General features: G+C 45.6%; 3 protein-coding genes across 4 annotated transcripts; 2 read left to right on the forward strand and 1 right to left on the reverse strand.

Annotated features, from left to right (window-relative positions):
• The first annotated feature begins 16750 nt into the window (after window positions 1-16750).
• Window positions 16751-23660, forward strand: TBX22 (T-box transcription factor 22). Of its 2 annotated transcripts, XM_066182463.1 has the most exons (8): window positions 16751-16978; window positions 17075-17198; window positions 17528-17629; window positions 17838-18012; window positions 18210-18374; window positions 18496-18560; window positions 18641-18726; window positions 21488-23660. In XM_066182463.1, exons 1-8 carry the CDS (start codon window positions 16843-16845, stop codon window positions 22081-22083), a joined length of 1449 nt encoding a protein of 482 aa, XP_066038560.1. In that variant the 5' UTR covers window positions 16751-16842; the 3' UTR covers window positions 22084-23660. The 2 variants fall into 2 exon arrangements, with proteins under 2 accessions (XP_066038560.1, XP_066038559.1); XM_066182462.1 differs by having other exon boundaries at window positions 16751-17198.
• Window positions 23661-40000: 16340 nt separating this feature from the next.
• On the reverse strand, window positions 40001-48647 carry CHMP1B (charged multivesicular body protein 1B). Its single transcript, XM_066182162.1, has 8 exons — window positions 48523-48647; window positions 46324-46421; window positions 45469-45615; window positions 44599-44667; window positions 44338-44445; window positions 43947-43990; window positions 43573-43645; window positions 40001-42983 (listed from the first exon to the last, which is right to left on the reverse strand). Exons 1-8 carry the CDS (start codon window positions 48536-48538, stop codon window positions 42939-42941), a joined length of 600 nt encoding a protein of 199 aa, XP_066038259.1. The 5' UTR covers window positions 48539-48647; the 3' UTR covers window positions 40001-42938.
• A 24889-nt stretch (window positions 48648-73536) lies between these two features.
• Window positions 73537-74803, forward strand: TENT5D (terminal nucleotidyltransferase 5D). The gene has a single exon (XM_066182465.1). The coding sequence runs from the start codon at window positions 73537-73539 to the stop codon at window positions 74710-74712; it is 1176 nt and encodes a 391-aa protein (XP_066038562.1). The 3' UTR covers window positions 74713-74803.
• The last annotated feature ends 32786 nt before the right edge of the window (window positions 74804-107589 follow it).

Below are 107589 nucleotides of genomic sequence, written 5' to 3' on the forward strand. Positions count from 1 at the left end.
TTGATTAAAAATTTGATTAAAAATTAAAAAGAATCATCAAAAAAAGCTCTGACAATGTGGATGCATTTTAGGAAAAAATCTGGGAAGTAACAATGACCATTTTTTATCTCAGGATACTCCTGGTAATTGCTGCTAATGGAATTGGATGAAAAAGTAATTTTATGCAAATATTGTGGTTTAATATAAAGCAAATGAAAATTAATGTTTTTTTAAAAAACGGGTGATTTAAAATAATTATTTTATAGAATTTTGGATAAGGGAAGGAGTGGGAAGGGGAGAACTGAACTCTCCCAGCTGCATCCAAGCTCCCTTGGCTGCTGTGGCTTCACTCATCCCCTGGGATCATCATTCCCTGGACGCAACCACATCCCTGTGACTGCAAAACTGCTAAACTGCTCACTTGGGAATTAAAACAGAATATTTCCTTTCCCTTTGATTCTCTATTACTTCAAATATTATGGCTTCAAATATGTAATTAAAGAGCAGGATAATATTATTGATGTTTTTCTAAAACATGAATTAAGTAATAACGGAGTTAAACCCTGGGAGTCAGCAGCTCTTCGAGGTGGACTTTTCTCCTTCATATCCAGAAAAATTAATTAATTTTGTACATTTTCACAGCACAGAAGCTGGGAAGGAGCACGAGATCTGTCTTTTTGTCACCGTGAGAGCAGTCGGCAGCTCCAGTCCCATCCCAATCCTGATGCCAGCGATGCCATTGGCACTGCTGGGAATAATTTTGTTTAAGATTAGAATTTACAGGTCTATTTTGTATAAAATATTTTCTTTATAGGAAAAGAGAGAGAAAATCAATCCCCTTCACCCTGTCGGAGTTCCTGAGGAAATTCCATGTTCCCACTCGAGAGCATCCACAAGAGAAAACAGGGAGGGAGAAATCCTTGTTTCCAATCATAAAAATAATCCCAAAGGGGTGTTGCTTCCCTTCGGCTGAGCGGGATGGGATGGGCTGCACATGCTGCCTTTGAGATTCACTGGGAAATTGTATTTAGTCGAAAACAGTAAAACAAAGGATTTTATATTTCCATCGAGCATCCCAGGAAACCAAGCTCAGACCGAGCGCCAGATCCAGGGAAATGTGTGGGATGCTGCAGGGAATTAAATCGGCTTCTGGCAGGATCGGGAGGCTGAGGAAAAGCAGGGACTCGCCTCCAGATGGCAGGAGGGAGGCTTGGATCAGCTGCGGGCTGTGAGGAAACCACTGTGCTCCCAAGATGCGCACGAGGCTGGTACCACCCGACAGCCTGGGGTCAGCACCCCCAAATCCCAGTGTTAAAATCCCCCAAATTCCAGTCTCAATATTCCCCAAATCCCAGTGTCAGCACCCCCCAAATCCCAGTGTTAAAATCCCCCAAATCCCAGTCTCAATATTCCCCAAATCCCAGTGTCAGCACCCCCCAAATCCCAGTGTTAAAATCCCCCAAATCCCAGTGTTAAAATCCCCCAAATCCCAGTGTTAAAATCCCCCAAATGCCAGCGTTAAAATCCCCCAGATCCCAGTGTCAGCATCCCCAGATCCCTCTGTTATCACCCTCAAACCCCTGAATGACCATACCCCAACCCCCAGTGTTAGAACCTCAAAATCCCTGTGCTAGCACCCCAAAGACCCTGTTTTACCATCCCCAAATCCCAGTGCCAGCAGCCACAGCTTGGAAAAGCCCCCTGAGATCCCGAGAGTCCAACCACTCCCAGCACTGCCAAGGTCACTGCTGACCCATGTCCCCAAGTTCCACATCCATATGGATTTTAAATCCCTCCAGAGATGGGGACTCCACCCCTGCCCCGGGCAGCTGTGCCAGGGCTGGACAACCCTTTCGCTGAAGAAATTTTTCTTAATATCCATTCTAAAGCTCTGTCCTCTTCCACGGAACCAGAACCTGGATGCTGATGTTGAATATCAATCTGTGAAAGGAAGGAGTTTTTGGAAGTGAATGAATTAGTAGGGGATGAGGAGAGCCCCATTATTAACCCTTAAAAGCCTCTTCCACCCAGCCCCTGGTGCAAAATGAAGGAGGTGAAGTTGCTCTTTGTGAAGTGGCTTGTGGAGGAAGCTGAACTTGAACTTAAATTGGCAAAGGTTGGGTTTAGATGGGATACTGGGGAGAAATTCCTGCCTGTGAGGGGGAGAGGCCCCGGCACATCCCTGGAATTGTCTAAGGCCAGGTTGGATGGGGCTTGGAGCAACCTGGGATAGTGGAAGGTGTCGAGAATTTGCACCTGGATGAGTTTTACAGCCATCCCCCACCCAGACCATCCTGGGATTCTATCTGGGAGCAGATCCTTGTGCCCAGGCAAAGTTGAGTCACATTTGTACAACCGTTTCCCAAGGAAGCAAATTGCACATGACAAGGATTCAGTTCCAGTTTATTACTGAGGGGGAAAAAAAGACAAAATTAACACCTCCTGCATGGGAAGGATTCACTTCAAATCTAGGAAACTCCAAACTGAGCAGTTTGATGAGCATTGGCTTCCCAGTGTCCAGAATCCCAACGCTGAACTCTCCAGGAGCGGATTTGACCATGAAGGATGGAGGAATCGCTAATCCCCACTCATCCCACATCCTCTCCCATTTGAAGGCCCAGCCTGGGAGTGTTGTCTCATTTGTTATTAATAACATCCATGGTGTGCACTCAAGCTGAGCCTCATTCCATGTGTCCGGTGTTTGGGCATCGTGTGCCACGGCCCATCTGGGCCTCGTTTGAAGCCCCTCGCAGTCACAGGGGTCCATGTGCAACTGATAAAGGCCAATTTGGGGTGGCTGCGAGGAGGGGGGCACCTCTCTCCAGGCCAATCCAAGAAGGACGCCCTACATGTTTTGGAAGTGCTAAACCCCAGGGAAATTACTTCATCCAAAGCCGCTCCAGACCCCAGTAATGAAGGCTGTGATGTAGCCAGTGTTCACCCATGTTGACTTTACAGTACTGGAATTAATCCATGTGCATTGCAGCTCGGTGAAATCACTTCCAGCTCGTAGCAGCTCCGGGGCTGACTTCATCCTTGCAGCCCCAGATGCAGATCCTCGGAGTCAGGGAAATCAGGGAGAGGATGGAAAGGCTGCTCCCCATGCCCATTCGTGGGGATGTCAAACTGGCCTGGGGATCATCTGGATCTCCCAGCTCCGTGAGGTTTCTCAGTGCTCTGCTCATCTGCTCCCGTGGCTGTGCTTCCTGCAGGGCTGGAGACAGGGATTTGATGCCCTCTCCATGAGATTATTCCATTCTAACACCTATAAAAATCCTGGTAATCTCATCATGACCACAGCTTGTCCAGGGTGCAAATTCCAACTGATGCTATCAGCTGTGCCCAGATCTTCCATGGGAAGGGGTTGTGCAAGCACGGGGCTTTCCTCACTCCCATAAACCCCACTGCCTTCATCCTGGCAATCTTTGTGTCCTTTAAAGATGGATACTCTGGGTATTTTTGTGCTGTTTCAACCACAGAAATTCAAGTGATGGGGTGTCCTGGCTGTGAGTGCCTTCGTGGGAGCTCAACCCAGCTCCAGGCAGTGGGCTCAGAGGAGTTAAGGAAAACACAGATCCCTCCAGGTCTGCACGTGCAATCCACTGCCCAGCCCTGCTCCCCTTCCTTTTCCTTCATCCCTACTTTTTATTGCCATTTTCTCAGTAAAAGCGCAGCTGCCTTTTCCTGGGCAGAGCTCCCTCCCTTATCTAAGTGAGAATAAGGAGCTCCTGCATCGTGAGCACCACCCCAAACTCTGAGTTTGGTGCTGTTCCATCAATCCCATGAAGCTGAAATCCCATGAGGATGGATCCTGCCTGCCCAAGCTCTCCCTTGCTCTGTGCCTGCTGCTGGAGGCTGGAGGGGCCAGCAACTCCCATAGCAGGAGAGTCCCCAAATCAGGCAGATCGGGTGCTCTACTCAGGTTTCTGCAGCACAGGAAAATCAGTGGGAATTCATGGATACTCAGCTTTCAGAGGAACTTCCTGGGCTGTTTAAAATCTCTGTGGCAGCAGGATTTTGAAACACCTCTGAGGGTAACTCCTTAGGTAAGGGAGAGAGCTCTGGACACTGCTGTGGGCATTCCAGGATGCCCCTTGGAATACTATGGGGTGTTGGGAAAGTGCAAAATCTGAATTTCCAAAAGGATTTATCAGTCATTGTATTTTTGCCGGGCTGTTTGCTGTCTTACCTAACCCCTGTCATGTAATTGAATTACATTTGTTTAATTTCTTTCTTTAAAAAAAAATGCATCTGGGACTGGTAAACTTAATTAAAAAGAAACATTGTTAAGCAGCCTGATACAGCCATAATTTGATTTAAAGTACTGGATGATACCAACATTATAAATGTAAAGTGATATGGCTTTTTTTGGGAGAAAAAAAAAAGGACCTAATTGAACTTAAAATCCTTCTTCATTTGAGCCAGGGTTAATTGTGAAATCTTTCTTCCTCCTGTTTTGTGGCTGTAGGGCTTTTCCAAGCAGGGGAAGAAATGTTCCTCCTCAAACAAAGGATTGCTGGATCTTTTTTGCTCTGCAACCAAGCCAGGTTTCAGTACCTTTGTTCATGGAATGCAAAATCCCAAGTGCCCCAAAATCAGTGCCAGGGCTCCCATGGATTTCAAAGGGATCATTTAGATTTGTCTGTTGAAAAACTTCCTGGATTTCAAGGAATCTTCCACCCAGCATGAGTCAGAGAAGTACAAGTTGCTATCAGAACCTGTTCATTATGAATAGACTCTGTGCAGTCCAGTGGGATATAACACAGTATTCCATTGGATTGATGCTTTTCCTGATTGAAATCCCAGCAAGTCCATCTCCTCTGTTTAGCAGGGGCTGGCGCTGGATCCGGCATATGCCCAGCCTGCTCTAGATCCCACTCCTTAAAACTGGGATATCCTGTGCTACCCTTACCAAATCCTTCCCAAATCCCCCTGCTGGAGTCAAGCCGGGCTCTGCCTGGAGGTTCACACCCGGAGAGAGAGAAAATCCCGAGAGAGCCTGGAAACTGCCCCAGCCCCACGGCAGTGATGTGAGCCCAGGGCCGGGATGCTCTGCTGGCTCCTGAGGATGGAGCTGGTATTGGGGCTGGGATTGGGGCTGGAGCTGGGATTGGGGCTGGAGCTGGCATTGGGACTGGAGCTGGCATTGGGGCTGGGGCTGGAAGGCACCAGTGCTGCAAAACCATTTCCAAATTCAACACTAAATAAAAAAAGTCTTTTTCCAGTAGCAAAATGATTTTGTAGGAGCTGCTAGATTTACATTTTCCCTGAATTATTTGCAGGAATATATCAGACAGGCCAGGAGGTGGCTGGATGGCGGGAACCCCAGATTTCTGTCCCTGAGCTCAGGGAATCCCTGCCCATTGTGGTGCAAAATCCCTGGGATGGGTTTTGCCAGCCAGAGCTGAAAAGATCTTCAGGTCCTGGGGTTGTGCCAGTGCAAATTTGGCACAAATCAAAGCCAGAACTGAACCAAAAAATGACAATTAATGGACAAATTATGAACAATGGAATCTTCACTAATTATATTTTGTAGTTTGGTTTCTTAAACTGTGTGTGGAACTGTTGTGATGAGCTGAGGAAGTGGACTCATGGACACACTTAATTCCACTTCTTTTAGTTTTAAAAAATAATGCACATAAAAATTTTCATTGAAAAATCTTAACTGAAATTCTTGAAAGTTGAAATCTAAATTGAAAAATCTGAATTTCACTTTTTCGTTACACTTTCCCCTTGACTTCTTTTTTTCTCCAATTTCTTTTGCCTTTAATAAGAACCAACCATCATGTTTCCCCCTGCTCCAGGGAAGGACGACCCGGCTGACAGACACAAAGCCAGAGTACAAGAGAAGCAAAACGCTAAAAATAAAATAAAAATCATTTTTCTTTCAACCCCTCTCAATTACAGTGATCTGAGCTACAATTGGAGGCACAGACCCCAAGCTGGAAAGTGCAAAAGGTTTGATTTTACCTTTCTCACTTTAAACTTTAAATTTTATGGAACTTTATGACTTAGAAAGTGCCCGAGAGCTCCCAGAGCGGCTCCGGCACAGGCGGGATCCCAGCAGGAGCTTTGCAGGTGTCCTGGTAGGAGAAGGGATTTCATGTTATTTGTTGTGTGGAAACCTTGATAAATTAAAGCTTTTCCTTTTCCTTTTTCTTTTCTTTTTTTTTTTTTTTTTTTTTTTCTTGTAAATTATTCTCAATGTGTTCTTGATTTGGGGGGAAGGTAAACAAACTGAGAGTTTTCAAACTCGGAGTTGTTCGCACATACAGCAGCTCCAGGGATCTGCGGAACGGTTTGTGGGAGCTCAGGAAGGAAAACCCATGGATCCAGGGAACCCCTTTTTCTGTCACTCAACTTTTTTTTTCCAGCCATGAACACAGGAATTTTTCAATTATTAATTTTTTACTAATTCTCTTGGTTGCATTTTAATCCTGTTATATATCACAGAGGGAAAAAAAAATATCCAGGTCTGTGTTTTGTGTATTTATTCCCCATGATTGAGAGGAGAGCAGATCTATTCTTTATCTCCCAGAATGCTGGGATCATTAAGGTTGAAAAGGAGTTCTAAAATCATCAAGTCCAACAGTCAACCCAGCACCACCACCCTGCTCTATGCTGAAATGTAACAATTTCAGGAAAACCCGTTTTTCAGTGCTCTTACCTCCACTCTGAGCTGCCCAGACAGAGGAACACGAATCACCTCGGGCCAGAGAATGCCGTGGGAGGGAGGCATGCTCCTTCAGATGGAGAAAGGATCCCTCTGAGCCAACTGGGATCCATCAGCCAGTGCCCACTGAGCCCTGCTGGAAGCTGTTCCTCGTTGCATTTCTCCAGCAGGCAAAGAGCTCTGGCAGCAGCTCCTGACCCATCTCCGGGTGGAAAGCTCCAGCTCTGAGCAGTGCTGATCCCTGAGATGCTGGGAAAACAGCCCTGGTCCTGCTGCTTCCCGACATCTCCCCATCCCGTGGCTCTGCTCTGCCCCAGTGCAGGGTATGAGCGATGCCAACGAAATCCCTCAGGAAAGCACTTTCAGGAAAAGCCTGGAGTTCTTCCCTGCCCTCCAGCAGCAAAGCAGAGCTGCAGCTGGAGGTTTCACGACTCCTCAGTGGTTCCCTGAGTTTGCTGTTGCTGGGATTGGGAATTGGCAGATGTGTGGAGCAGGAGCCTTTGGCATCCTTGGGGCTGAGTTTTGTCGTGTTTTGCAGTGAACTGGAGTAATTCTGTTCAGTATGGAAATGCTTTAAGTTTGTGAAACATGGGACAATAACTCTGAGCAGATGCACAAATGTAGGCAGAAATCCAGGGAAAAGAAGAGCTCATCTCCCTAGTTGTTTATGGAAACTCCTCTTGACCTACTTGGACTCTGGGTTCTGCTGTCCTGGGAGAAAGGGGAAGGAGAAGGAAGAGTGAAGTCCAAGTGGGATTTTTTAAATCCAAACTTCTCCTGGCAGCATCCAATTTCCTGCTTTTGGTGGCACTGCTGGAGGAGAAGCCAAACCTGCCCTGGTGCTTGATTTGATGCCGTGCTCATCCTAAACCTTCACTCATGGGAATGCTAATGAATTGCTAATTCTATTCCAAACAATGTCCAGCAGGTTTTCCATAGGGAAAGGGACGATTTCCCCAGGAACTAAAGGGGCACAACCAGACCTGAGCAGCACTGAAAGGCAACATCCCCCTGAATACAACCAGATGTGCAAGGAATACATGACTTTCCATGGGTAAAACCTGCTGCAGGGCCCAAATTAGACTCAGCTGCTACTTCCAGGTCTTGGGGGTTAGGAAAAAGCAATTTTTTTGTGGGTGAGCCATAACCACGGCTCAGCCATCCGGTCATGGCTGGCAGGGCAGACTATTTATTGGCGAGGGCAGATGCTCCCGATTGGGGATGTTAAATCCATGTTCCTGATTTTTAATTGCAGCTTAGTTAAAAACCCACACAAGACACGGAACTAAGGTCAGCGTATTCCACACAGCAAGGAAAATGATTTTGCCCCCTCTGAACCTTCCCACTCTGCAGCATGGGCTCCAGCCAAGGGTGGGAAAACCCTGCAGCTCCCACTGGAGGATTTGATGTTTCACACAGGAGGATCTTTCCTTGAACACACACACACTTTGCTCCTGGAGACCCTGGGTGGGAAACCACAGCTGGCAGCACTTCTCCATGTCCACGGTGGCTCTGTGACCCCTAAAACTGCACACAGAGTCTTGTAGCTGGGGCAGTGCATCCTGCTCGATGGAGAAATGCCAAGGGAGCAGAGATGGGTGAGCTGCTGGATCCCAGGGAAGGGCCTGGGGAGCTCAGCCATGGACAGGACACCAAGAGTCAAAGAGGAGATGCTCCTGCAGAGCCCCTTTCCCTGCTGAAAGCCACGGGATGCTTGACTGGAGCTGGCTCCCTCCTGGAACCAAAGCTCTCCCAAGGCCTTCCCAGCTCACCTTGTTTTTCCATTACTCGAGGACTCAGCTCATTTCTCCGAGCAAATCCCCTGCTAAGGTTGCTGGGATTTGAATTTACAGCCACGGGAGGTGTTGAGCCACCAGGCCAGATGGTTATGTGCTAATTTCCATGGGTTAGAGAGGTTTGGGGATCTCAGCACAACTGTCCACATTCCCAAACAAGAGAAAGCCATAGCTTGAGCTGTTTCCTACATTAAATCATTGCATGGTTTTCTTCTCCCCTTATTGCAGAAGAGAGTTTGATTTGGGCTGTATTATTTATAGTCCATAGCCTGTGACCCAGTGTAGCCAGAAGAAAACTTTGGAAGGGGAGATAATACCATGCAGACAGATTTTCCTCTTCCCTGAGCTGAAATTCCTCATGAAGCTGAATTTTTTTGACCAGTTCAGCTAATTCTGATTTTCTTCTGCTCCAGCAACACCAGCCACTGACAGACTTAATTGACAGATTTTATCCTTATTTTGCACAGCTCAGTGCTATTGGGTGGCTAGTCAATCACATTTATTTATGAATTTAAAATTAAAACCAGAAAATAATACCCATCCTCCCTAAGGGGGTGGCTGAAAAAGCAGAGTCTCACCCAGCTTTGCACGGGGAGTTCATGCGGCTTTAATTTCCAACACAAAGAATATCTCGCTGGGCTAGGGGGGTGACATCACCCTGCTCCCAAAACTTCATGTGGTTCTTTTCCTTGCTTTTAAAGCTATTATTTTACATCTCTGCCGACAGATATTTGTATTGGCACATCTCACGGAATATTAAGATTCTATCTTTTCTGCTTAATTTCAAAAGACGCTTCCTAACCCGAGTGCAAGCTCACAACTCCGAAACATGAAGATGAGTGAAAGCTTCCTTGCAAACCTCCTGATTTATTGTCCTTCTCCCCAGAGCCTCAGCCCTTCCAAGCTTTCATTATCTTCCCTCTATATTTGCATTTAGGGCCATAATTAGCTGCATTAACCGAGGATAGAGTAGCAAAACTAAGAGGAGTTTTCTGTCAGACTCACATAGGTGTGGACTTGATTTAAGGAAAGAGTTTGGGTTTATCTCTGCACACAGGGAATGATGGAAAAGCCTTCAGCATGTCCTGGGACCAGAAAAGAGCTGGTGAGCAGAGACAGCAGCAATGGAGAGAAATGAGGGGAAACAAAGCCCTTGGAAAAGCACTTTTCACTGGAGTTAGTGGGACTGGGATAAACCATCACACCATGTTTGGACTCATCTGTCTTAACCCCAGGGAAGAGGCAGCAAAGCTTGGTGCAGACTTGGGGGTTAGGTGTGATGGAAGAACAAGTCCCAGAAATCTGCAATTCCAGCAGGAATAAACTTGCCCATCCATGGCTTTTTCTGCACTCAAAGAGTGGTTCAGCTTTGGAAGAGGCACCCCGGGGAAGTGGTGGAGTCACAAAACCAGGAGATGTTCAAAAACCACATGAACGTGGCACTTTTATGATGTAGTGTAGTGAGCACGGGAGTGATCAGTCAAAAGCTGGACTTGATGATCTTTTCCATCCTCAATGATTCTGTGATTTTTGTAAGCCAATCTCCAAAACAGGCTCTTGTCCACACTGTGGAAGTCACCAGCCAAGAGCACAGGACGCCCCAGTGCCCCCGTCCTGCCCCATGTCCTGGCCATGGAGCTTCCTCCTCTGGGTCTTCTCTTCCTGCTGGAGTGAGGACACAGCCCTACAGGGGGTTTGGCAGCTGGAACCTGGGCACCAGGTCTGGAATGTCTGGAATGTTGCCATCACTGGGCTGGTGAGGAGAGACCCCAGGTGAGGGACTTACAGCACAGACCCCAGCCCTGGGGACCATTCATCCGGATGGGCTCAGCAAGCTGACCCTGTTTGAGACATTTGGGATGTGTGTTGGAGTTATGAGCCCACATCCTCCTCACCCCAAATCTTGGTGATCATGGGAGAATTGACCCATTTTTTCCTCTCAGAGCAGATGATGTGACCAAGGCCATTGAATCACCGAGGGGGTGTCTCCAGGTACCCAGTAACTCGTTAAAAATCCCAGGCTGTATTTGGTAAAAACAACATCCCTTCTCTCTAAAAATGCTTTTTGCCCTCAGATTTATGCCTCCAAGAGGGCTCCTGGGGCTCAGGTCCCATCTGGGTCTCCCAAACCTAGAGATGCTGAGCTGGGAGCATGGAAAGGTGGTCCCAGCTCTGCCCACCTCTTGCCCAGGAATATGAAATAACTCAGTATCAGCTTCTCCATAAGTAATTTAATTTCACTTCTCCTGCGTGCTTTTCCTGGCAGCTAAACCTAGAACTCCAGCTTTTCCTTCCCCATATTCCAGCAGTGAGGGGAGCAGGGCTGGCCCTGGGGACAGGGAGTCCTGGGGCTCACCTGGGATCACCTCATCTCCCTCCCTGCAGCCCTTCCCTGAGGTAAAGGCAGACAGAACTTGGTGCAATTCTAAAGGTTTTCTACTTCATCCATGTGCTGAATTTTGCCCTCTCTAAATCCCCCCTTATTGCACATTCTTTAGGTATTTTCTTTAAGTATTATGAGAAAAGTTCAATGCATAAGGAATTTTCCCTGTTACTTAGAGGGGGAAGTGGGTGGGTCTTGCGTTTGTTTCTCAGCTCTGGAGAAGCTGTGATGAAGGAAAAGTGGTGGGAGAGCTGCTTGGAGGGATGGAAGGCTGGTGGCTGGAGAGGGGATCAAGCAGCTTCTCCTCATTCTCCCACACAAGCCAAAAGCCAGGAGCTGGGCTGGAAAAAGCCACACTAAAAATGTTCCTCACACCACAGAGATGAGGAATCCTGCTTTTCCAGAAAATATTTGGAGATTGCAGTGAGATATCTCACAGAAGGTCCTGTTGCATCACACTGGAGGTCCTGGAGAAAGTCAGCAGGGCACCAGCCACAGCTGGAGGAAGGTTCTTGTGGGGACATGTCTCGTAGTCTCATCCTTACCCCACCCCACATGAGCATTATTGACCCTTCCTTGACTTCCCTCCTTGTGGGGGTGAACACCACCCACCCCTTGAAGTGATTTGAGCGGCCTAATTTGATTTAACTCTCCCCAAAAGCTGTCTGTTTTGTTTTTACTTCACTGAATCATTTCCTTCAGGTTTAATCCTAATCCCTGTGCACACTCTAGGGGGAGGTTATGCATAAAATAACACAAGAGAGATTTATTTTAATTTATCTTTAACTAATACAGTGTATGTGGAGGTGAAGGACCTCCTTATGAGGTCAACCAAGAAACTTCAGCACTGGTTGGCCACAACCATAAACTGCTTATTTCTTGCTCGGATCAGTCATTTTTTGCCATGGAATAAATTCAGGATAGTCCTGTGGACAAGGATACCTTGCCATCACCTCTTGGTTTGGATGGAGTCAGCCCAGAGGTGCCACAGCCCAACAGGGATGGAGAGAGGACACAGTCACAGAAGAGCAGAGGTTCTTCAAAGTTCATGAGGGGCAAAATAATCATGGAATGAAATTAAAGCTGTACTGGGGAGAGGGATATTTGAGAATGTCAGGGAAAACAATCTCCTGAGCACTGTTTTACGCTACCACGGGTATTTTCTGCCAAGAATTCCTCAGTCTTCAGCAATTTCTGTTCGAAAGATTTTTAGGAAAAAGAAATATTTGTTAATCTGCTAATGACTAATTAGTTAATGGCTCCTGTGAAATGGTGGTTTCGCTTACAAAAATTCAAGTTGAATATTGGCACTTGGAGCACCCGTAGAACCCAACCCGGTGTTACTCCAGCCCCCAGAAGGGTCATTCAGCTGCCTCACATCCTCTCCATTGCAGCCTCTCCAGGGCATTTAGAATGTGTTTCATTCCAGTTCTTACATCCTCCCATAATAAACCTCCCATCCCTTTCCCAGATGGGTCATGGCAGCTGTTTGTGGCACAATCTTGTCCATGAGTTTGTTTTTTTTCCTCCAAGGAAAGGGTATTATTTGCAAAATGGAATACCAGGTATTCGCTTGCATTTCTCAGTCCAGTTGGTACCCCTGACAGATGTGAGTCAGCGTTCAATTGTATTTATTACATATATATATATATATATATATATATATATATATGTTAGATTTTGGTCGCTCAGAGAAGCTGTGGCTGCACCTGGATGCCTGGAAGTGTCCATGGCCAGGCTGGACAGGGCTTGGAGCAGCCTGGGATAGTGGAAGGTGTCCCTGCCCATGGCAGGGGGTGAGACTGGATGGGCTTTAAAATCCCTTCCAACCCAAACTGTTCTGGGATTCTTTACTTTACAAGTGAATAGATTTGTATCTAAAAAATCCCATTTCTCTTCACTGGTAGCCATAAGGTTGGGCATCCAGGAAAAAAAAGGAAACTGGAAGGTGAGCGCTGGAGTAACAAGTTAGCAGCATGTGCAAAAAGAGTTAAATCAATCCTGAAATGCTTTTTTACGGCAGAGGGAAGAGTTTTAAAGGGTGGATGTAGTTGGTGCCACCAAGGCTGGGGTGGAAAGAGCACTCAGGGACATGGGATCAGCCCAGGATTCCCTGCTGTGCTCCCTGCAAGAGAAGAGGAGCTACACCACCCAAAATATTGCTCAGAGTGTGTCCCACCTCACATACACCCAGCGGGAAGAGAGATGCACCCACACCCAGTTGTAAACTTGACTACTTATCATTTAATTAAACACTGGAGAAGCAATGGCTGAGGCTCTTCTGGGAGCCAGGCTTTGAGTAATGGCACAGCATTCCTCTGATCAGAGACTGCAGGGCTGGAAACCAGGGTTTTCCCAAATACTAAGCGGGTAAGTATTTTCTTGCTAATGATTCGTGGAGCAGAGAATGAACAACCCTCGAGTATATCCCGAACAATCCTTGAATTTATCCATTAGAACCAAAAATATCCACGTCCCAAATTTATAATTGCAGTTCTGTATAAATCAGTGATGGAATGGAGATATAAAAGAGATAACTAGTAGATGGTTTATTGAGTTCAGGTGATACTAAAATATTACCCCTAAGCCAAAAGGCAGGTTTGATTTGCTTTGTTGGTTTTTTGCCTCTTTTTTTTTTTTTCTTTTTTTTTTTTCTTTTTTTTTTTTTTTGTAAATGCAAAGAAAATCTTGGCAAAATCGAGCAATCTCCTAAAATCTGCCCCAGATGTGGCCAGGCAAGGCTGTGTTTGGACGTTACCTGAGCGCTTTCACACATTAAGGGACGGTATCAAAGGATCATTTCCGAGTTAAGCAAACATTTCTGGCATATTGTGCAACACTTGCTTTAAAATTAACTTAATTATTCTGAACTTTATGCCAACTGGTTATTTGCTGGACTCTCTGATGATGGTAATTCAGGACATTCCATCACATAATTCCATAAAGACAATAAGATTACGAAGCCCAAGCAGTCTCTGAGTCAGCTTTTGACAGATTAAAGCTCCCCAAGTCCCCTGAAAACCCTTCTCTGACACATTAATTTGACCTAAACCCTCAAAATGTTCCTGATTATATCATCTCAATCGGGCTTGATTTTTGTTTTATTTTTCAGTGTAGGAAATTAAAAAGGCTCGGTTGATCCCCGGCCAAGTCCTTGAAATGTGTTGCAATGCTGAGGAAATCAAAGATTACTCGAAATACTTTTTAATAGTATGTCATGTCAGCAGAGATAAAGGTTCACACTCCATGCCCTCAGGTGGCTTCCATCAGGGCTGACCAGGACCTGCCAGTCACCTTGATCATGAGCTTATGCTCTTCTAATTATGAACATGTTCATAAAATTTGATTAATTTCTCTTTCTAAGAAGAATTAAATCTGCATAAGTGGGGCTGATCCTGCCTAGGAGCAAGGGGTAACCAAAATTTCCTTCCCCTGCCCTGTTCCCCATCCACTTCTTGCCACAAGGGACAACAGAATGCTTTGGGTTTGGAGGGACCTGACAGAACATCCTAATTCCAGCCCTCCTGCCATGGACAGGGAACCATTTTCCTGTGGAATGACATTCCAGAGGATGGGCAGCAGGCTGGACATTGTCCCACAGAGGCAACAGGCAGGAGCACCTGGACATTGCTGTGGGAAGCAAAACCACATCAGAGGCCACTGCTGATGGAGATTCATGGAAGGATGGTGTAACACGAGGCCAAATCCAACTATAATCCAGGTTACAACTATCAGACTTTGGGAAGTTAGGATACCAACTTTTCACTCCCCAGTCAGGCTGCAGGTACTGCCCACACCAGAGCAGGGACTGGAGAAAGGCCAGCTGCTGGAGAAGGAGGTGGCTTCCAACCAGGTGTCCAGGCTGGATGTTGAGCTTTGGCTTTTGGCAGCTATATATCTGCACCCCTTCACTTCCTCTGGGATCTTTTCCCTGCTCAAATCCCTGTCCCGGTGAGATATGCCAGGAATCTGGTGTGTTAAGAAAGGTGTGAATAGTTATAAATTTGTATTAACATCAATGGGTAATGCCCACCCTTAGCTGAGTAAGGAGCGTCCTGGGGATGGGGATTTGATTGAGGACAAAAATGTGAGTCTGGGACAAGTAAAACACACATTTAGGAACAAATACTGGTGCAGAGAATCTATAGCAGCCCCAGGATCCCTGGAAGTGTCCAAGGCCAGGTTGGATGGGGCTTGGGAGCAGGCAGGGATAGTGGAAGTTGTCCCCGCCCATGGCAGGGGGTGGGAAGAGATGACATTTAAGGTCCCTTCCCACGTGAACCATTCCGTGTTCTTCACGAAGACAACTTGTTGCCAGCCCGAAGTTTGGGAATGCATGCACCAGGACAGCGACTCTAACAAACAGAGAGCAAGAAATCCTGAAAAGTGAAACGTTTGGATGTACCAGGATGTACCCTGGGAGCACCTGGAAGCAGAGCATGGAATGCTGCCCCCCATACCTTGCCTGTCCCAAAGCCACAGGGCCCAGTGGCAGCTTCCTCAACCTGCTTTCTCAGCTGGTCTGTGAATTTTATCCCTTTCCACATTTTTTTCCCGTTAAGGCTCATCTATCCCGGCTGACCTCCCCGGCGCAGGGAAAGGCTGCGGGGCCAGGGCTGCACAGGGGATTGGGGGGGTTGTGTTGGACACCGCCCTGCTCAGCAGGGACACCACTCTCCCCTCCCCAAAACCCACCTGAGCCCCAGCATCCCCTTTGCTGCCGGCTCTGGGGAGGGTTCCCAGATGGAAAATAAATTGGCGCGGGGGGTTCCAGCCAGGGCAGGTCGGGGAGGTTCCCGCAGCGGGGGTGAAAATGCGGAGCAGATCCCGCGCAGCGCTTTCCCTGCGCACCTGAGGGGTTCGGACGGAGCTCCCCGGTCCGACCTTGCCCTGCCTGGCCGCGCAGGAGTTTCCCGGGACTCTCCGAGTGGAAAACGGGGATTTCTGCCCCTAATTCAGCGCAGCTGCCGCGGCCGGCGGGGCCGCGCTTTGAAGCGGAGCCGGGGCGGGAGGGGGGGTGGTGACGGAGCGGGTGGGGCTGCCTTAAAAACACCCCAAAAACAACCAAGAAAGCTAAAAGCGAAGGAAAAACAAACAAACAAACAAACAAACAAAAAAACAAAAAAAAAAAAAAAAAAAAAAAACAAAACAAAAAAAAAAAACAAAAAAAAAACAACAACAACAACAACAACAACAACAAAAAAAAAAAAAAAAAAAAAAACACCAAAACGGGAGGCAAAGGCGGAACCGCTGCCCCGCGCTGTCACAGCCCAGGGGTGACACCGGATCTGTCGTGCCGGGGACACCGGGGGGCCCGCGAGTGACAAACCCGAGGGGACAGCCCAGCGGGGCCAGAGGCGGGGCACGGCTCTGTTCTCTTGTATCCCTCTTTTCCCTCTTTTACTTTTCCCCCCGTTTTTTTTCTCTTTTCCTGCCTTTTCCTGTCCTTTTCTACCCTTTTCTCTTTTTTCTCCTTTCCTCCTTCTTTTTTGTTAATCTTTCCCCTTTCTCCCATTTTTTCCCCTTTTCTTTTTTTTTTTTTTTTTTTTTTTTCCCATTTTCCCTTTTGCGCTGGTTCTGGTTAAACGTTATTTGCACTTTTGTTGGAAAAGTGGCCCCTAGTGTGCAATTATGTCAAATTTCTTTGAGTTTTACAATTTAATGGAGAACAGTAACTCTTTTATTGATCCTAGACGGGGCCGGCTCCTCTTCCCCCTCTCCCCCCCCCACCCCTGTGGCTCTCCCCTCCCTCCCCCTCCAACCCCCCCGTTACTCCCATGAAATGTCACTCAATGTTTCTTATGCTCCCACCAGTTTCCAAAACAAACAGAGGAGGCTGCAGCCGTCTATTGACTCAGTTGGATGCAAGAGGATCTCGCCGTGGCCGCTGCCCCCCGACGGGAGCCGTGCGGCGGCCGGGCGAGGGGCGCTGGGTGCCGGCCGGGATGGAGCCGCCGCCGCCCGCCTGAGCGCCGCTGCCGCCCGGGGGGACCCCAGGCAGCCCTGGGGGGATGGCGCTCAGCTCCCGGGCTCACGCCTTCTCGGTGGAAGCCCTGGTGGGACGCTCGGCCAAGAGGAAGCTGCCAGAGGGTCGCGATGAGGAGCCCGGCGCCGGCTGCCGGCCGGGTCGCAGAGCCCCGGAGTCGGGTGGGTACCGGAGGGAGCCCGGCGCGGCGGGGAGCGAGGGCCGCCTTCTGCCCCGACAGCCTCCTGAGCCGCCCCTGCCCTTTGTGCTCCCCGCAGAGAAGCGGCCCAAGGCCGGTGCCGAGAGCCGGGCAGGCGGGGTGCAGGTGGAGCTGCAGGGCTCCGAGCTCTGGAGGAGGTTCCACGACATCGGCACTGAGATGATCATCACCAAGGCCGGCAGGTACCGGCCGGCCCCCGCCACCTCACTCGGGCTTTGCTTTTCCGTTTTGGTTTTCTTTTATCTTCTTTTTTATTATTTTCTTTTTTCCTCTTTTAAAAAAATTTTTTTTTTTTTAGTTTATTTTTATTGTGGGGGATGATGTTGATTCTTGGGGTTTTTTTTTCGTTTCGTTTCATTGTCCGGGATTTCTCTGTTCTGTTGAGATATTTCACTTAGTTCTCCCCCTTTTCCCGCTATTTTCGTTTGAGTTCGATTTTCCTTCCTCCCGACGCCCTTTTTTCCCCCCGCGAGCGGCAGCTCCGGCTCAGCCACTGTCCCTGTGCCCGCAGGAGGATGTTCCCGTCGGTCCGGGTGAAGGTGAAGGGGCTGGAGCCGCTGCAGCAATATTACATAGCCATCGACGTCGTGCCCGTGGACTCCAAAAGATACAGGTACGGCGGGGACGGGCGAGGACCCCCCACACCCACGCGGGACCTCCTGCACTGGTGGCCGCGACCCGTCCGGGGCGAGCGGGGCACGGGGGTCACACAGGGGTTCTGGGGGGACCCACAAGCACCTATAGAATCTATAGGTGTGCGCGGGTGTGGGGGACATGTGGGGACGGGCTCCCGCCGCCTGACGCGGCCCGGGCCGGGCCAGGTATGTCTATCACAGCTCGCAGTGGATGGTGGCGGGGAACACGGACCACTCCTGCATCACCCCGCGCCTCTACATCCACCCCGACTCCCCCTGCTCCGGGGAGACCTGGATGAGGCAAATCATCAGCTTCGACCGCGTGAAGCTCACCAACAACGAGATGGACGACAAGGGGCACGTAGGTGTGGGGGAGCCGGGGAGGGGCAGAGCATCGCCCCTGGGTGCGGAGCATCATCCGGGGGGCAGCGCCGGGAAGGCGGGGGCCGGTCCCCCCTGCCCCGGGGCTCAGGGCCGGGTCCTTCCTGAGTCTCGCCTGGGGTTTTCTTCCTGTCCTTTTCCCTCCGGGAGGGCTCAGCCGCCTGTCCTCCCGCACAGATCATCCTGCAGTCCATGCACAAGTACAAGCCCCGCGTCCACGTTATCGCCCAGGATTCTCGCTTCGACCTAGCGCAGATCCAGTCGCTGCCGGCCGAGGGGGTGCAGACCTTCTCCTTCCAGGAGACCGAGTTCACCACCGTCACGGCCTACCAGAACCAGCAGGTACCGGGAGCCGGGGGGATGGAGAGTCCCGGGGATCGGGGGGATGGACGGCCCCGCTGGCCACGGCCTCCGGTCCCAGCCCGCCCCGCTCCCCAGCGGCCCCTTCGCTTTCACCCTGCAGATCACGAAGCTGAAGATCGACAGGAATCCCTTCGCCAAAGGTTTTCGGGACCCTGGCAGGAACAGGTAAGGACCGGGGCCGCCCCGCCGCCGCCCCCCGTGCCCGCCGGCCCCGCGGCTGTTTTCAACGCGCTCTCGCCCCGCAGGGGGGTCCTGGACGGGCTCCTGGAGACCTACCCGTGGAGACACCCCCTCGCCCTGGACTTCAAGGCTTTCGGCGCTGACAGCCAGGGTAAGTGAATCCCGCCCGCTGCCTCTCCCGGTCGCACGCCCGGAGCTTCCCGCGGGGCTCCTCGGGGGGCTCAAACCATCAAACATTATCGAGGTGCGCCCAGAAAACGAATCCCTGCTCTTTGGGGGAGTTAATTCCGTGTTGGTTTGGATAAAACTCCCTTGGAAATGGATGCGAGAAGCCGGGAAGAACAGGATGAGGGAGCGGGCTGCTCCAGCCCCCGGCTGAAACCAGAGTTAGATGGGCAGAAAAAAATATCTGAGTGTGCAGGAGGCTAATTTGGAGTCGGGTTATTCCGGCTTTGATCCTGTTACACTAATTGCTTCCAACCGGGTTGGGAATATCAACTACAAACGTGGTAGCGGTGACCGCCCGTGCTTTCTGCAGCGGCAGCTTCTTCGCCGACAAATGCGTTATGCAACAGAAAATAATTTTTTTGGTACTTAGGATGCAGCAGTCGCACAGAAATGCAGAAAAGAGTAGGAAAATTTTCGGGGGAAATGATCTCCTTTATCCTGACATGAGCAAACGGTCCTTTACAGCCCTTTCCCAGGAAAACGGCTTCAGAAAGCAATTATTTGAGAACAGATTATTCATAGCGCCGAAGGGAAAAAACTAACAGCTCGTTTGCACGTTGAAGCCCTCCAAGTTGGGTTTAAAGTCGTGAGTTAATGTTTATGTCAGAAACTCTTCAAAGTCTTGGGACACACCAAGGCATCCCCGTGTCTGCCGAGAAATGCTGCAAAAAAAATCACAGCAAGAATTCATGTTCTGCAGGCGTAGAAATGAGGGCACAAAGAAATCCGATTCGGGAGAAATTAAGAGGCTTATCAGTTGTAAAAAGAACTAAAATTGCTATCATTAATTGGTGGTAGTAGTAGTAGAAGTTTTATTAGTATTATTAATAGGTTTTTTATTAATTTTATTTTTAGAAAATATCTTATACCAAAAGCCCTTTTTGAACCCGTTTGCTGAGGGAGATGAGGTAGTGGATGGGCTGTATGAGGAATGAAACAACAGCTTCTGAAATGTTAAAGATGCTAAAATATTATTGTACATATAATATTGGAGCTACCTGGGCTTTTTAGAATTTTTTTCTTGTTTAATGTATTTGGTACTTTTCTTCAGGATAGAATTCCTGGACTGATATAAATACAACAAAATTTGCAGTTCTACTACTAATAAAATATATTTCTTAAGAAATGCCTTAAAACTGAAATCCCAAAGCTCTAAAAACAGGAAGTAAATTAAAAGAAATTATGATCTACATGCTAAACAAGAAAAAAAAATTACCACAAAATTTTTATTTTTAAGCTTAATAGAAAGGGCAGAAAACATCTGCTCATTGATCTGTTCCATCGTTTCTGCTGCAATCCCCATTCCCAAACTTGCTGTGGAATTTGGGTGATATTATTGCTCGGGATACCATGCAGCAGATACTGACTCTGCTTTGCTCTGCTGTGTCTAACCACGTAGGGGTTTGCTTGCTGCCTCACACACAAATATCAGCTCAATCCCATATTTTACATGACCGAAAGTCCCCGAGCCCTGTAGGACATCAGGATATGTCCATGGAGAGGACTGAATCAGACACTGACATCAGCAGGGAAGGGTGAGACCTTTATGCCACAAAACCTGCCTGGATTATTGTGATCAAGGGCTGACCTGTGAGAGGCTCTGCTTTTTGGGAGTTTGGAAATTAATTTGCATAGCATTCAAGATCTTTATGTTTTTGAAGGGTGGGGTATTTTTGTTTCGGGGTTGTTTTTTTTGTTTTGTTTGTTTGTTTTTTTTTTTTTTTAAGATTTGCTATACCAGCAGATGTGATTCAGTTTTACAGTTGATTTCGGGTCGCTGGTTGCGTGTTGAGTGGGATCAGATCCCAGCCAGGCGTGTATTGGTTGGAACTGAAAGTAAATAGTAGCACAAACAGAACCACATCCCCTTACAACCTTTCCCAGTGATTCTGGTAAGAAATTAAAATAAGGGGCAGGGGGGAAAACCCCTCTGGAAAAATTTGGTAATGAGTGTGCAGTGGACATTTGGCTCTCTCTCAGACAGGCAGGAGATGAAACCAGCACCTGTGAAGCACCAGGGCTGGCTGCTCCCAAGCACCATTCCCACCTCGGAGCAGCCATCCTGTCCCTACTTCATTTTTACTCCTTGGGGCTGCTTTTCTCCCAAATTCTGAAAGTGTTCATTCATCCCTTCCAGAAAGGAGGACGTTCACATGACTTGTGAGTTTGAATTTCTGGAGACACCGATAGCATTCAGGGGAATGTTTCAAATTGCTTGGGAAGCCAAGTGAAATGAGTCAATTCCTGTGAGCAGGAAGGTACAAAAAAATTTCTCCATCAGGCTGAATATGCTTTTTTGTTCTTACATCCAAGGGGAAAAAGCTGTCTGGAATTTGCATGAAAAAAAGGTATCTGAAATGGCAATGGTGTGTGTATAGCAGGGAAGGGTTATCGGTCGTGCAGCCAGGTATGGATCCAGGTGTGTGTGGAACTGTGTTTATTACCATGATCCCAGTCCAAGAAATGGGATTAGATGTGTGTGAATATAATTCTTAGACAAATACCAGCTAATAATAACCATTTATGGATAGATCTTCCCATTTTCCAGGAGCTGGTCTTTGGAGCAGGTTCGTGCTTAGATGGACACCGGCAGCAGGGAGACCAGTAGCAGGGAGTTCTCCAAGGATTGCTTGGCTGTGGACACCAGTTACCCCAGCTTGGATGATTTCTGTTTTCCTTTCCAGGTGGGAGCTCCAGCTCCTCTCCAGTGGCCTCCAGCGGTGGGACCCCCTCTCCTCTGAACCCTCTGCTCTCTCCATCCTGCTCCCCTCCCACGCTTCACTTGCCCGCAAGCAGCCTGGGCATGTCGTGCCCCGAGAGCTTCCTGCACCCCCTCCACATGCCCCTCTACTACAAGATCTGCCCTACAAGCTTCTTGAGACAACAGGCACTCCTCTTTCCGAGCCATGAAAAACTGGGAGCCTCCAACCCACACCTTTTACCCCACTTCATGGTGGATGTGCCCAAACTGTCTTCCCTGAAAAACGCCAAAGCTGAAGACTTAAACGCTCAGTGCCTACAAGCCCCCGGTTCTGCTGGTCAAATGCTGTATGGATTACATGCATCTGGAAACATTTTCCCATCAAGTCCCATTGCTCGGGAAGCACTTAATTGTTCTTTACATCCTCCATATGGCTTGTATGGTTATAACTTCTCTGTGCCATCCAGACTGATGAATGCAGCAGGGCATTTCAAAGTGAGTGACAGCATTCCTGCTGCTTTGAGGGACAGCAGATGCAATCACTCCAACTGGCACCCCACAATTAACCACTGCCTTTAGTGGGATCAGAGAGTATTTCTGAGCTATGTAAAGCAAGTCCTTCCTTCCTTCCTTCATACCCAGGGGCTTATTAGTTATTGACTCAGAAACACTGCATGGTACAGGAGTGGGATAGACAGGCATTTAATCTTTTTTTTTTTTTTTTTTTTTTTTGTGAACAGAATTGTTGTGTTATTGGGAGGGTGGGGGATCTGCGAGGGTCTGAGATGACCCTGAGGTGATAGCTTTTGGCCACATTTATGTCACAGTTGTAGATTAAGAGCCAACTGTCGGTCACCTTTTTACTATTTGCACTCTTAAATGGGGACATTGATGTCTGTATTTCTGCAAATCTGTTTTCTCTCTCTCGCTTGCCTTTAGTTAGCTCAGAGCCCTGGGGAGCTGCTGCTCACCCACTCAAGCTTTATCCTTAATTTCAAAGAGACTATCCAGGACATGGATTTGGTAAAGGAGCCACATCTGGTCAAGCACTTGAGCTTGTTCTTAAGTTCCCTTGGTTCTAATGGGTCCTAATTAATGACATAAAATTCCCTCATACTCCATGACCCAGATGCCTCCGTTATGAGGGTGGGGATATAAATCCAAGTGTCTTAAATCCAAGCGTATGCTGCCAGAGTAAAGAAAGACAAGATGAAAGATGGGTGGGGTGAGGAGCTGGAGGGGTGACCCAGAGCCCTGTTTTCCATGCCCCACCCTCCAGTGGCACCAGCATCGATAGGAAGGACTGGATGGGGTCACACATCTGTCCCATGGTGAGATGGATCCGTGCTGGGGATATGGAGGATACACCTTGGAGAGTTGTGTGGGATGAAACACCCCCAGGAGCCCTGCAGAACAATCCTCTGACCCAGAGCTCTCAGCCCCAAGGGACACTGAAGATCCACGTGGGATCTCATCCAGCCTGTGCCCGAGGGAAGGGCAGGGATGCTCCTGGCTTAGTCCCACAGAGAGCACGGATCCTTTATGGAGAAGTACAGCTCTACAGGCCCTGGAACATTTTCAATTCCTTCCGAAATTCCTGTTTGTTTTCTTGTAACCTGTGGATATTCTTGTTATTCCTGTAAATAATCTCCAGCTCCCAAGGGCACCATGTAACTCACAATAATCAGGACACAGGCTTTATTCTTTATTTGATAGATGTTCAGTCTCTACCTAAAGTCAAATTTATCACTTGGTAGATGGCAGAGATTGGAAAATATGGCTTGGTTGGAACCAGCCCCAATTTGGGATTATCCTATGTTTTCAAACACAACACACAATATAGAGGGATTAGGCACAGGCTTAAGAATCAAAACGGATACCAGACAACAAATTCAGAACAGAACAAACAATATCAAAAAATGCTAAGTTAACAAAAATTACACTTTTACTTTCACGAGGCTTTGACAAAATTCAGACAACATTGATTTCCCTAATTTTCCTGCTTTGGGTGTTCACAGAGCTCCCTGTGATGCCATTATGAAATTGGGGATTGTGATAAATGGTCTGTACAACTGTAAAAATGAACAAACCTGCTTTCTTGGGCTGTTACTTAGCAATTTATCTCATTATTTTTATTAAAAAAATTTTTTAAGCTTTTTTTTTTTCCTTGAGGGTCCTTATTTCCGGCATTGGTGGTGACTGAATTCTTGTGGCTGGCCCTGGCCAGGCTCTGTCCAGCTGAGTGACCATGACCCAGCCCCCACATGTGGTTGTACTCCTGGGGAGCTGGAAGGCTCTTCCTGATCAGTCACGGATTGGTGCAATGGGGAACTTCCAATTTTCCAAATATTTGCGGCTGCATAAAATATTCCAGAGTTGCTGCCCATGAGCTGTAATCCAGTAAATCAGTGTCTGGTTAAAAATGTGACTGATAATGACTGGGAGAGATATTTTTGGTGCAGTGATTTGCTCCACCAGGAATGATGCTCGGTTGATTCCAGGGAATTGAGCTGGATCTCAAAGCGCCTCCATGGGTCCCGTAGGATCCCAGGTTTTGCCATCCTCCCTCATCACGGCTACAAGGAAAACACACCCAGAGCCTGGTCCCTGCAAGGTCTGGGCATGTCCCAGGGGTGCCACACTTTGGGAGGGTGCTCACCAGGCAGATCCAGAAATACCAATTTGTCTGTACGAGAGGTCAGCACGGCGTGAGAGGAGCTGCTTGATCCCGGTTGTTTGAGAGTTATTTCCATTCCCTTTGCCTTCATCTCCTGGTTTTATCCTTTCAAAAATCAGTCTAAGTAATAAAAAAGGATGTGGGTGGTGTTTTCAGGCAGTCATTGCTCTCTGCCCTGTGCCACCACGGCCCCCTCAGAGCAGACCAAACTCCCTGGCCCTTCTGCCACAGGAATATTTTTCATATCCACAATGGTGACTCAGCTGATTCACTCGCACTATAAAATAGATGGGTTTGCCTAGAAATTAAAACAAATGTGCCCCAAAAAGCAGCTGACCTGCACTCTGCACTTTCAGGGTCCCTTGTAAAACAGCCACTAGCAGGAGGTGAGTGGCAGAACTAGAGAGAATAAATCAGATTAATCAATATAATTTAATAAATGTGAAACTGGGAGAACTGAGGTCGATATTTCAGGCAGGCCCATTTGCCTGTCAATACAATTCCATCACGTGCTGCTTTGCATTTCTTGCCACAAATATTATCGGAAAACTCGTGGCCATTTCAAAATTCACAGTTCTTTGGATGCAGTGGGCAAATACGGACAGCACCTCAGGGTAACAGTGCTATTTTCAAACAGGAACAGGGAGAAAAAAACAAAAAGGATTTTTTTTTTTAAAGATGAAACTTGCTGAACAATCTCAGCTATTAGTCATTTGACCTTTCCCAAGAGGAGTTTGAAGTTATTTGGGAGTATCTGAGCCTGTTTATAGCACTCATCATGTAAAATTGGACATTCCAGAGGTGTCGTGTCTGTACCCAACGCCGGGACATGGGATGGGCTTGGCACTCAGACACAGGGGTGGATTTAAAATCCAAGGAGACAAAATACCCGGCAATAATATTTTTAATCAAAGTGCAGTTTACTCTCTGGTTTCACCCAAATCTAATCCATCTATTGGAGAAGCCAAAGGCATAGAGGGAGCATCAGATGTCGTTTTTTGCGATGGAAGTGCCTCGGTTTACATTTGATCTGCTGAGGTTGGGGCTGTAATTAGATGATAATTTGTATCACAATTATGCAAAGCAAACGAGGATTGGATAGCAAGATAGAGCAGAACAAATAAGCACCCAGACCATTTGAAATGCATCCAGTATGGAAACCATGTCCATGTGTGGCTGGGGCCGGGGACATGTTGTTCCAATAAAGCTGCAGAAAGGGAAAAGGCTGGGATCGGTTCCTCCAAAAGTTTCAAATGCTCATGTTTACAAATTTGTATTGCACATTAATATGTAAACACAGCCTATTGGAAACAGATGAGGCCACAATATTTACGTGTCCTTTCCTCTTCGTTTTGGGTGTCTGGTTGTCCCCCAGAACACACAACATCTGTGGTGACTCATAAAACTCAGCTCAGGAAGCTAAAGGAGAGGTTCAGATAATTATAAAATCCCTGGTGCCATAGTGGCTCTCCCATCCCAGATGGATTTTGGGTTCTGAGTGCAGGGGGAAGAACTTGCAAGTCCTGTGGGGTTTTGCTAAAAGCACTCAGTGACTGGAACTGCACTTCGCAGTGCCACAAATGAAGCTTCTTTCTTTGGCATTTATGGGATGAATTTTACAATTTTCTTTACTGCCATGCCACTTGGAGCCATGACAGGACTCATGGCATTGCTTGGAACATGCAGGAAATCCATCCATGCCCGCTCTGTGCTCCACCAATGCTGCACCCACCGGGAAAAACAGCTTTTAGAACATCAAGAACTACTTTTTATAAGTTAATTTTCAAAAGGAAAAGGAAAAAGACCTTCCTCACAGTGTGAATAAAAGCTTTGACTTGTTAATCACCTCTTCTTTCACTGGTTTCTTAGTATTTTGGGATGCAAACTCCAGGCACCCCTTTCCACATCACCCCAGACTGCCTGCCCTGGGGAGTGAACGCTGGTGGATGCAGCCGAGGCTGTTGGGAATTACAGGGGCTGAGAGGATTTTTGCAGATGTTGGGAATTGCCCTGCAAGCTGTTTGTGCTTAATAGAGCTCTGGTCTCCCCAAGCTTGTGGACTTTCTGAAATTTGCAGTTATTTATAAAGCCACTTCTCCACTGTGTCCTTTTGGTGACATTCCCAAGAAGGATCTTTCGTCTACTTCCATCCATCAAACCATTTCCTCCCAGGCTGCTGCTCCTAAAGCACCAAGTTTTCAGTTTATTGTTGCAATTAAGTACAAGAAAGAGTCCAGGTTTTTAGAAAGACCCCTTGAGCTTATAAATCAAACGACACAAAGCAGCAAGTAAAAGTCAAGACCTTTTTGGAGAGCGAAACACCAGCGATAGGGAGAAAACTTTGGAAAAATCATTTTTGCTGCCTAAGGAGGCAGATCCTGAACAAAACCAGAGATGGGGGCAGGAGCTGAGGGTGGCTTCTGGCCCTCTGAAGTCTGAAGATAAATTGGATACATTTTTCAGATATTTTCAGCTATTTTCCTTTCTTTCAAAAGCCTCACTTTTTCAGGTTTTCAGTGAATGGTGTTTCAGAGAAATTTCTTGGCGCTGGCTCCAGATCTCACCTCGGAGCCGGGTCCCAGCTCCAACAATTTCCTCGGGGCCCTGCCCAGCAGCTGGGAGCACTTAGCAGCTCATCCGCCCGCTCGGCTCACCTGCCTGAGGAGCCCTGACAGGTCCATCTGCTTCCAGTCAGGCCTCAAATAAAACCTTCGGCTCCGAGGGGAAGAAACGAGTCAAGGACTTGTGTGGTGACTTGGAGTTATTCCTGAAATTTACGCAGCTGATGCTCCAGGGATGGATTCTGCCCTCTGGTCCATCAGAGTGAGCTACTGCATCCCTCTCCCTTGGAGCTGCAGCCTGAAGCCAGCAGAAATATCCTTTTTTAGGCTAGTTTGGGTTGCCATTAAACACTGAACCACGATACTACTGTGCCCACATCTCCTCAAGCACTCGGTGGTTTAAAACATCATTTTCCATCACACATTACTTTGCCACCCTGTAGGGTTTAAGGCAGTTTGATGAATTTTGGGGCTGGGACTGTGTTTCATGGGTGTTTCCAATCCCAGGACAAAATGGAGTGATCCCGGAGGCTGGAGTGGTTTATCCTCAACAGCACCACAATACCCTCCATGCTGAGTGCCTTTTAAACTTAAAAAAGAGCAAAAATCCAGATACAAAGCAATGTTTCAAGAGCTAAATGGTTCATAACCATATAAGAGAGAATAATAATTAGAAAAAGAAGAAGCAGCAATAATATATAATACGTAATAAATTATTGTATTATTATATTGTTATAATTATATAACAATACATACTATATTAAAATATAATTATAACACAATATTTTATGTAATTATTATATAATATTATTATATTATTTATTATTGTTATTATTAAATATCAGTCAATGAAAGGCAAGGAGTGGAGGCTCCTGTGCCCTCCAAGGCTGTGGGGACAATTAAAGGTACCTTCAGGTGAATGTGCCCAATAAGGTCCCACTCTCTCACGGGACTTGAGATTTGGGGCTGGAATTAGGGATTTTTCTCCCTGCAATGGAAGCATTTCACATGTCTCTCCCTAGAAATACTCAACCAGGGTTTTAACACCCCTGCCTGTGCACATTGAACAGATTTAAGTTTACACCAATACCTTAATTTCTTGACGCAAACCATTATGTCTGAAAGTGTTAATAAACTTAAAGATGAGAACTTACAGTTTTCAAAAATTTTGCTTATCAACAATTTTTCTTCCATGGAGGCAAATCCGTGTTGGATATCCAGCTGCCCCACACAGGACATGCAGGTACCACATGTCTCCCTTCACCAGCAACACTTTTAGCTTCAGTCCTTTGCTGAATTCTTCCTTTATGTTAGTTAAAACTCGTACTGCAAAATTAATCAAAGTCGATATGCTATTTCCTGTATCATATTTCTTCTAACGTTATCAATATTGCTAATAAAAATAGAGATTGGAACAGCATGTTGTAATGTCCAGGATATAAGCCAGATCCTGCTGAAGCTCAAATAAATATGAATTTGGCCTTTGGCTTTCATAAAAGAAGGATAATGTCTCTATCTGGGCTCTACTAACGGATAACATCAGCCCCCTTTGCTTCACTTCTCAGAATTCCCAGAATTTGAGAATTTAGGCTCCTAGGAGAAATACAACTCTGTGTCCTGGAGATTTTTGAGATTAAACCAAATCAAAGTAAAGTGAAGCCCCAAACTTAATTCCCAGCTGAAACCAAATCTGGCATTTCCAAAGAATTCATGCTTTGAAAGTGCTGACACTTCCCACGTTGGCCCTTGGAATTGCAAATGAGGAGCTCTTGAGGGACAAAATGGGAAGGAGAGAACAGGGAAAAGCCCACATGGATTTGGTCAGGTCCAGGTGCTTCATTCCTGCTGCTGTTCCTCCTTCCCAAGACAATGTCTCCACTTTTCAAGGTGGTTTTTAGTCAAATTTTTGGTCAAAGAATTAGGAAGGAATTCTTCCCTGTGAGGGTGGGGAGGCCCTGGCACAGGGTCCCCAGACAAACTGTGGCTGCCCCTGGATTCCTGGAAGTGTCCAAGGCCAAGCTGGATGGGGCTTGGAGCTACCTGGGATAGTGGAAGGTATCCCTGCCCATGGCAGGGGTGGGACTGCACGGACTTAAAGGTTGCTCCACCTTAAACCATTCCATGATTCCATGAAATGGGTTTGGGTGGTGTTTGAGCTGTGTGTGCCAGTGAGGATTTTTCCCCTACGCCCAGCTCCTCTCCCCACCTTGGGGATCCTATGGGGAATCAGGATTTCCTCAATCCAACATATATGAAGGATCCATCTGGGAATGCATGGTCTGAGCTGCTGACCCTGGGAGTCTGTCTCTAGGTCCTGCTGGCACGACAGCCAGAGCACCCCACTCCAAACTAAAGCCTCCCAAATGTCCAAATATCGCTTATTTTTTTAACTGGTTTTGAGTATCATTCATGCATATGGAGCCATGAGCCTTAATGAGCCATAAAAAGGAGGAATTTTGCTGGACACAGAACAGAGCAGAGGATGGAAATGACATTCAGCTCAGTCCAAGCCAAAGCTTTCCAGACCTGATGGCAAGTGTCTCTGTTGGTCATGCTGCACTGGGCTTCTGGGGCAGGGATGCTCCTGCACCCACTGACTTCTGCTATCATCCTGCACTGGGTCCAGACCATGCTCAGGCTCCTGGGAAAACTCTCTCAAAAATTTGGAAGCTTCTGGGTCTCCTTGGGGTTGCATCCCTTACCAGAGCCATGGCTTGGAGGTAGCATGGATTGGTCCATGCTCTCCCTTTGGATTTACTCCTCAGTAGGTGAAAACAGAGATTTGCTCCTCAGCTTAGAAACCAAAAAAAAAACCAAACAAACAAACAAACAAACAAAAAAAACCAAACCAAACCCCCCCCCCCCCCAAAAAAAAACCAAGTAACAAAAAAAAAACAAAACCAAAAAACATCTCTGGGGTGGAGAACAGCATTTTAGCTGCAGAAATTGGGCTTGGCCAGTTTGGATCTTGGCATTCCTGCCCCAGCAGCCACGTGGCCCCAGCGCCAGCCCCCACACTTTAATTCTCCCCTTTTTTTTTCCCTTAAAATAGGACACACCTGTAAGGAAAGCGAGTTTCTTCAAGACATTCCTGATCTGGAGCATATTAAACTGATATTTTGTTTTGTATTTTGGATGATTTGCTCCAGTGATAACATAATAGCATGATATTTAGCCTGGGACTGATTAAAACTTTTCTTTTGATCAGCGCAGCAGATTGGAACAGTTGTTTATTACTGGACAAAGCTTGGAGAAAAGGAATTAAGAAAAAAGAGCTCAAAAAAGAAACGGTTTTGGGTGGCTGTTGGGTTTGGTTTGCACTGGGATCTTTCCTTTGCTTTGGGAAAACTCTCTTTTCCAGCTGGGTTTGGGAAGTGAGAGAAGGGAAGGATGATCCATCACGCTGATGGACAACGGCTGAAAAGCTGGGCACTGGCTGTTAAAACCACACGTGTGGGGAATAAAAGTAATTTCTCCCTCTCAGGACACTCTGGTGGCCCAGATCATCACTGATGAATTTCTACACCCAAATTTAGCATTTTCTAGGAGGAAACGTCTCAGCTACATCAATCACTGTACACTTCAAAGCTGCCTATGTTTTAAAATATAAGATTTAACTTAAAGAACCTTTTATTTTGCTTTCTTGACCAAATGCAGAGTTGTTTTGTTACAAACCTACAACATCTGACTGTAAACGTGGTATTCTTGTTTAGCTCCAGTTCCTCTAAAGGCTTTTAAGGTTATAGATTTTAATTATATGAATATTTTTTAATAAAATCCCCTTTTTAACTCCTGGCAAGACTGTAAGGGAAAAAACAATAATATCTGGCTCTGTCTCTCTGACAGAATAATTCTTCAAGTTGCATTTGCCACATCCCCGCAGCTGCGACCAATAACCCTCTGTCTTTATGATTCTCCTCCGATATGAAATTAAAATGAACTGGAAATGTTTATGCTGCAAATGGTGTGCAACACATTAAACAGATAATGCCAGCAAAGGGTTTGCTTCAAGCAGGGGTTCCTCCTCCAGCAGAGCCCCTCTGTAACTTAATCCCCCCTTTTCCCAGGCAGCGGGAATTGCTGTTCCGCAGCAACCCTCGGACACATCACAATATCTTCATTAAAGAGGAATTACTTCCATCTCGCCATCCCCAGGTGCCACTGAAAGCAGGGCTTTGTTTCATGTGGTCGGTTGCAATTCCTGTGTTTATAGCAGCAGATTCCTTGGCTTCACAGGACATTTGGAGATAAATCTATTTTGAGACCTGTTTGCTTCCCCTGGCCTTTTTTTCCCTCAGCGTGTTTATAGCTGCATATTAATTCCTTGGTCATGCCTTTGGAATTTTTCACTGCTTGCAATTAAAAACAAAACAAAACAAAACAAAAAAACCAAACAAAAAACCAAAAAAAAAAAACCCACCAAAAAAAACACACCCCCCCCCCAAAAAAGAGACCTCATCCTATGTAATCATCTCAGCCCAATATATTTTTTGCTTGTTTGCATTGATGGATACATTCCACTAAATCAAAATTCTTTCAGGGTGTTAATTCTGAGGGGCTCCATTCCCAACACCCGCACCTGCCCTGTGTTTTCCTTGCAAGGGGACACCTCTCCCCAGCTCCCAGGGTTAATCCCTGACGTGTGTGCAAAGGGATCCTGGGGATGTGGAGAGCCTGGGGCTGGGGAAGTGCGAGTGGAGACCTGGACATTTGTGTCACGTGTCCCTCTGCGTCCCACAGCCAGACACTGCGACAGTGACTTGGGAGGGGAAGGAGCTTGTCCTTAATTGGGGCATTTTTCCAGCACAACCAATGGGACTTTCACCTCCTGCCCCTCCCTGGACACCACCACCAAAGGATGGTTTTGGTTGAACAATAAATCCCATCCAGTTCCATCCCCTGCCATGGGCAGGGACAGCTTCCACTATCCCAGGTTGCTGCAAGCCCTGTCCAACCTGGCCTTGGACACTTCCAGGGGTGGGACCCCACAGCTTCTCTTGACACCCTGTGCCAGGGCCTCCCCACCCTCACCTCTGCCCAGAAACATGGTTTCTGCTACATGGTGCTGACTTGGGGACTGGAAAGTCCCATCAACTTTGCTTTAATGTTTCAAAGCATTGGGAATCACCGCTAATTGTTCCTCCAGAGAAACCCAACCCCTCTAGACAGCACAGTCAAAACAGAAAAATTAAATTTATAGGAGCACATTGTCGTTTTGGGGTGGGCAGAGTTTATCCCACACCCTCTGTACAGCAGCATAAATCTGGCCGGGAAGGGAAGGAAGGGAATGGCAGCACGAGCTGTCAGCAGCTCCCTGGGATCTGACAGGGTCCAGCAAATTCTCCCCCCATCCTGACCCCACCTGTCAATCAGCTTTTGGGGAGAAGCCCCTTCCCACCCTCCCCTCGGCCCTTCGGTGAGGAGCAGCAGCCAGCTCCAATTTGGAGTAGCTGTCATTTATCATTATTTCGGGGGGGAAGGGGCCAGGAAGGTTCTCCTCACCCCGAAGGTGCAGGCAGAGCAGAATTTGAGATGATGGGTGGGGATTTCCACCGGCACAAATGGGAATAAGACTTGGAGCTTTCCAGGCTGCACCAAAAATAGCGGCCCAATTTCAATCTCAATTAGAGCTCGGTAACCCCGGAGTATAATTCAGGAGTCAGCTTCTAATATTTCAATTCAGGATGAAGAATAATATTCCACTTCCCCCTCTGCAGCCTGAGCGATTTTCATTTCATAGGGGCTAATCTTGACTCGAACATGTGTTTCAGTGAGATGCTCAAGGATATGAGTGTGCTAAAGAAAATATGGGGAAAAGTTGTGTAGAAATGGCTGTGCTAAGGTCTGTGGAGGAGTCAGCTCCTTGGAATCACAGAATCAAGGAATGGTTTGAGTTGGAAGGGACAGTAAATCCCATCTTGTTCCAGTATCCCAGGTTGTTCTAAGCCCCATCTAGCCTGGCCTTGGACACCTCCAGGGATCCAGGGGCAGCCACAGCTTCTCTGGGCAACCTGTGGCAGGGCCTCCCCAGTCTCACAGGAAGGAGTTTATTCTCAAAATCTCATCTAAAACTCTGCTTTCTCAGTTTAAAGCCTTCCGTTTATTTTTTGGACGTCTCTATTACCACAGAGTTCCTACCAACATGCCTTACGGAGAAGAAAAAAATGCAAAACCCTCCCAGATTTATTCTTTATTTTGTAAAACATTTGTTTTCCAAGGTTTCCAATCAGTATTATCATTCTTATAATAAATTCCTTTAAGAATTAATATTTCAAAATTACTGCCTGAAGAATATTTTGAATTTTAGAAGGTGAGTGTCAATCTGATTTCATTCTGATGACAAAGAAAATGAGCTTTAATATTCAAATTAATGTTATTATTTAGGAAATACAGTATTTTTCACTTACATGGTTCATCTGTGAGCACTTTTTCAGCATTTAAAAGTAAAATCCTGTGTGAAGGGATTGATCCCTCGGATAGGAAGGGGGGCGAGGGGGAAACATACACGATTTTGCAACAGCAAAATACTGATTCTCCAGCCCTTTCGCATTATGTCACTGGAGATTGCTGGGGTAGAAAAGCTTCTTCAGAGTTTTTGCCTCCCCGCGGATTTTCCTGCAGCTTTGGCTCATCCCTGCAAATGACAAGGCCGGCACATTGGGAAGTGCCCCTTCCCTGCGCCGCCGGCGCTCACCCTTTGCCGTAGGAATTATTTCTTTGTTACTTAATCATCTGTAATTATCTCCTGGAGTAAATTCTGTTGGTGCATCAATTTTCAAACACAACAGTCATTTTTATCAGTCATGTTTATTTAATTTTAGCTGATTAGCACAGAACCTAACAAGTGGCTTAGACTAACAGTGTGTCACTGCCCAAGTATTTTGTAGGTAACAAGAAGACATGGAATAGTGCACATGTTGCTTTGTCTGCATTAATCTATTTACATTGTAATTCTTCAACTGTTTTTAATGGCTGGTTCAGCTGGAAGCAATTAGTTGTCTAAATTAAAGCCACATTTCTCACTTCATGCACTGGGAAGGCTTTTTGCCGTTGTCTTTTCTTTGCTTTTTGTTTTCCAAATCAAGACAGATACCGTTTGAAAATGCATGAAATCTTATTGAGGGGATTGATCCGGGTGTTTGGAGCCGTGTTCCCGTGTGTTTGTCTGGAAGCCAAAGCTTTGGATGGGCCAGGGAATGGTGTGTTTCGGAGGTGCACTCTGGAGCAGGGTTGTCAGCACAGCAGCAGCAGCCGAGCCCCGGAGCAAGACCTCAGGGCAGCTCCAAGAGCAGGAGTGGAGCAAAGCCAGGAGAAGAGAAAGCACCAGATCCTCTGGGCTGCTCTGCAGGGTCAGGAGCCCATTGTTTATATATTAGTTAAATTAAAAAGTAAGTTTGTGTTAAGTACAATGTAATTTATGCAGCACTTCAGAGCACAGTGTCAGTGCCTGTTGGATCCCACCCTCATTTTTATTTTACAGGTTAAAATATCACAGTTTTAAAGCAGTCATGACACACTTGGAATCAGGCTGGTGTTGCTCCAACCCATCTCTGCTCATCTCGTTCGATAACTCGATGATATTACAGTCCAATGTCTCCCATGAGGCTTGGACTTTCTGTGCAAGGTGAGAATTTTTCCATAAAAAGTACAGTAGTACTTTTGGTGCACCAAATGTCAAAATAAAATAAAATAAAATAAAATAAAATAAAATAAAATAAAATAAAATAAAATAAAATAAAATAAAATAAAATAAAATAAAATAAAATAAAATAAAATAAAATAAAATAAAATAAAATAAAATAAAATAAATACTCTCTATGCGTTGACTCTGAAATCAATGCATTACATCAATGACTTATGAAGGCAAGGAAAAAAAAGCCCCACTGTGCCTTCCCTGGACTTCAGAATACCCTGGTACCCACTGCACCAGGCTGGGAAGGAGGATACCCCCAGAGAAAAGAAGGATTTAAGTCACTGTGTCCCAGTGCAGCACCTCCAGGGGTCGTTGGACAGGTTTCAGTTTGAGAACCATTGAAATTGAGACATTTTCTTTTCATTTTGGTAAAAAAATTAATTTAAAAAAGATGAATAAAATTCACATGCAGCCTAGTCCAGACTGAGTCTTCGCTTAAGTCAATATTCCAATAAATCAGGTTTAGCCCAGATTTCCTCTTGAGCAAGGTTTAGCTGGTGATCCAGCAAAACAGGGTGAAGGGAGGGAAGGCTATCACCTCGCTTGCTGCTCTTCCTCCTCACCTCCAAACCCAAAAGCCCCAGTGGAGAGTTCTCTGCCTTCTGTAAAGCCAGGAGCCCCTCAGACGTGTGTGTGTGCTCCCTCTCCCTCAGACATTGTGTGTGTTCTCTCTCAGACATGCTGTGTGTTCCTTCTCCCTCACTGTGTTTGCGTGCTCTCCTTCTCCCTCAAGACACTGTGTGTGTGCTCCCTTCTCCCTCAGATATTTTGTGTGGGTGCTCCTTCTCCATCAGACATTGCGTGTGTGTGCTCTTTCCCCCTCAGACGTGTGTGTGTGTGTGTGTGCTCCTTCTCCCTCAGACGTGTGTGCTCCCATTTCCAGTCCATCCCAGCTGTCCCTCATTACATGCTCCGCCTGAGCCCCACGCAGGGTCGGGTTGCACCGAGGCAAAGGTCAGAGGAACCTCCAGCCTGCATTTTGCCATCGTTTGATTATTCAGCTAACAAACAACCTAGAGAGTGACGGGGCTTCTCTGTGCCCACAGACAGGGCTCGATCACTGTAGCAAAAGAAAAAGGCCATTTCTAATTCCTCCTGACTTCCTGCTATCCCGCATCTCCCCAAAATAATTAAGCGAGCAGATGGTGTTTGTGGAGCTGGTGCTTGGCCACGGACTCCTTGCTCTGCCACGTCTTGCTTCTAATATACTGCCCAGCATTAATCAAGCAGTTTAGAAGCATCCTGTATCAGTTGTGCAAAACAGGGCTTAAATGATTTACTGTCAGATTCTTTCAGCTCCTGTTAGGCTCCTGTTTTTCTTTCATGTGGGGAGCAGGGGTCAGCGGCGGCAGGAGATCCGTGCTTTCACTTGGCCAACATTTGCTGCTGTCATTCCGAGCCCGCTCCAGTCCCTGCCGAGCGACGGATGTGTTCATGCTCCCAGCCCTGGATGCTAATTGATTTTAGGGAGCCCATTCATCAGTTAAATTTAGTAGATCACCCACCAGGTTTGCTGTTCACTGTCAAAGGTAATTCAATTAAAACTCCACAAGTGTGACTAACCAGTGGATGGTAAATATGTTCACCAGCTGTGTTTGCTTGGGCCTTCTCCACCCTATTGTGTCTGTGCCTGGTGGAGGATGTGCCCAAGCCCTATACCTTGGCTGATTAATGTATACAACAAATCTGCAGCACAGCCAAAAAATTAAGTGTAAATGCCATGTTTGGGATGTGAATGTCTGAACATAAAGGTTTCAAAGAAAAGAAATCTCCAGGTGTGTTAAAGGCAGCGGTGCTACAGTGCTTGAATTAACTCAGGTCTTGGGGTTTTTAAAATAACTTTCCAAGAAACCCAAATTGGATTTTTAGTTTTGAAAATAACTTCCAAAGAATCCGATTTGGATTTTGAAATCCATTGACGGTTGTGTTTCTCCTCATTCACTCCCACTTTGCCCTCTCAGCCATCAGTCAGAGTTGATGTGAAACAATCCAGTGTGGTTTTATCCATCACCAAAGCCATGCATAAATTAGGGAGACATCACAGGATCTCATGGAAAGATGTTTCTATTAAACCCTGTGGTGGGGGAACCTTTGCTGGACCCTCCTGCCTGACCAACCAGGCTTTGAGTCTCCTGCCTGCTGCCATCGGGCACTCAGATGTGGTTTGGTAGTAATTAAGCGCATCGTTAACGATCCCATTGCACACCACGGGACAAAATGGTGTGTCTGCTTAATAGATTAAAGGAAAACATTCTCTGAAAAGCACAGGTAAACAAGACACTCATCCCTCAACCTTTCACCCTGGAAGACCAAGGTTCAAATCCCACTGGAGCACAAATAAATAGGGACTGGACTCCCCTGGCTTACGGCTGGGGGGTTTATACCATGACAGAGTTGGTGGGGATGGGAGAGGATGAATGGGATGTGGGCTTGGAAGGGGCTGGGAGCAGAGAAATTCCTTAAATTGCTGCCCATCCAGAAAGCAGCACGGCTTTACCTACAGTCAATACAGTACTTAGAGTGGCTGCCTAAAATTCTTCTTAAAAATTAATTAGGCAGTAACATGGAGTTTCCAGGAGCTTCCACTGCACAGGTCCCATTCCAGCAGCCCTTTCTGCAAGAGCAGCAGCACACACAACACTGAGATTTCCTGGTTTCCCTGTGGCGGTAGGAAATAAATGAGGTGGAGCGACTCCGCAAACCACCGGCCTTCCTGCACATCCCTACAGTGCAGGAGGAGGAAAACCTGTGTGGTAAAGAGTATCCTGAGAAAACAGCCTGATTTCCCAAACATCCCCATAAACCTTAATGAAGAGCTTGGGAATATCTGGTTTATTTATTACTCCAACCACAGACTAAAAAAAAACCTGTAAAACTTCAGCAAAAGCATTAAATTTCAGAGACAACCTGGAATTTTCCATATTTTCTGCTTTAAACTCACCACACACCAGACAGCTTGGGGTTTGGTGAGTATTAATCTTTGTATTTCTAAAATGTTTGGATGAAAAAGCAGTTAAATTGTTAAATGTAATAGTTACCACTAATGAATTATTACTTCTACTCTGTTTATACATAAAACTACTCTGCAAAAAAAGTTGTCATTTTACGTGGAAATTTGAAGATTTTAAGCAGTGGTCAAATACTTACAGTGAGGTAACTGGACAAGTAATGGCTTTGATATACAGCTGCTGCCAGGAATTCTCTTTTTGTTGGTGGTGTTGAACCTCTCCCTTCTTCTGGCATTAATAAATAAAAGCACCTGCTCTACAAATCAGCAGAAATCTGGAAAATCATTATCACTCCAACACGGAAATGATGCCCATCACAACAGAACAAATGGGGAATGGAGCCTACACGGGACTTTAAAAAGGGGCTCTATTTGTCAAATTACCAGAGGAAAGGTTGATCTTACTGTTATGGACTTTATCCACTTCCAGGTCAGATCAATTAGTCACAGCAGGCTCGTGGAGACTGGAACTAATTTACAACACTCTGAACAGACCCGCCAGCTTCTCCAATGGATTTCCAGGCAAATACTGGGACTTCAGATGGAACCTGGAACTGAAAAACCACCATCAACAGAAATCCAGCTTAATGGTTCCAGTAATGACCCATTTTTCAGCACGAGAAACAAAGCCCTCATTGTGATAAGAATAAAGGGAAGTATCTCCTGTAGAGACTCCAGGGTTATGTTTATCTAATCTTTAAAAAAAGAAAGGAGTCATAAAAGATTCAATAAAAAATACTGAGCATCTTTAAAGGAAGTTTTCAAATGTTTTCTTATCCCTGACAGCCCATTTTGACAGAAATTGATTGTGATAAAGAATTATGAATCAGATAGCAGGGAAATTAAATTAAGCTGATTATTATCTTGTCAGATACACACATTATGTCATGTTCATTGCTTTAGACTTCTGCAAAAAGATTGTTTCACTCAGGCTTAATAAAATTAGAATATCCAAAGCAATGCACACAGGCATGATTGTAAAACATCTTTGTTTTTAGACATTTAGATTTTATTTAGATTATTTAGATAATTTTATTATATTTTGTTGTATTATTCTATATAATTAGCATACTTATTCCCTAGATTGTTTGGATTATTAAATATGCTTATTTAGATTAGAAATATGCAATATGAAATATTTTATTCTCTGAAATCTCCCTTATTTAGGTAAGGGCTGTGAGCAGCCTCTGTGCTGAGTCTGTCTCTGGCAGCTCCTCACGGCAACCGGCACTGTTGGAAGAACCCGGAAAGATCTCCCAAAACCTGGATCCTGCAGCCCCTTTGATATTCCCTTTTGAACCACGTCGTGCAGCTGATCCAGGGTGAGTTCCTTAATAAAGAGCAGCAAAGGGAAGCAGGAGCCTGGGAGACTCTCTCAGTGCATCTTCTCCCAGTGAAAAGCGGCTCCACTGGCACGTGAAATTAGTTACAGATTGTTCACGTCGGGCCTTTCCCTCACGGAATGGTAATGAAGGGAGCTGCTTCCGAAACAAGCAAGGCCACTGACCCTACTCGGGGTTCCACTGGAAAAATACTGTTTGAAACAAGAAAGCTGGGAGCCAAGTGCTGTCGTGAGCTCAAAGCAGCCCGAGCAAGAGGTGAAGGCAGAACTGCAGAGAGAATCCTAAAATTAAAGTCAGTCCTTCATCAAACCAAAGCCCATCAAAGCTTTGATAAAAAAAATAAAATTTACCACTAAAATCCATTTCCATCAGTGCATACTGAGTGTTTTCTTATGTATAAAACAGAAGAATTATGATTGGTCAAAAGCAGAACGACAACAGCTAACTCCCCCCCCCCCCCCCCCCAAGATTTAACTAAAAATATAATTTAAACCCAAATTTTAAGCACAAGGTTACTCACATTCCTAACAGATCTCAGAGACCTAAATTGCCCCCAAAGGCAGCAAAGGACCGTTTTGAAGAGTATTTAATGCAGACTGACCCTATTCAGCTGACGGCCCTGTGGATATGCTGCCGAGCTGGATCTTGGGATCAAAGGCCCGGCACAGGCGCATCCTACAGCGGGTGGATGCTGCCCAAACAAAGGTTCACGGGAGAGACTGTTCCCTGAACCAACCAGCTTTCTTTTAACTGCTCCAACCCGTCGTTTCTGTAGGATCCATGAAAAAAAAGTCTGAGGTGCCCTCTGCTGGTTCTTCAACGACTGAATAGAAATGTTAAAATTGAAGATTTTTAGGTCTGGGAAAGCCAATCCCAAACTCAAACCCACATCACCTCCTTGCCCGTTTTCCAGCGGTCCCTTTTTCTGTGTGTAAGGACAGAAAACCCTCAGAGATTTGTAAGGATGGGGCCCTCTCAGACTAAACATTTTTTTAAACCCCATAAAATTAGAGGTTTTGTTGTTATACTTAATATTAATTACTCCCCAATTGTCCCAAATCTCTCTCAGTAGTACCCACTTTATTTTCCTCTTGTTTTCTCCTCATAAAGATTGGATTTTATGGATGTCTTCCCACTGGAAAGACATCCCATCTGCTTCTCCTCCATGTACAGAGACTTGTAGCAGCCATACAACCTGGACACACACCCAGAATGAGTTGTCTGTACAGTTTTATTTACCACCTGCAGTTACATTTACAAACTGTCCCATACAAGTAAAGCAGTTTTCAAAGTGAACTTAACCCGAGCTACAAAAATCATTCTCTTCTCTATACACTGCACCAGCTTCAGAATTTATGTCTATACACAACTTCTGATTATGTTTAACAAAAATTCACAATTTTTTGGTTCTGAGGATCCCCACAAAGGCAACTTGTAAAGTTTTATCCCACTGCAATCATGAAATTAAAGTTCTTGTTCTTGTTTTGCTTCCCTCTCATTTCATCTGAAGCTTTGCATGGCTTTGTTTTGGAATTCTATGAAGACAAAGCTACCACAAACCAGCAGTTTTAGTAACAGAAGATAAAAATGCTGAGCAAAACCACCCAGCAACATTTCAAGCAATGTTTCACTTTAGATGTGCCTGCTCATCAGCAGAAATACTGAAATTTTAGCTGGCAATAAGGTTCCAGGAAAGCACAAACAAGTGATTTAACATGAAATGAACTTTACAAACAGTCAACTTACAGAGACAAAACAAGGTCGGAGTGAGGAGCCAGAGCTGCTCAGGGAAGAGAAATGTTTTGAGAAGCCTGAAGGGAGGAAGGATGAAACTCAAATATTGCTTTGAGTAACTTTCAGCTTGAAGCATTTCCAAATGTCATGAGAAAAATGTATGTATTTAAAATTTAACTTCAACCTTCCTGGATGCAGCTCCCATCCGTAAGTGAACGCATTTCCCCAGGAGAGGGCAGGAGTTCTGTACACAGGAGCTGCCAACCCCAAACCCTGGCATGGCTGAAATACACAGCAGCTCCTGAAGTCAATAGGGAAAAATTCCCAGTCTCAAACACTTATTTCTTCCAAATCTTCATTGCATCACAGCCCCCCCAACATAACCTTAATTATGTCAGTCAAACCTTTGTATTTGTTAATTCCTTCCAAGAGACAGCACTGGAAATCTGCGCTGGTCCTGGAGTTCACCAGCCTGGGATAAGATCAAAACTCCACAACTATCAATAAAATCATGAAGCTTATTTAACCTTTCTGTTGCAGCAGTCTCAGTGCCAGTCTATTTTTAAATCCCTCCAAGGCTCACAGCAAGGCAACAGACTAGGAAAATCAACCACGTGGGAGCACAGAATTGCTGTCTGACCCTCAACTAATTCCAGAATGGCCCAAACCAGTCGAACAACAGCATCATTTTTAACAACTAAAAGAAGCCAGACACAGCAGCTGGAGCTGTCTGCTATCAGACACTGAATCCTCAGTATTTCAGGGACAGCTCCAAGTAAACTCCGGTGTGGAGCGACTCCACAGCAGGAAGCTTCCAGCACTCTCATGATATGAAGTAACTGAATATTAAAAAGCTGAAGGAGGTCCAGCAAGGCAAAGGCACACACACAGCCACCCCAGCTGGGTAGCTGGGTTGCATAGATACACTACGATCTTGGTTACAATGTTCAGAAGCAGCCAGGGAAGAAAATGCAGGACCCTTTCTAGAATATTTTATTAATCATTTGAAGGGATGGTAGCCAGACTACAGCTCAGTACGTGGTTTTTAAACACCTTCCAACTTCTCCTGTTTACAGGAGGAAACACTCAAGGTGCTTACATTTATTTTTATGCCCCGTTTCTCTCTAACAAGTGAAAAGAACCCATTTTAAACTCACCATTTTGGTTCAGCTGCCAGTGTGAGAGAGAATCCCACAACATTTAAGGTTGTTTTGTCTACCTTATTTTCCAGATTTTATCTTTACAGTAACCTTGATTACTTCAGAACCTAACATCCTGCTCAACCCTCAGAAGGAGTTGGATAACACATTCAAAGTAACGTCTGAAGCTGCTCTAAAAAGTTTCATCATTTTTGCACATTTTCATTGAAAAAATCCTGCATGAATAAAAAAGTGAGGTTTTTTCTTTTCTTTAAACAATTCCCTAACACCGAAAAACCCACGTGGCCCTTAGTACCAGGCAATTAAGAGCCAATTCCAAGCCTAGTTCTCCACACCTTCCCTCACCCCTACAAAGACAAAACATAAAATGAGCCCAAAAAAATTCGGAATTTGAACGTCACTGTTTATCACAACACATCACAAGTGGTCTCAGCTACAAATTTCTACAACCATCTCTTACTTTAAAACTGCAACAAGAGTTTGAAGCTACTGAGAGCAGCCAGACTCTCTCACTATGTAGAAATAGTAAAGGATTGCTAAAATTAGCTACTCCTCACAACCAGAATATTACAAACAATGGGATTTTATCTGCAGAGAGCAACAGACCTGGCAAAGAGTCCAAAAATATATTTTATTCCTCCTGTGCTAAAGTGATGCCACCATACAAGTCCCCAGTTATATGAAATCAGCTTTTGGTAGCTAATTTTTTAACTAAACTGCTAATTTCAGCTCATTTATTCTAACTTTTAAAGACTAAAAAACTCAAAGTCCACTTATTTGTTTCAACAAGTACATTTTCCAGGAGGTCCACGCTGTCCATCCCTGTGTGTTCCAGGAGTTTGGCTCTGTAGGAAAATGATCTACAACAATCATCTAAACTGATATATCAGTTCTCCAACCATAAACAGTTCTCATAATTTAAAAAAATTCATAATTTAAAATATATCCCACTGACACTCTGCTTTGCCCGGAACTAGAAAGTACCACCATTAGTAGCTGACTTAGAACATCAACTTGAATTTGTGAAAAAAGCTTGCAAAAAATAGATCAACTTCCAAATGTACAGAAAAGGACATTGGAGCTGATGTTTTTGGGTCACTTAATGTATTTTAGAAAGAGTAGCAAGCTGGGAGTGAAGTACCCTATATTACAAATATTCAAACACCTAAGCTGGACTTTTTTACACCTCAAGTGTAGTGCAGGGTTAGTTCCAGACAGAGAATTTGGAAGCAGCTCCAAAGAACTGCAGCTCTGTTCACTTAGACTTGATCACGTAGGCGGGCCAGTCTCTGTGACAGCTCATCCTGCACAGTTGGAAAACAAAAAGGGAAAAACCAAACATCAGCAACAGTAAAAGCAACTTTTGCCATCCGATGTCCAGCTGATGAGAAATTCTCTCACGGCTTAACAAGATTTGCTTAAGACCTCCAGCATGGCTGTGAGGGAGGAGTTTCAGAACACAGAATCAAGCAGAGAAGGGGTTAGGGTTTTGTGGGATTTTTCAAAGAACGTGGAATATTTGATAGGACAAGGGGGCTGAAATCCTTCCCTGTGAGGGTGGGGAGGGCCTGGAATGGATTTCCCAGAGAAGCAGTGCCTGCCCCATCCCTGGGAATGTCCAAGGACAGGTTGGACAGAGGTTGGAGCAACCTGGGATAGTGGAAGGTGTCCCTGCCCAAGGCACTAGAAGAGTTTTAAGGTCCCTTCTCTTTAGTATTCAACAAATGTGTTGTTAAAATTACTTTAATAGCAAGACTTCTAACTACACAGTTTCCTTGGGACGGCTGAAATAGACTTCAGCAATTCAGTATTTTGTTTTGACTGAGTGAAGCATTAATTCTCACATTCCATTTCTCCAGAAAACATTGACCTCATTGAAAATCCAACGTTTACCTGTTCTGCTGAGGCCACGCTTGTACCAACAGAACCTGTCTGTCCTTGAGGTAGTTCCATGTTCAGATCAAGGCTAACAGGAGAAAACAGAGCAAACACCAAGTCAGGCACAGGTGGATCAAGGGGGAAGCACCACGACTGACAGCAGAGAACAATGAGACAGCACCCCTTGAACACTCCAGAGTTACACAGGCTGGTGAGTAATTCTGACTCACTACCAGGACAAGTCAGGGATGTCCAGAGGTAAAAGGAAAATTATGGTTTTTCTCTGCTTCCAAGAGACAGACTTATAAAACAAGGGTATTTGACCTTAGATATAACCGGGATGGGTTGCGGGAACCAAAATTTACTCAAGAAATAGAAATTTCACCCACCCTGCTTCATCTGCCATCTCCTGCAGGAGCATGTCCACTTGGTTCTAAAGGAAAACAAAATGGATTATTGCATTTGGAGCTTCTGACAACCTCTTGTTAGATTTTCAGAGAACAGCAATTATCTCAACAAAACTGATTTAAAGGAAATGCCTTTGGCAGAATAGTTTTGTGCTTAACCACTAGAAGGTATGAATTCAAAAATAAGGAGCAGAGGTGCTCAGCAGTTAAAATGACATTAATTGAATTCTGGCTTGTAAATAATGCTTCTACAGAATTCAACTTATCTGTAAAAAAACCCAAACGTATACCCGAGTGTTTCAAGTGCCGTTAATGAACAGTTTAGACACATGACTTAAGATCACCTTGCTGAAATATATTCTATTATTCTTACTTGTGGCGTTGTTAATGTTGTAGTGTTGCTCATTGTGTCTTCCATCTGTTGTGTCTGAACATCCAGTGTCTCAAACTGATGCTCAAATTTGTCCATTAGTGCAGATATCTATGAAAAATATGAATCAAATCACTTATCTTCAGATAACAGAAACAATACATCTCAACTGGAAAACTATTGATTGAATTTTCGTTTCTAAAATTTGTGACTGCTGTCCCCTCTGCTTTCAATGTCAGTTCAAAGAAAATTACGTCTATTTACCTTTTCCAAGTTCATGCTCTTCAAGGTGGCATCCATTGACTTCACCACCCCTGCCATCGACTTCGTTACCTGAAACAAGGGGAAGGAAATTATTACAAGGAAAAAATGAGCAGTTTAGGAAAAAATCCTTCCCTGTGAGGGTGGGAAGGCCCTGGCCCAGGGTGCCCAGAGAAGCTGTGGCTGTCCCTGGATCCTTGAAAGAGTCCAAAGCCAGGCTGGATGGGGCTAGGAGCAATCTGGGATAATGGAATGTGTCCCTGCCCATGGCAGGGGGTGACAGTGGATGGGATTTAAGGTCCTTTCCAACCCAAATTATTCCGGGATTCTCTTATTTCTTCCCCAGCTCTCTTATCTCTCTCCAGAGCTTTGACAGCATCAAATAGGAGGGAACATCCTGTTGCCATCTGGAATGTCCTGTTTTAAATAGTTCCTACCATTCCCAGCTCTAGAAATTAACTCAGCCACTTGAAATACACATTCAGAGGCAAAAATCACTAAAAACAAGCTTTTTATACAGCATTCATTTCTGTAGACTTGAGACCTGTCACTGCTAAGGGATACACTTGGTCCACAGGTCACAATAAACTTTCAAGGTGAAGAGCAGTAAATCAGTTTACCTTAAACAACTATTTGAGCTAATAAGGATCTCTGGAATGACAACCCCTACTTCAGGCTCCATTTTGAAGGGGAGAACTATCTTTGTGAAATAATCCAAAGAGCAGCTGCCAGAGAGGAAGTCCCCGCACCCGATCCTTGGCTACCTCTAAAAGCAAAAGCGGAAGTTCCCAGCTCGTTCCCGCCGGGATGAAGACCACTCCAGAGAAGATGAGAGCTCTCCTCCTTGCCCCTGCATGATGGGGAGGGCCTCACCTTGCCCATGGTGACAGCAGTCTGGACCCTGGCTGCCACAGCGTCCACGCGGGCGCTCATGCGCAGGAAGTTAATGGCCTGGTTCTTCTGGCGGATGGCATTCTCCGCGTGGATCCGCGCCACTTCCATGTTCCCCTTCTGGATGGCCTTGGCAAAGAGGGAGAGACAATAGGAAAGGCCTTTCAACCCGGCCCATAAGACTTCTGTATAGTTTGTTTTGGCTTTGAAAGAAGCTCTCATTAGTCACTATGTCTTTTTCTATCAAAAAAGAAATCCATCCCCCCTCCCTCCTCCCACAGTAGATCCCGAACATTTCCAAGATAGAACTCCTAACTTCTTTCCAAGAAAGGCACTGGAAAGAACGCACTTCAAATAGGCAGTTTTGCAGAGCTACAGACAGATAATTTCTGTTCCTGAAAACATTTTCAGTCTCAAGATAAAAACACAGGCACAGGTGGTACAGCTGTATCTCATGGGCAATAATACACTAAATCAGCTCAGTCAGTCTCTTCACTACTTCAAGGACTCAAAAGCTGTTTTGAAGTTCCTCTCCATGAGCCCTTTTAATACAAGCGGATAAACATGAAGTGGCTTTAACTCTGAGAACAGTCTCTACCAAAGCACATACAAGACAATCCTCTAGGGAAGCAAATGCCAGAAGCTGTCCATGAGGATGCACAAGGATTTATCCTCATGTTTATTAATACGCACAGGAAGATTTATAGTCACATTTTTAAAATCACAAACATTGACCACATGATTATTAGCATGCACACCAGGGAAATGAAAAAACACCAGATGCCTTCCTGCTCTAACAGGCAAGCAACAGATCTAAAAAGCTTGGTTCAGACCTACCTTCTTAATTTTAGCTTTCTCAGCCTTTTCTTCTTTGTCGCATTTTTTGGAGTTCCTGTTGAGCTCCTTTGCAGCAAACTTCAAATTAAAGAGGTGTTCTGCAGTGTAAGTTAAGGGACCAAACCTTTTCCAGAGTGATAAATCCAACAACCAAACACCCCCCAAGAGGAACTGAGAGTGGTTCTCTGCCGGTTACTTTCACTCCCGCACCCAAAAGCCTGCGACTCTCAGTGAAATGATGTGGCTTCCTGATTTCCCTGGAACTTCCCCATCCAAAAAAAAAGCCCAAAGTCACTGACGAGGAACACAAAAAATGAACAGTATAACAGCAAACTGGCTCAGCTGGCCACGGCCAGCTACAACCCAGCAGGATCTTGGATTTAAATTGCTCATCCAGCTCCTTCCCAGTCCTGGGTCATGTGAGTGATCCCGGGCTCACCGACAGCTCCGTCACCTGACTTTTGGGCAGTGAGTACTTCAGTCAGGAAGAGAAACCTTAAAAACAAAAGTTCAACTGCTCAAACTGAAAGCTCCAAGAAAACTGTAAGACAAGCCTTCAGAGTAATTTGGAATGACTGCACTGAACTATTACTGACAGAGAATAGAGCATGTGCTGTAAACGTAACAATCAACAACTAAATCTTCAAGTAAAAAGCTTTGTAGGTTTCTTTCCTGCCGCCTGTGATATCCCAAGAGGAAGATGCAAGAGGTACTAAGATGATTAACAATTAAGTGGAAGCACAAAGCTAAACATTACGACTACTTGAGGCGTCTTCAATATTTCAAGCACATAAATTATTCTAGAACTGTTTTCTGCTTTAAAGTCCAGCCATTCCTCTTACTCTGACAGCAACCTGGAGACCTTAGGAATGTCTTTGTTATCCTATAAACATCACAGGCAGGCTACAAACAGGTAACATGGCTGACTTTGCATTTAGAACATCTATTAATGTAAGTACCAGTACCAGAGCAGTTTATTTTGAAATAACTTCCTCAGTTACTCAGCTGGAGAATTAACCTGACATTAAACCAGCTGACCCATCCCTAAGGAGCACATTCCTGCTCCTCCCTTCAAGTGTCTTTCTCAACGCTCGAGAACAAACCCAAGTTTGCCACAACCCGAGTGGAACCCAACTTCCACCTCAGTTTGTGACTCACAGTCAGCTGCCCCAGCAATCCCGACAGTCCCTACCAAGACAACCGGCAGTGCCAGCACTCCCTGCACATTCCAACCACACTGAGACCTCTGGAATCTCTAAGAGTTTCCTGCCCCTGCGCGTTAAGATGGTTTTATACAGCAGGAAAGTTTCAGTCAGCACACGCTGGGCTCTGTGTATAAATTATTTCCAAGAGCAGGAAGCACAGCTGACGTGGTCGCTGTTCGGGGCACAGTCCTGCTGACATCACCCCAGTCTATACAGAGACATGCTGTCCCTGCAGCACAATTTGCACTATTTTTAGTTGAAATTGTGTTTTCTGCCTCGGGAACTGGGCTGTCCCTCCACCCACCACAGCCCTGCTTTTTCCTCCTCACTCCCAAACAACGCTGCCTGATCGCACCTCGGCAGGAGACGTCGAGCTTCCCACTCACTTCCTTTTCCCTTCAGGGCGGTGAAATCACGGAATCACGGAATACCTGAGGTTAGAAGGGACTTCTAGAGACCACCCAGACCAAGCCCCCTGTTCTGGCAGGGTCACCTGGACACAGGAACGTGTCCAGGTGGGTTTGGGATGTCTCCAGACAGAGACTCCACACCGCCCACGGCAGCTGTTCCAGTGCTCTGCCCCCTCCACAGAAAGCTTTTTCTTCGTGTTCAGGTGGGACTCCTTGGTTTTTAGTTTATGGCCACTGCTTCTCGTGCTGGTGCTGAACACCACTGAACAGAGCCTGCCCCCATCCTCTGACACCCCCTGGAGATATCGGTATGGAATATGACCCTTCTCGGTCCTCTCGTCATTAGAAGAGAATTCCGAAACTGAGAGATCTCAGTCCCTGCCACTGTCACACCCAGCCCCTTCCCCTTCTCCTGCAGCTGCCCCTCGGGCCCCGCGACCACCGCCCATGAGGGGGGATTCGCCTCCTCGGGGGCTCCTCCCGGCGGGGAGGCCTCGCTTGTCACCGCCGCCGCCGCCGCCGCCTTCCCCGGCCCAGCCCGGCGGCTCCCGGCCCGTCCCGCCCGCGGTCCCGCCCGAGGATACTCTCCATGTTGGACATGTTGGCAGCCCCGGGGGGAGCGGCGCGGCTCCGGACCGGGCTGGGGGAGCGCTGGGCCCGGGGCGGCGGCGGCGGCGGCGGCGGCTCCGGCGGCTGCGGGTTCCGGCCCCGTGACGAGCCGGGGCGGGGCCGCGCCTGCGGCTTCGGGCGGGAGGGAGCGGGAGCCTCGACCCGGCCCTGGAGGCTGGAGTGCTCCGAATGCCGGCTAGCCTGGCCTTGGATACTTCCAGGGATGGAGGAGCCACAGCTTCTCTTCGAAATCTATTCCAGGGCCTCACCGCCCTCACAGGAAGATTTTCCTCCTAATATGCAAGCTAAATCATAGAATATCCTGAGTTGGAAGGTGGATCATCAATCGGGTTCCTGGCCCTGCACAGACACCCCAACAATCCCACCCTGTGCATCCCTGGGAGCATTGTCCAAACGCTTCTGGAGCTCTGGCAACCTTGAGGCTGTGCCCATTCCCTGGGGAGCCGACACCTTCTTGGAGAAGAAACTTTTCCTGATCTCCAGCCTGACCCTGGCACATCTCCAGCCGTTCCCTGTCACCACAGAGATCAGTGCCTGCCCCTCACGAGGGAGTTGTAACTGCGCTGAGTTTCCCCTCAGTTTCCTCCAGCTGAACAGACCGAGTGCCCTCGGCTGCTCCTCAAGGCACTTCACCATCTTCATGTCCCCTCATTTGGATCTCTCTCCACTCCTTCAGTTTGAATCGATTCCCCAGTTGTCCTGTCCCTCCAGTCCCTTGTAAATAAAGAGTGTCTCTTCATCTTTCTCGTAAGCTCGCTCCTTCAGGTACTGCAAACCCACAATTAAGTCATCCCAAAGTTTCTCCACAGTGGACACCCCCAGCTCCCCCAGCTTTTCTCCAGAGCAGAGCTGCCCCATCCCCTCTAATTATTTGTGGCCTCCTCTGGACTGGCTCCAGCATCTCCACATGCTTCTGGATCCCAGGGCTGGAGGCAGCTTGTAAGAGACGGTCCGAAGATCCCTCATCTGCCTCACGACCATCATCAAGAACAGAGACTGAAACCCCTAAAAGGGACTTTAAAATCTCAACACAGAAGTTCTGGCCTGGCTGAGGTGGGATGTTGGCCAAGTGCTGCCTGCAGGTGTGTTCGATGGAAAAACCCAGCACGCATATCGGAACATCAGAATCTGAGCAGAAACAATGGGCAAGTCACGGTGAAGTGACTGCACCTGCTGACTTGTACTGGTTGACACTGTACCTGCTGACGACCGACTTGTTCTGGGTTCTCTAAATGAACACACTGCTATGATTTCCCCCACCTGTTTGGCCAACTGCCTGTCGCTTCGGAGAGGACTATAAAAACCCTGGAGACCCCCACTCACTTTTGAGATCTCCCCACTGGAGAAACTCGCGTCTATAGGCATCTTCAAAAGCCTCGAGGACTCAACTCTCCATGTTGGTAGCTATAATCCCCTTCCCCTCTTTTTCTGTCTTTCTTACTATTCTTTTTTTTTCTCCCCACTATCACATTTGTTGGCACTAAATAAAGGTGCATTTGTGATTGAGTAAACTGAGTTTGTCCCCTGCTGTGTCTTTTGCGCTCTGAGATCCCTAAAACGAACCATCACGAACCCCGCTTGTGTGAGTGGATCGTGACACAGCTCTGCAGAGAAGAATCCCCCTTTTCCTGCTGTCCACACTGGGGATGAGCCCAGGATTTGGGGGGCTGTGGGCTGGGCCATGTCCAGCCTCTCACCCCCAGGATTTATATTTAACAATATCTTCTGCTGAGGCATCTCAGACAAAACCTGCCAGAGGAGTGATGCATCTGAGCTGCCAGTTCTTCCCAGGTGAAATGCCTGTAGGAGTTGTGGATACGGTAATAACGCAGAAGTGCTTGTGGCAAATGAACTGCAAAGAGTGTGGCAGAAGACACTTGAGCAAAGCCAGTAACTAATTATTCTTCCTGGTGTCTCAGGAGTCTGAATTTATAGTGATAAAGATCGCTGAGTCCTGGCTGTGAAAGCTTTGAAACTGAGCTGGTAACACCACAACAGTGACAGACTCCATGTGTGTAATAGGAGAGGTCTGCAGGAAGGACCTTTTTATCCAGGAGATGGGAGAAGATGAGATTTTCTGTATCTGATAATTCTCAGTATCACCAGTTCACAGAAGTGTTTTCTGGTTTTAAATCAAATCTTGGGAGGGCTGTAGCAGAGATTTAACATATTTAATAGTTCTCTGTTTAAAAGAGCCTGTTCCTGTTTGGACAACCATCCTGTGTTCAGCCTCCTGGAAGCTTGCACAGTAATTCTCATGAGTAATAGTTCTTTAAATGAATAAGGGTTTCCAGAGTCACAAGCAGCCACTAGATCATTGAATATCCACCTCTTTTTTCTCTAATATTCCTGGAACTCTCTCATTAGGACACGATTTGGAGGTGGCGGTGATATTAGATAGGAAGTATTAGAGTGATTGCCTACTCTGAAAAAAAATGATTCATTTCAGTGCTGTCAAAGAGAAGTGAACCTGGCCTAATTACCCACAACAATGTTAGAGAACAAAGCAGCAAAACCTGCTCAGAAACAGGAGCATGTAATGTTCTACCTCAATTAAACCTGGAGAAGCATCAATCAGTGTCACACAGGTGACACAAGAGGGAACATGCTGGGCTGCAGCTTCCTCAGAGCTGCTCAGGACATTCTCACAAATTCCAACTGAAATCTCTCTTTCCTGTTGACTACTGAGGAAATATCTTGGTGGTATACCTTAAAAAGCTACCTGAGGTAAAAAAAGAAATACATTTTATTGGTTTGTGGTTTTTCCTGACAATCATCACTGAATTTTTATTATTAAAAAACCTCCAAATTTGGAAGAAACACATTACCAAGCAATTATCTTCAGCAACCTGAATCAAACATGTTACCTACTGTGGGTGCAGGTGTAGAGACACACCAAGATGCTGGCACTGATTGCAATGAAACCTATATAATTTAATAATTTAGAAATATTTTTGTTATAATAACATTCTGGAAGTGTAGGAGGGTCCCTCCTGAGCTGTGCTTGGAGCTCAGACTGAGGCTTTGCTCATGGGAGCTCAGTGCCCAGACCCTCCAGCCTCTCTCACCCAAGAGAAAAAGAATAACTTTGGCATTGGAGTCCCTGTTCTTTGACATCTGAGTCACCAATCATTGGGAGGGAATAAAGCTGCTGATTAATCTCTGAACTCTTGGTAGAGACCACCTGTCTCAAAAAGTGAGAAGGAGTTTGCTGTATCCCAGGTTTTGAAAGGTGAAGGTGCATTTGCTGGCATTTTCCAGCCAATAAAATTGTAAATAAATTTGTTTATCTTAAAACGATCGTGGGTGTCCAGTACTGGTCTTTAGACTGAAATCAGCTTGCACAGACACAATTTCTGAACAGTTCCCTCCTGCATTTTTTCATTTCAATTCTTGATAAATCCATTTTAGAGCCTCAGCCATTTTGCACTGAGGTACCAACTCTCAATTCTCAAATCTCTTCCAAAAGCAACAATTTCCAGTCTACCTCCTGCCTCCTCCCCTCCTACACATCCACCATCTCATCTTGGATGCAGCAAATATTTATTTTTCCTTAAATTTTATTGAGTTGTGAATTATATGTTGCTCTCTCCGTAGCACTTTGGAGAAATAAAACTGACAAACTGAGCTGCACAAGAAGATGAGCTAGGAAAGAAGCAAACTGCAAGTATCTATTAAAAAAATCAAAATTATTAAATAAAAGTGCTGAAAACTCAGCAGAATTCAATTTCCAGGCATGATGGAGGTGTATACATTTGCCAGTTGAATGAGTGCACTTACAGGTGGTGATGGTGTTTAGGGGAGGAAGGTGATGAAGTGGAAAACATTCATTATTTAAAATTTTCCTTCTCTGTCTGTGGTGTTTCATCTCAGTCTTTCTCTTTCTTTTATTCTGCCTCCACCATGTTCTTTTCCATCTCTTTTTTCCCCTATACTTTGTGTTTTCACATGCAGGAATTGACAAACCCAGGACTGTTAAATATAATGAGCTTTTCAGTGCAGTATTTTACAAACATTTGGCATTTCCTTGTTGCCTTTCAGCCAAGCCCACAGGAATACCCTTCATGTTTTGCAAGAGGGAACGAAAGTACATTTTGTTTTCATGGTACCTGAGATCCCATATTGCATAAACCTACCAAACATTGGCTCTTACTATAAAATGGCATTTTTGAAATGCATCCAAACCTGAATATGACTTTGCCATTAGGTATAAAGGCCACAAACATAGCTTGATTTTTATTCTTGTGATGATCAAGTCCTTTAATTTTGATGTAGCGATGATTTTACTCTGCACAGTGAGATTCTCACCATAGGCAATGGTTGCAGGCCCAAGCCAAATGAGCTCATGGGATTTGGCTTGTGAACTGTGACACCCAGAGTGATGAGGATCAATTTTAATCACAATAATTGATCTGTTCCCTGAGTCACTCCTGGTGTCAGTCACGCATGAGGCTCAAGAGGCAGCAAATGTTAAATAGGAATTCAGGGGGTAGAACATCAGAAAGAGCAAATCCAGGTGTGATACAGCACTGCTGAGAACTCTGACCCTGCAAGAACACTTGTAATTAAAATGCAGGTTTTTTAGTGGATGCAAATAAAAGCAATACATGTGTTGGACTCACATTGTATTTAAAGTCTACAGAGAACAAAAAGAAATTAAGGTGATAAAGACATTGGGAGATGTGGGATCTTGGCTGCATCTCTGAGGCAGAAGCAGTTGGCCATGGGAGGAGGGATGATGTTATCCCTCAGGATAAGCCAGACAGCTTGGCCTCCTTCTGTTGGATGGAGGACCACTGGCACAGGGATGTGCACGCGTTGCCCATCAGCTACTTTGCTTTTCTACTTCCAGCAGATTCACCACAGCAGGAGGACTCTGCATCTCAGAATTACTGATGGCCCAAAATGCTGGTGACTCACTAGATTTCCACTGCAGGTGGTTGGCAACTGAGCAAGTCCAGTTCAAAGAGGGAACGACAAATCAGTCCTGCCTCCGCATGGAGAAACGATGGCAAAATACAGCTCTTCCCACTGTCTGGACCTGGATAAACAGTTATGTTGTCTTGGTTTGGAAGGACAGGGGAAGCCAGAGCTGTGGAGAATGTAAACCTCCTACCTCTGAATTATTAAAATTTCCAAATTAAGGGGCTTTCAGACAAAGATATGGGAATAGGAATAACAGATCTTTACTAGGAATATTAAAAATAAAAATGTAAAAGTACAAAAAACCCAAATCAAACAAAAAAAAGAAAGCGCTGACAGAGTCAGAATACAACCTGACACCCTGTTGGTCAGGGTATTGGGAGCAGACCAATTAAGTCCTCCTGCAGTGACAGATGTGGTTCTGTTGAAGCAATGATCCTGTAGAAGGGTGTAGGTTCCCTCTGAAGGTCCAGCGGTGGTGAGATGGGTCCTGTCTTCTTCTGGGAATCCAGTGCAAACAGGCTGTCGTGATGTTCTGAGTCTCAGGGTTTATCCAGGTAGGAATGCTTGGCTCCTCCCCCTGGGTGGAGCATCTCCCAATGGGATGTAATTTTATCAGCCATGCAGTGAGCCTCGATGGCCCATTAACAGCAGATATCCCCTGGAGGGAGGATGGGTCATGGAAGAGATAAAGAACACTGCCCCACCTGGTTTTAACAGCTGCCCATTAACAGAAGGCTCCCACCTGCTCCCCTCTGGAGTTATGAGGAATGGGTTTTACAAGAGATAAAGAAAACACCTCCCCAACCAGTTTCAGTAGGTGCCAAATGAAATACACACTTTCGGTTACATCTTGGATTGCAGCCCAAGGCAGATGTTCTGGCGATAGGGAGCCAGGTACCTCCCGGTGTAAAAGGCCTGTTGATCCTGGCAATATTTGGTGCCACACATTGCATGGTTACATCCTAAAATGAGCATTTCCATGACTCGAGAAAATCATTACAAGTAGAAGGCAGCAACAGGAGACACTGAGGTTACCAGTGATGGTGATTTAATCATAGAAACATAAAATCATGGAGTGGTTTGGGTTGGAAGGGACCTTAAACTCCATCCCATTCCACCCCCTGCCATGGGCAGGGATACCTTCCACTAGCCCAGTTTGCTCCAAGTCCTGCCCAAACTCGCCTTGGGCACTTCCAGGGATGGGGCAGCCACAGCTTCTCTGGGCAACTGAATGTTGTTTTGTTCACCGCTGAACTGTTGGTTGTTCTTTCACTGAGATACTCCTGTAATAGTTCCACCTAAAATACACACTGAAAGTGGACAAAACTGAGTTTCTGTTCCACAGAAAATTCACCAAAACTTGTTCTCATTTAGAGTGCACACCAGAAATGATATAATTTTCCAAGAAAGCAGGGTCCATTAATTAATGTTTTAGAAAATGCTCAGTTTCTGATTTTATTTTTAAATTTTAGTTGTTCTTTTGTTGGTTATTTTTTATCACCCTCCTCTTAGTCATATTTCATGTTCCTTAAACATCATTGCCTTTAAAATCTTCTGGCTGTCCTTTGAAATCTCCTTTGCCATCTCCTTCAAAGTTTCATGGCAAGAAAACGTCTTCCACCATGGGCATTATTTATCTGAAGCAGCAGAGAGATTTCTTCTGTCTCTTTGTGGAACAATGAAGACAAACAGGACTGTAAAGCCCAGGGAGAAGTGTTTAGGAATTCAGTCCAAACCTGCCAGGATCTGAAAGGCAGCAGCCAGAGGGCATGAAAGAATCAGTTCAATAAAACCATTTAATTCTCCAATAGCAGTGTTAATGATCTGATTCTCCACCTCCGAGGTCCCTGAGGTCCCTCAAAACTCTGAAGTTTTGAGAAAAATTGGTGTAAATCTAAGTTAGGTATTTTTGAAAGCCAGTAGGACAAAGAAAACCAAAGGGCTCTACATTATTGGTCTCGTTTATTTAGTAATATTTTTTTCCCCTGTTCTATTACCATGAATTTCTTGAATAAGCTCAATTTCCAGCTTATCTCTGCCAGGAGCACTGGCACAATCTTCTGCTGAGCTGTACTGGTTGTCTTCTGCAATGGTTTGTGGATGTTCAATTTAAAATAGGGACGTGGGGTCTCACTCCAGATAGATTTGAGGAAAATAAACCATTGGTTGTGAAAAAGATTTAAAAGGGGTTTTTGTTGTTGTTGTTGTTGTTGTTTCCCCCAAATGCTTTCTGTCTGTTCTTAAATAGATTAATATTTAGCCTTTGAAAATACTTTGTCAACCACTGAGCAAATGAGAAGCCTGGGACTGGTTTAAGGAGAAAATTAAACTTAGTTAATGTGACAGGGAAGTGATTTTTCTGCTGGAAAAAGACTAGTGGAGAGAAGCAGTTAAAAGAACCAGCGTGAAGATAAAGAATCAAAATTATTTATTAAAAAAATTTAACCTCCTTTCAATAATAAATCAATACATCAGCCAGGAATGTCTCTGCCACTACTTGGGGTTGTATAGCTGTGGTTAGACTCAGCCTAGCCTTGGAGGAAGACAAGGACCTCCAAAGGTTGAGAGACTACAAAAGCTTTTATGTGGGATAGCAGTTTTTTCAAGTTTAAACAGTATTTTTGTGTCTTTGCTTTAGCTTTTGTTGCATTTTATTTTGGGGCATTTAAGAAATAATCCTCCAGAGTACTTTTAGGGTTTTTCCCTTTTTTTTCCCCCAGCTGAAATCATGTGATGGGAAACCTCCAGGAGCCTGCGTGACTGCTCTGTACTCCAGGGATTCAGATTTCTGCTGCCAGGGCTGTCTGTGCTGTGCCAAGTGTTTCAAACATGTTTTCTCAATGATGATCAAAACAAATCCTTCCTCTCAGTGCAGTATTTATCAGAGTGGTTGATTCTCTGAAGGAATCGCTCTGCATTTGTCATTCTTTGGGATTGCTGCAATATCGCACAATTCAGTAAATAATAATACCAGGCTCCACTACAGCTCTTTTCACACAAAGCCCATGAAGCAGTTCCTTGTAGCACATGAATCCCAGTGCAGAGCCTGGCTGCTTTTCCTTAACGATCCCATCCAGTCTGCTCTAAGCCTTTCCCACTTTGCAAATGTGCAAACTACTCCCGTTGTTCTGCTGCCCGGTGACTCAGCGCTGCTGCCGTCACGCTGAGGTCAGTCCCAGCTGCAGGTCTGGCCCTCCGGCTCCGGCACGGAACAGTCACTGGGACACCAGTGCCACCAGCGGCCTCTGCCCCCGCTGGGACACGGGCTGGTCCAGCCTCTGCCCCGCTGCAGGGGAAGGGCCATCCCGGCTCTTTTCCCTGCGGGTCCGGGTCCATGGGAAGTTGGATCTGAGTCAGCAGTGCCCTGACAGGCAGGAGGGACATCCCTATCTTGGGGGACACAAGTTGAGGGAGGGGATTGTCCCACTCTGCTCGGCACTGGGGTGGCCTCACCTCCAGTCCTGGGGGAGGTTTTGGGCACCACAAATAAGAAAAACATTAAACTATTAGAAAGCATCCAAAGGAGGCAAAAGATGGTGGAGGGTCTTGAGGACTGGCTAAGGTCACTCGGTCTGTACAGCTGGACAAGAGGAGACTGAGGGGAGACTCATTACAATTACAACTTCTTCACAAGGGAGAGAGGGGGATAATGGGAATTTACCGGCAGTTAATGCTGTTACAGCACCAATGAGTGCAACAAACCTACAGGAAAGTGTGTGGCCAGGTGTGACCCCACTGGGGTATTGCTGCTTCCAGTGGAAGCCAACATCCTGGTCCAGGCAGTGGTACAGTCGTGGCTGTGGGAACAGCCCCAAGGGAGGTAAATGGTCCTGCTGTGCTCCCTGTGCTCCCCTCAGCATCTTGGGATGGCTGGAAAAGCCCTGGAGCAGATCACAGAATCACAGGGTCATTAAGGTAAGAAAAGACATCCAAGGTCATTGAGTCCAGCCTGTGACCAGCTCCTGACCTTGTCACCAGCCTAGAGCACTGAGTGCCACCCCCAGTCATTCCTTGGGCACCTGCAGGGATGGGGACTCTGCCACCTCCCTGGGCAGCTCCATTCTGATGCCTGACAAAACACGCATGGAATGCTTCTTGGATTTGTGTGTCCTTACCTGGGTCTGAGGGTGAGCAGCAGCAATCTCATGACGTACTTGGAGCACTGATGCAGGAAGGCATTTCAGCAGTTTCTCTGCTCATCTACAGTATTTCATTCTCATCCCTCAGGTGCTCCAGAGTGCCCTACACAACACAATCAAATTATTGGAGCTCTACTAGGAAAGAAGATTGGATTAGCAGCTAAACAAACCAGATCAGGTTATAGATTTCTGTGCAGTTTTATTTTCTTCCTAGCACCACAGGGATATGTGTAAACAGGCACATATACCAAGCCACCAGGATTTGCCGTCCAGGGACATCTTGTTATAATGGCCACACATTTCTGAAGTGTAAACATTTTTTATTTGGGATCTGATAGGGGAGTCAGAGGTGAAGGGCACACACAGAGCTTGTCTTTCCTTCTGACTGGACAGGCAGGAAACAGCATTCTCTGAGCTTCCCAGCTGTCCATTGATGACGAATTCCTGCTTGCTCCCATTTAGCCCAGCTTCAGCTGGCCTGAATATATTCTATTTAAAAGTGCTCTGGGATTAGTTCAGGTTGCTCCAGACTTCAGCGTGCTGACGTTGGAGGAGATAAACAGAAGTAATTTGCTGATTCACCATTACAATTTTCATAAAATATGAGTCAGGGTTTTCTTCTTTCATGTAACACGGAAATTAGGTTACCATGCTTTGCTGAACACTCTGCTGCACTGTGTATGTTCCCAGTAGCATCTCATGTTCCTGCAGTATATTTTTGGAAGAATAATCAGATTTATGAGGCCACATCTTCTGTTTCCCGTGGCTTTCCAACCAACTGGCACTCACCAGTCTGTTCCTTGAGTGAGAGGCCTCTTCTTCACTCCCATTATAGAGTCATGATCCTGAGTTGATTTTCTGCAGCCTCTCACCTGCTGGTTTAATCTCTGTTTAAATTTGACACTTCCATGAACTTCTTCAAACCTGGACATCTGGAGCAAGACTTGCTGAGTGCCCATGGCAGAGGGGTTGGAACGAGAAGATCTTCAAGGTTCCTCCCAACCCAAATCATTCTGTGCTTCATGTGCCAGGATCCACCTCAGATTCCAGAGTAGGGAGACACCTCTTTCCTCAGATTTCTTCTTCATCTTGGAGCAGGGTCTTCCTGGCAGCCCTTGCATGTGCATTCCCCCTTGGATGTGTCTCTCAAGTTCCTGCTGTTGCCTGGCCAAACCTTCCCCTCCTCGTGACTCTGATGGTTCCTTTCTGGTTTAACACAGAGTAAAATTGGAGTGGTGACTGGAGAAAATGACATCAGCATTTAAACAGATTTCCTGAGGAAATTTTTAATGGTCATTTTTATAGCTTATTTTGTGCTTTTTAACTTTTTTCTCCCTGGTCAAAGGTCAAGAAATTATTTCATACAGACCAGTACAGGAAAAGAGCTAATTCTGACTAATCTCAGGGGGTTGATTGTTTTGATTAATTTTCGTTCTGAGCATTGATGGCCTTCAGAGAGTTTCTTTGGATGAATCAAAATATTCTCCACTTCTGGGTTTAGGCAATACAAAAACTTAACAAGTCGCTTCACATTTAAGAGTAAAACTCCACAGAAGAGAGCAGGAGCTATAAAACCCCTGACCTCAATGGACTTCTTGGACTTTTTTAAGAGAAATTTGCACAGCAAGGAGCTGTCAGTACTTCCACTCAGTGGCTACTAAATTGAATATAAGCTCCTTCCAAGTCCTGGCTGAGTGCTCAATCCAAGGTGCTTGGGAATGAGGAAAGAGTTTACAGTGCTCTGAGAGTCCTGTGTGCAATCTGGCTTCACTCTGGCAGGCTGGAAAGGAAAATTTCCCGTGGTTCTGTTCTCTTTGTGCGTGTGTGGGTGTGGGTGTGCAGAATGAATGTCCAGTTCACGTGGGAAATGCACTTTTACCCACCCCCATGCTGGTTCAGCAGCATCGCCTAAAGTTAAGGCCATGGGGAATGTTTTTCCTGGGGTGATTTCCTTTGAGACAGAGTATGCATCATTCATGACATGAAATTCTGGAGTTTTAGAAGGAAAACACAGCTCTGTGATGGAATTTTCCAAAGGTAAAGATGATTTTCTTCCACCTTGCTGAACTGCAGCGCACCAAGCTAAATGCACAGGGTATGTCAGATCTAAATACATGTGAGAATTGGAGGGGTGCAGATCAGGCTCTGACCTTTACAGTTCCCATCTTCAGCGTTTTACAACTGCCTTTATTGCTCTCACAGTCTGAACTTGTTCTGCACAGCCAAATCCCTGTGAAATCTGATAAATCTCCAGGTAGGGCTGGAGCCCGTCGTTGCTGTGGAGGATTTAGGCACTGTTATTCCAGCAAAACATGACCTTGCATTAGGTTATCCATGGCATACTATGGACCTTGAGCTCTGCATTCATGAAACCCCACAAAGGGCACAGTTCCAAGATCTGTGAAAAACTGGCTGTGCTTCTACAATTTTATTCAGCAAGAAATCGGTGCTATGCGTCACTGGTCAAAAGATGACTAAGCTGTGGTTATAAATGATAGGAACTGTGAGGATTTACAGCTTGATTATCCCTTTTTACTCCTTTGGAGTAATACCTTGCTTCTTCACCAAGGAATTAGAGATAAGCAAATCTTCAAATGAGGTGTTTGTTCAAGAGGTTTGCCAGTGAGAAATGTATTTTTGGATATATTAAGTGCTTTCTGGAATTAGGGCCAGAGCAGGAGGAGTCATCAAGGAGCCATCCAGGTTTAGGGAGTGTTTCTTGTACATCAGCACAGGAGACTTGGCCTCAGGAGTAGCCTTTAAAATCCTCATTTCCAAACCAAACAAAAGGAGCTGGGTGAAATCCTGGCTATACTGAACTCAGGAGCAGGAGTCCCAGCAGCCTCAGTGGCCCTGGGATGTCATCAGAGAGATGTCCTTGTCCTTCACCCAGTCTCCTGCCACTTTTCCCCTTGGAGAATGTGGTGCTGCCAGCCCTTTGGTGGTGTTCCTGAAACCTGCCTGCCTGTGGCCAGTCCCATCACCATGGCTCATTTTTACATCTGCCTCCCTGAAAATGTGCAAAGAGGTAAAGGCACAATTCCAAGAGAATCCAGCTCTCCCTGCCTGACATTAAATTGGGTTCATCACCCGTTGAACACGAGCTTTTCTCAGTGTACTGAACGCTATTCCTTTGCCCAGCTATGTCATGGTGCTGCAACTTCCTAGTGATAAAAAGTGGGAAAAAAGAAAGATATGTATCTTTTCCTAAGTGCAGAAGGACCATTAACTAATTAATTTGCCCAATTAATCACTCAATAGCTACATACAATGGCTGGGCAAGCCATGGGCTTCATCCTGGCACAGGTGGAGTGTGAAGCTCCCATCCTGTTCCTCTCTCCAGCAATGCTGCCTATCCAGGGCCTCTGGGCTCCCTCCAGCTTGGCTCTGGTGGCCCAGGACCAGGCAGCTGGAAAAGAGACTTTTTGGGGCTGAAATTTGGTTTGTGTTTGGAATTTATGTGATTTTTAAATGTTTCCTCATCTCTTTTCCCTAATTCGTGAACTAGGAATAGAAATTAATATAATAATAATAAACAAAGAAAATAAATAATACACTATTTTAAATAATAAACTAGTATAATGATATAAAGTAATTTAAATATAGATGCTTTTCAGAGCTGGGAATATAAAATTTTATAAACTAACTTTATGACATAAAATGAAGTTGTCCCAGGAGTGAGATTCTTTAATAGTGAAATGCTTTGTAATCGCTGCAATTGCTCCATCATAAAACTATTCCCAAGAGGAAAGATGTTTTTGAGGGCCCTAAAGAATAACAGCTGGTCTGGGGATTTTTATGTTCAACAAGGGTCATATTTCCTTGCTGTGGATTCTTTTAGGAGAAAAGGTTAAAATCCTGCTTTGGTATAATACCCAAGAGCCAGCCTAGAAGTACCTGGGTGCTGGAAGGTCAAGTACAGGCAGAACTATTTAAGGTGATTTTATATTTCCCTATGATAAAATGCAGTTTAAAATACTTTCATGACCTTTTTTTTTGCTCATTGTTATGAGTCACTGTAGTACTAAATCTGCACTTTTTTCAAAACTAATAATGGCTTACCCATTTGGCATATTTTCTCAGAACAGTTAAGTAAATTATCTCTCATTTTAGGTCTGTGTCTAAGCAAACTTAAACATTGTACAAGCAGCAAAGGTATTCAGTGTCCCAGTGCAAAGGAAATCATCAAAAATGGCACAAATGCCATAACCTCATCCTATGCCAGGTTTTATCCCATCCATCCAGTGAAGTAATTTACCAAAGATAATAAATTTTAGAAGCTCATGTTGGAAAATCTGGCTTTTAAATTGGGTATTTAGAGCCAGAACTGAGTCTGTGCCATCATGCCTTGTACAGGGAGGAGCATATGGAATCTTTACAGTGGGACTGTGTCCAAGCAGAGCCACGCTGGAGGAGATCCTGGTGCCAGAGCTGAGGATCATAGAGCAGCCAAGCACTTTTCTACTAGTTGCAGGTGAGGCAGAATTTGGGGGTTTGAGTGGCCAAACTGCAGTTGCTGGTGCTCACATCACTGATTTCCCCTCAGTCATCTTAATCCTTCTATTTGCGCTTCTGAAGCTTAGATTTCCTTAGATTTCCTTGGCAATTACATCCTGTGCATGTGTCTTGCCCAGAGAAGCTGTGGCTGCCCTGTCCCTGGCAGTGTCCCACGCCAGGTTGGGCGGGGCTTGGAGCAATGTGGGATGGTGGAAGGTGTCCCTGTCCATGGCACGGGGTAGAACAATGCTCTTCAAGGTCCCTTCCACCCCAAACCATTACAGGATTTTATGAAACAGTGAGGCCAAACCCACGGACTATTCGTGCAGGAAGGACCTCGAAACCAAATAAGTTTAGTTCTGACTTTTTTTTGGCTTTAGTGATCTGAGAACTGGATCACCAGGATAAAAATGTTTGCCACCAAGTCACTGGGACCTTCTTTCCACAGGTTGACAGGACCTCATGTTGCACCAGGGGAGGGGAGGGTTGGATATCATGAAAAATTTCTTCATGGGAAGGGTTCTTAAAGCATTGGAATGGACTGCCCAGGGCAGTGGTGGAATCACAGAACCATGGAATATGCTGACTTAGAAGAGACCCACCAAGATCATCAAGTCCAGCTCCTGGCCCTGCACAGACATCCCAACAATCCAACCCTGTTCCTGAGAGCGTTGTCCAAGTGCTCCTGGACCTCACTCCCCATCCCTGGAGGGATTAGCAGCCATGCAGATGCGGCACTTGGGGACACGGGTTAGTGGTGGGTTTGGCAGCGCTGAGGTCTCTCGGTAGCCTCAGTGGGCTTTCCCAACCAAAACACTTCCCTGATGCTATGATTCCACGCTTCCGCGGTTCCATGCCCTCCACCGGGAACGTGCGGCAGGGGAAGGCGGACGAGGCGACGGCGGCCGCGTCCCCTCGGTGTCACCGCTGGGGAGAGAGCACGGCCGCGGCGCCGGTGCGTGGATCCTCCGAGCCGGGGCTGCGGCTGTGCTGGGGGTACCGGGGGTGACAGCGGTGCCGGGGGTCCCGAGTGTTCCGGGGGTCCCGAGTGTGCCGGCGGAGCCGGCGGTGCCGGCCGGGCGGCGGCGGGCGCGGCCCCCTCACGGCGTTGCCATGGCGGCCGCGCTGCGCTCCGCGGGGGCGGGCGGGGGCGGGCGCGGGGCGGGGCGGCCCCTTCAGCACCAGCGCGGGCGCGGACAGCGGCGGCCCCGGCACCTCCGCACGGGGCGGCTGCACGGCCGGCGTCCCGCGCACCCGCACGGAGCGTCCCCTGCGCCCGCACGGTGAGTGTCCCCACACGGTGGGCCAGTGTCCCCCCCCGCGCCCGCTCGGTGCGTGAGAGTCCCCGCAGCCCCGCGGTGACTGAGTGTCCCCCGCAGCCGCTCGGTCAGGGAGCGCGTCCCCCACGGCCGCTCGGTGGCTGAGTGTCCCCGCAGCCGCTCGGTGAGGGAATGTCCCCCACGGCCGCTCGGGGAATGGGTGTCCCCCGCACGGCGGGTGGATGTCCCCAGGGCGCCCAGCCCGCAGGGCCGGCGGCTCGCGGGTGCCCGCGAGGTTGGGCCGGGCGGGGCCGTTGCGGGAGCCGCTGGGCTCGGTTAAAAAACTTGGAGAAACCCGGAGCGCGCGGCTCGGCTCGGGCCTTTTCCTTCTGTCTTCGTAACGTGATTTCCTTAGAAACTTCAGGGGTGAACTTGTAAAAAGGGCGGTTCGGCGGCGCGGCCGTGCTGTCGGGGGCGGTGTGTGTGCGGCTGCACGTGAGCTCCGTCTCACTACGGGCGTTCCTTTGCTTGAATCCTGGAAGCTCCCTGGATTTGGGCAAGCCCTGCCTCGCCACATTCATAGTAGCGGTAGTAGGAGCGTGGCACTCCTTACTCGCTGTTGGAAGCTCTGTCATCCCACTCAGATGATGACAGCCGTGGTAGCTGAGGCCTTTTTCTGTGTATTCTGCAAGGACCGTCCGTGTTTTGGGAGAGGTCACAGCCTGGAGGTGACAGTGACAGTGAAGTGACAGTGACGGCAAGCTGCAATTCTGTGCCCTAAACTATTCGGAAGTGCCTGCGTGCAAGGCAAAACTGCTTTCCAGCAACCCGGGGCTGGAATTCAGTGTCTTCCCAGCCAGGAATCACTCTCATAGGCTCCCTGCCTTCTCCCACAGGCATCTCTGATACATCTGTAAGTTGCTGCAAATCTGTAATAGCATTAACTGTTTCCTCGGAAAGGGGAGGGTGGGCTCTGCAGGCTCACACGTTCCGTGTACTGCCTTAAGAGTAGCAGCCTGTTTGTGGCTCCCATGAAAAGCAGCCAGGTGGGAATGAATGGGGATGTGCCGAATTCTCCGCTAAAGGCCGAGGGATGAATAATAAATGACAGTGACTCCAAAGCACGGGCTCTCCCATGCTTCATGCTCCTGACTTCTCTAGAGGCAGATGTGATGTGTCTGTCCCATTCAGAAATACTGAAAACAATCCCTGTGCCCTTTCATCCTGCATGTGCTATGCCTGCAGCATCCAGGACTCGGGAGTATGGGCTTGATATGTGGAGGGAAAATAGCTGTCTGCATTATACCTTCTATTCCTTATGTCTTATCCCTCTGGCATTCCCACAGCTTAGTTCAAAGGGAGCACCAATAATTCCTTTAATTTGCAGTGCTGCAGACCTTTGACCTCAGGGCAGTGCTGCCTGCACACCCTCCCCACCCAGTTGTGCAACCCAGGCATAACTTTACAGTAAATTTAATTTTGTTGCCTCATTAGGCACCAGACACACAGGGCTGTGTAAGGACTGTGCGCTCTGGGATGATTCAGCTGCCACACAGAGACACATTGACCCTTGTGATCAAAAGCCTGACCCTAAATTCCTGCCCTGCAGATCAGGGCTTGAGCTCCTGCCCCAGCTCAGGAGTAACTGCTGACACAGTAGAGTCCCATAATTTATGAATCAACCGTAAATCAGGGAGACAGAAGAAGACCCAAGTTCCTTGAAAGATCACATTGAGACTGAGTAATTTTGGAGAGTCAATTAAGCAGCCTGTAAGCTGGCAGTGGAAATTAATTCATTAATTAACAGTGCTTGAAGGAATTAAATTCTACCCATGTTTCAAAACACTCCTAATCCAGAGTGGTTTCATGGTTCTGGGCTCTGATGATCAGACTGCAGGAGGGGTTTGGGCTGTGCCACCCCTGCTTGGCCACAGCAGGGGGAAATCTTAGTACCTTTTGCTCTGCTTTCCTTCTCTCATTCATGTTGAGAAGCCTTTGGTAGGTCGTCCTGAGGTTGTTTGTTGAATTCTCAGTACCTTGATGGTCTCTGCATATGGGGACAGACATATTTTTATTATGGATTTAACACATAGTTGTGTTTTCCATGCCATGTATCTCTTATGTATCTATGTTTAACCCACTGGTTTTAATGGATGAGAGTCAATGAACAGTTAGAGGATTTGGAGGCAAATTCGTAGTCAAATTTCACCATCAAAGGATGGGTAACATGGAGTGAGGGATGGTCCATGGGGAGTGCAAGTGAACTCGGGGTTTATCTTATAGAACTCAGATACTCAGGCATGAACAGACCAGGCCAATTCTGCTCCCATTTACACCAGAGCAGTTCCTGCTGAATCGAATTGTTATTCAGTCAATTCCTTTATCAGGAACTGTAGTGGTGGGATGGGGATTAATAATTTCAAACTGAAAGATGGGACATTTTGCTTCAATATACGAAGGGAATTCCCCTCTGTGAGGTTTGGGAGGCCCTGGCACAGGATGCCCAGAGAAGCTGTGGCCGCCCCTGGATCCCTGGAAATGTCCAAGGCCAGCTGGGACGGGGCTTGGAGCAACCTGGGATAGTGGCAAGTGTCCCTGCCCATGGCAGGGGGTGGTACTGGATGGGCTTTAATGTCCCTTCCATCCCAGACCATTCCATGAGTCTATGAATTTATGCCATTTGGATCCACGCATCAAAAAAACCCTGAATTATTTTGCAAATTGTAGTCTGGCTTTTTTGCCTTTGCCTCCATAATCTTAATGCAAAAATAATTATTCAAAGCATCAGCAGAGAATCTAAGATGCCCCAGGGAATCAGCAATGTGCCATTGCCTATGGCCATGCTGAGTTAGTATGGTACAGCAAGGGAGAACCCACCTGCAAAACTTGATCATAATACTGAGCATGATTCCTTCATGTTGTAGAATTGCTCACAGGTAAACCATCATTTCAGTTCTTTTCTAGAAAAAGTTATTTTGGAAGCTCTAGAAATTGTTTCTTTCAATGTGTATCACCAAAAGGAGAGTTTTCCTCCATAAAATGCCACAAACGGGTACAGCAGATGTTGATTTGTGTCCACATCAGCTGATTTTCTTCTCCATTACCCTTTCTACTGGATCTTTGCTTATGCAGCAGGTCCTGTCGCCCTGACATCTGATGTCAGATTGGATGTTTTTGCACATTTGGTGAAAGCTTGACTCAGTCTTTCTCCCCAACTTGGTGTTGTCAGGTGCGTGATGGTCATTATGAATTATTGATAGTGATGGAAAAGTCACGAATGCACAGCTGTGCTGCAGGGCCTGGACCTTTTTCTTGGGTTTAATCATCACTTTATCTCCTGTCTGCCTTTTAGTAATAATGTCAACAGAGATTTCGTGCTGCCTTCACTGCAAAAGAGGAACAGTTCACTGCTCTGCTGCTGCAGCCAGAATCCTTTTTCCTGTTGTAGTTTGACCAGAGTTCTGCAGATTTTTCAACTGAAAACTCTAGAAAACATTTCACTTATCAAAAAACTATTTTCTATGGGAATCTTGGCTGCTACTGATGCAAAATTAAACATAAACTCCTGTGCAGCAAATACTTTGAAGATAATGAATAATTCATTTCTTTTTCCCCACTTTTACAGTGTAACTCATAAAATTGGGAAAATGGCATTAAAATGAAATCCCACTGCTGTGTTTTGTATTCAGAGAGTAACTTTCTATTATAAGTATGGAAATTAATTCATAAAAGTATGAATTCTATATGAACATTGTAAACACAAATAGCAACATAATTAAATAGTGGAAGACACAGTAATCTTTGAGTAGACTGTGGGACACAGTCCTGTGGAGGTGCCAGCCGAGCCTGCTCCAGGATACAGAAATTTTCCCAATTGAATTTAAACTCCCCCCTTGCTGTAGCAATTGGGAAGAGCCTTTATTTGAAGGGATCCTAAACTGCTTCACAAATCAACCTGGAGCCTGGGCTGGAGCTCACGGTTTCTGCCATGAAATGAAAATACTCCTGGAGTGGAACAGGATAATTGTTCAACAGAAGCTTTTCTAACCTGTGCAGAGCAGAGCAGGGGTGATGCAGAGAGGCCTTCAGGGTGCATTTCTTTCATCTTTCGTGCTTTTCCCAAGGAAAACTCCAAATCCACTCTGGATGAACCATCAAAACTCACCCTCGATGCCCCAGAGGCTCAGTACTGATTTAGAGGGGAAACCCCCACACTGCATTGACTGAAGGAACTAAATGCAGCTTCCAGAATAGGTTTATGCGGGAATGGCCAGTCAGAAAAGAGAAATCCATGCAGCGGATATGGTTGTGTTGGAACCCTCTCAGAACAGACAAAAGGATCCTCTCATGGTTTAGTGACTGTGGAGATATTTGATAGTTGTCCTTTGGTGTAGATGAGGGGAGGATGTTTCTGGAGATTTGCTGAGGAGAGCCTTGACTTTGTAATGCCTTTTTTACCCTGAAAGCAGCCCAGCTTTAGGGCTGCAATGGCACATGGCATCACTCATCCCTCTTCCTCTGGCATTTGAAGAGGAGAGATGATTATGAAGATGGTTAATGGATGGAAAAGAAGGATTGTTTCAATTTTTACCTTGCCTGCTTTTGCTGCAGTTTAGTCATAATAATGAGAGTTTTTGATAAGTGAGCTTTGGATTGAGTCACTGGGATCTCGAGTGAGTAAATAGATTTTGGGATTAGTCTGAGGAGCTGAGCAGAGCAGTCGGGGGAAGCTGCAGCACACAGGGGGTGGAAGGAATCTCTGGGATCCTTGGCTCTTGTTCCTGCCAGTTCAGGGGGCATCACCTTGAAATGCTCTGGGAGAGCTCATGATGTGTCCTGTCCTCTGTTTACTTTTTCTGCCCTTGAAGATGCCATTCTGTGGCACAGCCCAAGCCCACAGCTTTGCAGTGCATTTTGCCCACCCTGCAGCCTTATCTGCCAGGGAAGAGCTGACCTATCACTTGTTATCCCAGGGAAACTCGATGGTAACTGGACTGAAAACTGATGGCAATTCATGCATTATCTCTTGATAACAGGATAAATAAACACTGCCTTCACCCCCTGCATTAACATTAATGGAAGGAAAAACTCATGAAAAACACTGTCAAACCAGTTTAAATATGTCCCCATTTAGGTTTCCCAGATGCTTTACTGCTTCTCCTTGTCTCATGAAGGTTTAAATTACGACTGGAAGTCCCTCCACGTTTGACTTTGCTGCCTTTGGAGCTTATGCCAGCTGCAGTCCTGAAGTAAGTGAGCAAAATACTTCCAAATGTCCAGCTTGATAGAGAAATGGATCTTTGAATTAAAATAAAGCTTTATCAGGAGATCACGAATGTTTAGAGTGATGTATAAAATGTGTAAGCAGGAAAGCCAGTGCAGAGATGAGAGGAATGGCAGCGTTTCTGTGGGTGTTTCTGGAGCGATCCCCCAAAACAAGGCCACCACCGCAGCTCCCAAGACATTTTGCTACGTCTCTTTTTTAGCCTCTTATCCCTGGGTACCAGAGACAGGATGAGGGGAAAGAGCCTCAAGCCATGTCAGGATGGGTTCAAGTTGGACAGCAGCAGGAATTTCTTCATGGAGAGGGTGGTCAGGCCTTGGCAGGGGCTGCCCAGAGAGGTTTGGAGTCCCCATCCCTGGAGGTGTCCAAGGAAGGACTGAAGGTGGCACTCAGTGCTCTGGGCTGGTGACAAGGTGGGAATTGGGCACAGGTTGGAATTGATGGTCTTGAAGGGCTTTTCCAAGCTCAGTGATTCTGGAATTCTGTGAGCTGTAAAAGGTCCCTGTGCAATTGATTTTAAGTAAAAAGTAAAAAGAATTGGAGCATTTAAGTATTTCCAGCCTTTATTGTAAACAGAAAAACATGGGAGCAGATAGACGCAAAGGGAGGAGGATGGAGCTGCCACAGCTGCACAAAAACTATTTCAGCTGTATCCTGCCTGAAAATGCCAGCACATGGCAAACCCTTTGAAAACACACTGAATCAACATTATGAAATATATAAAAAGAGAATCTAAACAGTTTATCAGTAAAATATGAGCTAAATTTGATGAGACTGTTCTCTAGACTGCAAGTATCTGTTTCTATGAAAGTTGTGGGGAACATGAAAGCTGTCATTAGCATGGCAGATTTGCTTCATTCAGATGTAAAGCCAGATCTGCTTGGATTTTTTGATGAAGCTCATGCACCGTGGAGTGCCAAGAGGTGGTTAATGAAACATTTTAGCATCATTGTAAGCCCAACTCAGGGTTGCTTGCTCCAAAAAGAAAATTAGAGCCTCTAGTTTCAATGGGAAAATAAATAATAAAATTTAACAATATTATGTTTAATGATCCAACAGTATCCAAACATTTTTCCACCTTGTGACTGCTTTATCAGGTGAAGGTGACCACTCAAGGACAAGTTGGAGGTTGAGTCAGGGAAATATTTTTCTAACCTTATAATGAGGATGATACATCACAAAACTTGACTGGGTCTGATCCATCTCACTCTGTGCTTCTCTAGCTGAAAGAAAACACCCTGAAAACTGCTTTTTCTCATCCTTTTTTTCTGGCAGAGATCTTAAATCAGATGGGATTCAGGGTCTATTGCAGTTTATGGTAACATTTTAAATCCCACAAACAGAAAAACGTCAGAAAAAATGACTAGGAGAGAATCTCAGTAAATTAAAATATTGATGACGTGTGGAAAAAACACCCCCTTTTGAATTCCATTGCCACGGTGGTGATGTTTTTGCAGCTTCCATTTGCCCACCTGCAGACTTTAGGACAAGAAAACCCAGAATGTGGAAGCCATGAGATGCTTTGGGATATTTGTGTGGAAGGAGTTTCACAAAGGGAATTCTTTGGCAGGGTGCAGCAGGGAAGGTTTAGGGATGGCTGGGATTGGGGATGCCAGTGAGGTGAGATGTATCTGCATCTAGGGATCACAGAATCCCAGGATGGTTTGGTTGTAAGAGACCTTAAAGATCATCTGCTTCCAATTCCACTTCCACTGTCCCAGGCTGCTCCAAGCCCCATCCAGCCTGGCCTTGGAGACTTCCAGTGATCCAGGGGCAGCCACAACTTCTCTGGAATCTGCGCCAGGAGCTCAGCACCCTCACAGGGAGGAATTTCTCGCAAACTTAATCTAAACCTCCCCTCTTTTACTTTAAAACCATTCCACTGTCCTATCACTCTCTTCCCATGTAAATTGATCATCCTCCATTGCAAACAGTGCCAGTCTCTGAGGAATAAAGTGCTTTTCCAGCCCCTTTTCCAATTAACCAGCTCAGAACTTACTTGGGCTTGGCTTCATCCGAGCACTGTGGTCACATGCAGGGAGTTTCCTTCCCTTCATCCCAGGATCTCTTGTTCTACACAACACTTTGACTAATTACAACCTCAGTGTTGCTGCTGATGTATTGTAACTGAGGTTAATTACATTAATAGTAACTCCTGGAATTAACCTGAGCACCTCAGTAAATAAATTTGCTCTTGCTTTGAGCAATCAGGTTCCTAATGACTATAAAAGTGCCTGAAAAGTATTCTTGTTGCCAGACTAGGCTGAAGAAAAAAACAAGACAAAATCCTTCTAGGACAGTGCAGGGTTAAAGTATTGGGTTGCAAACTGGTAGCAAATTAGTGAATAATAAAAAATACTACTTCTACTTCTAATGTTTATTTAGGCTTACCTGCAAATTAATTGCATTTTTGAAAGCAGAATTCCTGAGTTTTTTTCCTAGTATATTTTGCTCACTTGTCAGAGTTGAAGGTGTTATTTTAGCACAGAATTCCTTAATATTTATCTTAAAACATTAATGGTAAGACTGAGCTCCCAAAGCCTTCCCAGATTCTCCAGGAATCACTTCAGAGAAATGACATTTTGAGGGACGCCTCTTCAACACAAAAGAGAGATTTATTGATGTTACCTTCTCTTTCAGTTTCAAACCTCAGTATGCTCCAATAACATCTGAAAAACCTAAAAATATGTAGCAATAAAGGATTTCTAAGCTTGTTTAGGGATATGTCCATCTCCTGACTTTCCAAGTGTTTGAAGAGGGTCCCTCTGCTAAAAGGGAATTGAATTTCAGCATTCCCTTCTCTACTCCCTTTTGTTTTTACATCACAACATCAGCCTCAGAAAGGTCAAAGTTTTGCAATATCAAACAAATGCTATAATAAAAACTACTGCTTAGACAACACATCTGACAATTTTAAGTTTGCTAGAGGATCATTTGGGCTGGTCTACCATAATCTGACATATAAAAAGTTGGACTTGGTGATCTTGGTAAGTATTTTCCAACCTTAATTCTGTGATTCTGTGAACGAGTCAGGTAACAACATGGCAGCAAAAACATTTGAACAAAACCCTCTCCTTCCAACCTGCCTCCACTCAAGGTTGTCCCACTTCCAGAATTAACAGTAGTTTTCTGTAAAAGCTGGTTTTTAGGATAGACTTGTACTGAGTTGTCATAAAGGCTCTGAAGGATGCATAACTATAGCTTTAAAGGAATAAGCATGGAATTCTAATGAATATTTAATGATGAAATCATTAGCATATAAAATTGGCAGTGATGTGGAGGGCAGTTTCTCTCCTTTTCAGTTGAAATGTTGTGTCCTCTAAATGCCTGCAGGAAAAAACATGGATTTTTCTTAATACACCTGAAAACATACCTGTTATGGGAGTGGAATTATACACTATGTACACAATGCCAGGAGCCACATGGTTGTGCCAGACCTGTGGGACTGATTCCAAGAACCTCACACTCAATTAAATTCCCAACTTCAGTCCTGAAGCTTTAGCCAACTTTTAAAACATTCCTTCAACTTCAAACATCTGGTTAGTCCCATTCTTTGTCATGAGGCCAGGAAGGTGCTTGGAATTACATATGCTCCTGATCAGCCTAAAGGGAGCTGAAATTCCAGCAGAAGTATGTGAAATAGAGTTGTGCCATTTGACAGCTCACAGGTTACTTGAAATTACTAAAATATTCCAGGATGTGGAATCTGAAGGCGAGGGAAGGGGAATGTATGACAATGTACATATGGAGTCACCACTGGTTGAAGAAACAACAGTAGGGACTTTCCAGTTATCTTGTTACTTAGTATTTACTTTATTTTTATTCCTGAGCTTTGGCTGAAAGAATATGTTTGAGCCATCTGGCTGCAGAAACACTCGGTGGTGTTTCGGAAGGAGGTTCTGGGTGCTGGCAGATTCCCAAAGGCATTTCTTCCACCCGGCTGGTGCCTCATTTGAGCCCGTTCAGATCCCACCTGGCCACCACCTGAGTGGCTCATCTCCTTGCTAAACGTGATGCTATGAAGTCAATATGTCATTTTAAACTGTGAAATTCCTGAAGCTGAGCTTTATCCCATGTATTCTGTAGGTGCTTCTTCACAGGCTTTCTTGAGGTCTTTTTTTCAAAAGACTGGAAGGGGTTTTCTCACCGGATCTGCAAACCACGACTTGCAGTGTGATTGATACATTAATGTAAAACATGGTTTATGGCTTAGAAGGGAAATATTTTCCTCAGAAACATCATGGAAACAGCTTGACAATTATCAGATATCCAGTCCTTAAACCACAAGTGATATTAAAGGATGCATGTGTTTAGATGATCCATAGAGACCAAAGTTCATCCAAGGCATATGGCTGGATAAACAGAGAGCAGGTTTTCACAAAAACCTTCCTGGTCTTTTAGTACTTTTAAGTATTCAAGTCACTGAAGATCAAGGGAGATGTCTAGGCAGGACAGAAAAAACAAATTTGCTCATTTACCTAATTTTAGCTCTTCATGGTGAAATTTATTTGGAGTTCCATTAGAACCACCAAGTATTTCATTTTATTAACCTTTGAGTAGTTTTAAATTGGGTCTATATGGTTTTCTGCATTTACTTTGAGTCATGGGTTATGCAATAACGTGATGGCTTCTCAGCAGGATTAAAACCTGAGTACATTAAAATTCAATTAAAAGCCTGCGACAAGTGCAGTGGTTGACTCAGACCATTAACTGGGGTTGTGTCTCTAAAATGAACAGCTCTGTCACTACACCGAGGGAGGAAGTTTGGTATAACCAAGTGAAATGTCCTCTCTGGTGTTCCAGACAGTTTTAACATTTGTCTCTTAATTCCTCTTTCTCCCTGTTTAGCCAACTGATATCACAATGACTGAGGACTTGGACCACAGATTCAGTTATCTCACCTGGGATCAGATTAAAATACTGGATCAGGTTTTAACTGAGGCTATACCTATTCATGGGAGAGGAAATTTTCCGACCCTGGAAGTAAAGCCGAAGGATATAATCCATATGGTAAGGGAGCAGCTCATTGAGAAGCAGATCCATGTCAGGGACATCCGCCTAAATGGTTCCACTGCCAGTCACATCCTGGTGAAGCACAATGGCACCAGTTACAAGGACCTGGACATCATTTTTGGAGTGGAGCTTCCCAGTGAGCTCGAGTTCCAGGTCATTAAGGAAGCAGTTCTCAATTGCCTGTTGGACTTCTTGCCAAAATGCGTTAACAAGCAAAAAATCACTGCTCAGACCATGAAAGATGCCTACGTGCAGAAGATGGTCAAAGTCTCCACCGACCACGACCGCTGGAGCCTCATCTCACTGTCCAACAACAGCGGCAAGAACGTGGAGCTGAAGTTTGTCAGCTCGCTGCGACGGCAGTTCGAGTTCAGCGTGGACTCCTTCCAGATCATCCTGGATTCCGTCCTGGCCGTCTACAGAGCCTCAGACCAGCCCCTGACACAGGACTGTCACCCCTCCATCATAGCCGAGAGCATGTACGGGGACTTCAACCAAGCCATGGACCACCTGAAATACAGACTGATCTCCACCCGGAACCCGGAGGAGATCAGGGGAGGTGGCCTCCTGAAGTACAGCAACCTCCTGGTCCGTGACTTTAAGCCGGCGGATGAGGCTGAAATTAAATCTCTTGAACGTTACATGTGTTCCAGGTTCTTCATTGATTTTCCCGACGTTGCTGAGCAGCAGAGGAAAATCGAGTCCTACCTGCACAACCACTTCATCGGGGAGGAGAAGAGCAAGTACGACTACTTGATGACCTTGCGTGGGGTGGTGAACAAGAGCACGGTCTGCCTGATGGGGTATGAGCGAAGGCAAACCCTCAACATGATCACAATTCTGGCTTTAAAAGTGCTCGGAGAGCAAAACATCATCCCTAACGCGGCCAATGTCACGTGCTACTACCAGCCTGCTCCCTATATCAGTGACAGAAACTTCAGCAGCTACTACATTGCTCATGGACAGCCCCCTGTGTTCTACCAGCCATACCCTTTCCACATACAGCTACAGAGTGGGATGGTGTAGGAACTCTCTGACCTCCAAGCACTCACCACTCCTCTCTTTCCAGTTCTCTCCTTAATACAGGCCTCATTAAAGTGAGTTTTATCAGCACTTTTGAGTTAAGGACATATTTTTGTGCAAGTTGCCAAAGTTGTTTGGTTGATCAATGTCTAACTCACCGTTGAGCAGGTGAAATAAGTGAAGCGTCTGTCATTCGTGAAGTGTTTATACCTTGACGTGTGTTTGGGCTGTATTTTTTTGCAATGAAAATAGAAGGATGTAAATTATTCTAATTTTATAAAAATGAAATGCACTAAGTTCTGGGTTCTAAAAAAAAAAAAAATCTTAAGCAAAATTTAAATGGTGTCAATGAAAACTGAAGCCAATGAAATACCTCTCTGTAGAAATGCCTGATGTTAGAAGGGACAGTGCTCTGGGTACATCAAAGTCAGTCATCTTTTGGTTTTATTCATGCAGTTCCAGCAACATTTATTTGCAGCACCTTTGAAAACATGCATTGATGGGTCATCTCTTGGTGGTGTGAGCTCTGCTGATTGTTCCTCAGGTCAGTCAGAGACTCGGGCTCACTCCCCTCCCCAGAGTACTGGTTTGTACTAGTGAGCAGGAAATGCTCCTACCAAAAGCAGACTCAGCATTTTGTGTATTCAAAATTTCCACTGATCCAAGTGAAAGATTTGGCTGCTCAAGTCAGTGTCAGAGCCCAGGATCTGTCTCACAGATAACAAAAGCTGTAAGAGGTACAACTATTCTGCTTAAACTGGTCATGAAAACTAAGGCAAGAGAATGAAAAAGGAGGTGAAAATTGAGCAGAATGGGCTCACTTTCTATTGCTTATTTGTTATTGATCAGAGCTGCTTTAATGCACAACAGAGTCGGGAAGAAACTCCAAAAGCCCAGGACTGTGCTATTTTTAGGTGAATTAAAACAAATCCTTGGCAGTGGCATTTGAAAAACTATTTTATACTGGTAAAGTCCTGTCTGTGTTTAGACACCTGCACACATCCACCAGTAGCAAACTAGGATTTACGATCAGGAAGCAAAACATTAGTTACACATTTGTGTGTGTTTGTGTGTGAGTGTTTACCAAAGATAAGTTTTAAACATGTCACATAAGTGCCTCCCTGTGCCAGTTGCTCCATGAAATGTTGGAAATGGTGCCAGAGAGCTCCTGAATTATGGAAAGGGAAAAATGGAAAGGGAAACATGCCCTGGGGTTGCAGAGTGTCTGTAGCAGCAATGGGCGGAGAGTTTGCTCCAGGATGAGCAGGTTTGGGACAGATGGATCTAAGGTGGTGCCACCAATACCAAACGTGGGAAAAAGAATACGGAACAAGAAGGACTAGTGGGAAAAGGAGGTTTTTAAGGAGTGTGGGTATAAAATGAGAACAGCCAACTGGAAATGCAAGCTGTAGAATTTCTTACATCAACTTAGTGTGTCGCTCTGTTGTCCCTGTCACTGTCCATCCTCATCTCCTCCTGCTCCAGAGCAGTGGCTGCATTGCGTCCATTTACAACAGGTGTCAGGCCTTGGGAATTTCTTTTCTTGGGCACAAGAGTTTTATTTTATGGAGAAATGTGGTCCATAAGTGTGCTGTTTTAAATCAAACATTTCTAAATTTTCTAAGGTCTATGAAGTCTGATTGCCAGTGAAATGTAGCTTTCCTTTTCTGCATTATATTCTTGTACATTTGAACAAAGAATTGTTCGAAGACCATCATCACTAAAGTCAACTTTTTTCTGTAAAATACAGAGAAAAAAATTGGTATTTCTGCAACACAAGAAGGGTTTGCTGATGAAGCTGATTTATTTTCTGATGTCTTTCATGAAAAGAGTACTGTTACTTTTGCTGATTTTTCAGGTTTGTCCAATTTGGTGTCTGAAAGCACACTTTATTCCACTTCCACTAAGATCTTTCCATTGGTTAAACTATATTTAATAAAACTGTCAATTCTAATTGCTCTGTGATCAGCTATGGTAACACCACATTTGCATGAAAGCACTTCTAGGGAATTCCCCGTCAGGAGCAAAATGGAGTGAGATGGATTCCTTTTATTTCTGTTTTAATTGAACTATCGGGATGACAGAGGGAACCTTTCCATTTAGTTTGGTGTTAGCCATGTTAAATAGCACTGTGAAATTCTGTAAGAGCCTTACGTGGGTCATGTCCCTGCTACTGCTTGGGATCTGCAGGGATGAGGAGCTGAGAGCTGGACTGGGTAATCTGTAGGAATTAGGCATCCAGATGCCTTAAATTTCAGGAGGAATGGGGCTCCTAATCTCTTTAGATTTGTTGGAAAGTCTCAGTTCATCTGCACTGACCTGTGACCTTAAGGTAGTGTTGCCACACTGATTTATTACTCCTCCACTCCTGGTTTCTGGGGTTGATGGGTGGAAAAATGGGTTGATCTTCCCAAGAACCAGAGAACAGGTCAGGCAGGAAGGAGAATTTTCAGCATATCTTGCATGGTCAGTGATCCAATACCCAGAAAAATTCTTCACTGAGGTGTTCTCTAACCAACAAGTAGAAACATGCATTGGGTAAAGGATTAAAATACCTTTTAAATCAAATACTGTGTAAGTATCAGGAGTGGTGAACTCTCTGTCAATTTATGTAAACCAGCCTGTGCACTTGTACAGAACTTTATTTAAGTATGTATTGAATTCTGTCACCTCTCTGTTGGTCCAGGTTAGGTAAGGAAGGGCTCAGGCAAAGTCCATGGAGTTGGTGGGAAGAATCCACCTGGCTGCAATGGGCTTTGTACCCCAGGAAAGAGTAAAGACTTTGGGGAGCACCTACAGGCAAAAGGTACAAAGACATCAATATGCAAAAATCTCTCAGGTATAAATAAACCCTTTAAATTTATGGAAAAAGGTCTTATATTTCTTACCTAGAGGTAATTCAGTTCTGAAGGTTGAGGTTGTGGTTTTGTGTATGTAAGCATACATATATGTAATTTATTTAGCCTTACATATATAAAATCTTGTGTATCTACACCTACAGGGGCAATTAACAAAACCTGATGGTTTTAATTATTTCCTTCCAGATGTTCTATTGATACCTGGCAGCAGTAATTGACCTGGAGGGGTTTTTTTTTGTTCAAGGTCATAATGACTCTGTAAAGTAATATTGAAATGGGGATCATGTATTGACTGCTGCTTGCGAAACACTGCTATCAGTGTGTAGGATGAAATATTGGAACCTCTTCTCCAGTTGTTACTGATTTTATCATGTGCAGATCTAAATCTACAAAGAATTGAGAGTTTTCTCAGTGCCACTCTCCTGAGCTTCATGTTTGCATTATGATTATATCTCATTGTTACAATCTGTTCAATGATTATAATGCCTGGAAATTGTAATGCTGATTTTATTTAATCACTAAACTTCTTAGGGTTTACAGCTTAAAGTAATCTAATGTTGTCAGGACCTAAGTGTTACAGTTTTAAGTGCTTTCCTAAAAAAATGTCCTTTGAATTTTGTGTTTTGTTGTAAAAGATCTATTTAAAGCAAATACTTTATGGTAGTTCCTTTAAAATGTATTTTGTGAGCTTTATACTCGACACATTTCAGAGGTTTTTGCAATGGATAAAAGAAATGCAAATTGTCCTCAGTGGAGATGTTGCCTCTCTGTGTGTTACCTGGAGCCTGAGCATCTGTGAGGGGATTTGGGTGATGTTAGAGGAGTTACAGTGATAGATTGGGGATAAATTTGGAGTTATACAGGTGTGGATTCAAGATGAACTGCAGAAATACCTGGAGAAAGGAGGGCAGCAAGCTGAGTTTTGGTTTGATCCTTTTTCTATTAAATGATCATGTTGAAGGGCGTTTAGGACAAAGCTGTTGCAGATTAAATATTCCTCTTAATGTGCCATCTGAAGCTGTGGAAAAAAAATATTGTAATGCTACAAATGTGTAAGAATCCCACCAATTTGTAGGTCATTAGTCCACGGTGTTGACTGGTGCCTTTGGGTATTTGGGGGATGATCATTAAAAGAACATTTTGTTTAACATGTGGTTTCCTGTAATCCCTTGATTGCTCCAGCTGGAGCAGGAAGGCTTCTCCAGGAAGCCAAAGTGGAGTTTGGTAACTGCAAGAGAGATGAAAATTTAGTTACAGTTCCTCAGGTGCATGAAGCACAGGCTCAGGTTCAGCCTGGCAGACCCACAGGGGAGGTTCCAGAGGGGTTCCTGTGGATCTCCCATCCCTTGGAATGGCTCTGTGCTCATTGTCACCAGGCTTGTGTCAAATACTCACATTTGAAGTGCCTACATCTCTATAAAATGAAAACCTCACTGTCTGCTGGGTCAATAAAATGAATACTTCAATGGCAAAGGATTGGACTTTACATATGCACATCCCCATAAATCTGATCCCATATTTATCCAGGATTTCTCGTGATGTTGGGCCAAGGTCAGAGAAACTCCCGCAAACTTGTGGATTTTCTTGTGGGTTTTCAAACTGGGCAACATAACCACACTCATCACAGTTACTTTTCTGGTTGTTTACTTGGATTTTCTGGGTTTTGGATCTTCTGGGATTTTTTTTTTTTTTCCATGGGCTGAGTTTTCTGCTACTGCTCATTAATTCAGAGTTTTTAAAGAGGACAAGACAATATTTCTCTTTTTCTTCGGGAGGTATCATAGCTGTTAAATCCCATGGACTCTCAGAGTCTTACAGAAGAGGGGCAGGAACATTCCAGAGCTTTTGACCCCATGTGAGAACTTGGAAACACCCAACTGGATCAAAATGGTCCTCAGTGTTTTCCCTGGCTCCTCTCAGCTCTTCCTTGGGCACCAGAGCCGTCCCAGGCTCTGGATGTGGGAGGGAAGAGAAACTCTTGCGCTCCAAGGAAACCTTTTTTCCTCAGTTTTATCCAACATTGCTCAAAACAGGGTTTTTTCACCTCTTTCTTACTGTGCAATGGGTAAAATTTTGTAAAAGCCCTCCCATGATTTTAACCAGCTAACTGGTTAAAATTTCATTAATTTGCTGATTAATGAAATAATAATTTCATTTCCTGACTGGATTTTTAAACACAGTTGGATTTTTCAGAGTTTGCCTCAATAAAATGGGAAGTGGGAAAGTGAGAAGGCAGCACATATAGGGGAGTTTCCCTTCTTTAAATATTCATCAGATGCTTTCCTGAGGAATTAAAAATCTGAGGAAATACATGAAGCTGAGAGAGCTGCTTTGTGTTCTAGTCCCTGCTACCCCCATTTTTTCTGCACCATCAATCCCCATCATTAAATACTATTTCATAAGCAAGCAATTTTCTTCTTCCCAGCTGCCTCCATATTCAGCTCCATTTCATCCTGTGCCATTGCAGAACCTGAGCCTCGGAAATCACAATTAGTTACCATGGAAGGGAATTCAAGACCATAATAAATACGCTCGAAGGCTGCTCACTCTGCCTAGGATTACAAAATAAAAGTAAAAATAAGTCCTCTGGAGAACTGGATGCAGATCATGGATGTTTATGGGCAGTGTGTGCTTGTACATCCTCAGGTTAATGTCATTTTTATTTCATTTTCCTCTTGTCTGGGTGCATGGGAACAGCAAACCCCTCCACGGTGCAGCCCCACTCCCTCCCAATCCCACCCTCCAATAGGAACTCCTTCCCCCCATCCTCTGTTTAATTTTTCCTATAAATATTCCCATCCTGTTGTTGATAGGAGTTTATTCTCACTCCTTCTGGTTTGCTGCTGGGATAGGCAGTGACAGGATGCTGCCCATATGTTCCTGGATTTCTGCGTACAGAAAACCAGCAGTGTTTCCACATCCCAGGAGCTGCCCAGGGCTGGCTTTGCCCTCCCATTTTCCCTGTGGAGCAGCAGGAGGATGACAATTCTCAGCTCGAGATGATGTGACCCCACAGTGCTCTCACCATTCATGCCAACAGTTTCTTCCTCCAGCATTTTCTCAGCTCCTGCCATTTTCCAGACAATGGGCTGGAATTGCAGCTCGTGGTTCAGCCTCAAGGATCCGAATGGATGTTTGAATAGATCTCTTTATATTGTACTGCCTGCTTATCCCTGGCTGTTCGCAGGGAATGGCATTGCCCAAGCAAGGATCTGGATTCGCCGTCATCCTTGAGGCTGATTTACCCCCAGATCAGGAGAAAGAGCTGTGACCGTTGCATGTTAGAGTACCTACAACACATTACACTTCCTTAAAATTGATTAAATCCGAAATTCCATCCCAAACACACAGCTGTGGAGCATTACCATCATTTAGGTTGGGAAAGACCTTGAAATACTGTGTCAGTGAATGAAATTGTTGACTCTTATTGCAGGAAAACAAAGTGTCTCAAGCGTTTCCATCCAAGGTGCGATCCAGGCATGTGTGCTGTGCTTATTACACTGGGAAAAGGCCATGGGTGCATTTGGGTGCTTTCCTGAACTGAAATGGGGTCTCTTCTCCATGGTTTCTAAGTCAGGTCGTAACAAGAAAACAGGTTTAGGACAAATACTAAGGAAGATCTCTGGGAGAGAGCGGTTTAGGTAAAACTAATCTGTGCTTTTGTGAATGTACAAAACAAGAGGTGTGGGAAGCCAAGGAAGAAGGATCCCAGCCTGGAGCTGCTCCCTTGGTCCAGGTGAGGCTGGGTGATCTCAGCTTTGCCAGTCTGGGAGGCAGAATGGAGCCTTTGGATGTGTCCATGTCCTGCCTGGTGGCCACAAAGAACCCTGTGTCCCTCTCCGCCAGGATTGGGCCTCTATGGAAACACCACCGGACATTGTCATTTATGGCACTTCAGTCACCCTGGAAACAAAGTAGCTGCTCCCAGAGGTGACTTTTAACACAGCTAATTATGTCATTAGTATCAGGGCCACTGAACCACGGCTATGAAACATCCGTGGGCCGGCACTGCCAAAGTTTCCATGGGAATGACTGGGCTCCACACCTCGGAGGGGACGTGCCCGAGATGTGACAGGACCAGGGAGAAGTGCCACAGCTTTCTGCCACTCCTTCCAGGGCAGGTTTGGTGGCTAATCCCAGTCCTGCATTGGCTAAAAAACACTATTTGGAGAGCAAGAAGCTGCTGATGAATTCAGTCTGATTTATGCAGCACTCTGGCCTGAAACATTTCTGGTGCCATCCCTGTGTGTGGGACTTCAGCAGCGCTCCCACCTCAGAATCCACTGAAGCAAAAGAATTCATTCAGTAAAAGATAATTAAAAAAAAAAAAAAAAAAAAAAAAAAAAAGGCAAAGTGAGCAAAGTGAAAGCTTTCCTCCTTCTTTCCCAGGGCTTCCTGATCAGCCCCAGCAATGCTGATCAGCACTTTAAGGTTTCAGAATGACTCAGAGGAGATTTTGGTGGGTGTCCAAACCACTGCCTGGCACAAGCCACTGGTTCCATGGGAAATGTGACCATATCTAAGAACCATGTCCAGCCAGGATCTGCTGCAACAGGAGCCTACCAGGCTCCTGAGATCCACAGGCAAGCAGGAAAATGTTGCTGTTTACCTTCTCAGTTGTTCATACCTGGGGCCAAATCACTGCTGATGGGGTTTTGTGGAGTTTAACAGCATTAGAGCCACACCCTCACAAAGAATATTGGCTTTAGTTTCTGACTGAGCAGCAAACAGCTCTGTAAAGAGCTAATAAATGATGCTTGGAAGAAAAAAACACTGAATTATTAAATCCTTGTCCCGAGGGCTGCACAGGTTGGCTCTGCAGCCTTATGGAGCTGCTTCTCCCCACAAACAGCCCTAAAGAATGGGCTGGTGGGTCTGGGGCTGATCATCAGCATCCAGCTGCTCCACAGAGGTGCTGCCACCATGATTGGCTGGGGCTGGCAACATTTTGGGGGATCAAAATGATCAGTGTGTTTTGAGAGGCTGATCCCTCCCCAGACCTGCAGATGGTGGGTTCTGAATAAGGGGAAATAAGAGGAGGGATGGGTCGGCACGTTAAAGCTGAAAATTGAAAATAGTGCTTGTGGATTTAGAGAAATCAGCTAAAAAATAATGAAAATCACTGAAGAGCCACTGATAACCACATGAGTCTGTTTCTCCTCACCTGTGACAGATGGATGGCTTCATTAGCAGGTGATAACCAACAGATCCAGCACTGCTGGAGGCACAGGTTTAACCAGGGAATATGGAAACCACAGGGAGATGGATGTTTGGAAATGTGCTCAAAGCTCTGAGAATAAACCCAAGTGCCTGGTGGATGTTTTTCAGCAAAAACAAGTAGTGCAGTTGGGGATTGTTTTGCTGGGTTTCAGCTCCACAGTTTAAATGCAATGGGAGATTTTTCCCCTTTGGGTGATGCTTCTACTTATCCCTTGTTCCCATCACCCCACGTGAAAAATCCATGGACCCAACCATGCACCCACCTCTGACATTTCTTTACAGCCACTGGAGTTCTTGAGGATCCTTTGCCTGCTCTGTGCTGCAGCTGTTTTTTGCTCTAAAGCAGAAAAAAAAATGGGCCAAATTATGTGTCCTTGTAGAGGAAACAATGCCTTAATGAAATTACTCCAGACTGGAAATAAAAGGAAGCAGGTGGCTCTTGACTGGAAATCCTTTATTGAAAGGTTTGGGCTGGAGGGCCCAAATTCCTGTATCCACCCTATCCCTTTCCACCCCAGCTCTGGGAAAGGCACTAGGACTAGAAATTGGGCACTGCCACCTCAGTCAGCTGAGTGGGTTTGGGATCCTCTCCCAGGTTCCTGTTGGGAAGACCTTGTGGAAGGTGGGGGTGAAGGGCAGCAACACACCAGCAGAGCCTGTTCATTGTCATTGCTCTCCATGGACAGAGGGCAATGGGACAGGAACGGCTTCCCACTGCCAGAGGACAGGACTAGGTGGGATAGAATTGGAAGAAATTCCTCCCTGTGAGGGTAGGGAGGCCCTGGAATGGATTTCCCAGAGAAGCTGTGGCTGCCCCTGGATCCCTGGGAGTGTCCAAGGCCAGGTTGGATGGGGCTTGGAGCAACCTGGGATAGGGGAAGGTGCCCCTGCCCATGGCAGGGGATGGGGTGGGATGGGATTTAAGTCCTTTCCAACCCAAACCGTCCCAGGATACCATGCGCTGCTCATGCTGTGCCTGGAGTGACTCTGGCACAGATCCTGCTGCAAATCCATAGACACTCTGCAGCAGAATTCCTGCTCCCACTAAAATCCTCTGGCAGCCTCTGCCTCAGGTGCCAATTAGTTCAAACCTAACTCCAACTGAAGAGCACCTGCTCATAAATATCCACAAATCCTCCCACATCCTGTTTGCATCATCCTCCCTGTGCTTTGGTGGGAGAGAACATGAGTAAATGACTGACTCACAAGGTCTTATTTCCCAAATTTCATGCAGTTTTCAAGTTTTCCTTGTATTTTGCATTAAGATGCTTTTATAACCTTCATTACACAGAGCACAGACCTAAATAGCTCTTGAATTCATAAATATGGAGCAATCAATGTATTTTATTTTGCAATTATTGGGATAAACAAATAGAATATTTTGGGGCTGCTCAGATGTGCTCTGTAAGTGATGCTTCCCATTGTCCTTTAATTGTAAGGATTTGGTAAATGAGCTTTAAAGGGTCTATTAGTATTCATTAGGCAGAAGCTCCCATACATTTTCTGCAAAATTAATGGAATAGAACTGTTTCCTCTGCTGATGACATGGCTGAGCTGCAGCCCAGCTCAGTGCAGGTTTATTACAGGTATTTTTTTTTTTGTGTTCTGCCCAAATCCTCCTTGGGAAGGTTACAAAGTGCCTTTTTTTTTTTTTTTTTTTTTTTTCCTGTCTCTATAATGACCACAGGGGTGGGCACCCAGCAATTTTCTGAGGATTTTCAGGGTACAGTCCATTGCCCAGCTGGGAGATGATGCTTGAAATCCAGCTGGATCTTGGAATGTTAAACCAGCATTACCAAGCCAACACCTTTAGGGTGTCCCAGTGCTCCCCATGGTCAACCCCAAAAGTGCAGAAGGTGCTGCCAGTGCTGGGTGAGGGAAGAGGAGGTGATCCCTGCCCAGGGGGTTGTGGGGGCACGTGGAAGGCAGCTCTTCTCTCTCTCTCTCTCTCTCTCTCTCTCTCTCTCTCTCTTTTTTTTTTTTCTTTTAATATTTTTTTACATCAAATGCATTTAAAAGAGTTTTCAAGTGTGATATTATTTTTTCAGTTGGGTTTTGAAACATGAACCAAACTATTTTTTTTCCTTTTAAATAAAACCAACTGCAACCAAAAGCCCAAGGGACAGCCACACAAGCCCTGAAGGATTTGTGAAACCCCAGGTGAAGAGCTGAGGACTTTTTCCTTGCAAATTAAGGAAAACTTGACCTAAGGAGGATTTCGAGGGTCTCCACATGGTGAAAAACTCTTGAAGAGGTGAAGAAGATGAGCTGAGGCTCAAACAGGTTGTGCCAAGGGGTGAAAATTTGACCAGCACACTCTTCATGGATTCATGGATTCATGGATTCATGGATTCATGGATTCATGGATTCATGGATTCATGGATTCATGGATTCATGGATTCATGGATTCATGGAAGAGGAGGTTCTGTGGGAACATCCACACCAGTGGCTTTGTCAGGTGCAGGAGGCAGCACATGGGAACAAACCTTCCTGCGTCATCCCTGGAAAACAACACCCACTGCCTGTCAGGGTGTGAGGATATAACATAATAAATGCATTTATAATGGAGCATATAAGAGAAAAATAACCCCAGCCATGAATGGCGAGCTCTGCTGACAGGAGGTTTGTTATGGGTTTGTTGTGGAGATGCCAGCTCGGATCCTGGCAGGTGATTAATAACCCGGAATTGGAAAGATCCTGCAGCCAGTTCCAGGAGCCGAGTGAAAAACGAGCAAGGGCAGAGGCTGCAGAACATGACAGGTTCTGACAGACAGAGGTGAAAAATGACTGAGGGGAAGCGTAGTTAAAAAAACCAACTCAGAGCCAATCAGGAAAGCTATTAAAAAAATCAATTAAAATATAATGAAGGCTAAGGCATTCCGAATTTTCCCCTTCCCTGAAGTCTGGTTAAATCAGCTCAGGGAGTGGAGGAGTGTGGGATCTCATCCTGAAGGGAAACACTTGCTGGAACAGTGATCCATCAGACTGGGAGAAAAGTTCATCATCAGGGATTACTTATGGAAAAAGAGAATCTCACCCCCAAGTCACAGCAAACTCTGGGATTTGGCTCTAAGTCACAATGGAAGTGGCAGAAGCCTCGTTGATTTATCCAGAGGATCTGTTTAATAAAGGAGGGAACAGGTCAAGCAAGTGATGGCTCTATATAAATATTTAAATTACACCAGGGCAGCCCAGCATTAGCCTAAACCCAGGGATTTAGGCAAAATAAATGAAGCTGGCCTTTCCCACCTTGTCCTCTGTAGCTTGGTAAATATTTGGGATGCTCAGCCACTGAAAACAGAGTTTGGGAACAAACCCATACCAGGCACTGAATTTAAGAGCAAATATCTCCATGCTCCCACTCTGAGGGAAGAAATGATTGCTGCTTTCTGGTTAAGTCAGAATAATAAAGAATTTAGTAAATTTGCTGCTTAAAGGCATCTGGAATTACAGATAAATGATGTAAACTGAAATCTTATTGATCTTTTGATCCATCTCAGGGTCAGGCGAGGATGCACAGCTCCACATTTCTGGCATGTGATGTTAATGAATGGAAAGGCAAACTGCAGCCTGCTTTCCCTGACCAGGAGGAACTCTGCTGGGTTTAATGGACTTGGAGGCATCCTGAGAATTCCATTTAGGATCTGGGATGTAGTGTGTAGGTGTGGCATGAATGAGTCAGGGGTTTTTCTCGGTTGGAAGAGGCGCAAGCACCTCCTCCCGCTTTTCAAGGGCAGAGCTTTGATCCCATCCCTACCCAAATCAGGGATTTTGCACGTCTCCATTCAAGGCAAAATCACTCCAGGCACCCTGTCAGTGTTTTTGTCTCCCCCCCAGCCCACGCAGAGCAGGACAGAGGCTCAGCAGCACCAGCCAGAAATAGAAACACTCCACAGCAGAGCTTGAGCTCCCCTCTCTTCCTCAGCCTTTGCCTCATGCAGGGGAAGGGCCACGAAATCTTTGCAAAACCGGGCTGCTGCAGGAGCTGCTGGGCTGGAGGATCCCTGGAGAGGTGGGAAGGGACAAATCCCAGCTGGAAATTTCCAGCTGAGCTGTCTGGGATTCGGGCTGGTGGCAGGTGTGACAGGAGCGTGGTCTGAGCTGGGGAGTGGGAAGCTGGAAGTGCCTGAGTGGTTTCCCTACAAAGTGAATTTGAATGTTATAATTTTATGCACAATGCAAAATAAAAGGTATTTTGTGGGATCACAGAATGGCTTGGGTAGGAAGGGATGTTCAAGATCATTCCATTCCACCTCCTGCCATGGGACACCTTCCCCTATCCCAGGTTGCTCCAAGCCCCATTCAACCTGGCCTGGGATCTAACTTCCAGGGATCCAGGGACAGTCACAGCTTTTCTGGGAAATCCATTCCAGGGCCTCCCCACCCTCACAGGGAGAAATTCCTTCCTTCATAAATCCTCTGTTCACCAAAAGAGAGCCCAATACAACGTCCTGTAACAGCACAGGGACTGGAGAAACGCCTGGGAATGGAACCCCAGTGACCAACACAAACCTCTTCATCCAACCCCTGGCTAGACCAAGGCAATGCAAACATATATTGAAGGAGTAAAACTGTGTGATCAAGGAAATCAATATTCCCCCACCAGCTTTATTGAGATCTGGATTCACCCACTGGGTAAGGCAGGAAGGTTTGGCAAGGAAACACCTTTTCTACCCACTGCATGGCTACCTCCCCTCTCCTTGGGACTCACCTTGTTGAGATAAAAATGAGGAATTGAATTACATTGATTTAAATCCTGCAGCTTGCTTTGCATCAGAGGAGCTCTGCTAGCTCCAGTCAATTATCCATTTGAAATCTCAACAAGAATTACTTTTAAGGGTGGGAAGGAGGGCCCTGAATCACATTAATGATTAAACCTGGTCCTGGCAGCTGTGGGCGTTGGGATCTCACCCTGGCCCTTCAAACAGGGAAACAAAATGGTGCCAAACCTGGGAGAGAATCCTGAGAGTTTCCACAGGTCTGGTTCCTCCCTGCCCAGGCTGCCACAATCTGGTGGTGACTTGAGATTGAAGAAAAGCATGAATCTACACTGGGTGATAGAAAAGATGAGATTTCTCCTAAAATGAGCCTTCCCAGCTCTATGAGGTGTGGAACAATTCACTCTGAAGAGGAGAAAACTAAACTGTCATCATTGTGAACGGTGCTCAGAGGCGTCTGCAAGAGCTCTGCTGAAATGTCACAGATAAATGAACACAATAATGTAATATTGATAAATGAACACAATAATGGGATATTGCTGTGCACATCGTGGGAGCAGAGACAAAGCATTTAAATGAGCAATCCCTGCTGGGTGTAAAACACTGCACAAGGTAAGTTTGCAGTGCCTTGGGACCCTGTGTCACCCCAGGTCACATTTTCAGGTGGGCTGGGACAGATAAATGTGTCCTCCTTGACTTGGCATGTGGTTCTGGAGACTCTGCTTTGGCATTTAAATGGGATGTGGGCAGCAAAATACACAGGGAAGGATCCTGGATGACCCAGGAGGCTTCTCCCACCTCTCCTCCTCCTCTGGCCCCACTGAGTTCATCCAAGGTTTTCCTCCCAGCTAAATCCAACTCTGCCACCAGAGCTATGAACATTGTGGAGTTTTTTCCTAGTCCCTCCTTTCCCACTGCTGCATATTTTCAGGAACAACAAATCCTACAAACTTTTTAAAGCTAGGTTAACACACACCTTTCATGAAGAGAAAATCCTGCACTCACCATATGAGGTCATTTGTGCTGAGGGGGAAATAAAAGGACTGCAGTGGACTTGCATCACAGGGGAGTGAAGGAGAGCACAGGGATTGTGAGTGCTGAGGGAATTTGCATCCTTTCACCCCAGAATAGCTCAGACCTCTCCCACTTCCACAGTGCCCAAACAGAAAAATGAAGACACAGCCCCACATCCACAACTGAATGTCTGCAACAGCCAAATTCTGGCTGTTTGGCCAGAAATAGTTATTTTTCCAGTGATGGGGCCTGCAGGTGGCAGTCTGGATGTGGCACTGGAAACAGGAGCTGCCAGGGGGCACGTGAGGACCCCAGATCACCTCTGCCAGACAAGAATGATTTGGAGTCTATTTCATCACTTGAGAGATATTTGCTGTTTCTTCCATCCTTTGGTTGCCCCTAAAAACAGTTTCCCTGCCCAGGTTTTGGGGACTGTGGCTGCTCAGAGGATTTAGAGGTTTGCATCCTATGGAGAAGGGTCATTTCTGCTCATTTAGAGATGGAATTGGAATTTTAACCACACCTGGAACACAGAGGTGTTTTTATTGCCCCAGGTGGGGTGGGGTTCCAGGGGCTTTCCTTTCCCAACCTCATCCCCCTGTCAGGTAACCAGCGACAAGCATTAAACATTCCCAAAGACTTTTTACAGATGCCTTGGTTTGTTTTTCAGGACGACAGAAATACCCGAGTCAGATTTACTCAAATAAAAGAATGGCAGAGCAAAACAGAAAAGGACATTTGCCTGCAGAGCCAGCCAGGAGACAACATTGCACCCAAGGCACCAAAAAAAAACCCCAAAACCCAACCCAAAACAAAACAAACAAGCAAACAAAAAAAAACTACAAAAAAACAACACCAAAAAAAAAACCCAAACCAAAAATCCTCTAATAAAATAATTATGGTTTGCATAAAATTGCAGGCAAAGAATTTCCAGAAACCCTTTCAAAAGCTCCCCTTCCCAGGGCTGGGAGAAAGGACAGGATTAGCCCAGCTTCTCCTTTTATTTACCCAGAACACTTGGTAGCAATTTCTCTCAGGACATAATTAGCTTTTAATTAGCAGGCAGGACATTTGTTACCTGAACCTGTTGAGCAACACCCTGAGCACTCCAGCTCTGGGCATCCTGTCCTCACTTGGTGAAGGACCTTTTGCTCGCAGGAGCTGAGGTTATGTGTGAGGTAATGCCTCCTGCTTAAAAAAACCCCCCAAAATAAAGGTTATTTCTGGTATTATTTACTGCAGCATTGATAAGGCTGTGGTGGTTTTTTGTCTGCTGTAATGAGCTGTATCCCAGGGGTTGCTGGTGGTGGGAAGTCTCTGTGGAGATAATGAGCAGAGAAAAGGGCAGGGCTGCTCCAGGGAGGTTGTTCAGGAGCAGGGAGAGGGCGTTTTTGGAGGGCTGTGCAGCAGCTTGCCTGCTTGGATGTTTTGTCACCTTATTCCAGCTGTGCCCACATGGTCTGAGCTGTGCTTTGGGCCTTGGAGGAGTCATTAAAGGGATTTCTGCCCCGGATCAGTGTCAGCAGAGTGGAGGATGCTCATACTGGGGGTTTATCAGAGTTCCTGAGTGTGTCACAGGTGTGCAAGAGGATCTTTACCTGCCCCTGCCCTGCTCTGCTGCTCTGAGGGACTGGATGGAAAACCACAGTGTGGAGAGGAGCTCTGGAGAAGGATGAGGCTATTTCAAGGAAAGCCATTAGTTAATCAGGGTAGAAATCTGCTGAGGAGAGGGGACTGTGCTTTCCTGGGTGCCTGCTCAGAAAATATCCTCATCACGTGGGTTAAAAATCCTGGGTTTCAACATACCAGCTGATTCACCCAAACACTTGGAAGCTTTTCTCTTGACTTCCTGTGGGAGAAAAAAGGCTGTGTAAATATTTTATGGAATGGTTAGGACGGGTAATTTTGATTAGGGTAAATCATATTAGGGGATTACTGCCTTCCTCTGAGGTGGCTCTGTAACAAACTGCTTCTTCCCTGATCTCCCTGTCCCAGGCATGGGCTCCTTCACAGGTGCAGAATGTGCAGGAGAAAAGAAAACACTAAACTTAGGAGAATGCCGTGGAGAACTTTCTTTGCAGATAGCTGGGCGCAGCAAAATGCTTCCTGACATGTATTGATTCAGAAGAAAGTCTATGATATATAATAATAATAATAATGCCACTTTGTCATTTTATATCCAATTACTTCTGCTCCACATCCTTGGGATTTCCCAGCTGAGCATTATGAAGTGGGCAGAGAGCAGCCTGCACTTTTTATCTTGCTTAAAGAACACAGATGCTGCTGATCCCAGAGGAGCAGCTGAAATTCTTCAGGGTAGGCTGGGCAAGATGTTCCCTCTCATGGCCAAAATGCCCTTTGCTCATGTTTGGGATTCCCCTAGAAGTGGCTGCTCCCCTGATTTTCCTGGTCTTTGCTGTTTTCTCCCTGCAGGAAGCCAAGCTGTGATGTTCCCTAAAATCCTCTGTGCAGTGGTGACACAGCAGCCCCTGGGTGAGGGCTGAGGGCTCAGACCCCTCACTGAGGTTGGGAGGAGTCTGATTTTCTGCACAGATCATCACCCACCTAAAATTCAGCTGCTCTCACCTGGGATAGCTGCAGTGACTCCAAACACCGCCTGAGCCCACTACACAAACAACCCACATAACAAGCTTTAGAAATTAATTGTTATTGATGCTCAAAACCGCTGCAGAAAGACCCTGTGATCGTGACCATTGTTCCAATTAAAATTTTCTGCTCTGAAAATCTGAGACTTGAATTAAAGCTAAAAAAAGCAAAAGCAGTGGAGAAGATTCCTGTGTGCCACTCACAGTGCCCAATGAGTTGTTCCTCATGCCACTGGGCAGATGTGATCTGAAAATAATTTTAGGCTGAAGGAGAGCAGGTTTAGATCATGTATTAGGAGGAAATTCCTCCCTGTGCAGATGGAGAGGGCCCGGAATGGATTTCCCAGAGAAGCTGCCTCATCCCTGGAATTGCCCAAGGTCAGGTTGGATGGGGCTTGGAGCAACCTGGGCTTGTGGAAGGTGTCCCTGCCCATGGCAGGGGGTGGAATAGGTGATCTCTAAGGTCCCTTCCAACCCAAACCATTCTGGGATTCTATGGAATCACTGAAGAAGGTGTGAGGCGAGAACACCTGGAGCCAGCAGGAAAAATGGTGTGGCTTTGCACCATCTTCCAAGGAAAAACCGTTCCAAATACCAACAGCCAAACGCCCAGAACTGATCCTCGCAGATGACAGATCACCTGCACTTCCACGTTTCCCTCTCATCCCACCTTTGGCCACCTCCCCCACACAAAGATGAAACCCTGCCATGCCGATGAGGCGCATTTCCCGGGGGCCGATCCATTTGTTTTCCCTCCGACACCACAATTACCGCTTCCCGTCGCCCCTCGCCGCCCGGGGCCTGTCATTACCATGCCGAGCACGGGCTCCTCGGGAGCTGCTAACATTCATTAGCGCTCCAGGTCCTCCCGCAGAGCCAACCTTTCCCGGCTCATTGTCATTCTCCCCGTGACACCGGTGGCACCGCCAGCCGCGAGCCGCCCGAATTCCGACGGTGCCTTCGCCGAGTGACATCAGAGCCTGCGTCACCCTGGTCCTTCACAGTTGTCCCTGGAGAGACGAGGAGGCCGGGGTGGTAATTATTCGGATTCCTCTTGAGCTCCAGAGGTTTCCGAAGGGTTTCTCGCTCGCCGTCCTGTGCGATCCCGTTGTCATGGTGACCGGGGCGGGATGCTGGGCTCCCCTTCATCGGAGGATGGGCTGGCTCAGAATGGAGCTGGTGGTTGCCGGTGGAGTTTTGCTACACCTGAGGAGAAATGTCAAAAAAACCCCAAAAAAACCCCAACAACAACAAAACAAACAGACAAACAAAACAACAACAACAACAACAACAACAAACCACAGGGAAATCTGCTCTAAAAAAGACTTGGAATTTTTCGCTCGAGCCTGGTGGCTATGGATTTGGGGTTTTCATCATTTTCATGGAATCACAGAATGGTTTGGGTTGGAAGGCACCTCAAAATCATCCCATTCCAAGACGTGGCTAGAGACATCTTTCACTTTGTTGATTAAATACAAAGATTAGAAGCCTAATCCTGGGGCTGGACTAAACTTCCCATGGATGGAGTCGTTGTGGAGCAAACCTGAGCTGGGCTTCTCTGTGTTGTGCCCTCACACAAATTTACATCCCTCCACTGGTGATCATCACTGCTGTGACCACACATTGTCCCAGCAGGATTGAGGCTCCATAACTCAGTGCTCTGCCATACTGATCCCTCTCCATTTCAGGAGAAAAGCAAAATTCACCTTCCAAGGAACTGCAGAACTTTCTGCTGCAATGTCAAGTCTCTCACAGGACCACGTGTCCTGGTGGTGTACAGAGAAGTGTCTTTGCAGTTTTGAGCAGGTCACCCTTTGTGACCTGGTTTTTGTCAGAGCAGCTCTGCTGACGTGTTCTGCTGGACACCGTGTCCGACACAACCTGTTTGTGGAGTCACTGCATTCATTAAATACAAAGAAACTGAAAGAACATAAATTTTGCATTATCTATTTACTCACATCTCCCAGACCAATTGTTTATTTTGGTGGGCTTCCAATGCCCTGGGCAGACAGGTCGTTGGAGCCACTAATAACATTTCTTTCTCCTCTGCTCAGCCTGTAATTATTATCTTTCTCTCTCTTTTATCTCTTCTTCTCTGTAGGAATAAAGTTCTGTTTCTTCAGTGGTACCTCAGGATGTCTGACCTACGAAAGAGATGCCCAAAGGGATGTGCTGCCACCAAAGCAGGAGACGTCTCCAGCTGAATTTTAATGGGATGCTGTCAATTCAACAAGAAATCTGCTTTTTCTTGCTGGTGAGATGAAAAGTTCCAGGCATGGGGAAGCTGGTGACAGGGGAAAGCAGGAGTGCTGCTGCCCAGGGAAGTCCTCCAGCTGCTTCTGGGCTGGATGGAGAGGAGAAGAATCTTGCTTACAGAAATTCCCTGGATCACTCCTGCTGCAGGGTCCATGTGGCCAAGGCGTGGAGTGTGGTGATTATGGAAAATATTTTGATATTTTGTCACATTTCACTTCATGAACTGGACAGAGACAGGGAAACCTGGAGAACACTTCCCTGTTGGCAGGTTTTATCTCACTTTAACTGGGTCACCCTGGCACCAGTTCAGCATCATCTCCAAGCCCCTTTCCCTCTCCTCCAAGAGCTCTTGGATCATTGTGCCAGTGCAGGAGCACCCTTGGCAGAGGCACCACTCCAGCTCCACTCCTGGTTTGCTCTGGGTTGATTCTGCACCCTTTGGGAACTCACCTCATTTCTGGGCTGCTTTTGATTACCCCGAGCTTCCTGGGTAAGGGTACAAGCTCCTGCTGAGCTGATTTCAGCCCAGAAATACCCTAGGAAGAGGTCACCTTCCTTTTCTGGATCCTGGACCACCTCAGGCTGCCAATTTTAGCAGTGCCAGAGCTGAGGGTTTGTTCTTTATCACCTTCCAACCCCTGATGCTCGATAATCACCCAGGGCTTGACCCTAGAACATCCCAATCAATATCTCCTTGCATCTGTATTGCACAGAAAATAGATAAAATATCCCAAAACCCTAAAGGATGTTGATCTTAGTGAAATTAGTGAAGGCCAAGTAGCTCCTTTGTGTTTTTCTACTACCAGACAGATGTTAATCCTTAATGAATTATGTTTGCCTGTATCCAGGAGCACCATTTATCCCTTGTGACCTTTGCTGAGTTGAGTTATTAAGTGTTATAAATAACTACTCTTAATATGCAGGCAGTGTCCATGTGCTTTTTATATTGATTCGGGAACAATCACTAACTAATTCTCCACAAATAATTCCTCAGATATTTGAATAAAAGGAAGACTGCATTTGCATATCTGCCCAGAAGGAACTCATCTCCCTGAAAAATATTCTGGTTTGCAAACCGCATTAGTCAATGGCTTCAGCACATTCACTCACACGAGAAATTATGCTAATCCATGTGGGAGATTTCATTTTCCTTCAAAAAGAATGGAAGCACAGTAAGACACAGAACAGCCCAAAACGACGGCAGGGAGAGGCACTGCCCTGAGAAATAGATTGCAGGATCTACTCAAATAAATCATGGTTTGTTAGGGAAAAGAAGTAGGCAGGTTTAAATCAGATATAGCTATGGACAAGTATTCAATAAACAAATATAATTCAGGATTTAATTAGAATATGCAGATGTTTTGTTACATGTGCAGGACTCACTGGGCTTGGCTACTGAAAAATAACCACTTGGAAAAATCCAAGAGAGAATCACAGAATCCCAGAGTGGTTTGGGTTGAAAGGGACCTTGAAGCTCATCTCATTCCCATCCCACTCCCCTGCCATGGGCAGGGACACCTGCCACTATGCCAGACTGCTCCAAGCCCTGTCCAACCAAAATAGCTGGAATACAACTTAAAATGGCATGGACCACTTGGCTAATACACCCCACATATCCCCACAACCAACATGATGGAAAATAATGCAAAAAGTCCTGGCATTCTGTGATTTCTGGGCTATTTAATTTTGGATTCCATGAGGAGGACATGGAGAAGCTCAGTGTGGCCCTGCCACAAGGCACCTGAGGTGACCTGCAGAGCTCAGATCCAGAGTTTGCTTCTCACCCAGCGAGACAAACTCAGTGCCAGCACTGAGCACTGAATATTTCAGCAGTGAGGATGTGATGCCTTGGCCAAAACCCTGAGTCCTTAATTGCCAGCTTTGAATGTTGTCTCTGTTTGAATAAGACCATCAAGCTGTGCTTAAAGCAGCATTTTAGTCAAAGGAAGATACAAATATTCTCATGTCTGCGAAGGATCCCATCAACTGAAAAAATCATGAGAAAGCCTCTCCTGAATGAAGCCTGGGCTGGGTTGTGAATCTTTAATGTGCGTTTCTTCAGCTCCTTTCAACACTCAGCAAATTCACATTCTCTTTGACAGAGCAGACATTTTCATGAAGTATTTATAGCAGCCAAGCAAAATAACCCAATTTCCTTTTTAACAGAAGCTTTTGGGAGGCAGCTCCCAAATCCCAATCTTCCTTATTTACACTATAAACAACCAAGAGATCAAATAATAAAATGGAACTGCAATTACACAGGTTTCTCCAGTGGAGAATACCTTCTTTTGTAAGAAGGTCTGGGTAGATTCTGGCTGTTCTGTACAGCTCAGTTATTTATGAGTCAGGAGGAAAAGGGAGAAATGGGAAGAGCTGAGGGAGGAGGAAAGAGCAAACCCAAACAAGCTCTTGTGTCACCAAAACACAACCCGTCTCCTGGGCATGTCCCCAGCATGGGGAGAAGGGTTTATTCTCCAGGGAAAATGGCTTCATCAACTGATAAAATTCACTGCATGACACAACTGACAGACTTCTCTCAGAAAAACAGGGTGGACAGAGATTCTCCATCCTGTGGGTGAGTTCCTTAGACTTGGTGGAAAAAGTCCTGCTGGCTGGAGACCCTTGGAGGGCAGCTCCTCAACCTTCCTTCTCCAGCGGCTCCATGGTGGCCGAGCCCTGGTGTTGTCCCTCCCGACACCACAAATATTCCAGACTTTGGATGGATTTTCTCTGTTTCCTACAGGCTTGTGACTCACGATCTGCTGCCATTTAAAGTGGCTGGGTTTAGCCAGTGGCGGAAAGATGAGATTCTACAAATGGGAATCCTCTGCTCCAGCTTCTGCATTTTATAAGTCACTTGATATTTCCCCATTTAAATGGCTCCAATAAATGCGGCTTGCTGGTCAATTTAGCAAGATGAGTGTTTCTGGTGAGGTCAGTGCAAGACAAATAAGCAGGTTTCAGTAAAATGACTCGTAACATTTCATGGAAATTATTAAAAAATCAGAAATGAGTGTTGCTTCCCACTAATTGCCCGTTTACAGCCATTGCTCTCTTCAGGAGTTTCACCAGTCAGACCTTTAAAAAATATACAAGGAGCTTAGAGAAGACATTTGTTACGATTGATTGGATGCAGATGTCTATGAAAATGGAAAATGGGAAAAGGAGAGCGATATCTCTGAGTTTTCCTGGCTTTTATGGGCAGCAGAAGACTCGGCTGCCATCGTTCCTCTGCCTGAAGGCAAAGATTTCCATTACCAGTGAATCAGTCACATGGGCAGGGAAAGAGATAGAAATTGGTCCTTTGTACAATGTTCAGCTGAGGTAATTAATTGGGCATTGATTCAGGAGAAATCCAACTCATTTGAAGACTATGGTGATAAAATCAGGGACAGATGGGTTGGAGCAGGAGAAACTCCAGCCTGGCAGGACAGGGAATGAGCTCTAGGTGTGGCAGCAGCCTGCCTGCCCCAAGGCTTTCCCGAGTATTTCCAAAGCTGGGATTTTTCTGTTTAACTCTCAGGAGTGGCACTTCTGTCCCCATTTCAACTCCATGTGGCTGCTCCCACCTTGGAGGGCTGAGGCTGTAGTCTCGTGCCCCGTTCTGCTGGGATGGGATTTTTTAAAGCATGTAGACTGTAATTATTCATAAACCACCTCCATAAAGCATGTCTTTCTTTCCATCTACACAATTTTCCCCACTCTGAAATATGATCCAGTTAGTGCTGTGCTGTCTCTGGGCCATCCTGCCCCTATCCTTGTGGAAAAATTGGTGCCATCTTCTTCTGGTGTTCCAGCCCAGCATCCCTGATCGCTGGGTTACTCAGAGCATTACTGCTCTGTAATCTCAGCCTCCTCCCCCTCCTTCCTTTTTTTCCATGCAGCTCTGCTGACTGTCTAATTGGGAATTCTTTAGTTAACACTGTCCTTTTTTCTTCTCCCAAGCCACCCAGGGCCGTGGCTTCACCAGCCTGAAATATCCCCTTTAATACCCACTTTTGATCCAATTATGGATCAAACAATCTGACAGGCAGAGCAGCATCCCTGCTGATGGTGAAGAATGAAGCAGATACCAGCAGGGTGTCGACCACATTATCCACCCCACTCATCTCCAGGACCAGGATGGATGCTGGGATCTGCACACTCGTTTGGAACCTGGAGCTGGAAAAGAGATAAAACCCAGGCAGTAAAGTCCTGCTGCAGAATTTAATATTCCCCCTGCCAGTTTTTAAAGTTTTGGTACAGAACAAGAGTCCTTAAACCAGTTATTCCATAATGACGGGGATTTTAAGGTCTTTTATTCCACATTCCACTATTTTACCAGGCACACAGAGAACTGGATCGAAGCAAGAGTTTTTTGTATCTTATGTACAGCAGAGCTTGCTTGTTGTGTTTTAGGTACAGCCTTGGCTGCTCAAAGCAATTTTCAATGTTTCTAGTGAGTTAAATTAAAAAAAAATAATGAAGTTTCATGTCAGCACCCGGGGGAAATAGAGATGGGAATAATGAACCCACGAATATTCCGTGTGCTCCATAAAATGGTGACGCAGCACTGGAGTGGAGGAGGCAGCCACGGCAAAACCTGGCACAAAACTTCCTGCGGAATTTCCTCCCGAATTCCCTGAGCCCTCGGGATACCCAGGAGAACACCAGCCAGAGTTATCCTGACTCTTGTTTTTTGTCTGCCTGATATCCTTCACACTCAGGTGTCTCTTGGTGCATCCTCAGCTCCTGGAGTTGAACGACTCCAGGATTTACCCGGATGCAGGAATATGATGTGTGGAAAAAGGAAAACCTTTTAGAAGTTTGTTTTTTGCCAGATCATGGAAAAAACATGTTAAGAGGAGAGCTCCTGCATGCAGCAGCACTGAGGCTGTTTCTGTGTAAGCAAAAAGAGCCTTTTTCAGGCACGAATTTAATTTGGGTGTAATTTGAATTTGTATTTTCTGCATTTTGAATTGAACAGAAAATGTAGACAATCGACCTCTCAGTCAATCACAGTCCTCCCCCAAGTGCTGCCAAAGTCAAATGTGGCTGTTTTTGCAAGCAAAGGAGTGGCTTTGGAGCTCTCAGTAATAAAATACCTCAGACAGAGCTAACGACCTCTCTCCAGAGGCAGCGGAGTCATTCTCGCCCTCCGACTTCAGAGATCCTTATTTTCATTAGGTTTTTATTTAATGAAAGAATAAAACCCACACATTCACATAGAGTCAGCACAGAGACAAATCCCCAGGAAAGTCTATTCTAAATAAGAAATGAATGTAATTTTGCACCACAACCCTTCTTCCCAGTCTTTCCAAAAATCTGCTCAGAAGGATGAATTTCAGGTGGAACACTGTGGCTGTGATCAATGCTGGCTAGAAGATACTTTTATTTATGAAATATTGTGTTTTGTCATAGATTCATGGGTGCCATGCCACTGATTATCACAAATCTTATGTCCCGTCTGAGCTCTTATGGATGTGAATCCCTGGATGTGTTACTGCCCTGCATCCCTTGCAAGGCTTATTTAACACCTTCTCTTCTTCCCTGCTGGGAATAACACAATTTTAATTTTAACTTTAATTTAAATTTTATTTTAACTTTAACTGTGACTTTAACTTTTGCTTTCATTTTAATTTTTGTTTTAATTTTAATTTTTGTTTTAATTTTAGTTCTAATTTTAATTTTTGTTTTTTTGGTGAGGTCCCAGGTGCTGCCAGGAGATGGGATTTTCCTGAGCATCCTGGCATTGTCCATGTGTTAGTGTGGATGAATATTTCCTGAACATTTCCCGAATATTTGCCTGACATAGAGGACCTGGAATTGCTTGGTAAGGGTTGAATAAAATTCTTTTCTCTTATTTTCCTGGTTCTCAGTAGCAAGAAGAATGATTTGTGCACTTTCAGTTGGCCTCTAATCTCCTTTAATTGGCTTCCCTAATGGGAAATAAATCGATCAGAGTCAAACCCCTCTGATGCTCACATGGAGATAACACTGATAAAACTCCAGCAGGAAAGAATTTCAAATCCAACAGGTTCCAGGGAGCTCGTCCCTCTCGGATACCACAGCACAAAGGTGGTTTGGGAGCTAAAAATAAACTTTATTTGACCCACTGGTACAAAGTGATGAGGAAGCTTTAACCTATTGATCCAGGGCATGGCATCATGTGTGGCCATGATCCCTGTGGGAGCTCCGGGGCTGAATGTGGAATTAAAGGAGCATTTACCACGCTCACATGGAGCCTCTGGAGCTCTCTCTAGCTTCAAACGTGTTTTCCTTGGTGTTTGCATGAATTGTGCCCATTGTTTCCCTGCTAGGAAAGAGCAAAATGCTTTCCAGCATGGAAATTATTTGCCATTTTATGAATAAAATTATCCATTGTATCCAGCAAAAGGGCATTTGCTTCGGTTCTCACCACTCCCAGTTTTCCCTCTTTCAGTGCAGTTTCACAGCACTATGTCCAGGCTTTTTTTCCTTTGTTAATGGAGAGGGAAAAACGTCACACCCGGGGTAAATCCCAATGCTGCCCTTCTGCAGGAGCACAAGCACAAACCCCATCCCAGAAACAAACCTACCACCAAAAAAACAAAACAAAACAAAACAAAAAAACCCCACCCCACAACCTTTTTTCCCCCCCATTTTTCTCTGATACAAAGCTATTTTCCAGGAAAACAAGCGAATAGGAAGGAGCAGTGTCTATTACTACCAGACTTCCATATTATGAAGGCTGAAGAAAACATCCACCATGAGGAAAATTAACCTTTTTATTTTCCTTTTGCCCTCCTTAATGGTTCCTAAACCACTCGAAGTTCTGAGGGTAAAAATTTCTTCCTAAGCAAAGCCTTGGAGCATCCCAGTTCTGAGGGATGTTTATGGCAAAGCTATAAAGTGATGGTAATGGAAATGTTAATAATCTTTAGCCACAGTGATCCCAGCTGGCCCCTCTGATAATAAATTTTATAAAATGAGGATGATAAAAAGGACTCTCTGTTTCACCAGGGCTATCTGCAACTGAGTGGTGAAAACAAGTTGGATTTTCAGCCCTGCCATGTGTTTTGGGGGTATTATCCCAGTTTTTATTTTGACCCAATGTCTGGAATGTTTTAAATTACTGTTGGAGATGTGTTAAGATTTCATATTGTGATTATTTCAGTGGATATGAGTATTTAATACTCTGCTCTTTGATATTCTGCTTTGTTGAGGAAATATGAGAATTATGGTGCAGAAATTACACAAAAAAACCCTGCATTGTTTCTGTGGTGCACCAGCCAAACAACCAGCTGAAATTTGTCACAGTGCTGGCCGCAGTCTTGTAATCAATTTAGCTTTGTACACATGCAAAAATGTTCCCTTTGGGAAATGTGCTCGATATCACATTTTCCCCGTGCCTCTGGAACGCTGAAAGGATCAATAGTGACCCGAACCAGCAAGCAGATAGATGCTTTCCTCCACGGCATGTTCAAAATTTAAACTTCTTTTGGTTAAACAAGTCAAAATGCTTTAACAGGCTGAAAAAAAAAAAAAAACCACCCCAAAAACCACAAAAAAGGAAAAAAAAACCCCAAAACTAAAAAAAAAAAACCCAAAAAAACCCACAAAAAAACCCCAAAACCACAAAACCCTCCCCCCCCAAAAAAAACCCAAAATAAAACATAATAATAATAAAAGAACCTAAAATAAACCAACCAAACAAAAACCCAGAAAAAACCCCACCAAACCCCTCCCCACGGATTACCCAGTTTTGCAGCAGGGAACTCCAGGTTTCCTGGGCAGAGCCGGGCAGTGGAGCTCAGCCGCGAGCTCTCACTGCACAGCCTATGCTAATGAGCCTCATTATTTAATGATAAACAGCAACATTTAATTAGCGCAGCCATTACTGCACATCAAGCCCTTTAATTAGGCTGGGGGCTGGTGGGAGTGAGCCAGTCCGGGGTGAGCTGAGCGGGAGGCTCCGCTCTGGAATGTGGCCACGGGCAAAGGCAGAGCCGGGATGCGCCCGCGGTGCCTTCGCTCGCGGGTTAATGACCCACGGCAATCACTCAGCTTTGGGTATTAATTGGCACAGGGTGTCGCTGCTGCTGCTGCTGCCGCCTCAGGGATGGCTCCAGCTCCCTGGACACTGCCTGGGCTGGCCTTGACACAGCCGAGTGGGACAGGCATGGTGCAGCCGAATTCCAGAGCCGGGAACTCAGCCCTTCATTCCCTGCCAGCAGAGCCTGCAGCCTCCCCTGCCAGCCACCCACGGGGCCACGGTTCCTTCCTCTCCCTGGCGCTTTTCCTGCTCTAAAACGCATCCTCAGACTTGCCCAGGTCTTTCCCACGGGCACAGGGCCATGGACACACGGGGCCGGGAGGAGGCTTGGCTGCAGCATCCACCTCCTGCAGCATCCCCTGCTGAGCAGTCATTCCCATCCTCCAGCTCAGGAGGCGCCTAAGTGAGGGATTTGGAGCTTCATCCATCTGCCGGGGCTGCTCCAGGAGAAGCCCGTGTGAGTCCACACATAAATAATTCCTTGTGTCCTCCCCTCTGGAGACACAAATCCCTGGAACCCGCGGGGCAGACGGGCTGGAGGAGACTCAGCAGCATCCCTGGAGCTGCCAAGGGTTGCTTGTGTTGTCACTACACGGGAGAGGACCTCTGGGACACAGCCGTGGCTGGCTGGAAGAACGATGGAAAACGATGGAAAATCATGGAACTGCCAAACTGGGGTGGAATTACAGCTCAGAGTTTATCCCTGGAAGGATAAATGGAGGCAGGATGTGGACCCTCTGCTGAAATCACCACTTGGGTTTTCTTTCACTCCAAAGCCTGTGCTTGTACATCAGCCTGCCCCAAAAGTGTCTGCCCTCAAAGCCAGGAGGCTTCACTGTCCGACAGAGAAAAGTGTCTTGCAGCTGTGCCAGTCTTTAAAAACCAAATTTAATCAGTTAATCAAGTATTTCATAGTTAATTTTATTCATTACATCTCTTTTCTCAAGACAGAGCTTTGAAATTGCTGAAGACTTTTATCGTTGCCTTTTCTAACTGAGAAATTACCATTTAAAGAGTAAAACAACAGTGCCAAATCACCCAAAACCACTTTTAGTAATGATATGAGTGTGGAAAACAGATTGCAGTGGATTGGTGAGAAATGCCTGTGGTGGCCAGGGTCCCAGGGGCCGGGCAGGGTCTGCACTGAGGTCTGTACCTGTTGCAAAACCTCCCTCCTACCTGGGAGCAGGGTGTGCTGGGCTGGATGACTTCATCCACCTTCTGCTCATCCAACCTAAATGATTCCATGAGACATTTCAAACCCACTAAACCAAATGATAAATATCTGGCTTTATAACAAATTCATATTTTGCAAATTTGGAAACTTCAGAGGGTTTTTTTTTGTGGAGCACGTTTTCTTCTGGAACTTTGTGCTTCTGCCTTTATTCATCAGAAAGGCTTTAGTCTTAATTTACCATTATTCTGTTTCTGCTTTATGGAGGAGACCCACGTTGCTCTCCCCCCCTCCTCACATCTGCCAGGAAAACAAAAAGCTGATCCTCTGCACCTGTCCCCAATTCACCACCAGCTGAAACGAAATTCACTCTCTCAACAAAGTGCCAGCAATGACTCAGTATGGAAATAAGAATTATTTCTTTTAAACTCTCTTCTGAGGCAGCACAAGAGAGTGGGCCTGTGTTCCACAGCAGAGCAGATCTGCTGGGTCATGTCCACAATCCTCTCCCAGAGCTTCCTCAACAGCTCAGAGACAAAAGGACAAAATACTGATTTTCTATCCTAGACTGAGGCACATCTGCTCCAGTCCCTGTTTACATTTCTGAAAGCTGACAAGGCATGGGTAAAATGCAAGAAAATGGAGCAAAATTAGAGGAAGCATTTCAGGTCCCAAGTTACAGCTGACATGCACTTCAGTTTTCCCAATATCCACTAAATTCAATAGAAATTTCTCCCTTGAGAGGAGGTTTCCCAGTGATTGAGGTGTCCATCCCTGAAGGTTGCTGAGACTTGGCTGAACAGAGCCCCAGCTGACCTGGGCCTGTGGGATGCGGGCCTGGATGAGCCTCAGTCCCTCAGCCACCCCAGCTGGGACTTGGATTTCCTGCAGCAGTTATGGATAGAGCTGAATCCAAACCATTCCTAGAGCTGTGGGTTAGAACTTTCATTGTCTTCCTGTGCTGCTGATGGTTTTCAGCCACCAAATCTTCCCTGTGAGGGTGGGAAGCTCCAGCATTCATTGCCCAGAGAAGCTGTAGCTGCAGTATCCCTGGCAGGGTCCAAAGCCAAGTTGGACAGAGTTTGGAGCAACCTGGGAGAGTGGAAGGTGTCCCTCCCCATGGCAGGGGTGGAATGAGATGGGATTTAAGGTCCCTTCCAACCCAAACCATCCTGGGATTCTATACTGAAACAGTAAACCAGGAAACATTTCAGCTCTGAGGATGCTGGGGCAAGAACCATGGAAACTTAAAAAAAACTCCTGTAGTAAACCTATGGATATCTGCTGTCCACCTTGACCAGCCCAGCTCCCTTCTCCACTTGGATTATACAGCCACCAACTTCCAACAGAAGTTTGGGGTTCAGGTCTTCTATCTCTTCCCTGTTTTCAGTAAAATCCTTTTTGTTGTGGTGAATAAACCTCATCCATTCCTCATGGCAGTGAACACAAGGAGTTTTTGCAGCCACATAATACTGCTATTTAAAAAGTGCTAATTGCTTCTTTTGGAAAAAGTGTCTGAATGTTCCCGTTTCAGCACTGAATGAGCTGCATTTGTAAGCTGCTCTCAAGATTGTTTATCTTCTCTGCTCCTCCATTCCTAATATTCTCCACTTCAGTTATTCTGAAGCCTGGCAGGATCCATATAAAAAGAAAATGAGTAAATGATTTTAAAAAGAGCTGGTTTAGATTTGAGCTGAGTGTAAATCAGTGAGTAAAACAGAGTTTTATTGCAGTTACACCATCCTACTGTGGAAAGCCATGGAAAGCCTTTGTACCCTCACCTCTGAGAGGCACTGACATGATTACTTATCTTCCTATTTACATAACATTAGAATTAAATGCAGAAATATTCACCCTCTGAAGGATACGGCTTGGGGACAAAAAGGCAGCAAAGGTTTTCACTGTGTCACCTAGAGAGCAGGAAGATGATTGCTCTTGAAAACTGCTCTTCAAAACAGCTCTTGAAAACCACTCTTGGAAAAAACTCTTCCAGTTCTGCCACTTCATGTTTGATTCACATCTCTGTTAAAAAATAAAGACAAGTAAAAACTGTTCTTTGTGAACCAAATAATGACACCAGTTAACAATTGTGATTTATGATATTGACTGCTTCTGTTTGGTGCTTTCTGCCCACGATTCCATCTGGAAGTCACCACCAGTTTGCTCCTTTTTGGCCGATGGCTCCAAAGCTTTCTACAGGTCTCAGGTTTACTGCTGTGCTAATATTTGGGAAATAGGATTCACTGTTGAGGAACGTGAGGGAAATTATGTCACTCTAATTTTGTGAAAAATAAAAAACCCTGAGCCTTTCCTGGAGGACAGAGAGGCCACCTCCTTCTCCCATAAAACCAAGTGCTGCAGGATCTGTCTTGGAGACAGGCTCCTGCAAGCCAGACAGAACATGTGAGCTGTAAAACAGCTCCTCATCACAAATGGCTCTGTGCCATTACAAACAGGAGGCAAAACTCTGTTTCAGGTGTACTTGCCACAACAAAGTTCAACTTGACCCATTTGCTAGGCTTGAACAGTCAATTTTTTGCCTCTCAGCATTAATCCAGCCTGAAAACTTTGTATTCTGAGTGAAAGGTTATTGAAGACTCTATGGAGAGGTAGAGTAGTCCACATGGATTGACAAAATCCTTAAAACAAAGCCCATTTTTCAGAGAAGCAGAAGTTGATCCAGGTCATGGAGCCCAGAGGGGTGGATATGTTGCGTGAAGCCAAATTAAAAACATCCTGTGAAGTGAGGATTGCACCAGAACTCAAATTTGGGGCTGTTTAAAGCCTTGGTGATCACCATGGGTGCAGAGGTGACTCTGACCCCGTTTCCAGGCAAAGCCAGGGCAGTCATCCCACAGACATCACCTCAGTCCCATCCCTGGGTGTGACTCATTCCCAAGGCTCTGAGAGTTCCAGCAATGCAGATTGTCAGGGACAACATCCAGCTGTCCCCTGGATCTCACTTGGAGCTATACAAACAGCACTTAGGCACCAAATCATCCCTGAAGAAGCTCTCCTTGATTCATCATCAGTGCCACTGTGGGATCCTGGCAGATCGTGACGTACCTGTCATTCCCATGGTGTGATGGGGACGTGGTGAGGATAAAAAAAATGCCACAAATCCCTCACCTTTCTCTCCCATCATGAGAGCTCTGCCCTCCCAGCCAGGAACAGCCCCTAAATCTGAGTCTCTACTTGGAAAAAACAAAGGTTTGTGCACACAAAACTTCAGGCTCTGGGAAACAGGAATTTGCAGTCTGAGCTTCCTGGGAGTGATGGGATAAGAGGGAACAGCTTCCTGCTGTGAGAGGGCAAGGACAGTTGGGATAATGGGAAGGAAGTCCTGGCTGTGAGGGTGGGGAGGCCCTGGAATGGATTTTCCAGTGAAGCTGTGTTTGCCCCACCCCTGGAAGTCTCCAAGGCCAGGCTGGATGGGGCTTGGAGCAGCCTGGGACAGTGGAAGTGGAATTGGAAGCAGATGACCTTTAAGGTCCCTTCCAACCAAACCATCCTGGGGTTCTGTGATGCCTGGATGCAGATACATTTCACCTGAAGTTGGGCACTGCCACCTCAGTCAGCTGAGTGGGTTTGGGATCCTCTCCCAGGTTCCTGTTGGGAAGACCTTGTGGAAGGTGGGGGTGAAGGGCAGCAACACACCAGCAGAGCCTGTTCATTGTCATTGCTCTCCATGGACAGAGGGCAATGGGACAGGAACGGCTTCCCACTGCCAGAGGACAGGACTAGGTGGGATAGAATTGGAAGAAATTCCTCCCTGTGAGGGTGGGGAGGCCCTGGAATGGATTTCCCAGAGAAGCTGTGGCTGCCCCTGGATCCCTGGGAGTGTCCAAGGCCAGGTTGGATGGGGCTTGGAGCAACCTGGGATAGGGGAAGGTGCCCCTGCCCATGGCAGGGGATGGGACTGGATTATGTTTAAGGCCTTTTCCAAACCAAACCATTCTGGGATTCTGTGATCCTAAATTATTGCTGGTCGATTTTGTACGAGTTGACTGCAGGAAGAGACACGGACATAAAATCTCATCCCTGACAGGGAAATCCAACAGCAATATTTTATCCCTGGAAAATGCAATTTAGTTCATGCCTGTAGTGAAACACCCTTAAAAACGATCTCAAACTGAGATGTGACCTGCTCCAGGCTGCCCACACAGAACAGGGACGCCAAAGACATCTAGCTGAAGCAAATACCAAAAATGAGCTCAATTTGTTGCTAAAACCCAAAGATGGAATTTCCAAGACAAGTAGTGCCTCCCCTGAATTTCTTGGCAGAGATCCCTACTCCTACAGAAAGGCTTGTTAACCAGATATCCGTATTTTTTGGAGAGGCAGCAGCAGATATCTCAAAGAGCTCTATGAATAGAGCTGTTGATTCATTTCAAAATACAGGAAAAACTGGGGAGAAGGCAAATTAAGTAAATTTAAACTGCTGACACATTTCTGGGTTGGGGAGGGAAGTGTAAAAATGTTTTGAAGCAAGGCAATCACCCAGAGCAGAATGAATTTCTGATTTGACACTAAGTATATTCAGAATAAAATTACAAAGTGTGTTTTGAGATCTAAAAACCCCTTTTTGAAAAATTTCTGGAAATGGAAATATTGAGCAATGGTTTTCAATGAAGAAAATGCAAATATAATCCATTCAATATCTCCTATTGAATTAAAATATTGAGATATTTTGAATGAAGAATTTATCCTTCCTCTGCTGGGGAACTGGAGAATAGCAAAATGAAATCACAGTTCAGCATTCTGCTCCAATTTTGCCAATAAATGTGAATGCCCAGATGTTTGGCCAAACAGATGCTTCAAATACAAGAGAATTCAGGGAACTGAGTTCCTTTGCAGTGTTCAGGTGGCTTTTAAAAAGCAGCATTTACAAAAAATTATTCTGTTTGTGGGCTTTTGTTGTGACATCAGAATCAACAGCATCAAAGGGACCAAAGCTGAGTGCTTGAGCTGGAATTCACAACCCCCCCAGGGTCCCTGAGCAGGAACTGTTGAGCTGTGA

Source organism: Chamaea fasciata, unplaced genomic scaffold, assembly GCF_029207755.1.
Source record: "Chamaea fasciata isolate MVZ Bird 193981 ecotype frontalis unplaced genomic scaffold, bChaFas1.0.hap1 SCAF_4, whole genome shotgun sequence".
NCBI lineage: Eukaryota > Metazoa > Chordata > Aves > Passeriformes > Sylviidae > Chamaea > Chamaea fasciata.

Bases quoted from the DNA above. Each gene is read 5' to 3' on its own strand.
- TENT5D (XM_066182465.1), top strand. From the start codon at position 73,537: ATGACTGAGGACTTGGACCACAGATTCAGTTATCTCACCTGGGATCAG.
- TBX22 (XM_066182462.1), top strand. From the start codon at position 16,843: ATGGCGCTCAGCTCCCGGGCTCACGCCTTCTCGGTGGAAGCCCTGGTG. The intron at 18,013-18,209 runs GTAGGTGTGGGG...CCTCCCGCACAG, and splicing joins AGATGGACGACAAGGGGCAC to ATCATCCTGCAGTCCATGCA. The intron at 18,561-18,640 runs GTAAGGACCGGG...CTCGCCCCGCAG, and splicing joins CGGGACCCTGGCAGGAACAG to GGGGGTCCTGGACGGGCTCC.
- CHMP1B (XM_066182162.1), bottom strand. The intron at 44,668-45,468 runs GTGAGGCCCTCC...CCCTTGTTTCAG, and splicing joins CTGCTGTCACCATGGGCAAG to GTAACGAAGTCGATGGCAGG. The intron at 43,646-43,946 runs GTGGGTGAAATT...TTCTCCTGTTAG, and splicing joins GAGATGGCAGATGAAGCAGG to CCTTGATCTGAACATGGAAC.